Raw genomic sequence first — 144,179 nt, forward strand, 5'->3', positions numbered from 1 at the left:
TCCCTATTTTTACCCCTTTTGCACATAAAAAACCCATAAAAAGCCCTAAATCCCCACCTTTACCCGCTTCAAAGGGCAAAAAGCATCAAAAACCCACTTTCCGCCATATAACCAAGGTTAAGCGCATATAATTGTTTTTTCAAAATACATTAGAAATGCGTTCAAAACATGTTTTATTGCCTCCGCCCGCTTCCGTATACACCGCCCATGTCACCTCCCCGGTGACCGTTAGATCAGGCCCTCCAGATCTGACGGCCTTGATCGCGTCGGAGTCTTTCCGACGTCCGACAGTTACCCGTACTATTTCCCCGTCACGTCAGGCGTCCGACCATCGTCCGATCAACCTCCGCAGATCCAACGGCCACCATGACGTCGGACCTCATCCGATGCCCGAAACTTAACTCCCGACGTCCGTATTTTGAGGACGTCACTCCGCTGCCACGCGCCCTCATCACAATGCGTCGGACGTACAACTGACGGATACCGCCCCCGTACAGGAAATGGTGCGATACGAAACCACTGTTGGTTTCCGGTTTCCTCATCCCGCTCGCTTACATCCTCGCTGCGTCAGCAACATGTCATCGCTCCGTCACCCAGGTACGCTGTCCCGTCAGCCTCTTGCCCTGCCATTGGTCCACCTGTCCTGCCATGTCACTGCCCCTGTGGACCAACCAGACCCCGCCACGTCACCCGATGACGTCAGCATGACGTCATCCGACCTTGACCCCACCAATGACGTCATGCTGACGTTAGCGCGGATTCGCGCCAAAAGCACCAAAAGGTCTATTTTAGCCAAAAATTCGTGTTTTTTGCCATTTTTGTGCGTTCGTCGTCGTTTTACTCTGCATGCAAGCTACGTCTAAACCTGCACCAGCCGCGGAAAATTGTCTCCTGACCACCAGAACGTCCATTTCTTCAGCGCCAGCCAGCTCTGACCGATCCAAATTTACAGGTATTGCTCATTCATGCTCTGAAACTCCATTTTCGCTACATTTCGCATGTCAATGAGCAGCAGACCTTAAGAGCAGAAATTCACCGTTAAAAAACCACGGAATTGCCATTTAAACTCGACCAGAGCCGTCACTAAGCTTCTGCCAAGACAATTGTAGGCAATTCAAAAGAAAACTGTCACTGGTTCGCGCAATCGTGAACCCGTCACCTGCAGGAGACAAATACACCGCAAAAGAGTATTCTCTGAACATTTCCGCCACCCACATAATCACACAGAGGCAGTATTTCAACTGCTGCATCCTTACTTCCACCTTTCACTTACAAAACCATCATTCTCTGCAAAGAAACCTTGTTGCTGTTACTCTGCATAAAAACACAGTCCTTGAGCAAGCAGAAATCCTAAAACAGGAGTCATGGACCCCCTTGTAGCTCCTATAGCCCTCAATGTGGCTCCCTTGAATGTCCCTAACAGAACATTGGACACCAGAGCATTAGCAGACTTGGACTACAAGATATCAGAGGAGATGTTGAGCAGAAGCAGGTTTCATTTGCAAATCCTAAATGAAATAAAGATCAAACATGAGAGGGGGACAGACATCCTGGGAATTTGGGATTCATTCCTCCCAATATTCAAGCTTCCTCAGGTTAATCAATTCCCTGAGCTTGTGCACATAGTTGCTGAACACTATGATGCATCCCAGAGGGCAGTGCTAGACTCTGCAGGCTCAATTATGTTCCTCATTACCCCTGAAGCCATCAGGGAGATGTTGCAGTTCCAGACAGATCAAAAGTTGGTCCCTCTGTCATTAGCTGATTTAATAGTACAGGGAGCCAGGATAACAGAGGCACAAATCACAAAGCTTAATCAGATTTTCATCAAAGCTGATACTGTGCAAATTCCTCCCATCCATTATCTCTACCTCAACCAGTTGGGCTTAGACCTTGTTGACATGATCAGTCCCATCTTGGGATATGATTCAGTGGAGTATGTGGATGAAACTGTTCTACAAATGATGCTTATGTTTTCCCCAGGAAAGAAGCCAATCCACTATGATTATGCCACATACATATCAGATAAGATGCATGATCAATTGATGAATTTATCAAGAGAAAGGGTATTTAGATACACCTCATACCTATATCATCTGCTCCTATACTTCCAGCATGATAAGTTCTCCTTCCCAAAGAAGAGAGTAGATGCACAGGGCAATCTGAGATCAGTAGTGTATTGGACATCCGTTTTTCACATAGTAAGCTGTTCTCCATACACCTACTGCGAATTTATTGATCTTTTCATCCATCCAGCCTTGACTCTACTGTTGGGTTCACCTCCTCCCAGATTGACAGACGAAATGCAAAGACTCCTGCATTTATCAAAAGCATACAGTATTGGGGATTGGTATTTCTACCAACACCACACCGTTATCAGGCTATATGGGTGTGAGTTGCCCCCATTTAAACTACCTAGATTTGTGCCTATGAGGCTACTTGCCTTGGAATACTTCAGGCAGTTTGGTTATGTGGATATGCTCCACTTTTTAGGAAAAGGTAAGAAGGCACAGTTAAAAATCAGAAATCAACTTGGCCATTTACTTCTCAATGAGAGGGATGAAGGGTGGAGAGAGGCAGATAGAATACTTGTGTGCCTTGGTCTCAAATACAGCTTCGTATGGAAACCCTATGACCCCAATAACTTCATTACAATGAGGAGGCTCAAATACAAATTATCTGCTTATGGACATTATAGCCTTCCTAACTTAGAAAAATATGCCAACCAAAGCAAGTGGAGAAGAGGAACTTTAGAAGAAGATGTGACCCAAGAAGAGCTTAATCAAAGAGCTCTAAGAAACCTCAAGAAGATGGCTGACCTTGAGTTTTATTCACAGGTCCCCTCACTGCCAAGCACACAAACTGGAGCAGCAGCCTCCTCCTCAACTGCCCAACATCAAGCTACAAGAACTGGTGAAAACATCGCAGAAAAAGGCAAAGAGATGGAGCAGCAAGGGCAGCAGGAAGAGCAGGAACAGCAGGAACAGCAACAAAACCAACAGCAGCAAGCAGAAGGGCTGCAGCAAGGGCAGCAAGAAGAATCAGAACAGCAAGATCAACAACATCAAGAAGAACAAGGGCAGGAGCAGTCTGCCCAGCAAAAGAAAACAGTGGAGACTCCTCAGACCACTGAAAGAACGGGGCCTACAAGACAAGACACTACCTTTGATGCCTCGGTCCTCCAAACCCCTCAAAAGGAGGATACATTTGTCTTTAGAAAAAGAGACAGAGAGACTCCCCTGACATCCTCTATAGACCAGGGAGAGAAAAGGCAGAGACTCAATGATTTTCCAGAGGAGGATATAGCAATAAGAGAGGCATTGGGCATGGGCCCACCCAGCAGAGAAACTTCAGCAAGTTCCTTCCAGCAGGAACAAGACAGGACCATGGGAGGGGAGGTCAGCTCCTCCAGCCAGCAGAAAGAGGGACAAGTAAGCATTAAGCAGCAGTTCATAGACATCAAGAGAAGGAGTGACCCTATCAAGGTACAATTGTACAATCACCTGCTAAACATGGCTCCTTCCAATCAGCAGAGACTTATGTCTGCTTTTGATGTAAGTGAAGGCAAATTGACAATGAGTCACTTTATGCCTACAGCACTCCGGCCACAATCCACTGCTGACTACCTTAGGACCAATCTAGAGGTACTTGCCAAAGACATACACCCTATGGACAAAATTGAGCTGCGTAAGCAAACTGGAGAAATGGTGTATGCTTCATTGGCCGACAAGACTTTGGATAATTACAAACTAACCAGCAGTCTGAATGCCACAGCTTCCCAGCTAGAACTGGAGAGGGCCTCTTCTCAGGCCAAAGACAACAGGATAAGAGCCCTGGAGGAAATCATTGTAGAAATTGGGCACAATCCCAATGACATCAAAGGGATACAAGAGATCCTGAAACTTAGAGATGCTGACATGGCTGCACTGAGAAAGAAGATCAAAATTCCAGCCACTATCCACCCACAGACTGATGAGGTAGCTAAGCAAAGGTATGAGCAGGATTCTACTGACCTGCTAATTTCCATTTACAAAGAGCTTGTGAAGGCACAAGAAAAATTGGGGCAATATGAAGCTACACAAGCACCTCTACAAGCATCATCAAAACAAGCACAAGAAGGGCAGACATCTGAGCCTCCTCCTCAAGTCATCAATCTTGAGGAGACTGTTCCTACTACGGTGCCTCCACCTCAGCAGGCTGAACAAACAGCCACATCTACTTCAGTAGCACCCATCAGCACAGATCAGAGCCTAGATATGCAGAAGTTAAAGAATGAAATACAAATTTTGGAAGCCCAGATGACAGAGCTGAACGAAACTAAGGAAAATCTGGCCAAGGTAAATGAAAGGCATGATAAGACAAAGAGAGAGGTGGGAGAAAAGGCCAAGGAAATCAAAGCTCTTAAAGACAGGATCAAGGAGCTTGAGAATGAGCTCAAGCTAGATAAAATCATAGTAGAGATCAGAGCAATGATATGGTCCAATATTGGTAAATCCATCAACAACCAATGGCCATACATCGAGACAATCCATGAGCAACTAGAGCTCATTCCAAAGGCACAGAGAGAAATCCGAACATCAAGGGCCTTATTGGGAAATATGCCTGAAGTTGCTACAAGAATGATCAATGTGCTCAATCACAAAACAAGCTCTCAGTTGGCCACCATTGGAATCACAAATAGAACTGAGACTATTCAAATGATCAAGAGGGTTCTTACTCTTAGAAGTCTAGTGCAGACATTGGACAGGAGAACCCAGGATATGCAGACAGAGGTAAATAAGTTCATGGAGAAGTTTCAAGTGTTGCAGAGTAGAGGACTCCCTAGCTTACTGAACAGCGGAGGGAAATTATTCACCCATGAACAGTATGCTAAAAGAGTAAATGTTTTTGCCTCAGCACAGGTCAATGAGAAGGCCAGCACTTCAGAAGACACAGGGCCTATTACAGGACAGATTTTCTATAGTAAGATAGAAAATCTACTTTTTATAATGAATGAAATTAATCACTTGTTTGATGTAGCCCCAAATTTTTTCAAATACACAGAAGCTGAAGAGACAATGGAGGCCATCCTCAAGCACCAGCTCCCTACACAGGAATGGTGGACAGATGCAATCCAGAGAATTTTATAAACAGTAAGTCATACACCAACTTCTGTTTTTTCTACAAATTTTGATGAAAAGAACAGTCAACAAAGTCAGCAGGCATCATGAAATCAAAGCTGAGCCAACTCAGCGGATGTAGAGGCCAACAAAGCAGAAAAAAGGGAACCACAGCTGGCAAACCCGAGAATGCACTGCGCAGGCAAAAGTAAATGCGTATCTCCAGAATTAATACAGAGTAATGCAACCGACTTAGTGGCTCTTAAAAGTCAAGACAATCCTCTGACAGACATAAAGGGCATTTACGCTGCATTTAACATTGTAATAACTTCTTGCCTACTTTCTGAACACTACTGAAGATATTTTCTCTCTCTCAGATGACTCAATGCCTGAGATATTTTGTATACGCATTTCTATAAAGTCCCCTTGGCACAAGATTGCAAGGGTTGTTGGAAATTTCTCCTGAACAGTCTCTTATGCTGTAATTGTTTACTGAAAGTCAATAAAGGAAAGCAATGGAATTTCGTGGATGCTTGATGTGTTGAAGATGTTCTGTGCCTGTTCATGATTGCTGGATCCCTGCGTATCTTACCATGCAATAAGTCTCTGTAACTCTCTCCATGTTCAGTTTGTTTTGTTATAAATCCATATACGCTATCTGATTTCCAATATTGAGCAACAGAGAAAAAGAATAACTCCCAGGATTTGCTCACTGAGTACCCTGAGTTCAGTCTGTGTTGTTTATAAATGTCTTCTTCAGGTGTAATCTATATAAAGTGTGATTCTTAAGCTGCTGCACTTTCAGAATACATCTTTCACATTGGCCACTGTCACAGGAATTCATAACTTTGCTCCTGTGCTCTGCGTTCATTTTCATTTCACCAACATAACAGAAAATTCTTAACAGATTTCTGCTGGTTGACACATATCATCACTCAAGTTTAAATTTGTCTGTTAAATACACAATAGGCCTTGCAGTTAGAACACTACTCAACATATAAGACCATCTCACAGCACCTAGACTCCATTGCCCAATGGAAACTCACCATCAAACTATTACATCATAAGAACTGAAAGAGGTCCTTCAACCAAAACACAAACAAAACCTGAGCATCATAGCTAGCCTAAAAACACAAATATAACAAAGATAAATCATAAAGAGAGAGCCCTCTCTGGTTGCAGTTAGGCTAGGAACTGTAACCCAAAGATTGGTTAGTGGTTACCCCGGCCGTATTCCCTTGGGAGTCATAGGGAACAACCTGGGTGTTAACATAATTGGCGACTCAACTGGGGACTTCTTAAAATTTTTCAATTACTATCTATCTTCCAAAGCTACCAGTAAGCCTGAAACCAGCCAAGAGGCCTCAGAACTGTTTCTGTAATACAGGGACAGCTTTAGGGAAGAGCTAGTTAGGGAATCTTCATCCTAGCTTTGAAACATATATAGTTATTCCAAAATTCTCATCCAGTCCTTGCACACATAAAACCTCCTATATAAGCTCTAAAAGGACAATTAGAAGCTGGCTCCCAAAAGAAACCCAAGGCACACTAGGGCAAACCCTGACCCTAATCAACCCATCATTGTTGATAATCCGAATATCATTCCAAAGAACATTAGGAGACAGCAAAAGCAGGAGAAGCCTGCTGATTCAGATATAAGTTCAGATCAACCTATCCTCATTCCCACTCCCTGCAAAGTTCTTTTCCGGTCCACCCCTAGTTCCCCTAGTTCATCATCAACACCTCAAAGTCCTCCTCTCACATCTTCACCCACCACACATACCCTTTCAACCACTCCCCCATTTGTTACCCATCCCATTAACCCTGTTACACCAGTAATCCCTGCTGTCCCATTTGTTCCTGTCAACCCTATAAATCCCATAAACATGGCCAACAGGTATGCACCTCTGCAGATACCAGCTAATGCTGCAGCTTTACCTCAGGATTATCAAAGTAAAATCTCATATTTTGACTCAAATGGCTCTCTAATAGCTATCCAGCATGCCAAGAAGATGCAAGACCACTTTGAGACCTATGAAATAGATGATGACACAGTCAGAATGAGAATTTTTGTTCAAAGTTTAACTGGGGATGTTAGAACTTGGTTCAGATCCCTCAATGCAAACTCCATTGCAACACCTGATCAGCTTTACGAAGCTTTTACTGAGAGATGGGAGAAGAAGAAAGATCCTCTCCACGTACTCGGTGAATATGACACTATTAAGAGAGGTCCTCAGGAGACAGTTTTGGAATATTGTGCTAGGTTTAACAATGTATATAATGCTATTCCACAGAACTTAAGGCCTCCTCCTGATTTAGCCCTATATAAATTCCCTGATGGTTTTGACCCTGATATGGCCTATCAGCTAAAAGAAAGAGATCCTCCAACCCTTGCAGAAGCTCAAAGGGTTGCGGTCACAGTAGAGGCTAACCTAATTGCCAAAAGAAACAGGGCAAAGTTGGAGAAAAGGACTACCTTCAAAGAAGAACCCTCAGGTTTTGATCAAAAGCTGGACGCAATACTAAACAGCATGAAGAGATTGGGTGAAAGAGTGGAATCAGTTGAAAGAAAGTCATCATGGGAAGCACCACAAAACAACCCTCCTAGAAATCCGAATTTTAGGAGAACCCAAAACCAAAACATTGGTAGAACAAGTGCTGACCAAGACATTAGACCCCCTTTCCAAGAAAATTATGCAGAAACTTCAACATCAACTGAACCTAATGAAGACCCTGAGATTAATCTAATGGGTCTAGATGGTAAAAGCCAGGTTTTCTTAACACAAGAGGACCATGAGGAGGATGAAATCAAAACATTCCAAACCAAGTCAGGAGAATCTTTTGATTTTAAACAGGGATATGATACTGCTGTCTATGAAGTCCATAAACAGTACAAACTAAGGAGTAGGACTGTAAATGTAAATCAACCTGAAAAGATAAAAGATAAACAGCAGTCTAAAGGAACCACAGTCACAGAACCTAATGACAAAACAAACTTGCCTACAAAAGAAGTAGTGGTCGAAGAGGTTACTGAACTACTGTCACCACTACAACAGCCCATGGCAACTTCGTCCTCTCACCCTGATTTAAATACTACCCCTCAAAACATGGGTGAAAAGGGCAGGTCTCGAAGTCAAGATGAAATCCAACAAGAAGATTTAATGAACAAAGAAAGGACTGCTATCCGTGACTCCAAAGCCCAAGCTGACAAACCTTTTGACCTAGGCACAGAGATTGGTAAGCTAAAAATAGCAATTCCCCTCTCAGAGCTAGCCAAGCATGACATATACAAGCAACAGATCAAGAAATCCCTTCAACTCACTAATAGCAAAGATGATGTAAATGTGCTAGATGACACTCCGGAATTACTGTTTGGCCCAGAGGTAGATGGAAAAACAATGGTCACAGGGATATTACCTTTTTATGTCAGCTTGCATGTTCATGATAAAATACTGCATAATGCAATGTTCGACTCAGGCGCCTCTCACAACCTTATGCCAAAAGCAGTCATGGAAAGATTGAACTTGGATATAACAAGACCATACAAAGACCTGTTTTCCTTTGATTCTAGTCAAGTCAAATGTTTAGGCCTAATAAAAGATTTATGTGTATCCCTGGTTCAATACCCTAATAAAACCATTCTAATGGATGTTGTAGTCGCTGATATCCCACCTAAATATGGGATGTTGTTATCAAGATCGTGGGGAGCCAAACTCCAAGGCTCCCTGCAATTAGATATGTCATATGCCACCATCTCTGTCTTTGGACAACCAAAGAGACTTTACAGGGAGACACTCATGAAGTACATGGTCAGCAGTGAAGAAAAGCCTCAAAATTTTCCAATATATGCTGTCCATTCAGACATAGACTCCTTCATTCTCTTCAATGACAGTACAAGCCTCTCAAACAATGATATTGGAACTAACAAACTCTTGCAAGAACAAAACATTAATCAAGCAAGTGGCACCCATAAAACATCAATCAGTCCAACAATAGACATTATCCCTCCTCTAGTTGTCAAAGATTGTCAAACAAGTGATGAAACTGTCCTAGAAAACAAGCGGGAAAAGAAACCCCAACTCCTGCTTACATGGCCATCACATGAACATATTTTTAAACCTCCTTTTCAACAAAATATCATGTGGGTCCTAGAATTTGATGGCTCGGTTAACAAGTTAGGGGCAGGAGCTGGAGTTTGGATACATAACAAAGGGAAAGACCATGCAGAAGGCAGGGCTTATAGATTAAATTTTAGATGCACTAATAACATGGCAGAATATGAAGCTCTGTTACTAGGTCTCAAACTAGCAAAGTCATTACAAGCTCCTAGGCTTTCCATCATGGGAGATTCTGATCTAGTAATTCAACAAGTGAAAGGAAGTTTTGTCACCAATGACAAAAGGTTGAGATCTTACAGGTCTGCTGTAATTGAAATATTGGAGACTTTCTCTGAGTTCTTTATCACAAAAATTTCAAGGGGCCACAATCTCCACGCACACAGTTTGGCAACATTTGCCAGCACCTTCAAATTCCCACTAGAACCCAATAACTGTTTCACAGCCGAGGTCAGATACAGACCCTCTATTCCAAACAATGTCAAAGAATGGCAAGTATTTGAGAATGATATGCAAATAAACAACTTTCTAACCTTACAACAAGAGTTTGCAGGATTAAATATTGACTCTGAATCAGCAAGTCAATCACAAATACTTGAGACAGCAAGTCAATCACAAATATTGTTCCAACAGATGGCTCATCCAATATCACCCAGAACAGCAAAACAATTACTGAATCCAACCATCTTCAACAACGAAAACATTCAGCAAATTCACCAAATTGACTGTGAAGAGGTGAGCAACGCTGAAGCTGAAATCATACAACTCAAAGACAACTTCCTTCCAGTAGGCCTTACCCCACTAGAGGACATTTTTTATTCAAATGATGTCCCCAGGAAACCAAAGATGCAGCCATTAGATGCAGCAGTTGAAGAATGCAACATTGGTACTATTGACAAGCCTAAAATAATAAAGCTATCTGCTTCTTTGCCCCCTGATCAAAAACCCAAATACATCGACCTCTTTAAAGAGTTTCAAGATGTTTTTGCATGGGGTTATGAGGATCTAAAGTCCTATGACACCTCTGTCATCCAGCATACCATTCCCCTCAAGCCTAATCAAAAACCATTCAAACAGAAATTGAGAAGGATCAATCCTGTGCTCCTTCCTTCCATTGAAAAAGAATTACATAAAATGTTCAAAGCTGGTATCATAGCACCAATCAGGTTCTCTGAGTGGATTTCAAATTTGGTCCCTACAAGAAAGAAAACTGGTGAGATTAGACTTTGTGTAGACTTAAGGAATTTGAATCAAGTATCACTCAAAGATAACTATCCTTTACCCAAAATGGATCACATTCTTCAAAGAGTAGTAGGGGCTTCTAGGATATCATTGCTTGATGGATTCTCAGGCTTCAATCAAATCCTAGTACACCCTGATGATCAAGACAAAACTGCATTTACAACCCCATGGGGAACTTTCAAATATGTAAAAATGCCCTTTGGATTGAAAAATGCAGGGGCAACGTTTCAAAGAGCAATGGATATTGCTTTTGCAAAAGAGATTCATGACTTCCTGGTCATTTACTTAGATGATCTTACACCCTTTTCAAAATCTGACCAAGAACACTTGAAACATTTGAGACAGATTTTCATAACATGCAGGAAATATGGTATTTCCTTAAACCCCAAGAAGTCATTATTTGGCTTGGAAGAAGGGAAACTCTTAGGACACATTATTTCAAAAGATGGCATAAGAATTGATCCAGACAGGATACAAGCTATCCTACAAATGCCTCACCCAAGGAATGTCAAGGAGTTGCAGGGATTCTTAGAAAAAATTAACTTTTTAAGAAGGTTTATCCCGAATTTAGCAGAACTAATCAGATTATTAAACAATATGCTAAAGAAAGATTCAAAGGTCAAATGGACTGTTGAAGCAAAACAAGCCTTTGAAAGTATAAAATTGGCATTAACTCAAACCCCAGTGTTAACCAATCCTCAGTTTGACAGAGACTTTATCATTTTCTCCTTTGCCTCCCAACATACTATTGCTGCTGTTTTATTACAGAAAAATGACCAAGGTAATGAGAAGCCTATTGCCTTCTTCAGCAGAGCTCTTAGAGATGCCCCTCTAAAGTACCAAATTATGGAGAAACAAGCCTATGCTTTGATCAAAGCTATTAAGGACTTTAGGATTTACATCCTTTACTCCCATGTTGTGGCTTATGTACCAAGTCCTATTGTCAAAGACATTCTCACCCAAGAAAACTTAGAGGGCAGGAGAGGAAAATGGATTGCCAATATACTAGAATTTGACATTGAAATTAAACCTACAAAGCTGATAAAAGGGCAAGGTTTGGCCAAATTAATGACAGAAGCAAATTTCCAAGCCTTAGATATCAATCAACTGGACAGTGAAACAGAGCTGGCGACTCCAAAGATCAATGTAGCCTTTGAACAATCTCCTTGGTACTCTGATATCTGCTATGTGTTACAAAACCTGTGTGCTCCCCCAGGACTGTCCAGAACTAAGTGTAGGTTCCTAAAAATGAAAACATCTAGATTTTGTGTGATGGATGGAAATTTACTTTGGAAAAACCATGAAGGTATATTGCTGCACTGTCTAATGGAGAATGAAACTAACAATATCATGCAAGATCTCCATGCTGGAGACTGTGGTGGACATTTGTACTGGAAGTCCACTGTGGACAAGATATTGAGGGCTGGTTATTACTGGCCCACCATGTTCTCTGATGTTAATAAATTCACAGCCTCATGCCACAAATGCCAACTGTTTGAAGGCAAAAGACAGTTGCTGCCACTTCCTTTGAAGCCCATTGCAACAGAGAGACCTTTCCAACAATGGGGCTTGGATTTCATTGGGGAAATTCATCCCTCATCTTCAGGGCAACACAGATGGATTTTAACAGCAACAGACTACTTCACCAAGTGGATTGAAGCTGCCCCATGCAGACAAGCAAATGATTCAGTAATTATTCAGTTTTTGGAAAACAATATACTGGCTAGATTTGGCTGTCCGGACAAGATAATAACAGACAATGCTGCTGCCTTCAGATCCAAGAAAATGGTGAACTTCTGCCATAAATTTCACATTACTTTGGGCCATTCTACTGCTTACTATCCCCAAGGAAATGGCCTTGCTGAATCATCAAACAAAAGTTTAATAAATATCATAAAAAAAGTGCTGGAAGAGAACAAAAAGAACTGGCATAAGAAACTAGTAAATGCTTTATGGGCAGATAGACTAACAACAAAAAGATCAATTGGGACCAGCCCATATGAGTTAGTCTATGGATTAGAAGCCAAATTTCCCTCATCACTAGGAGTGCCGGTTATGAAGCTTCTGCAAGAGAGTCAAGCAGAGCCAAATGATATGCAAAGGAGGATCAATCAGATAATCTGTTTACAGCAAACTAGAGAACAAGTTTTCAGCAGAGTGCAAATATTACAAGAAAAATTAAAAAAAGCCTTTGATAGAAGAACCAAAGCAGAAGATTTCAATGTGGGAGACAAAGTCTTAAAGTGGGATGCAAGAAGAGAAGAGAAAGGAAAACATGGAAAATTTGATTCTTTATGGAGAGGACCATTTGCTGTCCAAGCAGTACAAGGTAACAACACCTACTTCCTTAAAGGTCTGACTGAAACTGACTTGGATGAAGGTCCTGTCAATGGCAGGATGCTGAAGCATTATTTTGACTATTTCCCATGATTGCAACATCAGGTTCCCTTGTATATATGCAGATGTACATATTATTTCTATTTAGATTGTAAAAATGCAGTTTCCTAAGTGATTCACCAAACAGCAAAAGGCAAATAGGATCAGAGGTCTTTCAAAAAGGAAGCACACAGTTTTGACACATCAAAGCAGCGAATTTCAAGATTGAGATGGGCAGTCAAAGAACAAGGCGATCTGACCTGCTGTTCTTGGTCTTTCAAGTGAAAAACCATCCCCATGTGGAGCCACTGTTAGCTACCTATACCAATAGGTTTCATATTTCATGATTGGCTATGGAAGGTCTAAATATGCTCTGCTTTGATGACTCAAACATCACATATTTCCTACAAAGTTTGATTTATGACAATAACTTGGTAAGGCCTCAAAGTTTTGATGGATGGTCCAAAAGTCTAATCTGGATCATGCCATGTTTAAATTTTTTGTTGTAGAATAGAGAAAGGAGTCTGTCCAAACTGTTCAATCTTGGCAGACAAGTAGTTCAGGTAGAGAAGAGAAGGTTCCCAACAGCTCAATCTGGGACCTTGGAAGAAATAAGGGTAGAAGTAGATAGAAAAAGCAAAAGAAAAAGCCAAAGAAAAGAAAAGGCAAGTAAGGGTTTGCAAGTCCAAATGCACCCTCCAAGAAGAAATAAAAATGCTAGGTAAGTAGCTGGGTAAGTAGTTGGGGTTGCAGAAAGGTTATCCCTATCATTGCAAGAATGGTGATGGTGGGCAGCAAGGCAAAAGATTACAGCAGGAAGCATGACTAATTTCCCTCACTCCCCTCCAATTTCATTTCTAACATTCCCTCACTAGCCTGAGATTCATGGAAGAGACTAAGGTTTCATGGTGTTTCTTAATCTTTAAGAAGCCACATTTCTTGTCTAAGGATCTTTTCATTTTGATCTACTCTTAAAACCAAGTTTGTTTCATATAAACTTAATGGTTTCTCCCTCCACTTACCCCCTCCTCCATAACTAACACTAACCCTACTATATAAATCCCTTATATCACCTTTTTCCCTAATATTACTAACACCAAGGTGTATAAATCCCAAAATCTTATAAATACCCCCCCCTTGGCATTATAGCCAATAAAGTCTCGAGTCAGGGATCAAATGACACCAGGTCATGTTGATGAACCTATGCCAACTACCCCTTCCCCTTCATGAGCTAATTTCCCTATTTTTACCCCTTTTGCACATAAAAAACCCATAAAAAGCCCTAAATCCCCACCTTTACCCGCTTCAAAGGGCAAAAAGCATCAAAAACCCACTTTCCGCCATATAACCAAGGTTAAGCGCATATAATTGTTTTTTCAAAATACATTAGAAATGCGTTCAAAACATGTTTTATTGCCTCCGCCCGCTTCCGTATACACCGCCCATGTCACCTCCCCGGTGACCGTTAGATCAGGCCCTCCAGATCTGACGGCCTTGATCGCGTCGGAGTCTTTCCGACGTCCGACAGTTACCCGTACTATTTCCCCGTCACGTCAGGCGTCCGACCATCGTCCGATCAACCTCCGCAGATCCAACGGCCACCATGACGTCGGACCTCATCCGATGCCCGAAACTTAACTCCCGACGTCCGTATTTTGAGGACGTCACTCCGCTGCCACGCGCCCTCATCACAATGCGTCGGACGTACAACTGACGGATACCGCCCCCGTACAGGAAATGGTGCGATACGAAACCACTGTTGGTTTCCGGTTTCCTCATCCCGCTCGCTTACATCCTCGCTGCGTCAGCAACATGTCATCGCTCCGTCACCCAGGTACGCTGTCCCGTCAGCCTCTTGCCCTGCCATTGGTCCACCTGTCCTGCCATGTCACTGCCCCTGTGGACCAACCAGACCCCGCCACGTCACCCGATGACGTCAGCATGACGTCATCCGACCTTGACCCCACCAATGACGTCATGCTGACGTCAGCGCGGATTCGCGCCAAAAGCACCAAAAGGTCTATTTTAGCCAAAAATTCGTGTTTTTTGCCATTTTTGTGCGTTCGTCGTCGTTTTACTCTGCATGCAAGCTACGTCTAAACCTGCACCAGCCGCGGAAAATTGTCTCCTGACCACCAGAATGTCCATTTCTTCAGCGCCAGCCAGCTCTGACCGATCCAAATTTACAGGTATTGCTCATTCATGCTCTGAAACTCCATTTTCGCTACATTTCGCATGTCAATGAGCAGCAGACCTTAAGAGCAGAAATTCACCGTTAAAAAACCACTGAATTGCCATTTAAACTCGACCAGAGCCGTCACTAAGCTTCTGCCAAGACAATTGTAGGCAATTCAAAAGAAAACTGTCACTGGTTCGCGCAATCGTGAACCCGTCACCTGCAGGAGACAAATACACCGCAAAAGAGTATTCTCTGAACATTTCCGCCACCCACATAATCACACAGAGGCAGTATTTCAACTGCTGCAGCCTTACTTCCACCTTTCACTTACAAAACCATCATTCTCTGCAAAGAAACCTTGTTGCTGTTACTCTGCATAAAAACACAGTCCTTGAGCAAGCAGAAATCCTAAAACAGGAGTCATGGACCCCCCTGTAGCTCCTATAGCCCTCAATGTGGCTCCCTTGAATGTCCCTAACAGAACATTGGACACCAGAGCATTAGCAGACTTGGACTACAAGATATCAGAGGAGATGTTGAGCAGAAGCAGGTTTCATTTGCAAATCCTAAATGAAATAAAGATCAAACATGAGAGGGGGACAGACATCCTGGGAATTTGGGATTCATTCCTCCCAATATTCAAGCTTCCTCAGGTTAATCAATTCCCTGAGCTTGTGCACATAGTTGCTGAACACTATGATGCATCCCAGAGGGCAGTGCTAGACTCTGCAGGCTCAATTATGTTCCTCATTACCCCTGAAGCCATCAGGGAGATGTTGCAGTTCCAGACAGATCAAAAGTTGGTCCCTCTGTCATTAGCTGATTTAATAGTACAGGGAGCCAGGATAACAGAGGCACAAATCACAAAGCTTAATCAGATTTTCATCAAAGCTGATACTGTGCAAATTCCTCCCATCCATTATCTCTACCTCAACCAGTTGGGCTTAGACCTTGTTGACATGATCAGTCCCATCTTGGGATATGATTCAGTGGAGTATGTGGATGAAACTGTTCTACAAATGATGCTTATGTTTTCCCCAGGAAAGAAGCCAATCCACTATGATTATGCCACATACATATCAGATAAGATGCATGATCAATTGATGAATTTATCAAGAGAAAGGGTATTTAGATACACCTCATACCTATATCATCTGCTCCTATACTTCCAGCATGATAAGTTCTCCTTCCCAAAGAAGAGAGTAGATGCACAGGGCAATCTGAGATCAGTAGTGTATTGGACATCCGTTTTTCACATAGTAAGCTGTTCTCCATACACCTACTGCGAATTTATTGATCTTTTCATCCATCCAGCCTTGACTCTACTGTTGGGTTCACCTCCTCCCAGATTGACAGACGAAATGCAAAGACTCCTGCATTTATCAAAAGCATACAGTATTGGGGATTGGTATTTCTACCAACACCACACCGTTATCAGGCTATATGGGTGTGAGTTGCCCCCATTTAAACTACCTAGATTTGTGCCTATGAGGCTACTTGCCTTGGAATACTTCAGGCAGTTTGGTTATGTGGATATGCTCCACTTTTCAGGAAAAGGTAAGAAGGCACAGTTAAAAATCAGAAATCAACTTGGCCATTTACTTCTCAATGAGAGGGATGAAGGGTGGAGAGAGGCAGATAGAATACTTGTGTGCCTTGGTCTCAAATACAGCTTCGTATGGAAACCCTATGACCCCAATAACTTCATTACAATGAGGAGGCTCAAATACAAATTATCTGCTTATGGACATTATAGCCTTCCTAACTTAGAAAAATATGCCAACCAAAGCAAGTGGAGAAGAGGAACTTTAGAAGAAGATGTGACCCAAGAAGAGCTTAATCAAAGAGCTCTAAGAAACCTCAAGAAGATGGCTGACCTTGAGTTTTATTCACAGGTCCCCTCACTGCCAAGCACACAAACTGGAGCAGCAGCCTCCTCCTCAACTGCCCAACATCAAGCTACAAGAACTGGTGAAAACATCGCAGAAAAAGGCAAAGAGATGGAGCAGCAAGGGCAGCAGGAAGAGCAGGAACAGCAGGAACAGCAACAAAACCAACAGCAGCAAGCAGAAGGGCTGCAGCAAGGGCAGCAAGAAGAATCAGAACAGCAAGATCAACAACATCAAGAAGAACAAGGGCAGGAGCAGTCTGCCCAGCAAAAGAAAACAGTGGAGACTCCTCAGACCACTGAAAGAACGGGGCCTACAAGACAAGACACTACCTTTGATGCCTCGGTCCTCCAAACCCCTCAAAAGGAGGATACATTTGTCTTTAGAAAAAGAGACAGAGAGACTCCCCTGACATCCTCTATAGACCAGGGAGAGAAAAGGCAGAGACTCAATGATTTTCCAGAGGAGGATATAGCAATAAGAGAGGCATTGGGCATGGGCCCACCCAGCAGAGAAACTTCAGCAAGTTCCTTCCAGCAGGAACAAAACACGACCATGGGAGGGGAGGTCAGCTCCTCCAGCCAGCAGAAAGAGGGACAAGTAAGCATTAAGCAGCAGTTCATAGACATCAAGAGAAGGAGTGACCCTATCAAGGTACAATTGTACAATCACCTGCTAAACATGGCTCCTTCCAATCAGCAGAGACTTATGTCTGCTTTTGATGTAAGTGAAGGCAAATTGACAATGAGTCACTTTATGCCTACAGCACTCCGGCCACAATCCACTGCTGACTACCTTAGGACCAATCTAGAGGTACTTGCCAAAGACATACACCCTATGGAAAAAATTGAGCTGCATAAGCAAACTGGAGAAATGGTGTATGCTTCATTGGCCGACAAGACTTTGGATAATTACAAACTAACCAGCAGTCTGAATGCCACAGCTTCCCAGCTAGAACTGGAGAGGGCCTCTTCTCAGGCCAAAGACAACAGGATAAGAGCCCTGGAGGAAATCATTGTAGAAATTGGGCACAATCCCAATGACATCAAAGGGATACAAGAGATCCTGAAACTTAGAGATGCTGACATGGCTGCACTGAGAAAGAAGATCAAAATTCCAGCCACTATCCACCCACAGACTGATGAGGTAGCTAAGCAAAGGTATGAGCAGGATTCTACTGACCTGCTAATTTCCATTTACAAAGAGCTTGTGAAGGCACAAGAAAAATTGGGGCAATATGAAGCTACACAAGCACCTCTACAAGCATCATCAAAACAAGCACAAGAAGGGCAGACATCTCAGCCTCCTCCTCAAGTCATCAATCTTGAGGAGACTGTTCCTACTACGGTGCCTCCACCTCAGCAGGCTGAACAAACAACCACATCTACTTCAGCAGCACCCATCAGCACAGATCAGAGCCTAGATATGCAGAAGTTAAAGAATGAAATACAAATTTTGGAAGCCCAGATGACAGAGCTGAACGAAACTAAGGAAAAGCTGGCCAAGGTAAATGAAAGGCATGATAAGACAAAGAGAGAGGTGGGAGAAAAGGCCAAGGAAATCAAAGCTCTTAAAGACAGGATCAAGGAGCTTGAGAATGAGCTCAAGCTAGATAAAATCATAGCAGAGATCAGAGCAATGATATGGTCCAATATTGGTAAATCCATCAACAACCAATGGCCATACATCGAGACAATCCATGAGCAACTAGAGCTCATTCCAAAGGCACAGAGAGAAATCCGAACATCAAGGGCCTTATTGGGAAATATGCCTGAAGTTGCTACAAGAATGATCAATGTGCTCAATCACAAAACAAGCTCTCAGTTGGCCACCATTGGAATCACAAATAGAACTGAGACTATTCAAATGATCAAGAGGGTTCTTACTCTTAGAAGTCTAGTGCAGACATTGGACAGGAGAACCCAGGATATGCAGACAGAGGTAAATAAGTTCATGGAGAAGTTTCAAGTGTTGCAGAGTAGAGGACTCCCTAGCTTACTGAACAGCGGAGGGAAATTATTCACCCATGAACAGTATGCTAAAAGAGTAAATGTTTTTGCCTCAGCACAGGTCAATGAGAAGGCCAGCACTTCAGAAGACACAGGGCCTATTACAGGACAGATTTTCTATAGTAAGATAGAAAATCTACTTTTTATAATGAATGAAATTAATCACTTGTTTGATGTAGCCCCAAATTTTTTCAAATACACAGAAGCTGAAGAGACAATGGAGGCCATCCTCAAGCACCAGCTCCCTACACAGGAATGGTGGACAGATGCAATCCAGAGAATTTTATAAACAGTAAGTCATACACCAACTTCTGTTTTTTCTACAAATTTTGATGAAAAGAACAGTCAACAAAGTCAGCAGGCATCATGAAATCAAAGCTGAGCCAACTCAGCGGATGTAGAGGCCAACAAAGCAGAAAAAAGGGAACCACAGCTGGCAAACCCGAGAATGCACTGCGCAGGCAAAAGTAAATGCGTATCTCCAGAATTAATACAGAGTAATGCAACCGACTTAGTGGCTCTTAAAAGTCAAGACAATCCTCTGACAGACATAAAGGGCATTTACGCTGCATTTAACATTGTAATAACTTCTTACCTACTTTCTGAACACTACTGAAGATATTTTCTCTCTCTCAGATGACTCAATGCCTGAGATATTTTGTATACGCATTTCTATAAAGTCCCCTTGGCACAAGATTGCAAGGGTTGTTGGAAATTTCTCCTGAACAGTCTCTTATGCTGTAATTGTTTTCTGAAAGTCAATAAAGGAAAGCAATGGAATTTCGTGGATGCTTGATGTGTTGAAGATGTTCTGTGCCTGTTCATGATTGCTGGATCCCTGCGTATCTTACCATGCAATAAGTCTCTGTAACTCTCTCCATGTTCAGTTTGTTTTGTTATAAATCCATATACGCTATCTGCTTTCCAATATTGAGCAACAGAGAAAAAGAATAACTCCCAGGATTTGCTCACTGAGTACCCTGAGTTCAGTCTGTGTTGTTTATAAATGTCTTCTTCAGGTGTAATCTATATAAAGTGTGATTCTTAAGCTGCTGCACTTTCAGAATACATCTTTCACATTGGCCACTGTCACAGGAATTCATAACTTTGCTCCTGTGCTCTGCGTTCATTTTCATTTCACCAACATAACAGAAAATTCTTAACAGATTTCTGCTGGTTGACACATATCATCACTCAAGTTTAAATTTGTCTGTTAAATACACAATAGGCCTTGCAGTTAGAACACTACTCAACATATAAGACCATCTCACAGCACCTAGACTCCATTGCCCAATGGAAACTCACCATCAAACTATTACATCATAAGAACTGAAAGAGGTCCTTCAACCAAAACACAAACAAAACCTGAGCATCATAGCTAGCCTAAAAACACAAATATAACAAAGATAAATCATAAAGAGAGAGCCCTCTCTGGTTGCAGTTAGGCTAGGAACTGTAACCCAAAGATTGGTTAGTGGTTACCCCGGCCGTATTCCCTTGGGAGTCATAGGGAACAACCTGGGTGTTAACACAGGTGAACCCTCAAACAAAAATGAAAATGCTTTAAGCAAAAGAGATGTGAAGAAGCCAAAAAGAAATTATGATGTTTCTAATTCCAGCAAAGGCAAGGAGAAAAATCAAGGCTACAATAGAAGAAATCATATTCCAAGAAGAAATCTTCCTCCAAGTAGAAAACCAACTCCAAAAAGAAATGTAGGTGATGTCAAAGAGGCAAGAGGCAATGGTTATCATCAAAGGATCTCAAGGCAGAAAGGCTTCAAAAGTACATCAAGGAAACCTCCATCTCCTAGGTACCAAAGTTCATTTTTTGGTTATTGTTATTCTTGTTCAAACTTTGGTCATATGGCAAAAGACTGTAAAGCATCTCATAGAGATAGATGTTATAGTCTCATATGACACGTGATTGTAAATTAACATGGGCTCTTACACAAGCTAGAACCATGCAAAAGAAGAAAGTTACACAAGCATGGAGAAGGAAGGAAATACAGTCCAAAAGTCCCTTGAGCTTCCAGCCAACCTAAGTTTTTTTTTTTTTAGAAGACTTTGCCAAAATGAGACGATGCATACAGTTAGGGGGAGCCTGTAATTCTTAATCATTATTGCTGAAGCTATTAGTGAACGGGTCCTTATGAAATCCTTGTTGAACTATATTAACAGTCATTCTTTGATGAAGATCATGTTTTAGGAGCCATTTCATGGGCTTCTAAAAAAAAAATAGCCTATCGTAGCGTTGTCTACAACAGAAGCAGAATATGTGGCAGCTACAATAGCAGTGTGTAAAGCAATTTGGATGAGAAGGATAGCTTGGAGATGCAAAGGTTGGAAACTTTGTTTGAGGCAGAGAGAAAGAGGATATTACATTATGATCATAATACTTTTGCAACTGCTATGGCATCCGAAGGAACATCTAAGGAATTGAGAGCAAATGACCCACTGATTTTCCCAAAAAGCATAAGTGCAGACCATGCCCCAATGGATATAGCCAGGTGCAAAGACAGTACTCTTATTCTCTATAACAGTAACCAGGCACAGTTTTGTGGTTCGGGATTGATTGGAGTACATGAACACAACAATGAGAGCGATGAAAGGAAAGCTGATACGAATAGGCAGAAAAGTTTTGAGTTTTTGAGGAAATGTTTGGGTATGACTGATAACCCAGCAGTTGAAATTAAAGGGGAGTGTTGAAATGTTAATTTCCCCTGCTGCGTACTGTTTCCCAAAAACCAGTACGCTTCCCCGCACCAATTAAAACAACAGATCGAGACTAGATTTTTCCTTACACGGTGTAGATTTTGTTTTTCGGGATGAAGGACATGAAACATTTAAGAACACAAAAATCATGGCAGAGTTGGTAAAAAAGTAAACACCAGGTTTTATTGCGGACATGGAGAATGTACCGCAACATCCAGAAATTTCAGGAAATTAAACTTATTTGTTTGCCCCTCCATACCTTGCTTTAATTTCTAGTTTTGTCATAAAACTTTTAAGTAGTTTTCTGTGTGTTGTTGAAAAGTAATGCGCAGCAGCGCGAGCTCATATGAATGAAACTTTTATGCACAGCAGTGCAGAGATTGAAAGGTAATGTTTCTGTTTGTTGAAGAAAACGAAAGGGAACATGCAGCAGCGTGAATATAATGTTTTTTGTTGACTGTTGTTGAAATGTAAGTGAAGCGCAGCTGAGCGCAAATGAAAAAGAGGGCAAAACGCAGCAGAGCATGAATGTCCAGTTTTTGTGAATGTAATGAAAAGAGAAACTCGCCGCAGCGAATGTAAGGAGAATTCTTCCAGCAGGTTGAATGTAATATACACAACAGTGTGGATGTAATGCAAAGAATACGTAGCAGTGTAGAATTGCATATGTAAGGGAAGCACGCAATAGTGTGAAGTTCATTTTTTGTTGTTGAATGTGAAAGTGATGCGCAACAGTGCGAGGATAATTTTGTTTTGTTGAGAGAACATGAAATGTAGTGTGTAGTAGCGCGAGAGTAATGTAAGAAGTTGTTTTATGCACAGCGGTGCAGTGATAGAGAGGTGATGTGAGACGCAGCAGCGCACATGTATTGAAAGTTTCACACCGCAGTGTAATGTTTTTCAGGAGAAGAAAGTGCAGACACAGCAGTGTCAATTTGCAAGCATAGACACAGGGAAATCTTTGGAAGTGCCTCTGAAGCAGGCATGTTGTAATCTCTCTGTTAAGAGGAAGTTTTTTTTTGTAACAGTAGTCTTGTTAATTAATACAAGTTTTTTTTTTGTGTGTTGCTGAAACACCGTATTCAGAAAATAATTTCTCGGCATCAAAACAGTGTGTTGCTGAAACTCCAGTTTCAGCGTTGCTGAAACACCGTTGCTGAAACTCTGTTGACGAAACTGCGTTGCTGAAACACTGTATTCAACAAACGATTTTTATTTCCACTGTGTTAAAAGAAAGCATTGTTCTGTTCAGTTTTTTATCCTGTGGCAAAACAGAGTATTACTCTCTGTCCAGTTATTTTGTTTGGAATTATCAGAAATTCCCAACACTTTTCACTTTTTAATGATTCACCCAAACAAAAAGAAAAACCAACCTTCCTTGCAAAATCATACTTTGAAGTATGTGGGGTTGGTCATGGATCTCACTACATAGTGGTGAAAGATGGGTGGCGAATGATGTCTTCCCACTTTAATGATTCGCCCACCAAAATGAAAAGCCAACCTTCAAATCATACTTTTCCACACTAGTGTTGGTCATTTGACATTTCACGACCACGTTGTCTGTGGAGGGTAATTTGTCAAATTAAAGTCCCTCGAATCTCAAGTATGTAACACAAATATAAAATACTTAACGTGATTTAATCTAAAAAAATATCATGATCACTGAGATATGTAAACTTTTTAAGGTTTTTAATGGATTCTGAGCAGATTGTTGACAATGGGACACACGCTCCTTCAATGCCATTTTGTTACAAGAATCCTCACTCATTGCTTTTCGACTCGACTCCCCTCCCCTCCGTCCATTCGTTTCGGTGGATTCGGGCAGTTTTGGATGCCTTTTGCTTTGCTTTATTTGCTGCCTTTTCGCGTAGGAGTCATTTCATGGAGAATAAGGTATTGAGTTGAGTTGAGTGGCGAAAGAGGCCAATGCGGTTGTGGGGTCTTTGGAGCTGGCTGGACCCCGTCTAGGTCGTCTTCGATTCCATATGTTTTATACCCACAAGCTGGATTTGGAGCTTTTGATCGCAAAACCTTGACTGGCTCTTCTCTTTTTACCATATTTCTGCCCACCACACCGATCTTCACAGCAGTAGAGGTCGAGGGTTCCATCCTCCTCCTCCCTTCAATCATGGAGTTCCTCGTAATTCCCAGGCTGCTTCTCTGCGCCGCTGTTTTGGTTGCCTGCGTAAAGAACGCCATCTCGTGCGTTCTCCGATCCGTTCGGTTGGCCGCACTTCTGGAAGCCGAGACAGAGTTTTCTTCTTCTTTTTCTGAGATGGATCGATGCGAGCAGGAGGGCATGATCAGAGAATGGCTGCCCGTTACCACGTTGGGTGAGTTTGCGCAAAGATTTCATGGGGAAATTGAAGAGGACGCTGTGTGTGCTGTGTGTTTGAGCAGGTTGGAGGAGGAAGATGAGATGAGAGAATTGTGTAATTGCTTTCATGTATTTCACAGGATTTGTTTGGAGAAATGGATACATCAACGTCAGACAACGTGCCCTCTCTGCAGATGCTGTCTCCTGCCAGAAGCGGAACCTGAAGGGGAAAGGGAAAGTGCCTATACGGAGCCTCAAAATCACCAGTCTTGGCTTCTGGACAGCATCGCCTTTCTATTTGCCCAAGATTTAGTATTCTCTCCCTCATGAGATAAGAAACAGAAACATTTTTTTTAACTTTCTTTGCAGTTATGAGATCATCACAGTACAGAAATAAAAAAGAGAGAATTTCGTTACTGTGGTGCAGTCATGAGATCATCACAGTACATAAATCAAGCATGAAAGTCATATTGTTTGATGGCATGCTGCCGTACTCTGTTAACCAAATAGTGATCGGCAGGGTCACGCGGTGGGTGGTGGTGGCCTTGGTGTGCGGGTGTGGGAACGGATTACGTGGAATGGGATGGCGGTGCTTTGAATGCACCATCTCAGAGTAATGGTGTGGTAACACAATGCGCTCTCATTCACTATAAATTTGATAGATATTTTGTGTGAATTTCACCATGAATGATATCCATATTTGTATGTGGAAGGCGTAATGATAATTTTTAGAATTTTAATATTAAAAATTTGATTACAATTTTATTTTGACTATCGAATAGAAGTTTAGTATCAGATTAAACAACTGCATTAACTTAAAGTGGATTATATTAAGTTTGTGCATTGAAATTAATATCATTTTAGGTTGTCGTTTAACATATTGTTAAATATAATTTCTAATGTTATGGCTTTTTGCTATGCTTTTTGTCTGGTTAATTAAATTAGGTTGTTGTTTAACTTATTGTTAAAGAGAATTTTTAATGTTAGGGCTTTTTGCTATGATTTTTTTCATGTTTTTATATCATGAAGGGAAGGAGCCATGCTCAAGGATCTTGGGGTTGTTACATGTAATTTCGGGGTAATTTTATTTTAAAGTGATGTGTGAATTTCTCGTCAAAATGCAAGCACAATTATTCTCAAAATTTATATGGATCCATATACAATATGTTTATATTAAGTTTATTTTAATTTTTATGTTTCAACGTAAATATTTTGTTCTCTATTTATTAACAATAATTTGTATCCAAGATTGTCCCGTAAGGTTTTCTGTATCTATAATTTGGAAATTATGTTTTTTTATAAAAAAAATTTACTTTCATTATTATTTTTTTAATAATTAAAAAATTATTTTCAAATGATTATTACTAATGAATAAAAAATATTTAAGATGGTTTGATATATGATTTTTAATTTCTTCCTAATCATTGTGGTGATAGAATTGATGTTGAAGAATTGATCTACAATGGTGTGAGGGTAAACTAATAGTGTATTAAATTAAATAGGATTGTTTGATACATGACCTTTTAGTTTCTTCCTCATGGTTGTGGTGATAACATTGATCTACAATGGTGTGAAGGTGAACTAATAGTGTATTAAATTAAATAGGGATTTTAATGTTTGTTTTGATGATCAATCAAAATACTATTTTTTGGGCATGATAATATCTTTCTTCACCTCTAATTTATACAAGGATGTAAAAAAAATCTTATTTTTCCATAAAGATGTAGAGTATATTTCGTTCATGACAAGCATATGCATTAGACATGGGATCATTTTAGGGTATGCATTAGACATGGGATCATTTTAGAGATTTCACACACTTTGGAATGCATAAGATTCAACATTTTCACCATTCTACTTTGTCTTTCTTTACTTCTTACACCCTGGGACAAAAGAATCTATCAATTGTGAGATGTAACTTTCTCTTGGATTGTGCGACTCTTACTCATATCCATTTCTATTTCCAAAACATCTTCCACACTACCAACCTTCTTGACTTGTTCAGTCAAAAAAACTATATTAATTCTTTTCTCCTTCTTGACTTGTTCAGTCAAAAAAACTATATTAATTCTTTTCTCCCTCCTCTTCGATCATAGAAATAAAATATTAAAAAGTCACAATTAATATCTTTCTTTCTTAAAGTCTTATAGTGTTCACTGGTCTCAATGGATATTAATCATCTTCATCATCATCAATGATTGGTAGATGATAATTGAAGTTGATGTGTTATTTGTAAAACATAAAGATAAACAACAGAGTTCTTTTATAGCATGAAAGACCTAACCCTAAGTTATTATTATTTGGATAATAACTTTCCTATTGAACTATCTTAAAAATGTGATGATGTGATTGTTGTTGCAATGACAATATGAGTAGTATGTGCATTATCAAGTCCATAAAAATTAAAACATATAACCACACGAACCCATACTTCTAGTAATTAACTGGATATATTAATTATAGTCATGATAGGCAACAAACTTATACAAATCACATTCTTAAACTTTAGATAGTAGAATAAACTTTAGATAGTAGAAAAGATTATAATCCCTTAGTTACAAAATATGGTATAATTTCATCCAAAAATAACTAGCAACCATATATCCCAGTTCCACATTCAAAATATATTGCTATCCTCTTTTGGAATTGATTTAATTACTATTAATTTGTGGCTATCCTCTTTTGGAATTGATTTGATTTGATTACTATTGATTTGATTATTCACCTTTTAATGATCCAGCCCCACCAAAAAGGAAAACCAACCTTCCTTTTGTACCTTTATTTAAGTAGCGTTGGTCACGAGTCATTCCACTACATGGTTTTGAAAGGTGCTTGGAGAGTGATGTGTCCAAACTCTTCACACTTTAATGATTCGCCCACCAAAATGAAAAGCTTGCCTTCAAATCAGACCTTTTCACACTAGTGGTCATTGGTCATTTCACTACCATGTTTGTGAACGGTAATTGGGATACCACACGCGATAAATCTTAAAAAAATATCATAATCTCTGAGCTAAGTAAACTTTTAATGTTTAGTGGATTCTGGTGACATTGTGGACTGTGTTTGGATCGGGACTAGACGCTCTTTCAATCCCATTTCACCACAATCACCCTCACTCTCATTGTTAGTGGTGATTCTTTTTCGGCTGCACTGCCCTCTCTCCATTCGTTCACGATAAATTTGATTTGATAGGTATTTTGTGTGAATTTTACCGTTAACGATAACCATATTTGATTAAAGAATTTTATTTTATACTTTTGTATGAAGGTATTTTTAAATTTGTTTTAAATAGAAAAATATTAAAAAAAATGTGTGAGTAAGATGTTTAAATTTTATAAATTGGTTATTGGTAAAATATTTTAATCACTTGAGTCATAAAATGTATTGATGTCAAATATATATATGAAAATATTTTGATGTCAATTGTTTATATAGAATATATCATTTTAAAATATATATATATATATATATATATATATATATATATCATAAATTAAGTTTTTTATGGTTAAAATCTTTATTTGGTCATATATATACTCTATTTAGTATCTAAAAATATAATTTAAACAATGAAAAATAACAAATTATATTTTACATTTTTAAAAAATTTGTAAGTAAAGAAATTTGATCCCTCTCAGCTCATAATAAATCTATACTTAAATGAATCTATACTAGTGATAGAAAATCTTATTTTTCTTAGTGTTAGTTTATGACTATTGAATAGAATTTTACTATAAGATTAAGCAACTGCATTAAATTAATTTAAATTTAAAGTGCATTATATTAAGTTTGTACAATGAAATTAATATCATTTTAGGTTGTTATTTAAGGTATTGTTAAATATAACTTTTAATGTTTTATGTAGTTTTATAGGTTTAGGAAGATGGCTTTTTGCTATGAATTTTGTTATGCTTTTATATCATGAGGGGAAGGAGCTCAAGGATCTTGGGGTTGCTATATGTGATTTTGGGGTGTTTTTATTTTAATGGAACATATTAATGCGTGAATTTTTCATTCATATATAGTTTTTTTATGTTTATATTAAGTTTTCTTTAATTTTTCATTGTTATGTTTCAACATTAATATTTTGTTATCTATGTATTAATCAAATTTTCATTCAAAGTTGTCCAAGTAGGGTCTTCTATATCCATAAGTGGGAAATAATTATGTTTTTTTATAAAAATCTTTTACTTTGACCATTACCTTTTTAACAATTTTTTAATTACTTTCAAATGATTATTACTAATGATTAAAAAAATATTTAGGATGGTTTGATACATGACTTTTTAGTTTCTTCGCGATGGTTGTGGTGATAGCATTGATGTTGAAGAATTGATCTACAATGCTGTGAGGGAGAACTAATGGTGCATTAAACTAAATAGGAATGCTAGTGTTTGTTTTGATGATCCATTAAAATTACTAACTCTTTGGGCATGGAAATATCCTTCTTCACATCTAATTTATAGAAGGATGTCAAAAAATATCTCATCCTTTTTAGAGGTGCAAAATATATTTCCTTCACTACAAGGGTATGCATTAGTCATTGGATCATTTTAGAGATTTCATGTACTTTGGAATGCATAAGATTCAACATTTTCACCATTCAAATTTGTCTTTCTTTACTTCTTACACTTTGGGATTAAAGAATCTATCAACTGTGCAATACTAAGAAGGTTGAATATGAAAAGCACTTTCTCTTGGATTGCCTGACTCTTACTCACATCCGTTCCCATCTCTGAAACATCTTCCACACTACCAACCTTCTTGACTTGTTTAGTCAACAAAACTATAGTGATCTAGAAACGTTTCTCTCCCTCCTCTTCGATCATAGAAATAAAATGTTATAAAGTCTCAATTAATCGCTTTCTTTCTCAAGGTCCAATAGACCTCATTGGTCTCAGTGGACACTAATCCTCGTCATGGTTGGTAGATGACGCTTGAAGTTGATGTGTCATTTGCAAAACATAAGGATAAAAAATGGAGTTACTTTATAGCATGAAAGACTTAACCTTAAGTTATTATTAGTTGGGCTAGTAACTTTCTTATTGAACTATCTTAAAAATTTGATGGTGTAATTGTTGTTGCAATGACAATATGATTAGCATGTGGATTAGCAAGTCCATAGGGGTTGAAACATGTGACCACATGAATACATGCTTCTAGTAATTAACTAGATATAATATTTGTAGTCATGATAGGAAACAAACTTATACAAATCACATTCTTGGACTTTATAAAGTAAAGAAGATAATCATCCCTTGGTTACAAAATATGTGTATAATTTCATCTAGGTACTTGAAGGAATAACTAGCAACAATATATCCCACATTTTACATTCAAACTATGTTGCTATCCTCTTTTGGAATTGGTTTGGTTACTATTGGATACCAACTACCTAGTGGTTCCTATAAGGTGGACCCTTAACTATCCACTATTATCCAATGGGCCTTATTCAAAGACGATGGTTGCATACAATAATTAACTAACTCCTAGGTAGCCTAAAGTAGGGAGGTTAGGGTAGGACCCTGAGATTACTCTCCACCCGCACCACAACCCCCCCCAACCCCCCCCCCCCCCCCTTTCCTTAAAAGTAACATTATCCTCAAGGTTGAAGATGAGAAAATTAGTGCAAGAATATGATTGGTTCCCATATGTCATCTTTTGGTGGTAGCATTTCCATTGGATCAATAATTCATTGATCATGTACTATCACAACTGACAATCTTTGGTATCCAATGCTTCTTTTAGTTGAAGCCATAAATATAGCATGCAGGAATGCAAACTAGTTCCTATTTTTGTAAGTGTAATGTTATCTCCAAATCAAGAGAAAGAAGACAGAATATATCCCATTACACATATGGGTTTGGTTATAGTAACAAATTATTAAAATCATTATTAATATCCTAAATAACATGAATGTTAAACTTCATTATTAACTTGCTATTAAATTTAACAACAATCTTTAAAAAAATTTCATTTTAACTAACACTTTATATGTGTTCCTTTTCTCACATAACTAATAAAAATTCCATCCTAGATCATAATAATAAAATGTGAAGCCCAAATTAATCTCAAAAGCTACCATAATCCACTCAAACAAATATGACAATTATAAATCTCAACTTCTAACTTAAAAACATTTGTTGGTATGTGCTTGGACATTGGGATGTCTTCAACTTTTGACTACCATGACATGGTACTTCAAGACTTATGATGACTTCGATCTTCCCACCCTTTAATGATTCACCCCACCAAAAAGAAAAACCGACCTTCCTTGCAAAATCCCTTTTGATGTAAATACTCTTGTTCATGGGTCATTCCACTACATGCTTGTGAAAGGTGCTTGGAGAGTGATCTCTCCAAACCCTTCACACTTTAATGATTTGCCTACCATAATGAAAAGCTTGCCTTTAACTCATACCTTTCCACACTAGTGTTGGTCATTGGTCATTTCACTACCATGTTGTTTGTGAAGGGTACTTGGAATTTAAGGTGTCTCCAATCTCAAGGAAATAACGCAGATATTAAATACTACACGTGATTAATCTAAAAAAATATCATCATGATTCAGATACTTTAAACTTTTAAATTTTAATGGACTCTGGGAAGTGATGGAAATTTCTGGTAATTTCAAACAGTTACTGAATAGAGAAAATGCTCTGTTTCTGCCACAGGATCTTTAACACAGGGAAGCTAAATTGTTTTCTGAGAACAGAGACTTTTCACACTCATAAAACACTTTATATTCATTGATAAATGACTTCTCGTTACATATTTCTTCCTCTCTCTCGGAGGGATCCACCAAAAGCTTCCACCAAAAACAAAATTACTCTGCCTCTATTAAAAAAATTTACACTGCTGTGTAAAAATTTTCTTTACATTCACTCTTGTGTGAAATTTTTCATTACATTCAAGCTACCGTTCTTTCACATTGCATATTCAATAAAAAAAGAATTACATTTGCGCTACTGCGCATTCCCATTCGTTTCAATGAACAACTAAAAACTCCTGTAAAAGGAATCCCCAAATTTCATTCGCTACCGCGAGTTTTTCTTCTTTGTTTCACACTGCTGTGCTCCCCTTTTCATTACGCATACGAATGAACACAAAAAACATTACATATACCAAAAAAAAAAAACTTAACTATGCGTTGACTTGCCCATACCTTCGTAAGTAAAAAAAACAATAAAATTAAATGTTTTACCTACTATCTACCAATCACAATTAAATTTCATTTAATTTCCTTGCTGACAGAACCGGCGATCAAAACACAAAAACTTCACGTCACGCAATATTCAGGCATGTATGCATCTTTGACTTCAATCAATGGTCATCATCCATCCTTGCAATCAGACGTATATCGCTTGCCTAAGTCGCACGAAATTTTCTGGCCGGGGAATGGGCGGTATTCGAGCCGTACACTTGACACGCGTCGCTCAGTCGGGGTGATCGAAGGCCCTCTAACAAATACTGCTTTGTGCGAAAGGTGGTGCGATATGAAACAGGTGGTTTTGTGGAATTAAATGCCGCAGGACTGTTCATCTGTTACGGCAGTTGAAATTACGATTTCAACACTCCCCTTTAATTTCAATTGCTGGGTTATCAGTCATACCCAGACATTTCCTCAAAAATTCGAAGCTTTTCTGGTCCAATGGCTTTGTCAAAATGTCTGCAACCTGTTCCTGAGTCCTGCAATGTTGTAAGACAATTTCTCCATTGCTTACCAATTCCCTGATGTAATGAAACCTTGTGTCAATGTGTTTCATTCTCTTATGAAACACGAAATTCTTGGATAATGCAATAACAGAGCTATTGTCACAAAAAATCACTGTTCCTTTTTCCTATTCTTGGCCTAAGCTCCTTAACATTCTTCTCATCCAAACTGCTTGACATGCTGCTGCTGTAGCTACCACATATTCAACCTCTGCTGTAGACAATGCCACAATAGGCTGTTTCTTAGAAGCCCATGAAATGGCTCCTGAACCCATGTGAAAGACATAACTGGATGTGCTTTTCCGATCATCTACACTTCTAGCCCAATCACTATCAGTGTATCCAACCAAATCTGAACATTCTGAGACAGTATATAAAATGCCAAGCCTTTTAGTACCTTTAACATACCTCAGAATTCTTTTTGTTGCCTGTCAATGTGCTTCTTTTGGCCTCTCCATGAATCTGGAAATTAAACTAACAGCAAACATTATATCTGGCCTAGTTGCAGTTAAATACATAAGGCTGCCAACTATGCTCTTATACAAGCTAGGATCAAAATCCTTGCTACTGTCCTCTTTGCTGAGTTTTAATCCCATTACTGTGGGAGTGATTGCTGCCTTGCTATCCTGCATATTAAATCTTTCCAACACTTCATTAACATATTTTGCTTGTGAGATAAAAATCCCATTTTCACTTTGTTCTACTTCTATTCCTAAGAAGTATCTCAGCAAACCCATGTCAGTCATTTCAAATTCCTCTTTCATGACTGCTTTGAAATTTTCAATGAGATATTCATCATTACCTGTGAAAATAACATCATCAACATATAACACAACAATTAGTAATTTAGCATATTTTTTTTTGATGTAGAGGATGGGTTCTCCCTCACACTTCTCAAATCCATTTTCCAGTAGATAGGAATCTATCCTACTGTACCATGCTCTTGGCGCTTGCTTCAGCCCATAAAGAGCTTTCTTCAATCTGCACACTTTGTGCTCTTGGCCTTTTTTCTCATAGCCTAGAGGTTGCTCAATGTAAACCTCTTCCATTAACACTCCATTTAGGAATGCTGACTTCACGTCCATTTGGTAAACTTTCCACTTGTTTTGTGCTGCTATGGACAACACTGCTCTCATGGTTTCCATTCTTGCAACCGGTGCGAAAGTTTCCTCATAGTCTCTCCCATACTGTTGCTTGTATCCTTTGACAACCAGCCTTGCCTTATGTCTTTCTATTTTGCCTTCAGCATTACTCTTGGTCTTGTAGACCCATTTAACTCCAATGGCTTCTTTACCTTTTGGTAGCTCAACCAAATCCCATGTCTTGTTTCTCTCTATGGCATTGATCTCCTCATCCATAGCATCTATCCATTTCTTATCTTTAATTGCATCTTCGAAATAAATAGGGTCATCAACATGACAATACAAAGAAAATAAGGAATTCATTCCTTCATCATAAATATCACTTAAATTTCTGAATTTCTTACCGCTTTCATTCGGTGTGCAAGTGCTTGAAGATGCACTTGAATTTCCTCCTTGTGGTGTGCTTAGAGAAGCACTTTCATTTCTCCTCAAGGGTGTCTCTTGCTGTCCTTGTGTTGGCGCTGCTGTTTGGGGATGTGTTTCAACCATCTCCTCATCATCTTCATCATGAGGCAAACAGTTTTTAACATTCACTATTTTCTCTATGCTTCCATCCCAAGCTTCCTCCTCAATGAATTAAACATCTCTGCTCACAAAAGACTTCTTGGTAGATGGGATATACAACCTGTAAGCTTTGGATTCCTCACTGTATCCAATGAAAATACATTTCTCCCCTTTGCTATCCAACTTCCTCTTTATCTGATCTGGAATGTGTGCATAAGCCACACATTCAAAAACTTCCATGTGGGTGACTCCTTGCTTTCTCCCACTCCATGCTTCTTCCGACACTTTGTTCATGACTGCTTTTGTTGGGCATCTATTCAAAATATATACTGCACAGTGTACAGCTTCAGCCCAATAATCATTTGGAAAATTCTTTGCCTTCAACATGCTCCTCGCCATATCCATGATGGTCCTGTTCTTCCTTTCAGCAACTCCATTTTGCTGCGGGGTGTACCTAGCTGTAAATTGCTTATGAATTCCATTTTCTCTATAAAAACGTAGAAATTCCTTGAAGATATACTCACCTCCTCTATCAGTTCTTAAAACTTTGATATGCAACCCGCTTTGGTTTTCCACAAGTGCTTTGAAATTGTGAAAATTTTCAAACATTTCATTTTTTTTCTTCAAGAAATAAGCCCAAGTCTTTCTGGTGAAATCATCAATGAATGCTAGAAAATATTGACTGCCTGCTAGTGATGGAGTTTGCACCGGTCCACATAAGTCTGAGTAGACAATCTCTAAGGGTGCTTTTGCCCTTATGCTTTTCCCTGATGGAAAACTTTCTCTGTGTTGTTTCCCCAAGATACAACCTTCACAAAGGTTGTCCGGTTTCTCTATCAATGGTAATCCTCTTACCATTCCTTTTATACTCAACAAATTAAGACCTCCAAAGTTGAGATGTCCAAATCTCAAGTGCCACAACCAATTTTCATCCTTTGGTACGCTTTGGAAAGCCTCTTGGGTAACTGCTGCAATTACTTCTTTGTTTTTCAAATCTGCCCTTATTCTGAGAGGGAACATCCTGTTCCTCGTCATCTTCACTTCAACAATACATCGGTTGCTAGGTTTTATATCCATGATGGTGCATACATCATTCTCAAAGAAAACATTGTACCCATTTTGAACTAGTTGTCCAATACTTAAGAGGTTACATCTCATTCCAGGAACATAATAGACATCTGCTATGGTTTTCCTTTCTCCTTTCTTTGTAAATATTTTTACTTCTCCTTTTCCCATAACAGAAATTTTACTATCAGTCCCAAGTGTGACTTGTGATTTCACACTCTGATCTAAAGCAGAAAACAGAGCTATGTTTCCTGTCATATGGTTGCTACAACCAGAATCTAGAAACCATATATCTTCACTGTTTGTTTCAGCCATATTACAAGCTAACAACACATTGTCTTGGCTGATATTTTCTCTAGTGATATTTGGACTAGATCTACTACTCATATCATGCTGCTTCTTCCTATATTCATTTGCATAATGCCCATATTTTTTACAATAATAACATTGGACATTGGATTTTTCATACCTTTGTCCTTGAGCATGATGTTGTCCACTTTGTTGGTTGCTGCCTTGACCTTGGTTCTGATTTGGATTGCTGCCTCTTCCTTGAGCATTCGCTGGACTGTTCCTTCCACCTCTGTTTTGGCTTCTGCCTCTTCCTCTCTTGTTTCCTCTGCCTTTACCTCTTCCTCTTCCAAAGGACATCTGGGTCTTGAAGGCTTGCTCTAGAGATGAGTTTTCATTTCTACTCAACCTCTGCTCATGTGTTATCAGTGACGCATGAAGTTCATCAACTAAAAAGTTTGAGAGATCCTTTGTCTCTTCTATAGTGGTGACAATCACATCAAAATTTGAGGGTAGGATCTTCAATATTTTCTCCACAATCCTCCTTTCTTCAAGAAATTCTCCATGAGTCCTTATTTGTGTGACCAGACCAATCACATGTGTGAAGCATGAGTCAATATTGTCTGACTCCTTCATGCACAGTCAAAATCTCTCCTCAGCAACTGTAGTTTTGCTGTCTTCACTTTCTCCATGCCTTGATAGGCTGTCTTGAGAGTTTGCCATGCTTCTTTGGATGTCTTAGCTGCTGCTATCCTTGGAAACACACTGTGGTCCACTGCTTGATACAAAAATACAAGGGCTTTTGGATCCTTCTTCCTATTTCTCTTCAACAGATCCTTCTCTGCGTGAGTTAACCTATTAAACTCATTTTCATCTGCTGGTTCTTCAAATCCATCTTCAACTAATTCCCATAGATCTTGAGAAGCAAACAGGGCTCTCATGGTTATTGCCCAATAGTCATAGTTTTTCCCATTAAACTGTGGGAGCAAAGTATTAAAAATACCCATGCTAGTGCTGGTGCTGGTGCCATCCATTCTAGCTCTCTAAACTATGCTTCGAGTGCTTGACTGTATTTAAAATCACTGAGTGTCTGTGTTCAATAGTAACACATAAAACTAATCTGAGAAATACCTGGATCCTTTTGCCTGAGACTTCACTCTGCTAGAGAAGTTGTTGCAGCAAAAAACTCCTTCCTTCAGCTTCTTTGACACCTTCAAAGAGCCTGGATCTGCTCTGATACCATGATGGAAATTTCTGGTAATTTCAAACAGTTACTGAACAGAGAAAACGCTCTGTTTCTGCCACATGATCTTTAACACAGGGAAGCTAAATTGTTTTCTGAGAACAGAGACTTTTCACACCCATAAAAAACTTTATATTCATTGATAAATGACTGCCTGTTACATATTTCTTCCTCTCTCTCAGAGGGATTCACCAAAAGCTTCCACCAAAAACAAAATTACTCTGCCTCCATTAAAAAAAATTTACACTGCTGTGTAAAAATTTTCTTTACATTCACTCCTATGTGAAATTTTTCATTACATTCAAGTTGCTGGTCTTTCACATTGCATATTCAATAAAAAAAAATTACATTTGCGCTACTGCGCATTCCCATTTGTTTCAATGAACAACTAAAAACCCCTGAAAGAAAGAAAGAAATTATTTTAATGTCCACGAGGCTAAAGATAGCCTATGGGACAGATTGCTTCTTCATCTGCTTGATGTATTCGGCCCTTTTTTTGTGAAGCTTCACAATAAATGCTCTTGTCTTCTCGACAAACCCCTCGTTAAATAGATTATCCCAAGAGCTAGCTGCTAGCGTATCTGCATAACTTTCCCTGTTGTCTTTGAAGGCCTCACATTCTAAAATGAAATGTTTTTCTGTTTCCACTTTTCCGGAAGAACGAAAAATGCATACCCTTTCCTCCCACACTTCCTTTGGCCTTTTCCAGCGCCCTGTTTCACAACGGAGTTGATGAGAATTAGTCTTTAATTGAGCAATAAGAATTTTGGCTCTCCAAGAGATATTGGCCTCTATGTATGCTTTTGGTTGATGATTATGAGTGGGATTAAATACTTCAATATAGTAATTTTTCTTTCTTCCTAGCTCCTTCTCCCAAGTACGTTTGTGGAACTTTTCCATAACAAAATCTTTTATCTCTTTGTTGTTTATGGGGCACGCGTTCAAGCAAATATCCCATTTACTAAACCATTTGTTATTTTGATGCATCCAAGTTTTTTTGCTCTTGCACAATCTATCATTAAAGACAACCTTAGGCCATCTACCCTCTTCCATTTGCTCATTTTTTTTTAAATACCTTATGACTCGCACCATAGAAATTGCTTCAATAGGAGCAGTCCCTGTTTCACTTAACAAGATATCATAAGGCACTGCACTTTTAATCTTAAATTTTTTTGTAATCAAACGCTTCTGAATTTTCTCAATTTGTCTCCACTGCATGTCGGAAGTATTGCTAGCCCACAGTTCACAACCATATAGAATCACTGGAATCACTAGAAGCCCAAAAAGAGTTTGAGTGGTCTTCCAGTCCCATAACTCTGCCTCTCTACACCTATTTTGAAAAGCATAAAATGCTTTCCAACCCCCCAAAGTTCTTTTCTTTCTACAACCATTCCAGCTTAGATTTTTGTTGAAGTCAATTCTGAGGTATTTGTAATCCGCAACTTCTTCCAGAATGTTGCCTTCAAAGTAGAACTTATGTTGGTTATGTTTTCTTTTCTTAGAGAAGACCACTACTTTCGTTTTGCTGATATTGACTTGCATCCCCACACTTCTACAAAAATGCTCAAGGGATAGTAAGTGCTCTTGCAAACCAAGAGCCGATTTAGCAATCAGAATAAGGTCATCTGCATACAAAAGAAGCCTTATAACAAACTTGCACAAATAGATACCATCACCCCCTTGCGAATTTAACCACTCCTCAAGCTTGTCGATATATAAACCAAAAAGGGTAGGAGACAGTGGGCAACCTTGCTTGACCCCGATATCGCTTCTAAAACTTTCAGAAATGCCTGTTGAAGTTCTAATTTTGACTTTCACCTCTTCATACAGCCTATGCACAATTGCTCTCAAGTGTTTAGGAACCCCAAGTCCCTCCATTCTTTGCCAAAGTTTATCCCTAGGAACCGAGTCAAATGCTTTTCTAAAATCAACAAAGCAACAAAAGACTTCTTCCTTCTTCTCCCAAACTTTTTCAATCATGTGCCTTAAAGTTATGCAATGATCAACTGTGGAATGCTTAGGTCTAAAACCTGCTTGCCCTTTAGCACGCTTATTTCTTTCTTCTGCCCACTTGCTAAGTTTGTTTTCTAGCATGCTTCCAAATAGCTTTGCAAACAAAGGGTTTATCATGATGGACCTATAATTGGAGGGATTATTGATGTTGCCGCTTTTGAAAAGAGGTATTGCCAGACTAGTTGTCCAATCTGTGGGGAACCCTTGTTGTATGATGTTGTTGAAGATTTTTGTAATGTGAGGTGCAAGAATCTTTGAGCCCCACTTTAGATATTCTGCTTGGAGTTCAGCTAAGTCTTTTGCTTTTCCAACACCCAACTTCTTGATACCCATCTCTACCTCTTGTACTGTGAAGAGTTTAGTATCAGTGTTGACCAAGGGGGGAGGGTCAACCTTGGGAACCTGCTCATAGAGTTGTCTTGCATAGTCAAACCATTTAGAAGCTGTAATATTATTTCCAATTTGTATCTTTTTCGGTTGGAACTCCTTCCAAAATAATTTGGGATTATTTTTCCCAAGGAAGATTAGTTCTTCCCTCCTTGAAACCATGAAATCAACCTTTTTCTTGCTTAATAAATGCTTGTAAGATTTGAGCTTTATGTTATCCTTGTTTGACTCTTTCCACATTCTCCTTGCCTTTTTGCATTCCTCGTCAAACCAAGCATTAACCGGAAAGCAATTTGTTTCAGACTTCTTAATTTTTGTTCTTTTGCACTTTGCAAGTGCGCATTGAATTAAATGTGTTAATTCATGACTATGAAGGCTGTGAATTGTAATTTTCTCCTTCTCAAAGAGTCTCTCTAACGTCATTTTGAAGGTATTGCAATTTTCTGGGGTCAAAAGAATTCTGCCCTGTGGGAGATTTTGTTGGACACGCTGAATTTTTGACTCTAATTGTTTCTTTCCAATCCAAGAGAAACATAAATAAATTGGCTTGTGATCTGATTTCAAATCCCACAGTGGATCTCCAACCAGAACTTCTTCCATTTTCTCACACAAACCATGCGAGCAAATTACATAATCTACCACACTTGCTCCATTGTAAGTATTGCAAGTGAAATTACCGGACTTTTCCCATCTAGGCAAGCCATTACAAATGACTAAATCAAAGGCCCCACATAGAGTAAGCAATTGTTCACCAAAGAAATTGCAGCCCTTGTCCTCTGAAATTCTTTCCCACAGATGATTGCTTTCTTCTGTAAGCCAAATAGGGTCACAATCATCTTTACAACAAAGAATGCTAGCTTGCTCACTTGCAGTCCTGGCATTGAAATCACCCACTATAAGGACTTCACCTAGCTGAGAATATGTTGAAATATCCGCTTTTAAAGCTGCAAATGCATCTTTGTGGTCAAGCCCTCTACCTTTGTAGATTTTTGAGACCTGTGGCGCAAAATAGCACGCTGCAATTCTGATGTGGTTTCCATTTTCTGATATTTTAAACCAAATGAATTGCTTATTTGAGTCTTCTTTTTCTAACTGAATGAGACGACCTTCTTTCTCCCTTACTAAAACCATGATACCCCCGTGCCCTTTGCCATTCCCTGCTGCCTTGTTCCACACTGCCATCTTCCAGTATCCTTCAAACAAAGGTCTCTTGCACCCTTCATGCTCATGTGTTTCTATGAGGCAAATTATGTCTCTATTTTCCGCAATAGGCCCTAACCCAGGTCCTTGTCTCCATGGATAACCTCTGCAGTTCCAACAAACTAATCTCAAGGAAACATGGGTATGACTTGATTGCTATTTATTTTGATGTGCAAGACTTACATTTGAGTCTTTGTCCCTGTTTTCCCATATTGACCTTGCTTTCTGATTTCCTGTTGAAGAGTTTGTTGCCTCTTCTTTATTACCATCTTGCTGCTCTATTCTGGAAGGAGGTCCAAATTGCGCTATCACAACTTTGCCTTTATAAATCCATGCTCTCTTTCCTTCATCTCTTGCTGTGCTAACCTTAAAATTTCCTCTCTTCTTTCCTCCTGTTGTTTTACAGTTAAATCTTCTTCTAAGAAAAAACGAGAACCCCTCCAGAGATGCTTCTTGCTTAGAATAATATATTTATCACACAAGCTAGGCATAATGACTTTTATGGGCCTGGCTCTCTCCCCATTAAACTTACCCACCCTCCATGCTTGGCATATTTGTCCTTGCCATAGCAACTTGTCTTTCAAGAAGTCTCTTGCAAGGTCAAGAGTACATTCATTTTTTCCATAGTCTTTCACCCCTTTAATAATTATGTTTGCTGCCCTATTTTGTCTTTCCTTGCCTTCACTATCTTGCATGTTGTCAACCTTATTAGTAGAATTGCTAATAACTTGAGCCCAAGTTTTGGAAACTTTGGTGGAATCTTCTTTCATTTCTTCTCTTGCATTCTCTTCATGGTTGTTTATTTGGACAATCATTTTCCCTTTATCCTGGGATGATTTCACATTCACCACCTCTGTACTTTCCACTACAGATTTATTTACATTTTGCACATCCGCCTTCATGCATTGCCATTCTGTCTTCCCTATCAGGAGAGCTTCCTGTAGCAATGCCACTTATTCTTCTAAAATTTTATTGCTTTTTGCTAACGCCTTGTTCTCAGCTGTTATTATATGAATTTTATGATCTCTTTCCTGCCCTTTAGCTTCTAAAACCTCCAACCCGTGTTTTGCATTTAACAATTCTTTCACATAAAGATCAGATGACCAGGTGAGAGGTGTGGATGTGGGACTATATAAAGCAAAATCATCAATGGTTTTTCCTTTGGACTTCTTGTTGCCACGTGTTTGTGGAGGAGACTTGTTTGGGGGCTTTTTGCGAAGGAGTTTCTTCCTTGTTTGCTCCCATTTTAGACGAGCTATTCTTCGTTTTAAAATGCCCCGATATTGTTTGACATTGACCCAAACCCACTTCCTGTAAAAGGAATCTCCAAATTTCATTCGCTGCCGCGATTTTTTCTTCTTTGTTTCACACTGTCGTGCTCCCCTTTTCATTACGCATACGAATGAACACAAAAAAACATTACATATACCAAAACAAAGAAAACTTAACTATGCGTTGACTTGCCCATACCTCTATAAGTAAAAAAAAACAATAAAATTAAACGTTTTACCTACTATCTACCAATCACAATTAAATTTCATTTAATTTCCTCGCTGACAAAACCGGTGGTCAAAACACAAAAACTTCATGTCACGCAATATTCAGGAATGTATGCATCTTTGACTTCAATCAACGGTCATCATCCATCCCTGCAATCGGAGGTATATCGCTTGCCTAAGTCGCACGAAGTTTACTCGAGCCGTACACTTGACTCACGTCGTTAGGTCGGGGTGATCGGAGGCCCTTTGACAAATACTGCTTTGTGCGAAAGGTGGTGCGATATGAAACAGGTGGTTTTGTGGAATTAAATGCCGGGGGACTGTTCAACTGTTACAGCGGTTGAAATTACGATTTCAACAGGGAGATTGTTGACTGCGTTTGAGTTGGGAAGACACGCTTTTTCAATCAGCTTACACTCGAATAATCCTTTCACTCACTCTCATTGTTACTGGTGATTCCTTTTCCACACCACTCCCCTCCGTCCATTCGCTTGGGCGGATTCCTATCCTCACTGGCTGTCCAATTCTGGGGGGTTTTGGATGCCCTTGCTTTGCTTTATTTGCTTCCTTTTAGTGCACAAGTCATGGAGAATAATGTATTGAGTTGAGTTGAGTTGTCAGAGTGGCGAAAGAGGCCAATTGGGTTGTGGGGGTATTTGGAGCTGGCTGGATCCCGTCTAGGTCGTGTCGATTCCATAGGTCTTATACCCACAAGCTGGATTTGGAGCTTTTGATCCCAAAACCTTGACTGGTTCTTCTCCTTTCCATATTTCTACCCAACATACCGATCTTCACAGCATTGGAGGTCGAGGGTTCCATCCTCCTCCTCCCTTCAATCATGGGGTTCCTCGTCATTACCAGGCTGCTTCTGTGCGCCGCAGTTTTGGTAGCCTGCGTAAAGAACGCTATCTCGTGGGTTTTCCCATCCGTTGGGTTGGCCACGCTTCTGGAAGCCGAGACAGAGTATTCTTCTTCAATTTCTGAGATGAACCCATCCGAACAGGTGGATATGATCAGAGAATGGCTGCCCATTACCACATTCGGTGAGTTTGCGCAAAGATTTCATGGGGCAATTGAAGAGGAGGATGTTGTGTGTGCTGTGTGTTTGAACAGGTTGAGGGAGGAGGATGAGACGAGAGAATTCTGTAATTGCTTTCATGTATTTCACAGGAATTGTTTGGAGAAGTGGCTCCATCAACGTCAGACGACCTGCCCTCTCTGCAGATGCTGTCTCCTTCCAGAACTGGAACCTGAAAGGGAAAAGGAACGTACGGATACGGCGCAGCCTGAAAATCAGCAGTCATGGCTTCTGGACAGCATCTCCTTTCTATTTGCCGAAGATTTAGCGTTCTATCCATAATGACATAAGAAACAGAAACAAATTTTTGCTTCTTGCTTTACAGTTAGGGGATCATCACAGTACATAAACAAAAAGAGGGATTTTCGTTTCTGTGTTGCAGTTATGAGATCATCGCAGTACATAAATGAAAAGACAAAATTTCGTTACTGTGTTGCAGTCATGACACAGTACACAAATAAAAAGAGAGAATTTCGTTGTACTGTTAATCCTTTTATCCCTTCTTCATTGGAAGGTATATTTGAGCAGGTTTATATTGAGGGTTGCTCCTCTCATAAAGCATGAAAGTTTTATCGTTTGATGGCATGCTGCGGTACTTAATCAAATAGTGATCGCCAGGGTGACGCGCTGGGTGGTGGTGGCATTGGTCTGCGGGTGTGGCAACGGATTACGTGGAATGGAGTGTGCTGATTTGAATGCACCATCCCATGGTAATGCTACGAGGAACACAATGATTCACAATAAATTTGAGAAATACTGTGTGAATTTCACCATGATTGATATTGATATTTTGTAAGTGGAGTATGAATATTTTTTAAAATTTTCGTTTAATTTTAAATTAATAAGAATATTGAAAATTGGATTACAATTGTATTTTGATTGAAATACAAATTTTTTACACTGTAAACTTTTAACTATTGAACAGAAGTTTTCTCTAAGATTAAACAAGCACATAATTTTAAAGTGGCTATGAAATCACTGAAATCAACATGGTTGTTGTTTAACATATTATCGAAGATTGCTTTTAATGTTTTGTTTGGTTCTACATGTTTTTGGCCCTCTTGACTTAACATATTGTATAATTTATTCTATATTTGTGTTAATCAGTATGAATGCTGCTTAACATATTATCAAAGTTGTTTAACATATTATTAAAGATTTGACTTAACATATTGTATAATTTATTCTATATTTGTGTTAATCAGTATGAATGCTGATTAACATATTATCAAAGTTGTTTAACATATTATTAAAGATTTCTTTTAATGTTTTGTTTAGTTATACATGTTTTGGGATATATTTAACTATTATATTTTCTAATTATTTTATACTTTGTTATAATTGTTGGTGGGAAATTCACAAATAAGCTAAATGTTTTAGAGTTGGATATGATTTGCACATTGATGACTTTTTGCTTTTTTTTTGGGTCATGATTTTATATTATGAATGGAAATAGCCATTTAAAATGATCTTTTGGGGTGTGAAATATGATTTTGTGGTGCTAATGGAATGTAGTAATGAGTAAATTTCCTTTTAAATATAATTTTTTTAAAGATTATATTGATCCATGTACTTTCTCTCTCTCTCTCTATATATATATAATTTCCATTGTTATATTTCAACACAATTTTCCATAAATTAAATAATTTGCTATCAAGTTTGTCCAAGTATGACCTTCTATATCCATAATCTCAAATTATGTTGCTCTGTAAAAATATTTTACTTTGACCATCACATTTTTAGAATTGTTTAACAAACTACATTTGATTTCCTTCCAAATGATTGTGGTGATAACATTGATTTAGAAGAATTGATCTACCATAGTGTGAGATGAACTAATATTGTATTAAACTATATATGAATCCCAATGTTTGATTTGATGACCCATTAGATTACTAATTCATTGGAGATGGGGATATCCTTCTTCACATCTAATTCATACAATGATGTCAAAAAATATCTCACTATTTTCAAAGATACACACTTTATTTCCATCATGACAAGGGTATGGATTAGTCAATGGATAATTTCATGGATTTCATACACTTTGGAATGCATAAGATTTGACACTTTCATCATTCTACTTTGTCTTACTTTACTTCTAAAATGAGTGGTAGAGGATCCATAATCTGCAAAATGTAAGGATAAACAATGGAGTTCATTTATAGCATGAAAGATCTAACCCTAAGTCAATATTATCTAGGAAAATAACTTTCCTAACGAGTTATCTTAAAATTTTGGTGGTGCAACTGTTGTTGCAATGACTATATGAGTAGTATTTATTTGCATTCTCAAGTCCCTAGGAATTGACACATATGACCACATGGATACACACTTCTAGTAATCAACTAGATTGATTAGTCATAGTCACGATAGGCACCAAACTAGTACAACTCATATTTTGAAAAGAATATCATGATCCCTTGGTCCACAAAATATGCATATCTTTTCATATATGCAATTTAAAGGAATAACTAGTGGGAGTGTCCCACATTTCACATTAAAAATATCTCACTATCCTCTTTTGGCATTGATTTGAATTTCATGGTTTAGTTTGAGTGATTCAAGGATTATGCTTACACCATGCAGATGTTGTGCTGGTGTAGAGGTACAACATTACGATATCCTAATTCAAAGCATTGTCCAAGTGGTTGAGGTTGGAGTAACATACTTCATTAAAGAGGAGGAATATTATAATTGAAGTAAGTTGTGGTGTAGGAAAAAGAATTATAGGGATAGGTTGTGCATAAAGTGACTGAAGCGAAATTGAAAGGCTAAGGGTGAGTTCTTTGTAAATACTAAGTGTACTTGTGTCACAACTAAAACATGACCATGATGTTGATTATGACACTAGGTATTATGTATGAAACAAAATTACTAGGGATTTTGGGACCATGTATATCTGTATTGGAATAGAGATTAGATCTAAAAAATAGTTGTAGTGGCTTCCAGAGAGTGAATTAGCTAACTTACTACTATGATTGCTAAAGTTCTTGCTTGATACTAGAGGATGGTTCATGTGGTAACGGTAATAGCCTTTGGTTCACCATCATAATACTATGTGTTAAGATAGAATATCCATTAATAAGTTTGAAATGCCAAAGCATTAATGGTAGGTAGAATCTCAAGTGAAAAAGAATAGAGCATAAATTGTATGTGTTGATCTTTTGAAATCTTCGTACCACATATATTAAATCAAACTTTGCAAGTGATTTACCTTGTTTCCAACTAGTAAGTGTGAGGTATGGATGTTGATGGTTGGTTGCACCATATCATTATATTATTATAAGAATTTGTCCTTAACTTATTGAAATGGGGGTGTTATATAACCAGGTTATTAGATAGATGAAGGAGCTCAAAATTCCAAGAGTAGTCGATGTCTCTAGTGACCAAAGACATCGTTACAAGATTTAAGCACAAGTGAGCATATCTATTGAATTAGAACTTACATTTTTCCCCCCTTGGAAAAATCATAATTTTCATTATGTGAAATAAAACTACATGTTGTATATGCTAAGTGCATATGCTGTATGTGAGGCAGAGTGCCTGTCGTAAATAGGAGTATCCAATTTAACAAAAATTAGTGCCTTGCATCCAAGCAGTGAGGCACTGTTCTATGAAGAAGTTCAGCAAAAATAAGCAAAATAACTCTACATAGAGAGTGCATGTCTATTATATATACATCTGATAATTTAAAAGCATGAATATTTACAAATGGTAGAAAAAGTAAAAACCAGGCTCCAGCTGAGCCATTTAGTCTGTGATGTCCATAAATGGTTGATGGTAACATTGGTAATGAGTACCATCTCTCTGTTCCTAAATCAGCCAAGTACCGAGAGCCCTGACCGTAGCTTCTTTGGATAGTAGATCGGCAGTTGTGTTTTGTTCCCTGTAAATATGACAGCATACAAATGAGTCAAAATGTGTAATGAGTTTGTGTGCCTCATCCAATATATGTCTCAGAGAATATGCAGAGCAATTTGATGTTTTGTTTATCTAGTTATAGACAATTTTTGAGTCACCAAACAATTGTAGATTACTACAGTGTTTTTCCAATGCAAATTGTATGAGATATTTTGCCATGATTAGCTCAATGAATTTGTTTGTGCCTCTCCCTAGTCCCATTTGAATATGAAAGTGGTGGGATTCAAATAATTACCTAATGGCAGCACCCCCACATCCAACTTCTTATGTTGAACCGTAAAAAAAGCCCATGGTTGTAAGTAATATATGGATTCAGGGATAATGGTTCTGGGCAGAGAGGTTTCCTCATCATCAGGGATGGTGTTGTAGTCTGACAGGATACGAGCTGTGATGGAGGGCTAGTGGGGAGAAATATTCTAAAAAATGAATCTATTGCAAGCTATCCAAATTACCCAGCAAATAAGGAGGGGTAGGTTCCTGGCCTTTGTCGGGACTACATTGGTCCACCATGAAGACCAGACATCCTTTATTGTCAAGCCTTGCCATCTGTTCTAGGAGGAAAAGGTCAATATGATCAAGCTCCATAGATCCTTTGCAGCCTGGCAAGCGAGGAAAAGGTGGTCTACATCTTCATTATTGTTCTTGCACAAGCAACATCAAAATGGTCTGTGTTGTGCACGTTTGAGGAGGTTATCGCCAGTGGGGATCTTATATTTGAGGATTTTCCACATGAGAAGTCGGGTCCTGTGGGGCACTTTGACCTTACACATGTGCTTCCACCAAAACGCAATAGCTTGATGTCGATGAGTCTTGGCTAATACAAGATAGCCCTCCTTGGGGGAGTATTTCCTTGATTTTGCAAATGCCTAGATTATCTCATCCTCCCCTTCAAAAATTCTAATGTGAGATTCATTTAACGTCGTAATGTATTCAACCCATTGCTGCTCCCATTGTTGTGGAATGTGCAGGATGTGGGTGGATTTCCAAGCTTGTTGAAACAAGGTGGTATGATCAGGGTCTGCAATATGACAGATATGGGTGATGCGTGCAGTGCTGAGATGGTTTTTAAGCTCTATAGACAACTTGTGAGTGTTCTCGCATTAAATCTAGGGATCTTCCCCTATACGCACAGATGTGCCAGATTGTATTCTCCAAGTAAGGCCCACTCGGATTATGATAAATGATTTCAGCATTGCCTTCCATATTATTGATATCCATGTATTACTTTGATGTGGTTGTCTTAGCTAGTCCATCAGATTTAGAGGTGCAATATATTTTTAGATGGCCACCATACTCCACAAGTTGTTCGTGGTGATTAGTTTCCAACCAAGATTTGCTACCAGTGCTGAGGAGAAGTCCTCCAGCTTCTTTATGCCCCATCCTCCCCATTTCTTTGGTAGGGTAAGCGCCTCCCATTTGACCTAGGCAAAGATTCTCCTGACTGTTTATCCTTCCAAAGAAACCTGCAACATAGATTTTGTATTCTAGAGAGGATGCCCTTGGGTATCCATGTTAAGGACATTCAATATACCAGCATGGCCTCAAGAACTACTTTTATGAGTACTAATCTTCCTGTCGTGGATAGGTAATTGTGGTACCAGATGTTGAGCCTCCTTTCCAATTTGGAGATAAGCCATGTCCAATCTGCTATTTTATATCCCAGGGGCTTTAGCCTATATCCCAAATATCTAAGGCCATCCTCCATTCGTAGAAGGGTAAAAGGGAATCTTTGGAGAGCAAATTGTATCTCATGGGGAGAGCATCCAGGAGCTATAATGGTGGACTTGTTATAGTTGATAACCATACCAGTGACAGTTTGAAATAAAGATAAGGTATTCTTCATTATGGTCAGGTCTCCTATGCCTCCCTTGAGGATTATCAGCACATCATCCATAAATAATAAGTGAGTCGAGATGCATCTGTCAATGATTTTGATTCCTTGGAGTCTTCCCCTGTTATGTTCCTCTTTAATAAGTCTGCTAAGCCCTTCCATGATGAGTTGGAATAGTAGGGGAGACAGAGGGCATCCCTGACTGAGGCCTCTTTCTGAGTGAAATAAAGGTGATGCTGCTCCATTTACAAGAACAATGAAGGATATATTTGTTATACAACACAGGATCCATTTAATAAACTCATATGGGAAGCCAAGGTGTGTTAGGAGCATTATGATATACAACCAACTTACTCTATGAAAAGCTTTAGAGAGATCTACCTTTAAGATAATACCTTTCATTTTCTTTGACGATAGAGAGTGTAGTACCTCTTGTGCAATTCTGACCGCCTCATGGATCTGAGGATCTTGCAAGAAAGCAAATTGCTCATGAGAGATATGGGTGGATAGGATGGGGCAGAGGTGGTTAGCTACGATTTTGGCAATGATTTTATAAATGCAATTGCAAAGGGATATGGGGTGGAAATCATCATAGGAGGATGGGTTATCGGATTTGGGAATGAGGGCTATGAAAGTGGCATTAAAAGCTTCATACATATTGCCATTGATCTTGCAATCTTCAATGACCTTAAGGAGGTCTAATCCAAGAGTTTCAAAAAAAGCCAAATAGAACTCCACTGACCATCCATCTGGCCCTGGGATTTTGTCTCACTTGAACCATTTTAGTGTGGCTTCAAGTACCCCTAGAGTGACTTCCCTGCTCAATTCCATGACAATCTCCTGATCCACAAATCGGGGAAATAGTTGTGCCACTCAAATGATTTCAGCAAGAGTGGCATTTGGAGGAGCCCTATATATCTGCTTAAAATAAGATGTGGCCATGGTTGCTAGGTGCAGAAAGGTGTTGACTATAATCCCCTGTTCATTCGTGAGCTTCCATATGGAGTTGATAGCTTTTCGGCCATTTGCAAATTTGTGATAAAATTTCGTATTATTGTCTTCCTCTAGCAACCAGATTGCCCTGCTTCAAAATCTATAGGACTCTTCTCGATCCTTTAGGATTTTGAATCTCTTAGATAATAAGGATGTGAGCTTTTCCTTTTGTTCATTCGTGGTGAATACCCCTCTCTGATTATTTTCAAAATCAACAATCTTTGCTTCAGTATCCCTTAGGGTTTGATCATCCTACACTCTCTTATTGTGTGCCCAGATTTTAGAGAGGTTCTTCAGCTCCTTTAGGTTATGTGCAAAGCCTTCTGTTATATGCCCTCTAGCATCAGGGGGTGGGACTTCTAGAAATCTATAACCATACAAGCATAATATGCATCTTTTAACCAGGAAGAGTTGAATTTGAAAGGGATTTTAGGCTTATTAAACCCCCCTCTTATTTCTAGGTATATTGGCAGATGATCTAAGATACCTCTCGATCCCACCCATTGTCGATAATTAAAACCCATGTTCAGTAGGTGCTCCTTAATAAGAAAGTGGTTAAGTCATCAGGCGAGCCTGTCTTCACCAACTCTGTTGTTCCTCCATGTGGGCTGCAATGTTGTTGATGGGATGTCCATAAGACTGTGGATTTCTAGGATGTTCTTAATGTATGATGTTAGGGGATCAATTTGGGTGTGGTGTGCCCAAGATTCAGAGAGGTTGATGGAAAAATTTAGATCCCCTCCAAGGATTAAGTAATCCCTTTGCAACATATCAGAGCTTAGTAACTGGTCCCAGAAGTCTAGACATTGATGGCATGGCTCGTACACATTTATAAGCCTAACCTCAATGCCCATAATGGATGAGAAAATATCTGCCCCCAATATGCCCACTACCTCCCCAGATGTTGCAAAGATTGATGGTTCAAGTGTTATACCCCAGTGCAATGCCACCTGAGCGTGCATTTGCATCAAGAGCTAGAAAGAACCAACCTAGGAGCATAGATTCAAGTAGGTGGGCGATGGTATCAGCTGAGCCCAAGGTTTCTTGTAAGAAAATGACATCGATTGATTCAGAGATGATCCGTCTGCGAAGAGCTAGTTTTTTATCAGGCCTAGCTAACCCTCGACAAATGAAAGAGAACAACTTCATGGAGGGGGATCGGCCAGGGTGTTCAGAGATCTAAGTACCCTGTCAATGGTGTTTTGTTTATGAGATTATATCTCCTCTCTGACCTGTAACTTTTCTTTGGTGAGGGAGGAAGGACGTCCTCGGGGAGGCTTCGGGGGGATGGGAGGAGTATCCAAGCTGATGCCAATACAATCAGGGGCTTGTGTTTTCACCTGAGATCGAAGCGGGTATCTGGGGGATGGGGGTCCATTATCAGAGGCAGATGATATGAGGGTGGCTTCCTCCGGGAAGGATGGTGGAGTGTAAGCGAATGTGGGAGAGGGGTTGTGGAGGGGGCATGATAGAGAAAAGGGGGGCTGAGAGATGAAGGCCAAGACCTAATTAATTACAGAAGAAAATGCAATGTTTTTTGAAGGAGAAATGTTATTCACAGAGCAGGGTATAGAAGTGTTCATACCTGAAGATTATGCAGCCTCGACAGACGCACTTGTCCTGGTCAGAGGAGGAGAGGGAGGCCAATATGGTGCCTTTTCGCACTTCTTCGAAGCCTCCTTGGCTGGTGCTTCTTTTGTTGCTTCAGGGTCAATATGTGTCTCTACATATTCAAAGGGGGGATGCTCCCCATGTGCTTATGAATCTTTCGTAGGTATAGCCTTGTCGAATTCCCTTGCTCTTGATTTTCTGTTGAAGGGACAATCCTGAATGAGATGACCCACCTAATGGAACCTCCTACACCAAACAGGAACCCCTTCATAGTCAAGAATATGATTCCGAGAGAAATTCCTCCATTAGAGGGTAATGTGTTCCTGTAAGCCCTCCCTGGTATCTAAGTGAACCAGTATCCTTATGAATGCCATTATGCCAGAGGAGAGTAATGATTTGTCGTGTTCTATGTATGTGCCCAAGGAGTTCCTGATGTGCCAAAAGATGCCTTCGGACTAGAATTGCAGGGGAAGTCCTGGTAGACGGACCCATAGAGGGCCAACCCTAAGTTTCTCCCTCTCTGGATCAAAAAGGGGGTTCCACTAGCGCAGGAGGACGGGGTCCTGTTCAATGTGTCAAACTGATGATAGGACCTAGTATGTATGCCCAGCTCTGGTGAACCTTAATGCGAACTAGCCCCTAACAAAGGTTTGGATGAAAGGAAGCTCAGCGAAGTGCTGTCCCCAAACTTTAGCCGTCCATTGCTTTAGCTGAGCTGCAGTGTAATTTCGTCCCTGAACCCTTCCAACCAGGACTTTGTCCACTGTGTCCATGGTGTCTCCTTTCTAAACATCCTCTCCCAAGCTGATGATGACATCCTATGCCTTGGCTTTTACACACCTTTGCTTCTTTCTTGGTTTGTGCCCTGCACCAGTGGAGTTTTGCTGAGTGCCGGTTGAAGGAGGGTTTGATTGAGGGTTTGTAGTGTTTAAACTAGGCCCATAGGGGAAGGCGCTAGAGATGGGAAGGATGTCATTGGAACTACCTGATGGGGGGGCCGATATATTCACCACAAGAGGATACCCAAGTGAAGTGGCCAAGGGTTCACTGAAGGGAGACACTGAGGGATTGTGAGAATCGGGAGATGGAGGGAATGATGGGTAGCCTGAGGAGCATATGGCTAGGTTAGGGCTTATGGAACAGGCCACAAAATTTAGGGTGGATGGCGACGGGGGTAGAGTTGAAAAGGCCAGCTAGGAGTGGGTGGCCTCTGGGAGGTAAAAGCCAAGCACGAGGGCCCTGAGATCGAGGGAAATGTCGCAATGGCATCAGTCAGTTCGATACTGAAAGGGAATAGGCCTACCATATTTTCATGGGGGGATGTCCAGATGGAGGCTCCCTCTAGTGGGTCTTCCAAATAGTCCATAAGGTCCTCCATAACTTCTCTGAAAGACCCACGCTAGCTACTACCATGAAAATGTGAAAGCTTTTCGCTATTGAGACTGAGAGTAGGTAGGGGAGGTGGGAATGAGAACAGTGAAGTTACATAGAGGTAAAAACCCAAACCGCAATGGGGAGACGATAGATGGTGAACGACATCAAGCAGGTATGGTTGAGAGAGGGCCATAATGGATTAGGTGCAGGAGGGTAACCACTTCAGAATACAGCGCATGAGCCCTAACCCTAACCCTTGTCAGGCCTCCACTTCAGGAAAACCGTGAACCTGATTCTCCTCTAGAAAAAATATCGAATTAGAACTTCCTATTTAACAAAATCTTTGATTTATCCATCTTACTCGTATTTTTTTTAATATTTACATAAGCATCACAACCACATATTGTAAGATTTTTAAGAGATGGTTTCTTACTAATCCAAACCTTGTGTGGAGTCCTACCATCAAATGTGGTTAGGGTGATGTATTTACCAGGTAACATGTAATACCCACTACCTTTACCCAAAATTCATGTCCTAACCTGACACCATTGAGCATGCTCGTCATTTTTTCCATTAGTGTAATGTTCATCCTTTCAACAACTTCATTATGTTGACATGTATATGGAGTAGTCTTTGGCCTTGCTATATCACACTTCATATAAAATTCCTTGAATTTATTCCTGTATAATTATCCAAAATTATCCATCCTCAACACTTAATTTTTTTCTCTATTGTTTTCCATGATTTCCTTAAACTCTTTGAATTTGTCAAAGACTCTATATTTCTTCCCAAAGAGATAAATCCATGTATTCCTTGAGAATTCATCTATAAATTAGACATAATACATAGATTTATCTATTGATGCATTAATTGACATAGGTTCAAACACGTCACTATGCACTAGTTGTAATATTCCCTTTGTCTTTATAACATTAGAGGAGAATATTACTTTATTATGGTTCCCATATAAGTAATTTTAATAGATATCAAAATATAGAGAGAAATTAGACATACTTTCAACCATACCTTTACCATGTACTACTCCAATGCCCTTCCCTATGATATGTACCAACCTTTGATGCCACAACATAATATTTTATCTAGAGACTATATGAGTTTCTACCTCTTTTATCCACTCTTAGGAACAAGGGAATTTTTACAACCATCACTAATAGTGATTAATGTCAACTTATATAGAGTTTCAATATGAACTCCCTTTAGAAATAACATTGATCCTCAAACCATCATGTAGGTTCCTTTTCAAACACTAGTTTTATAATTGCATCACTCATCTTGCTTGCAAAAATCAAATGTCCATCCAATCCTAGCATGTGTAGAACATCGAGTGTTCTAACTCTTCCATTCATGAGCTTCAACTTGAATTTTCCTCATTTTATGATTCAAGGCATCGATTCATCTCCTAGGTAAACATCACACCATCACACCATCACACCTTTCGTACTTGCAAATCCACTCTATGTGAGGAGTCATATGAAAAGATGCACTGAAGTTGACCATCCATGCCTCATGATATGCGTGTGTACTTGAAGAATCCAAGAACACATTCTCTCCTTCGTTGGAAGAAAATTTTTCTTGTTGATCCTTGTACCTTAAAAATGATAATAAAAAAATAATTATTGTCCTCTTTGAGGAAGTAATCTCATTTTACAATGAACACAATGTACTAGAGAATATTTATAAGACTAGGTCTCCTTAGTATATATATAGGAGACAAAGGGTGCAATTATAATAAAATGGGACCACCAGGGGTTCTAGCCTACATATCAATATAGCAATATAAATGTAATCATTTAATATCGAAGGATTACTACAAGCTTTTAGGGTTAACATGGGGCTTATGTAGGGATTAACATGCCCCTTCCCTTTAAAGAAGTGTTGTTCTCAAAACTTACTTATCTATAGGTGTCTCTGCATGAACAACTCATATTTCCATGTTGCTTCTTCCACTAGTCGGTTCTTCCATTTGATGAGGTACTCAATAACTGCTTTATTTCTCAATTTCTTAGTACTTGTTTCCAAAGCCATTTTTAGTTATAGTATTATTTTCCCTTCTTCATTGATCTCCTGTAGAATAGTTTGGAATAAGACCTTGTCACCAATTAACTTCTTTAAGAAAGAAACATGGAAGACTAGATGGACATGTGAAGATGGAAGAAACTCCAATTTGTAAGCCATAGTTCCAATCCTTTGCAACACCTTATAGAGGCCATAATTCCTCAGCGCTAATTTATTGTCCTTATTTTTTTCTCGGGGTGCATTTGTTTATATGGTTGTATTCTTACAAATACCCAATCACCAAATTCAAGTTCCCTTTCATTGAAATAATGATATGCTTGTTGTTTCATCTTATTTTGTGCCATACCCAAGTTGTCCTTCAAGAGTTTGAAAACCTCTTGTTGGTATCATATGTGGTTCTCAACTGCTTGAGCCTTTATAGTCCCTTTCAATGGTGATATGATGGATGGAATATGATATCCATAAATTTCCATAAATGATGAAATTTTTTATCATGTATGGAAGGGTGTATTTACCACCATTCTATAAAGGGTATCCATTCGACCCATTGTGTTTAATTATTAGAGGAAAATAAATGTATCATTTTAAAAATTTGTTCACAATCTCAATTTTCCCATTAGATTGAGGATGGTAAGATGAGTTGGGAGCCAATTTAGTACCCAAACAAGAACATAATTTAGTTAAAAAATTTCTAGTGAAAATTATATATATGTCACTTACAATAGTATTTTGTATTCCATGTAGTTTTTGGATTGTTTTGTTGAATGCTTGAGACACTATACTTTCTTTATGTGTGTGAGAGAGAGAGAGAGAGAGAGAGATAGAGAGAGAGAGAATCTTAGTTTTCCGATTAGATTGAGGATGGTAAGATGAGTTGGGAGCCAATTTAGTACCCAAACAAGAACATAATTTAGTTAAAAAATTTCCAATGAAAATTATATATATGTCACTTACAGTAGTATTTTGTATTCCATGTAGTTTTTGTATTTTTTCAATGAATGCTTGAGACGCTATACTTTCTTTATGTGTGTGTGTGTGTGTGTGTGTGTGTGAGAGAGAGAGAGAGAGAGAGAGAGAGAGAGAGAGAATCTCAGTTTTACCATTAGATTGAGGATGGTAAGATGAGTTGGGAGCCAATTTAGTACCCAAACAAGAACATAATTTAGTTAAAAAATTTCCAGTGAAAATTATATATATGTCACTTACAATAGTATTTTCGATGAATGCTTGAGACACTATACTTTCTTTATGTGTGTGTGTGTGTGTGAGAGAGAGAGAGAGAGAGAGAGAGTCTCAGTTTTACCATTAGATTGAGGATGGTAAGATGAGTTGGGAGCCAATTTAGTACCCAAACAAGAACATAATTTAGTTAAAAAATTTCCAGTGAAAATTATATATATGTCACTTACAATAGTATTTTCGATGAATGCTTGAGACACTATACTTTCTTTATGTGTGAGAGAGAGAGAGAGAGAGAGAGAGAGAGAGAGAGAGAGAGAGAGAGGGTATCTATTCGACCCATTGTGTTTAATTATTAGAAGAAAATAAATGTATCATTTTAAACATTTATTCACAATCTTAGTTTTCCCATTAGATTGAGGATGGTAAGATGAGTTGGGAGCCAATTTAGTACCCAAACAAGAACATAATTTAGTTAAAAAAATTCCAGTGAAAATTATATATATGTCACTTACAATAGTATTTTGTATTCCATGTAGTTTTTGGATTGTTTCGATGAATTCTTGAGACACTATACTTTCTTTATGAGAGAGAGAGAGAGAGAGAGAGAGAGAGAGAGAGAGAGAGAGAGAGAGAGAGAGAGTAGCGAGTGAGAGAGAGAGAGAGAGAGAGAGAGAGAGAGGAGAGAGAGTAGTATTTTGTATTCCATGTAGTTTTTTGATTGTTTCGATGAATGCATGAGACACTATACTTTCTTTGTGTGTGTGTGTGTGTGTGTGTGTGTGTGTGTGTGTGTGAGAGAGAGAGAGAGAGAGTAGTATTTTGTATTCCATATAGTTTTTGGATTGTTTCGACGAATGCTTGAGACACTATACTTTCTTTATGTGTGTGTATGTGAGAGAGAGAGAGTATTATTTTGTATTCCATGTAGTTTTTGGATTGTTTCGATGAATGCTCGAGACACTATACTTTATTTATGTGTGTGAGAGAGAGAGAGAGAGAGAGAGACTCTTTCTAGAGATAGAGAGAGAGAGAGACTCTTTCTAGAGAGAGAGAAAGAGTCTCTCTCTCTCTCTAATTGAGGTGTCGAGTCTACTTGCTAGACATAATAATTTATTTTGTAAAGGTATAATTCAACTTAAATGCCATCCAATCCTAGCATACAAAAGGAATTAAGTCAATGTTCATTAAATTGAGGTAAATTGTTATGGGAAAAGTCATCTTTATCCTTATTTCCCTATATTTACATGTTGACTTTTTAAAAAATTTAATTTTTTCGTGTGCAAATTATATCTCTTCTCAAGACTATGTTGTATCAGTGCTATAGAATTAGATTTCTTTATCTAGTTTTGATTTTGACTCATTATTTATAGTCCAGCATTCATTTATTAGATTTGCTGAGTCTATGTACTAATTGGTGTGTTTTGCAATAGCATGTTATGACCAAGCATCCTCAATCCCCTTATTCTTATGCATTACATAAAAAAAGGCCCACTCTTTGTATAATTAAATGATTGTTCAATTGCCTAAACACTTAGGTTTCTATTAGAGTAATATGAACTATTCAATTTTCCATCACAAAATATTTACTAGGTAATCTTCGCTAAAATTGTAATGTTGGATTAAGGAAATTGTTTTTTTTTAATGCAAAATTGGATTCAACATCTGAAATACCACTACTAAAACTAGATTGTGCAATGTTAACATGTTATATCCATAATTCCATTAATCCAAAATCATTCTTTCTAGATTTCAAGCTAAAAATGTAAATTTTATTTCTTGTGTTTGAGTAGCTAGAAAAGTGTTGATTTGTAACATGTTTAGACTACAAGTTTTTGTTATTTACGAAGAATTTTTTCCCTTGGTATTATAATGAAGTCCCATAGGGTGATGTGGTTGGTCATTTTCTAAATTTTGATGGTGTCCTTGATCTCATAAACATTGAATCACATTAACCCAATGTTAGGTCTCATCATGACACTTGAATTTTTTTCACCTTGACCATAGTCAAGGATGTGGGGTTGATCAATTGGTATGATTAATGATGCACCTATAAATTATGCCCATAATATTTACTGTAAGTCAAAAAATAATGAGATTAATGAAGTGAAATTTTGTTATTCATAAGTTTTTATTACTTATACTTTTTGTAAAATCCTCCTAGAAAATGAGATTGATCAACTTTGAAATTGTTGTTGGTATCCTTAATCTCATGAATGTCAAACAAAATTTATACGATGTTGGGATCTTACAATGACCTTTGAAAACTTTTCATTCTATGTCCTATAGTAAAATATAAGGGCTTGATTAGTGGGTTTGATTAATGATGTACCTAAAAGTTAGGCATATAATATCAATTTCACATGAACTAACAATGGTTTATTTATGGTGCAATTATAAGTGAACAAGTAAGGGGTTTGGAGAGTTTATTAGGAGTGAATTTTTTTTATTGATAAGTTTTTATTCCTTATATTTTATGGAAAATCATCTTAGGAAAATGAGAATGGTCAATTTTGAATTTGTTGTTAGTATCCTCGATCTTAAAAATGTCAAACCACATTTTTGTGATGTTGGGTCTTATGATGACCTTTGGAAAATTTTCATTCTCTGTCCTATAGTCAAGGATAATAAATTGATTAATGGTTGTGATAAATGTTGTACCTAAATATTAGGCTTATATTATGGATTACACATGAACACACAATGGTTTATTTATAGTGAAATTCTTGCTATCCACGAAGTATTTATTGAAATACCCCATGAAAATGAGATTGGTCATTACTAAAATTGTTGTTAGTGTCATGTGTGAAATGGCCTTAGTGTTAGGTCTCATAATGACCTTGTAAATATTTTGTTATACTTATAGTTAGAGACGAGGATTGATCAATTGGTGTGATTAACTACGTGCCTAAAAATGAATTCCATTATCTCAACTGTAAGTGAACACACAATTGGTTTATAAAGAATATAGTTTTTATTATCCATTGAATCTCTAATACCTCTATATTGTATCAAAGTCCACTTAGCTTATGATTTTGGAAATTTTTAGTGATGTCCTTCTTTCATGAATATCAAACTAGCTCATTAGTTATTATTCAAATTGCATGTGATTTTATCAATTTCACGAATTTATAACCAAATTATCTTATTGTTATATTTTACAACAAACCTTGAAAGTTTTTCATTCTACCTCACACATATTTGTGTGCATGTTCCTCTTCTTACCCAACTAATAAAATTAACCAAAAACATAGATCACATAATAAGTTATGATAATCACACATATGTACATGTTACTATTTATACATAACTTAAAATATGACCTAAAAACACAAAACACAAAACACAAAACACAAAACAAAAAATAGGTTATAATGGTTCCCTTCATTGTGTAAGAAAATACCAATCTCAAATTAGTCCAAAAGCAATAATTCTTTATTCAAACATTAATCTAACAAATATGATTCTTATAAATATCCCCCAAACTATTTCCACTTCAATGGTTTTCCAACTAAAAGAAAAAGCCTTCCTTCCTTGGAAAATCATACCTTTTTATGTAAAATGAGGGTTGTTGGCCATTTCATTTGTTACACCCAAGAGCACACTTGGTGGGTGGGGGGGGGGGTGTGTTGAATCAGTGTGTTTGCTATTTTACCAATTCACAACTTTTCATCAATAAAAAATGTAAAACCAACCATAATGACTTTGCAATATATCAATGAACATAATGATGCATCATGAAAATATCATCATATCAATAGTAAATCGAGATACCATCACATAAAAAAGACACAAGTTCTTATGTGAAAACCCATAGAACAGAAAACCACAAATTATTCTTCTTCATATGCTTCAATTCATTACACAGATTTGCAATCTTTGACCTATTAGAGGCATCCACCTCCAAAATATGTAAGATTCTACCTGTGGTAGGTTACAACCTGATTGAGTCACCAACCTCAAAAATATGCAAACAACTGCTCATTGTCAAATACAAGTTGATTAAGGCACCAACCTTGATGATGAGCGAGCTTCGACCTTCTCTAATCCTCAACCTAAGGCACCAACCTCGATGATGAGTAAGCACTGAATCCTCTAGGCTCCAACCTCAGTGGAGGCACCCACTTCCTTCTTCAACTCCCTGTGAATCTCTTTTCAAAATCTTTCAAGCTAGGTCCACTTTTTCTTTAAGATAAATAAGTCTTCAAAGAGAATAGGTTGCTGCTTTCAAGCTACTATCCATACTCTATCATACCTTGTGATAGTTCCACTGCAACATGCTCACACAAAATCCTTTTCGAAACTTGTTTTCACCATATATCCAAAACCACTGCACCCTTCTCGTAAGCCCTCAAAATTTTGGAATAGAGATTATGGTCATCAACTATTTGTTAACAAGGAACTCCATGCCTCTAGAAGCATCCACCTTTATAACCTAATCATCATGCTTCTTTCAGAAGTCAATTTGGACCAATAATGACCCCTGAAACTAATAACAACCATACAAAAAAATATATTAAATTAAAGGCTCCACAAAATTTCCATTTCTGACATTGGTGCTACAGAATGTACATTGTTGGTTTGCTAAACATTCTACATAATAAAATTTTATGTCATAAATACAAATATTAAGACTTGACCACGGTCGGGACTCAAGCCAGGGTCTTGGCCAATACAATACCAGTGTGCTACCAATTATGTTATACATTATCCTTGCAATGATATGCCTGTTACATTATTATATCATTAGCTCTGAGCAAGGATGAGGGAATATGCCCACCTTTTGAACCAATACATTACACCATGTCCAATATAATATTTGGTTTGATGTGTCAGACCTCTATATTTTCTTTGCATGTTGATTGATACACCATATATAATGTGCTAATATTCCACATAGGGCTAACCTAGAATCTATCATGGCTCATATGGGTCACTACTCATACAAATATTTGCCTTATGTTGTGCGGTAACCAAATATGCCATACATCATACGTGGATCTTCCACAGAATAATATCAAGGGTTGTCTCAGAATCAGTCATGGCTTGATCCATCATTCTGACCTTCAATTTTATGTTGCACCTCAACCACATGAACCATAGATTGAGTCAATGCTTCAAACTAGAGTTACGATTTATATACACCTTGCAAACCAAATCAAGCTATTGAGGGGCGACACCATAGACATAAATAGGAAAACATTACTCATATTTCAACCATGAAAGAATCATGAGAAACTCTATTAATTGTTTTGCTAAGATTCAGTCTTCACTAATTAATAGAACTTGTGTTCGAGCTTTGAAAGGTTTTTCTTTTCTCTTTCTTGCCATTGGAATGAATGACTGAGTGTGTATTTGTATTTGTTTTGTGGTCTTGGTATTATGGAGGGTTGACCATAGGCCCATAAATCATTCCTGAAATTAGGGTGCAATAGGTCTGACTCCTATGTTCCATAGATTGCTTAGTTTTGTGCCAATCCCATACAACCAATGGTTGGGACTTATCATGTGTCCATACATTTTATTTAATAGTCAGATCCATGCCAGGTGCCATACGAATGGAAGATAGACCCTATCATGTGACCATATCTCTTCCTTGGGTTAACCACTTGGCTTTTTGTTGGATGTCATGTAACCAAGGTCCGAGCCCTATCATTTGACCATACTCCTTCTTTGATTTAATTGCTTGGCCTTGCTGCCATGGTCTTATATGACCAAGCTCTATGATCGAGTACCTGGTCATTCACATGATCATGTTAGCATGACATCATCATGCCACATAGTATCCCATGAGGGGTGCCATATTTCACCCATTTTAGACCTTCCTCCTAATCATAATGTGTTATTTGTCCCTACCACATGGAAAATCCTGGTTATTCCATGTCACCTCACCGACGTCCGTATATGACGTGTCACACCATGTGTACAAGCAACCAATAATATTTTGTGACATGTCTAGGCTTCCATATGATCACATCCTACCAATCAACATGTGCCAAGTGTCATTTTTCCAAGTCACTATATTGGGCCACTTCAAGCTAGCCACGTGTTTTCCAGGTCACCAAAATGAGCCATTTTGAGTTCACGTGTGTCTATCAAGTCACCATAATGAGCCACTCTAAGCTCGCCATGTGTCTTCCAATTCACCATAATGAACCACATTAAGATCGCCATATGTCAATCTAGTGGGGCCACTGTGGCTTGTTGGAAGTCGTTTAGTTTTCATTCAAGTTGTCATATTATCGACCTTCCAGTATCTTCATCTAGTTTTCATAACTTCCTGATTTGCGAAAGATGTGTGAACCTTAACATAGTTAAATGTAATGCATATTCCTTGAACATGCACTATTAATATGATCAATGTACCATGGATGCACTCAAAAGGTGTGCACTCTCTAATACATTAATATTTTGGGTTTTTCTTTATTGTCTTTTGGCCCTTCATTAATTTTGAACTTCAAATGACCATAACTTCTCATTTGGGAGGATTTTTCAGAGTGGGATATATCGTTGGAAAGGTATCAATGAGACATATGAAACCATGTTGTTTATACAATCATTAGGACATCATAATCTTGTCAAAAACTCAATTAAATTCAAACTCCATTTAATCACTTGATGAGGGTACATAAGATATCCATTTTTAAAATTTCTTCCTTTGGCTTATGAGTGATACAACTATTGTCTTGGACATCCCTTTGACATCCATGACATTTTGTTGTCATCAGTGAAAATAATAAGTGCACCAATATCCCCTTTTTACATGATTCTCATTGATGTCAATCAAACCTGGATATGCAAAAAAACTCCCCTAACATAATGTTCATAACTCCCCCTATCGGACTATGTAGATGCCTCCTTTATTTCCTTCCTCCTATTAGTGCTTGCATTTTTCTCCTTTAGTAAACATCTGTATCAATGTATATAATTAATCCCCCTTTTACATCAATGGAAAAGGGTGATGAATGTCTACCATATTCATTTTCAACCTTGATCCTATGGTCGACCCCTTTATTCCATAATGCCTGCATCCTCTAAGTATCTGTCAGAACTCCACAAATTGATCATGTATGAAATAAGGTCTTTATAAGTATGTTGCTAAAGCTCATTTTTCCTATTCTTGTATGATCCTATGGAACTAATGTAGCCATGTATCCTTCTTTCTACCATATATTCATGTTACCATTCGAATAAAGTATCCCCATGAGATCATGCACCTTTCTAGGGCCCTGGTGTAAGTCTCCTACTGCACTTTCAAAGTCTCCCCTTGAGACCATGCTACCAATTCTTATGTAAGTCAACTCTTGATGTTGTTATACATATTCCTCCTATTATAAGTTAGAGGGTAGCCTTTTGTAACCTTTTGTAATGCTAATGTAATAACTCTTCTAGTGAGGAAGAGACCACTCCCATATTTTTTCTAAGGTATTTAGAACTTTCCCTTGGCAAAGGTTTGGTAAAGATATCAACAATTTGTTCCTTAGTTGAAATATATTCTAGTCTAACTAAATTCTCCACTACTTGTTCTTGTTCTCACAAGGAACGATATTTGATTGGGATGTGATTAATTTTTGAGTGCATGATAGGATTTTTTGAGATATTAATTGCACCGATATTGTTGTACATGATAGCAACATGTAGGTCATTATGTTCCTTAATATCCTTCAAGCTTTCCTCCACCATAGCACTTGAGTGTAAGATTTAGTTGAAGCAATACACTCTACTTTAGTAGTGCATATATAGATAGAACACTGATTTTTACTGAGCCAAGAAACCAAACATTTCCTAAGAAATAATGCTCTTCCACTAGTACTTTTTGTAACCACCTCCTCCTACATTTACCCACTTTTACATGTTCTCCTGGGTAATCATCAGATGAGTGCTACTATGACATGACCCAACCTCCAAGTTCCATTTATGGAAGTGGGGCCTACAAGTTGGAACACATACTATCACCCCTGGGAGACACTAGATCACTCAGTGGCCTGACAATCTTTGGTTATCAATCCATGAGTTGGAACTCATTTTTACAAGTTTGACACCCCAATTTCACCCATAAGACACTACACATTCATTTATGAGACTCTAACCACACCCATAAGTCTACTTGCATTTGGTTATGACCGAAATCTTCCATTTTTGTGCATGTGGTGGTGAGATCTATGCCACTTTGTTAGGGATAGCCTTCATACCACTACCCATAACTGCCCAAAAATTTCCAAAATGCCATCAATGATGATAACAAGTTTGAACATCCAATACTTAATCAATATCTTGACCGAGACATGCCTAATACATGATACACATTTCATCTCTACAGGTCATGAATGCATATCTGATCATAAACTTCTGAACTTCATCAGAGTATTATCAATAAGGTCCAATTCCCTCTCAAGGTAGCTGCAACAATACTTGTTAGCCTATGCATTTGTCAACAATTCAATCACTTATCAATTCATGAACAAGATCCATGGCAAGAGTACATCATATAACCATGCATACAAATAACATATAACTAGAATAGAAACAATGACAAATCAGTCATAAGATCAACATAATAACCAATACACGTTCTCATTAATGACAATAATAAAATAACTTATATTAACATATGTCAAATCCAACCAAGTCAGGGACTTCCATGTACCACCCAACCATATATTGGGTTGAACCAAATCTCTCTCTCATCCAATCAACCCCGTGCCATATTCCAAGCATGAATGTGGGATCATATGGGTTAAACCAAAATAGAACCGACTAGATATTCCAAAGCCCAAACCACCTCAACTCTCAGCCAAAGTGATTTCACCTAACCGGTCCAGAAATCACTAATGCCAACCAAAATGGTATTTTCCCAAGTTGTCCAAGGCTTCAGGGATTCTATCTAAACCCACAACCTTTAGGGAATGCAAGTTGTTACAGGGATCTAGAGATCTCCCATTTCAACCCACAACCTCTAGGGAACCCAAGTTGTGCCAAGGCTCCAGAGATTTTATCCCAACCTACAACCATAGGGAACTTGAGAATCATTAAGAAATCCAAATGGAGAACCCACTACATCATTGTTATCTGGGAAATGGCAAGGTAAGGATAAAACCACTATCAATCTAAGAAAATGTCCATGCTAATGAAAAAAATAATCAAGGAACCACATGCATATTCCATGCATCCAAATCTGAGCATGCTAAATCTCACATGCACACTGTTACTTGCAATCCACTGCTAATTTCTATCCTTGCTTGTTGTTGTCCAAAATTCCTCTTGCAAACCCTTTCTTTCCTTTCTCGCTTGTCCAAGTTCTTGTTTTGTTTTCTTTGTTGAACTTGATTAAAGGTGAAGTGAAAGTTTTTAACTGATTCTTAGGTGCCTTTTTATCATTGATGTATAGTCTGTTCCTTTTCTTTTCCTTTCCTTTTTCATTTTCCTTTATTTTCTCTCTAATTTCCCTTGCATGCATATTTGTGTCTCTTCACCTTCCTTTTCTCGTATTTTCCTTTATTTCTCATATTAAATTTCCATTTATTACCTCTTTTCCTTTGCCAATGACTTTTCCAATTTCCATAGCCATTAATAAACCAAAAGTGATGCCCACTACAATGTTTTCCCACCATTTAGCTTGGGATACATGTCCCATGACCTTGGTCTTATTTTATTTACTTGGAAAATCAACCTAAGGTTGTTACACTTTTCTTTTCATCCATGCTTCTAGCCCAATCTGCATCAATGTAATATATAAGAGTAGGATTTGCTCCTCTAGGATACCATTAACCATAATCTGCAGTGCCTTGTAAGACTGAATATATTTTTAACCATATTTACATGAAATTGTTTAGGGGATTATTGAAACCTACCTACCAATCCCACAATCTACATAATGTCAAGTCTTGATGATGTCAAATAGAGAAGGCTACCAATCATTTATTTGTACATATTTTTATCTTCTTCAGGAGATTGATCATGTTTGCTAAGTTTACAACATGTAACCATAAGAGTGCTTATTGGGGAATAAGTTTCCATTCCAAATCTATTCAATATTTATTGAATATATTTAGATTGAGATATGAATATCCCTGACTTGGATTGATTGACGTGTAGTCCAACGAAAAATAATAATTCACCTAGCATGGCCATTTCGAATTATTGCTTCATACTATTCACAAAATTCTTGCTCATGGAAACATCATCACTACCGAAAATGATATCATCCACATATAAAACAATGATCAAAATGTTACCTCGTTTAATCTTGATATAGATATTATTATCAGTTGATCCTTTATTAAAACCTTGTTGACGAAGATAAAAATCTAGTATGGAGGACCATTCCCTTGGATCCTGCTTCATACCATATAATTCTTTCTTTAGTTTACATACAAAATTTTTGTCTTCAGTTAACTAAAATCCTTATGGCCTTTCTACGTACACTTCTTCCTTGCTTTTTCCATTTAGGAATCTTGACTTGACATCCATTTGATATATTTTGAACCCTTTGAAATAAGAAAAATAAAGAACATTTTGATATCCTCAAGATGTTCCATAGGAGAAAATGTTTCATCAAAATCAATGCCTTCTATGTGTGCATAAACTTTGTGTACAAGTATTGCTTTATTTCTTACTACTTGTCCATTTTCATTAAGTTTGTTTCTGTACACCCATTTGGTTCCAATTAAATTTTTTTCCTTTGGTCTCAGAACATATTCCTAAGTTTGATTCTTTCAATCTAGTTCAATTCATCATCCATGGCTTTGATCCAATACTCATCCTTGCTAGCTTGAGCAAAATTCGGTGACTCCATAAGTGGAAAAAATGTTGTGTTCTCTTGAGATGATGTACCTACAAGTTTCTTATGGTGTGAACACTTACATTTTTATTTCCCAAAATTTGATCATCCAAATGATTTTTCTGCACATATCTGGATGTAGTCTTTGTGTGCACGGGCTTATGTTCTTCTCTCTAAAATTCTTCAAATTATTTATCTTCTTGTTCTTTCAATGTGGATTCTTGAAAGATATCAGGATTAAGCTGAGATTGAGGAAGAACTTCATTTTGCAGATATTTTTCATCTAATATTACCTCAATACTCTCAATAACTTCTTGTATTCTTTTGTTATATCAACTGTAACCCTTTCGTCCATAGGAATATCCTAGAAAGATACCTTTATTAGCCATGGCCTTAAATTCCCCAAGATTTTCTATGTTCACCTTTATGTAACATTTTCTTCCAAGTATTTTGAAATGATTAACAATGGCTAGTCTTCTTTGCCATATGTCATAAGGGGCTTTGGAGCTTTTAGTTATGATTAGAGCCCTATTAAAAGTATACACAACTGAATTTATTACTTCTCCCTAGAATTGATCTAACATATTCCTGAATTTCCTTAGATGATTGTTTTTCTACATCTGTAGCTTTCTTGAGACAAGTAATTATGTTAGTATTCTCCTTTAGTTTCTTTTCTATTTCTCCTAGTTTCTTCTCAACTTCATCAAGTTGCTTTGTCACAATTTCACGTTTTCTTTTCAACTCCTCCAACTCAAGTCCCAAGAGCATAATAGATGTTGCATCTAAATCTATGTTTCCAAAATTTCTTGGATCCACCTTCTAGTAGTTAACTATTCTAAAGGTAACCTACTATGATACCACTTGTTAGATTGAAGAGCACACTAAGAGGGGGAGTGAATCAATCTATTAGATATTTTACCAATTCATAATTTTTTATCAATTAGAAATGAAGCAACCAATCATAAGCACTTACAATATATCAATAAACATAACAATAAATCATTAAACTATCATCATATCAACAGTAAATCAAGAGGCCACCAAATCAAAGAGACATTGGTTTTTATGTGGAAATTAGTATGAGAGATAAACATAAATTATTCTTCTACATATGCTTCAATTTATCACATATATTTGTAGGCTCCGACCTACTAGAGGAACCCATCCCTAAATATGTAAGATACTACTTACAGTAGACTACAACCTGATTAAGGCACCAACCTCAAAATTATGAATGCAATTACTTGCTATAGGCTACAACTTGATTGAGGTACCAATCAAGACGATGAGTTGTCTTTGCACTACTTTAGGTTCCAACCTGATTAAGACACTGACCTTGATGGTGAGAAAGCACCAAATTTCTCTATGCTCCAACCTTATTGATGCTCTAGCCTCGATGGAGGCACCCACCTCCTTCTTCGACTCCTTGTGGATGTCTTTTCAAAATCGTTCAAACTAGATCCACCTTCTCTTTAAGCAAAATAAGTCTTCAAAGTTGAATAAAATGGTAAATTTTAGGGGCGAATTTTAGCCCAAGGGAGAAATTTAAGGGGTTTTTCATTTTAGAGGAGAAGGATTTTTACAAAACACAGATTTCATATATTTAGCCCAACTTTTATTTAAAAAATAAATATTTTTTTCATTTTAGCACAAAAAAATGGGGCGGATAAGCTATGAAAAGACTCATTTGACCCAATTCGCCTAGTTTGGGAGGTTATATTCCATTACAATCACCTGATTTTATGCTTTGCAATGTTAAATTCGTTTGCAATCACCCATTTTCTGGTTTGGGAAGTGGTTTGGGAGGTTGTATTTGGTCCCAATAAATAAAAATATAAATAAAGTGGAGGTATGGTAAATAAATAAAACCTCTTTTTATACTTACTCCAAAGGTATGGTAAATAAATAAAAATATAAATAAACTAGAGGTATCGTAAATAAATAAAACGTCTTTTTATATTTAGTCCATAACCCTCTTTCTATTTAAGAAGGCTCAAAAAAGAGGTTTTATTAAGTGAATTCTATGGGCCAAATACCATATTTATAAAAGAGGTATGGTAAATTATTAAAAATATGGTAAATAAATAAACCAGTTCTCTTTTTTTTTTGTATATGTTTTCTCCATAAGTCACCTTATATTTACGAACACTAAAAAAATGCGTTATATTTAGGTGAAGCCTATGGGCCAAATACCATGGGCCAAATTATTATTAATACCATGCAAAAAGACATTATTAACCCTAATATTAGTATTAATAAAAATAAAGATGGCACATGGTATTAACCCATGGTATTCACGTGGAATGTAGCCTATTTAAAGGGGGGATAGATCCATCTTTACTTTGAGTCTACTAAGCACTGAGAAGGATCAAATATCGTGATATGTAAACTAACATAGAGTGAAAAAATATTTGATCCCTCTCAGGGCTTGGTAGATCAAGAGTAAAAATGGATCTTGTAATTTAATGTCACTTAAACATTTTAACTTGGTTAAAATAAAAAAATAAAATAAAAATCAATTATTAATTTTATTAATTTTTATAAATTACTAATAGTAGTTTTTAAGCTCCAGGTTTATGATAACCCATGGTAATACCATGGTATTCATGTGAGCATAGACTATTTAAAGGAGAAATTCTATCAGCTTAGATCCATCTTACTTCCGGGTCTACCAAGCACTGAGAAGGATAAATAGATTTCATCCCTCAAAGAGTTAAGATGGATATAGGTTGGTTTTTATGATAATGAAGATATTAAATAGACTTAGGAAATTATATTGTAAAAAACATCTTAAGGTAAATGGTTAAATCTACATTTAGTCACTTCACAAAATTTAGTAAAAAATACCAATATCTCCATTAATATTGATTTTTTTGATTTAACAAAAAAAAAATTCAAAATAGTGAAAACTTATCACTCTTTTTGCATCACCCTCGCAGAAGAGAGATAGTCGCTGCCCAGATTTCCCACCATTTTTCAAATGTTCTCAATATGATATCTTCATGAAAAAGTTAAGGTACTGATGTTGGATTAGTTGTTTGAAAAATATGCTGGTTTGTACAACCTTTCATCTTCTTTGTTATTCTTAGTTTGTCGTAATGATCTGTAGGGGTTGGGCCACTACAGCATATTATCCTAAAAGGCAGAGATTGTGCACCAAAAAGGAAATTAATCCACATGTTACAACGTTGTTAAAAAATTCAAGACATATGAAGGTAGTGAGTAATGCTAGTAAGCAATTTAGATTGGGAGAGACATAATTAAATTTTATTATTTAATTCAAGATTTCCAATTAAAATAATAATAAATCTACATTTATATATTTATATATTGATTGGAAGGCTTCACCATATTATCCTAAAAGGTAGAGATTGTGCACCAAAAAGGAAATTAATCCACATGTTACAACATTGTTAGAAAATGCAATACGTATGAAGGTAGTGAGTTATGCTAATAGGCAGTTTAGATTGGGAGAGACATAATTAAATTTTATTATTTAATTTAAGATTTCCAATTAAAATAATAATAAATCTACATTTATATATTTATATATTGATTGGAAGGCTTCTGACAATGGTCACCTCTTTCCATTAGATCCCATTCAGGCCTTTGGAATACCTACTACTTTCTTATATTATACAGTTGGGGCTTGCTATTTGTTGGCGTGTTGGGGTAAACAAACATGATGTGTTTTTTTTATCTCGCAGTTGGAGTCTATGGAATAAGAAAGAAATTTGATAGCTTGACAAAAGTGGTAGAGAAAAAATTAATCTCTCCTACCTTGACAGAATTGGTGGTAAAGATCAACACCTTCAAGAATTTTGTTGTGGAATATTATCAAATCTAATAGAAGGATATGAAAGAGGGTACAGTAAGAACCTTGACAAACATGGCCACTGAAACTTGCAACATTGTTTGTAGGATGAGAAAATTATGTTTCTTTTTTCCAAACATGTATATTAGTATATTACAGTTTAATGAATATGTTTTCCTATTATGGTTTCATACTTTAACAAAACATTCACCAGACTTCACAATGTTTTATTATTTGGTGAAAGATTTACCAAGATGTTACAAGATTTTATAATTCAATGAAAGATTCACTATGAATTTACAAGATAATATAATTTGGTGAGAGATTCGCCAAAAAGTTATATATACATATTATATTATTGATAAAATTGCCTGCCATTTTTCCTATGTATCATGGGGATTCACCCATTTATTATACATATAAATTTAGGGTGGTTCTTAAAATTTTACTTGGTGAATAGGTTGCTTTTATCAAATTATTTTCCATGTGAAAATACCTTCTAGCAGAGGTTTTTGCAGAATCCCCTACAAAAATAGCCCAAAAATCTATTTGTAGCAGAGGTCACTAGCGGAGGTGGGCAGGTGGATGTTTTAGCCGATGTTTTTTGGACGATGCGTCTAAAATATACAAATGCACTGGTGCTTTACTATCCTTCCAAGCATCAGTGTTGCATAAAACATGGTGCACTATTCAACATTTATTTTTATAAAATGAAAAAAACATGGCGTGCTAAATAAAATAATGCACTAGTGCTTGAATAGGTGATAGCACTGATTCCCTTTACTTAGTAAAATGTCTTGGTGCATACCAATAAGGAGCACCACTGTAGTTTTAAATTTCAAAGAAATGCGGTGTTATTTTCCAATGAATCCCCAGTGTGGTAAGCTTAACAAAACACCCCTAGGCATCTTCTAAAGAGCAACACTAGGTGACTTTTATTTTCTAAAAAAATAGTGGTGCTATAGTAAAAAATAACACCAGTGTGGTATCTATAGAGGGATGCCTTGGGGCTACTCGAGAAAAATCACTACAATATTTTAATGAAAAAAAATTGTTGCTTTTGGATATATTATGCACGGCTGCATTTGGATAAGTGCATTGGACGAGGGTTAAATAAAAAAACCCTCTCAGTTGTAATTTTCATTTTTACAATCTATAGTGAGGGAGAGATTTGAAGCACTAGTGCCACTCTTTCCACATGTAATCACCCTAACATTAGTGCTTCTCTTGCTCACCATCCTTCTGTACTGTGTTCACTGTTTGGGTTTTCAACTTTTTCACACCATCCTAAAAAGAAAAAAATCTCCATTACGTGTCCACACTGCCTCCCCGATGACCAACTGTCCAAGTAATGTCTATGTTTCTTTGTAATTTAATTTTTTAGCAAATTAGGATTATAAATTAGGCCAAATATTCCATTGTTAAAAAAAAAAAAAATTCACCACATGAGGCGTTCGATAGGTTCAGCTGGCATGATAGTGGTGCACCGTAATTTGTGCATGAACATAACACACTACCATTGTGATAGTGTCTATTCTACATGAAAATGCATCGGGGATGATTCGATATATTGTAGGTCGATGCGTCATGCTCGGTGCATTTATATTTACCAAATGCACCACAAGCTTAATATTTAAAAATATAGCCATAGCTCGGTGCGTTCGATGACTTGAACGCTCCATACCAATGCAAAGAGGTTATCCATGCGCACTGTTGGACAAGTTTTTCGCATCGTTATCAAAGGTTAAAATTATCAACCAATAGTGGTGCGTCATACTTATGTGCGCACCACTAACAGTGAGGTTATACTTGCAAAAGCATTGACACCGTTGCATGACTGTGTTTTGAGCGCATCGGTGATTTATTTATTTTTAATTGAAAGTTATGCTTCCATACTTATAAATACATTTTTCATTTAATAAAAAAAGAATGTATATTATGTATAAGGCTCATTATTTTATATGTCAATCATGTAGCAGAGACATCAACAGAGGGAGCACCAGCATGAGTAGGAGCAATAGGTGCACCCATACCATATGGTCTGAACATAGCAAGCCAAAGAGAGAGAGAGGGATTTATACCCTCGCCCTATTATTGCAGTGACCCAAGTGCTCTTGAGGAATGTAGACCTCCTCAAGTAATATGAGGAGGATACATCCCTGAAGATGCACTCTGCCTTATTAGCACATCTGATTCGTTGTTGGAATGTCCAGGATCACACTTTCCATGTGAGTCCTAGGGCATGGTATAGGCCCACTGAGGAGGATATATACTTTATCACTGGCCTATCCAAGATAGGGAAGGATTTTCCCCAGTTCCGTGACGCCTCCTGTGGGGTTACAACTGAGAGTCAGTTTGCGTACACTTTGAGATATGTCAAGTCTCATGCGTTCCATCCATTATATTTTCTAGTCCATTGAGGAAAACAACAGATTTCTTCTTTTGCTACACAGGAGGTTAGGTGCCTCTCGTTATTTTCAACATGATTTCCCACTCTAGTAGTGATGGGTAACACATTAGTTACCTTCTTTTATATTATGCTGATTCTTTGATTTAGGTGCCACATTGCATTAGATTATTTTCCACTTTTTTGAGGTAGTTTTTTATGGCTTTAGATAAATGTCGTGCATTAAGACATGGGAGGCAGAACTTCCCTTTCACTTTCGATATTTTTTGTTTATTTTTTGAGATATTTCCATAGACGAAGCCTACATTTGAATGTCGCCCTCCTAGGCCGATCACTGAGCTCCATATGTGCATGTGGGGCAAATGATGCCCAAGAGGGGCCTACCAGAGTATTTGGCTAGGATTTCTCCTGAGGCACTAGTGTTACTGGCTATTGAGGATGACCATGCACTTATCGCGTTGGCGTTTCCATACACGGGGACTGATTGGAGAGGGTGTCCCAAAATCCTCTTCACAACGGTTGAGCCTCTAGATGATAGAGGTAATATTAGTGTTTTCTTTAAATTAATCTAGTTTCATTTTCTTATTTTATTGAATTAAAATAAAATTTATTCTAGCATATTATTTAACTTGTTTGATTAAATTGTTTAGTGAAATTGTCTAATTATTTTTCTATACTATATATTTTGTATACATTAGCACATTCAATGGGGAGATGCCTGCTCCACCACCAAATGTCGTAGGAGATGAGGATATGGGTGAGGCCCAAGAGGGTGAGGCACATCCTCAAGGGGATTGGCGTCTGCAGCCATAGGGTTGGTCTGTGAGTTTAGATGGACTACTATGATAGATTGGCCAGAATCTTTTTTGATGCAGGAGTCTTCCCTGCGAGGGCTCAAAATATTTCTGCAGATCCTTTGTTTGGGGGTCTGTACATGGACTGTCCACACGAGATGATGTCTCTTATGCGGCATAACATCAGAGCTAGTATGGTATTGACAATGATGAGGGTTGTAGGCCAACATCATGCACTGGAAAATACATCAGATGATGGTGGTGATGATGATGATTAGGGTGATGATCATGATCATGATGATAAGGGTAATGATCATGATGCTTCTGTTAGTACCAGCCCATCGGATCATGGTCGTTAGGGTGTCGTGATCCTCCTAGTAGTACACCTCCTTGTCATTCACCTAATGATGAGATGCCATAGCTAGATGATGTACCTTATGTTTCTCCTGACAGAGTAGACTAGCCACCTCTTCCTCTACCTCTTAGCTCACCAGACCACATTGAGGGTGCAATTTTTATAGGCCATTTTGTCACATCTTCTCAATAGGCCTACAAACTCAGTCAATCAACAATCATGAACACCTTGTCATCATCCCTACATAAAGCCCTTAGCATGAATCTCCCAAATACCTGAATTTATGAGCTTAACTACTTCATTTCAGTGCTTTTAAGACCCAATGCACCCTGGCCCTTTAGGGACCTGTGTTCAACAACAGGTTACTCAGTTCTACACTTGATCTGATCAGCAACAGGTTTTCCCTTATTGGGGATGCGTTGATTCTATAAATTCATGAAAAATAAAAGAATCCTGAAGCTTCCTCTTCCATAAGCTTCTAGGAGTTGTTACAACCCTTTACCTTGGATAAGAAATTTGAATCTTATTTGATCCTACCTTGGATATTTCACCTCTTTTCCCTTGATCTCATCCTCCCTTCAAGAGTGGATATCAAGCCTAGATTAGAAAATGGATAAGAATTCCTAAATTTCCATCCTCTCCAATATTTATACTTCCATCCACAAGCTAGAGGTTGGATTTTAGAGACTAATCATACCCTTATGTCAATGCTTTGATCATAAGAGAGTTATAACTTCCATGCATTAGGGTGATCTTAAGGTGTGCATTGTGACAAGGAAGGACAAGTCAACTTGGGTAGATCTTTACAAGACCAGCTTCCACTTTTAGTTGTAAACTCTCTCCCTTTCATATTATTACAAAGAGTATATCATTTTCCTATATGTGTTATGTTATGTTTACATTCATATATTTCAATGTTATGTTGATCCATTGAATAGAGTGATTGGATAATGCCACATAGATGTCATAGATCTTTAGCTTGTGTTGATTATTTGTGTAGGTTCTAATTATAGTGATTAGAGCTATAGTTGGAGCTTACAAGACATAAGCAAGAATCTTTCCATTATCTAAATTCTCTAAGGAGAAATTTATAGTCTTTATTTTCTGTTGCTATAGACCATACCACTAGGTCTAGGGATGATACTTCTATCTGCAATCGTAGCTTTCATATAACAAATTGGCGACTCTATTGGGGACCGATTCATTCCCTTAGTGGTTTCCTTGACTTTATCCCTTGTTACACGTATTGAACATACCTCCAATGCCTCACCCAGTTTGAATTGATCCTAGGAAGACCTTGCTTTGAGATGAATTTGATTTTTTGTGTCAAAAATTGGCTTTTTCTTGATCATCACACCACCTAGTCTATTGTTAAAGCATTGCAGAGCACCCTAGCCTTCTTTATACCTGTGTTATAGAACACATTCTATGTTGCAGCTACTCTCATTCCTCTTTACCTACACTGCATATAACCTTAGCCCTTTCTATAGAGCACTGGTGCCCTTTAAGCACCTACGTTGATCCTTATTTCATGCAAAAATATGCCTTTTTTTCCTTTCTCTTTGATTAGCGTTATCCCATTTGCTTGTCCTTGCGTCCTTGAGTTTGTTGGGTGTCTCAATAGCCTTCAATTGGTTTTATTTTGTTTTTTATAGCCTTGGATGAGAATTTTTTTAGATTTTGATTTATTCTTCTCAATTAGGTCATTAGCAAATTGATTTCTCGATCGTTGATTGCTTAAAGTAATTGGTATTTCAGTCATCATTTTGAATTGTTTATTTTATCAGTGATTAGGAAAATATCTTAGTTTTCATCTGAAAATTAAGTGGAATTGCAAAGAAAAATATTATGCATCATTCATCGCATATAGGGCTTTGATTTATTGGAATAATGAAGTTGAGGAGATCGATTGTTGCATCACTTGTTTGTTGAATTGTTGATTGATTTCTTCTTCCCCTACCTAGTTAGGCATTTCATTGTTAAAAGGAAAATGAAAAGAGTTCTTTTTTTCATATTAGTTGCATTAGAGGTGTTTTCAGGTGACATCTAGTTTTGAGCTTTGAAATCGAAACAAAATTCAAGATAAACTTCTAAAATTCACTCAATTAACCTAAAGAGAATTTGAAACTTAAAGACACATCTAAAGATCTAGGTTAGAGATGTGTTCTGACATATTTAAACGTAGGAGCTGTCATTTTTTGTCAGTGTTGCATTTTAGGGGTGATATCCCATTCCATGTACATAAGTGTATTGGACTGTTCTCCACGTACCTCGGGATATATTGAATGGTGTTCCATGCATGAAAAATGTATGGGAACACTCTTATCATATGGTTACACATTAGACAACACTACTACAGAGTACACTTCCATGTATTATCGATTATATTTTTGAATTCCACCATATGTTAGCATCCTGCCATAGGTAATCAAGTCAACCGCCTTGTACACTGTGATACACTGAACACAACATTCATGGATATTTCCTACATGTACTTAAATCCTTTGTTTACCAAGGCTGTATATTGCAGTTCACGGTGACATGGTAAACCTTTTCTCCTAGTATACCCCTTTTTATCTTTATTTTGTGTCTTTAGTTTCTAAAATCAATTAATTGACCACATAACAACATCCTCCCCATGGAACAACTCCTTAGTGGATCTTAGGTTGAGACTAATAGAAACAATTCATGAGTCCACCAATCAAGGAAACCCCTCTGATGGGAATCCTGGTCCTTTTCCTCCTTTTGGAAATATTGGTACTCCTTATATGGCAATGTTGCCCCTTCCTGGGTTTACCATTGGTTTTTTAGTTTCGTTATTTTCGACCTCTTTGGTTCTGAATGTCCAAAATGCTTCTCAACCAAGTTCTCCTCCACCTGAACAATTTCAATGCTAAGTTGATACTAAAGTTGACTCTTTACCTTCTTCACTTGTTGTTTCTTCATCCCTTTCTTCCTCCTCGCTTAGTGAGAATCTTGATTCTAGTAACGAGGAGGCTAAGAAGAAAAAGAAAAGGACAAATAAGAAGCAAAATAATCAAAGGGACAACCAAGTAGCCATTTCTTCCGATGTAACTGATGTAAAGAAGCCTTCAAAGCCTCACAAAGTTAAATTCCCTTGCAAGTTATGTAAGGGTGACCACTTTCTTATAGATTTTCCTAGTAACCCACAGGTATTAGAAGTGTGGTCCACAGTCTCACATCATCCTTTGTCATCAGCCTCTGGAGATCATGTTGGTGATAAACCATCACCTAGTGATAGTAAGGTCCATGGGAAAAAGGGTAAAGTTAAGTTCCCATGTAGGTTATGTGAAGGGAATCATCCGATTCACCTTCGTCCAAATAGGTATGAACCCTCAAAAGTGTTGGAAAACCTTACAACTTCTCAACCTCATCATCCGGTTGATTATTGAAATCTTTCCCCTAATCCTCCACGAGTTGATGAAGTGATTGATCAGAATCTGTCTCTAGTCAATCCCACTTTCCCTGAATGTGAATCACATGAGTTCATTCCCAACCAACCATTGGCTGAGAAAATGGTTGACTCAATTCCACCTTCAGTTGATCATACCTTTATTGTAAAAAGTGAACTTCATCCCGCGTAGTTTCTTCTCATTTCTTCAAATTCCAGTGAATTGGGGGGAAATCCTCCCATTCCAACAACATAGGGGGAAAATCCTATCATTCCCATAATAGAGGGGAGCAGTTCTCCCATTCCCATAACACAAGGGGGTAGTTATCTCGTTTCCACAACACCCCCTCTAAGTAGTATGGTCACTTCCTCTGATTGGAGTCGGCTGGGAGGATATCGTCTTCCTACTTATGTGCCTTTTGATATCACAGTACATGCTTATAATATGCTCATACCTAGCACAGTCATAGAAAAGGGCACGTCTATTAGTATTATGTCCTTACCTACTAGGAAAGCTTTCATTTCCCTGCATCTTGTGCCTTTCACCCATAATTTGTTGGCTTTTAACAGAGGAACTAGTCAACCATTAGGGATCCTTCCTAAGTTTCCTATTACTTTGGGAGGAAATAATGTCTATAAAGATGTGATGGTAATCCAAGACCCTTTAACTATTAATTTACTCCTTAGGTGTGACTATGTTTATGACATGAGAGCTCTTGTATCTTCTCTCTTTTGTGAGACGTGTTTTCGGCATTAAGGAAAAATCGTGACCATCAACAAACTTTCATTCCTTAGTCATAATTTGACTCCCAATCAACCAAATCTCCTAAATGGTCCTTATATGCAAGTGGTATCTCCCACGTCACAACTCAATTATGTGGCAACTCGTTCTATGTTTGTGTCTATTGATGATCTAGTAGGTGATGTAGTGCATCATGTACTGAGGGAACTGGAGCTTGATATTTCCATTAGATCCCTTGATATGTATGCCTTCCAGAGTGTTCTCCTCCCATATGATGATAACCACTTGGAATCCATGGCCTCTTGGAGGTCATGATCAAGGTCACATGAGTAGAGTTCATGTTATTGTGTCATGCTCTTTAAAATATGAAACAAGGTTTATGAGAAGAGTTCCTTGTCTTATGTTAAACTTGTTAAAAATGAAACAAGGTTCTTAGAGCACAGTTCCTTTTCTTGTGTCAAGCTCGTTAAAAAAATGAAACAAATCCCCTTGAGCATCATTCTTTTCTTGTGTCAAGTTCGTTAAAAAATGAAACAAATCCCCTTCCAATTCAAGTCTTCGATTAGATCTCGTAAATTCCTAGTCAAGTCTTTCACTTGATCTTGTAAATGACTTTCATTACATCCACCTGTTAATAACTAGTAGTACACTTAGGTGAATGAAATGAAGCTTGGGGGGCATGTACCTTGAATTAAGTCATTATGTTGGGGGCATGCAAACTTACTTTAAGCATATTTTTCTTCTGTTTCAAGCTTGTGTAAAAATGAAACCAATATCAGCATAGTTTTTCTTTGTTTCAAGCTTGTGTAAAATGAAACATATTCCTATCTTAGTCTTTGTTCCTTTTCATGCTCACAAATAGATGAGAATAAGTTACCGAGTATAATCTTATCACTTTTTTAGGATCGTTAAAACTTATGAAAAAGGAACCTACCTCTCGTGATCACCATTTTTATCAAGCTTGTTTATGGTAGATGAGCCTTGGTTTTAACATTCCATCGTCACCATCTACTTAGCCACTCATAAGCTTTCACTTAGTTGTTTTACCCTTTCCTAAGGAATAGCTATGGTGAGTGGTCTTATTAGCTAGCCTCTTGACCTCTACATGTTTTGAGTAATTCCATCATGACCAGAACCAGTTGCTACCCTTTATACCACTCGTTCATCTAGGAGGAGTCCTCTTTCATCTCTTTTCATACTCCCTTAACATGAAAAGATTGTCTAGAACTTATCTTTTTTAACTTGTTAAATTAAATGAAAAATTGTCTACTTAGTATAAGTTTAACCCTTTTTCAGACTGAGCTAGACTATCTACGAAAAAGAAATACCTTAGTCGAACATGGCTAAGAGGTTCTTTTGAGTATCATTTTCAACCTTTTTGGACTCAAGAGACTATCTACGAAAAGGAACTTTTGGATTTTCCTTTTTCGCCTCTTTTTCAAACTCTCTAAACATGAAAAAGAAGTTGAGTTAAACCTTCGTTGGAATCGTAAAAGCATCAAACAATAATGGATTCATCAAACATGACGGGACCGAACCACTACTTCTCAGTGTTCATTAAACATACTCAGAGGGATTCATCTAAAGGATGAACTTACAGGTCGAGCATATGTTATCCTCCCCAAGCTTGTTAAAAAATAAAGAGGTATTCATTAGCAATGCTTGGGGAAATTGAGAAAATGGTATACTTTACCTATTGGGGCATCGAGTCACTCTTGAACACGACAATCTTCTTGTTCATATTCATGGTTGTTGGGTTGGGGAATATGCTTGTCTTTTGGTTCATAAAAAACATAGTTATTGATCAAACGAGAAAATTACGCAGTACCCGTTTTTTGAGGTAGCAAAAATTCAATCAATTTTGAAAAAATGTTGATTTAGAATACACCTTTTTTTTGGAGCATATTTTTGGCACTTTAAATTTTTTTATGTATCAAGTATGAATAATTTTTTTAAATCATAGTGATTTTCATGATGATTTTGAAAAATGTTGATGCAACATCCATACATTTTTTTAGAGGGCTTATTTTTGAGACTTTAATTTTTTTTTATGTATCAAGTGTGAACACTTTTTTTTTGTTCTTGATTTTGAAAAGTGCTAATGAGCATCAACCCTTTCTCTTTAGGGGCTTATTTTTTACACTTTCAATTTTCGAATGAATTAAGTGTGGATAATTTATTTTTAAATGTTGGTGATTTTCATGTTGTTAATATAAAAAAACATTACAAAAAAAATCAAATACGAAGGAAAAACCAAAAAAAGAAAAAACCCAACCTATAAAAATGTAAAGAGAAACCAAAATTAACTTGTAAAAATAAAAAAATTGAATAAAACAAAATTAATAAAAAAATCAAAAAATAAATAAAAAATGTTTTTTTTTTTCAAAAAAAATATATAATTAAAGGAAAAAGACAAAAAAAACAATTTTTTTTTTTAAGTTAAAAAAGCAAATAAAATATAAAAACCACATTAGAATTAAAATTTAAAATAATTACAAAAAATAATTAAAATAATAAAAAAAAGTTAAGAAAAAAAAATTAAAATTAAAAAAAATTCAATTAAAATAAAAAATAAAAAATATTTAATTAAATAATTTAAATAAACAAAATAAAAAATAAAAAATTAAATTAAATCAAAATTTAAGAAATATTTTTTTAAACTAAAAAAAATAAAATAATAATAATAATAAATTCAAAAAATTCAAAACAATTAAAAAAAAAAATTAAAATTAAAAAATATTTAAATTAATATCTATATATATAAAATGCCCTGCCTCCCCCGACCCCACTCCAATGCCTCCCTCCTCCTCTGCACCCTACCCCTCCCTCGCTCCTTGTCCACCTCTTACCTCCCCCACCTTCCAAGCCCCGCTCACCCTCTCCCTAATCCCAGTCCCCTCCCCACCTACCGGTGCCCAAGCCAAGAGTCCTTTGGCCGCTGGTTGGGGACCTGGGTGGGTGAGGATGACTAGGTGGTGAGGGGATGGGGTTGAGGGAGGGGGTAGGTGGAGGTGGAATGACGAGGGGGGGGGGGGGGGGGTTTCCGGGAGTGAGGGGTTGGCCGAGGAGCGAGAGAGGGGTGGGGTGGCGTGGATTGAGGAGGGCGAGGGGAGAGGTGAGGAGGGTGGAGAGGAGGAGGAAGGTAGTGGGGTGGGGCAGAGAAAGGGAGTGGGGAGGGAATTTTTTTTACATGATTTAAATTTTTCATTTTTATAAGTTAATTTTTCATTTTTTTTTACATTTTTATGGTTTTTTTTTGTTTATATATTTTTTGATATTTGATTTATTTTTTGTCATGAATCATCCCCTTGCCAACTCTGACGGGTTGGGCCTCAAGGTGGTCAGGGATTTTTATTTTTTTAATGTTGTGTTTTACTTTTGTAACTTTTCTTTATTTTTTTATTTTTTTATTTTTTAACTTTTATTTTTTTAATTTTTTTGTTTAATTTTACCCTTTTTTTTCTTTTTTTAAATTTTACATGGTATGGTTAATTTTTTTTACATTTTTCTAGTATTTTTTGTCATTTCTATATATTTTTTTTATATTTGATTTTTTTTGTCATGTTTTTTATGTTTTATTACGTGTTATTATTTTCTGTATTCAAGCTTCTGTGATCCATAATGAATCAGGCAAAATCTTTTGGTAGAAATCACATAAGAGAAAATTTTGGCCGACGCGTTTTGAACCAACAAGTGTGGTTCATCATGAGGACCAGATGAAGAGGAAGACCATGGAAAAGGCTTAAATAGAGAGAAATGTAGAGACATAATTTCAAGTAATGACTATATTTAACAATAAAATTAAATTATGATATCAATTTATTAATATATTAAAAACAAATATTATTAACAGCTATATTAAACGACTATTTTTTGAAAAATAATATTTAAATAATGATATTAGTTTATTAATTTATTAAAAAATATTAATAAGTAACGGCTATATTAAACAACTAGTTTTTGAAAAACAATATTTACATTATGATATTATTTTATTAATTTATTAAAAATAAATATTAATAAGTAACCGCTATATTAAAGTGAGTTTTTGAAGAATTATAGATAAATTAATTTATTAGAAGAAAAAAAGAAGTCAAACTCTAAACAAGTCAAAAATTATAAAAAGGAGTCAAGGCCCTAATCGAGACAAAATCATTTAACAAATAAAATAATTAATGGAAATAAAATAAACTAAATTAAAATAATTAATGGAAAAATAAATAAAATAAAACAAAAATATACACAAGTCAAAAGAAATATATATAAATAAAATAAATAAATAAAAACATATATATATATATATATATATATATATATATATATATATATATATATATATATATATATATATATATATATATATATATATATATATATATCAAAGAAAAGTAATTAATAAATAAAAGAGGGTCAACAATAAAATATGGGGATGAGGCTCATTAAACAAATAACAAAAATACTAAAAGGAGTTAAGAACGAATAGGATAATAAAATACATAAAAAAAACACGAAGGATCAAGAAAATAAACTCTAATGAAGAATAAATCAACAACAAATACTATAAAAAGGACGCCAATACCTACATAGATAAACAAACAAACAAAATAAATCCCAAAAAGAAGCCTATAAAACTAAGAAGACAAGATAAGGGCCAAACTTCTACTAATATTCAAACCATCATCTCTATTCAAATTATTAGGTTTTTTTTTCAATTTCTAGGGCCTCCCTCAATTTACGATGATGGAAATGACTAACCCTAGCAACGACTTGGGCCTCCGCAATGCAGATGTGATGCTTACATTTATTTGCATGCTATGCCAAAGCAGAGGAGCAAGTCCTGCCATTCTTGATGTCAGCGACACACTCACGAATCCTTTGATTAATTGAGCGACCAATCTCACCAATGTAGGAAGTCCCACAAGAGCATGGGATAACATAAACACCCTTCATTCTTGGGGTCCAATGGGTCTTTTACAGATCTAAGGGAGGACCAGATGGTATTTAAAGGCCTAAAGGTTGAAGCCACCTTATGCTTCCTTAGGATCCTCGCAATCTTGTCAGTGGTCCCTTGGATAAAAGGAAGATGAACACTAGAAAATTGATCCTTGGTATCTTTCTTAGCACTAGGACCTTTTTCAACTTTGAGGAAAGCCTTAGTACATTGGTGTCTACTATACCCATTGATGAGCCCCAAAAATGTACAATTATTTGGGTTCATTCAACCTCCTAATTTGGCTTAGTCCACCATTCTCATTTGTTTATTGCATGTTTTTGATTATTTTTATGTTAATAGAGTGAATTTGGTTAGTCATTATGCCAACAAGTCTAATGGGTGCTTTGTGTAGCCTTTTTGGTCAACTTGGAGACAAATTTGAAGGTCTTAATGAGCACTTGGCAGCCAAATTCGTGGGAGAACAAGCTAGAGGATTTGTAGGAAGGTGTCCCCCTCATTTATGGGCCCTTACCTCGAATTCTCCACCATCAGCTCGGAGTTCAAGGGCCACCAAATCAATCAGCTCAAGGGCAGCCAAGCAAGTCAAGTTGGACTGTTGTTAACTCCAAGTCTTGGGCAGCCAAGTCCCTAACTTTTAGGAGGACTGTTGGGTCCTCAAATTGTATAAATAAGAAGGCTTGGGGCCTCATTTTGGTTAGCTAGTGGTTAGTCATTTTGTAGCTAGTTAGTCATTTTGTTTTAGCCATTAGTTAGCTAGTTTGTAGTTCGATTTTTATGCAATAGATTAGCTTTGCTTTCAGCTCATGTTCAAGTTCTCCTTGTGGACAGTTTTGATGTACTTTTCATTTCTTGATTAATAAAGATGGATCCAGCTTTGCACCAGCTCTAAATCTCTCTTGGGAGGCTGTAGCTCTTGGGGTTGGGCCCATCTCAAGCGCCCAGTACCTCCCTTGTTTATATTTATGTGTTTGCTGCGTTCTTGAGAAAAAATCTGCTCTTTAGATTTAATTCATGCTGTGTTACTTAGGTTGCTTTTGATGGTTAAAGTAGTTTCTTATGTTTGAGATAGATTGGTAGGAGTTATTCATGCGTTTATATCTCTTTGATAATGTTTTGTTCACAGGTTGTACGTGATTCTTTTCATGAATAAGGTTGCTGTCCACCGATTTCATTAACTTGTTAGATAGATCACATGATATTTCGATTGCATGCAAGAGGTAGTTGGTTTTCAAGTAACCACTATGCAGGGCATCTTCATCACCTCCTCGTTCAGATCAGCTCCTCCATCACCAAGTCTGTTCCCTCATCTCCCATCTTCTCTTTTGCCAAGTAACCTTACCTTCTTCCCCATTGTTGTCTCAACTACCTTCAAGCCAAGTCAGCTTTCCACATCATCTCACCACTCCATCCATCAGCTCCTGGATCACTTCAGACCCCCATCCTACCTCCATAACCATCCATGCATCTTCCATCAACCATCCATCCTCAAACATCCCATTTCAGAACATCCTGTAGAAGAATTGCAGACCTTCCTGTAGAAACCCCTGCGTTTCCTGTAGGATCCCCTGCAGACATCCTGTAGGAGGCCACTCACTCGGTTGCCGAGCCTCTGAGTGTGAGGAACCTCTATGGATGGATGCTAAGGATCCTTGGGAACCTCTCCTAGCCTCCCCAACCTTTCCCAAGCTTTCCTTCCTTCCGCATCACATCTGCACAACCAAACCCTAATAAGCACAAAATCACAATCACTCCATCCACTTAAAGAAAAAATACAAAAACATGTCTTTCAAGATGCAAGTAGATTAGATTCATGCATTTTCACTTATTAGAAGTAATGGCATCATTGGTAGAAGTTTCCTTCACATTCTTTGCATCATAGAGGTTAGACTAGTTAAATTAGGGTTTCCTAGGGTTTCCATGTTTTGATTTGCTTTCAGTTCATTTTTGCCAAGTAGATTAGTCTTCTTTGAGCTAGCTTTCATCCATCATTTAACAAGCTTCTTCTGAGAGCCTATAGAAGTTGGCTTGAGCCCTAGCGGACTTGTGCCAGCTGACCAAGTGACAGCTGCGACAAGAGCTAGTACTTGTGCATACATCACCGTCGCTTCCAAGTTTGTACGAACTACCGGGTTGATAAAATTAAGAGACAGGAAGCCCCAGGAGTTGTATCATTATTGCTACAATACTGGAGCTCACCATCTTTTTGGCGCCGTTGCCGGGGAAGCGGCAGAGTATTGGTGATTGTTGCTATTCTTCTATTTTCTACTACAACCTTCTGCTAAGTAGTTTATTTCATTTCCATGATGCAATCTCATTTATGCAAAAGTAGATTAGCATTTCTTGCTTTCATAGATTAGCATTTCAATTCCGCAATTTCATTTCTGCAAGCGTAGATTAGCATTTCAATTCCGCAATTTCATTTCTGCAAGCGTAGATTAGCATTTCAATTTCGCAAGCGTAGCCTAGCATTTCATTCCTGCAATTTCATTTGAGCAAAATAGATTAGTCCTTTCCTACTTTCATTTCAATTCCGCATTTTCATTTCAGCAAGATAGTTAGTTGCAGTTCAATCTATTTCAGTTTTGCAAGTAGAAGTAGAAAAAAGAAAAAACAACCAAAAAGATTTCATTTCATGCTTTGTAGGAGTAGAGATAAGTTAGAAAAATGATTGCACAACCCCCCCACTGCTTCACACAGCCAACGTTCTTCTTCGATGGCTGTGATGAAAGAACCCCTGGGTGGACATCAAGACATATCTAAAGAACCTCTAGGGGAGAAGAAGAAAGAAACACTCCTCTGAAGCAAATGGCTACAAGCAGAAATGATTGGAGCAGTCCCTTGTCCAAACATGAATTTGAAAATCAGATCGAAGGTTTCAAGAGTGATATGAGGCAGTTTCTTGCCATGCAACTGGATACCTTGCGGATCCAAAAGAAGCAAGAAGAAGCCAAGAGGGCTTTGGCCATTTTTTGTCCTAGGTGCACTAGAAAGCATCCTTGGAACGAATGTCCAATGCACTCTCTAGAAGTGTGTTTCATCTGTGAAGAATACCATCCTACAGATCAGTGCCCTTCCTTGCCCAAAATCAAAGCTACATATCAAAGAGCCAAGGGAGCCACTGAATCACTCTGTTATATGAACCAAAGGAGGCCACATGGACCCGTACCCTACCAGCAGGAACTACAAGGGACACCCGAGACCTATTATGACCCTTACCAAGCCACCTTCATGCCTTCTTGGGGTCCCCCTGCTCATCCTTCCTGGTCTACACCTCCTCCTTGGTCATATCCTCCTTGTTCCTTCACAGATCCATATTATACCCAACCATTTGCTCATTCATTTCACTCTTATGCTCAGCCACAGCCTCAGTGGAATGCACCTTATCAGGAGTGGAGGCCCCAGTACAACTCTCATCCCGCTCATTTTTCTCCACCACCTGCTCATCCACAACCATCGCCTCCTCCTCCACCAAGGAAACCTCAAATGCCTACCCAACCACAATGCCATCCATCTCCATCTCAATTTCAAACCTCCACTCAACCACCTGCACCTCCATTTCCAAAACCCTGCAATGGAGCAGCTCAACCCAATTGCAAAGCTGAAGCACAACATGTGCAAATGACTCCTTTTGAGCTCAATGATCTTCACCATAGCTCAGGAAAAGCATTGCAAAAAAGAGATCATCTTGAAAGCATTGAAGGATCACATCCAGCAAAATAAGATTCAAAAGAGGAGATCAAAGAACCATTGATTGCACTTGATGAAGAGCAGAGATCAGAATCAGAGATCGAGAGAGTTCCTTCATGGTTACCATCAAATCCTCCATGTACTCAAGAGAAAGATCAGCAAAAAGAGGAAGATGAGGAAATCATGATAGAAGGTGACATGAAGAATGATCCAGATCAGCAAAAGGACCAAGGATATCAAAGCCATATTGAGACATGGTTCCAGATAGTCACTAAGTTGCAGCAGTACTCTCTTCCTCAGCTATGTTTGATCCCTTCAAGATCAGATCATTTGGTCTCTGAGATCTGGATACCTATCAGAGCATGCATTTCGAGCCTTCACATCATTTTTTCTCTAATCTCGATGTGCACATGGCTCCATTGGAAGTATTCTTATACTTGAAAATGATTTTGTTTTTCAAGTAGGGTAGGGTAGAAGAAAAAAAAAAGAAAAAAGAAAAAGAAAAAGAAAAAAAAAGAGAAAAAAATGAAAAAAAGGAAAATAGAAATCTAAGGTGAAAACCTCCTCGGAGGCGCCTTAGATTGGCTCATTGATTGAAAACCTCCATGAGGCGGTCAATGGGTTGAAAAAAAAAAAGAGAAAAAGAGAATAAGATCTTTGGGTGAAAACCTCCCTTGGAGGCGCCCAAGGCAGGCAATTAGGGTGAAAACCTCCGTGAGGCGCCCTAGTTGTTTTTCAAAAAAAAAGAGAAAAAAGAAAAAGAAAAAGAAAAATCTAATCTCCATTGAATAATTTCATGTTGCAGCAATGACATTGCAGGTTGCAAGAAGGACATTGTAGGTCAGGTGGATCACTCAAAACAAAGAAAAAGGAGTTTTTGTGCCTTCTACAGGAAGTTTCGTATCTTCTACAGGAAGCTTACAAAAAAGCCAACTTGATCTCCGAGGAGGACCTGAAGGCTTGGAATATGTCCATGAGGCCTACCCACATCCATGTTTCCATTCCTCACCCATTTTCCATCATTTTTTCCATGTCATTATGCTACTTTCCTCAAAACTGTGTCTTCTACAGGAAGCTCTGTATTTCTACAGGAAACATCCTGTAGAACCTTTGGACGAGCCAAATACAATTTCAGAAGTGAATCTAATGGTGGGAATCTGTTGATTAGGCCTACAAGCACTTGTGTGTCCATCCCTTGCCTTTCTCCATCATTCGTTCACCTCCTTGTGCTTCTCATTGTGCTTCTACAGGAACTTCCTGTAGAAATTGTGGGAAATTAGGCATGCATTTCAAAAAGTGGTTTGGCAAGCATGGTAGCTTCCTCAAGGGTTCAGAAGCCCTCATGCAATCTTCCAACTCCTCCTCCATCATCTCCATACCTGCATCACAGACAAAATTCATTTTGTCATACCATGCAACCAAAATGCAAAGTGCCTTGAAGCAAAAACACATAGAGCAGAATTTGTTTTTGCCATAACTTGAAAACCATGCATCCATTTGACAAACCGTTTTATGGGGAATTGTACAAGGTTGATGACAACATGCCTGAGCAGTTTCATGCAATTCCGGTGCACGGTTTACAAGAAATCAGTCTCCATCACCATCAGCCATTTTTGCATTTTCTCCATAACCGTGCATCCGTTTCAAAACCGGTTTCATGGGGAGATGCACATGGGTGATAGTAGCCTACCCAAGCAGTTTCAGCCGATTCCGATGCACGGTTTCCGAGAAATCGAGCTCTGAAATCTTCAGCCATTTTCCATTTTTCTCGAAATCCGTGCATCCATTGATCACGAATTTGCTATGGGAGATGCATAATGATGGTGTGAACATGCTCACCGAGTTTCAGATCAATCCGATCTACCGTTTGGGAGAAATGGCAAAAAGAAGTTCTGGTTTTGTGACCATGCAGCAGTAGCAGCTTGAACGGGCAGAGTTGAACGTGGAAACGATTGCATGCAGCTCAGATCTAGACAGAGGACACCTGCACAAGGAAAAGCAATCAAAATCATTAGCCAAGACTCATGCAATCAAAGGATCCAAGCATGCAGCAGCAGCATCAAAGCATGCAGCAGCAAGAAGCTTCGCAAGCAGCCGTTTGATTTCAGGTACGTGACTTAACCTTGTTCATCTGTTTGCATAGATCTAATCTAAAGCAATGCATGAATGAATGAGATGAGTGGATTCAGCCAAGAAGGGAGCCACGTTCAATTGCACTCAGCAAGGCAAAAATCACGCATGCATGGATCAGCCATTCACGTGAAGTTCAAAAACAAAACACAGTCAGTTGGGGATATTCTAAACTCTAGTGCAACTAATGGAATTGAATACAAGCAGAGAACGAATAGTTACCAACAGCAGTTCATGACAACACTTCAGTTTGAAAAAAACCAGCGCGCATGTTTTTTTGCCACCTCACCACAAGTCACGCAGTAATTCAAGGAACGCTCGGCTGAAACTCTCACCACTCTTTGTTCAACAATGGTCAACTGAAGCGCATGTCCACCATCCAGATCAGTTAAACAATGGTGCTCTACCGATTTCTGCCTTTTATTCTCGAGATCTCTTCAGTTCTTTAAAAAATTCCCGCCTATTGCACTCTACAGGCGTTTTCTACAGGATGTCGTCTACAGGAAAGGCAGAAAACAGCCCTGCAGAAAGAAACCACGGGATTTTTAGAAAAGTTCAAGCTCAAAACGAGGGGAAAGGAGGAGCATTAATTCTGAACTTTGGCATGCCTGCGCGGGACCTCTTGTTTCATTTCCACCACTAGATTATACGATGCAACCACCAGCTCAAGAACTTGTGGCCAGAGATTTGCATAACCATGCATGGACATTCAGACATATCTATCGTGGTCAGCCAAAGAGGCATCTTCTAACAACAGGATGGGGTGTATTTGTGAGTGCGAAGAGACTTTTTGCTGGTGACTCTGTCCTTTTTATAAGGGATGAAAAATCACAACTACTTCTGGGTATAAGGCGTGCAAATCGGTAACAAGCAACTATGTCGTCATCTGTCCTGTCTAGTGACAGCATGCATATTGGCGTTCTTGCTGTAGCAGCGCATGCTGCTTCAAACCATAGCCCATTTACCGTTTTCTACAATCCAAGGGCAAGCCCTTCAGAGTTTGTCATTCCTCTGTCTAAGTACAACGAAGCAATCTATGGCACCCAGGTTTCACTTGGCATGCGGTTCAGGATGATGTTTGAAACTGAGGAATCAGGCGTGCGCAGATATATGGGTACCATTACAGGGATCAGTGATCTTGATTCTATGAAATGGCCAAACTCACAGTGGCGTAATATCCAGGTTGGGTGGGATGAATCAACTGCTGGTGAAAGGCAGAATCGAGTTTCTATCTGGGAGATTGAGCCCGTTGCCACCCCATTTTTCATTTGTCCTCCGCCTTTCTTCAGGCCCAAGCGCCCACGGCAGCTAGGAATGCTGGGTGAAGAATCAGAAATAGAGAGTGCCATCAAGAGATCTTCACTATGGTTTGGGGAGGAGACTGGTATTGTTAATTCTCAAAATCCTACAATGCCTGGTGTTGGTTTACTCCAATGGATGAACATGCATCAGAGACTTGATATAATAAACTCAGCCATCCAGCCAGATTACTATCGTCCTATGGCTGCTGCTACCTTACAAAAACTGGGGAGCAGTGACATAACCAAGCCTTTGAATTCAGCCCAACAGGCATTGCAGTCACATCAGTTACAATTCAGTATTCCACAGTCCCAACAGTCAGAATTGTATCAGCCTCAAATTATGTGGTCACAACAGCTGGATCAACACCATCTTCATATGCAACAGCAAAATCCTTCCCAACAAGTGGAGGAGCAGCACAGTTCGAGAAGAAGGCACCCTCAGCCGCGCAGACCAAAACAGTGAAGGCAATTCTACAGGAAGTTAGCAGACTGTTTCTACAGGAAGCCAGAGGACTGTTTCTACAGGAAGACAGAGAAAAGTTATCAGACTGTTTCTACAGGAAGACAGAGACTGTTTCTACAGGAAGTTTGGAAAAAGGGCAGCAAAAGGAGAAATCGGCCGAGATGCTAGCCAAGGAAGTCACCAGGGCCATCAAAGACGAGGAGAGAGATTGGTTGCTCAGAGGATGAGCAACACTTTCAGTAGGGGGGTGATGATGAGCCCCAAAAATGTACAATTATTTGGGCTCATTCAACCTCCTAATTTGGCTTAGTCCACCATTCTCATTTGTTTATTGCATGTTTTTGATTATTTTTATGTTAATAGAGTGAATTTGGTTAGTCATTATGCCAACAAGTCTAATGGGTGCTTTGTGTAGCCTTTTTGGTCAACTTGGAGACAAATTTGAAGGTCTTAATGAGCACTTGGCAGCCAAATTCGTGGGAGAACAAGCTAGAGGATTTGTAGGAAGGTGTCCCCCTCATTTATGGGCCCTTACCTCGAATTCTCCACCATCAGCTCGGAGTTCAAGGGCCACCAAATCAATCAGCTCAAGGGCAGCCAAGCAAGTCAAGTTGGACTGCTGTTAACTCCAAGTCTTGGGCAGCCAAGTCCCTAACTTTTAGGAGGACTGTTGGGTCCTCAAATTGTATAAATAAGAAGGCTTGGGGCCTCATTTTGGTTAGCTAGTGGTTAGTCATTTTGTAGCTAGTTAGTCATTTTGTTTTAGCCATTAGTTAGCTAGTTTGTAGTTCGATTTTTATGCAATAGATTAGCTTTGCTTTCAGCTCATGTTCAAGTTCTCCTTGTGGACAGTTTTGATGTACTTTTCATTTCTTGATTAATAAAGATGGATCCAGCTTTGCACCAGCTCTAAATCTCTCTTGGGAGGCTGTAGCTCTTGGGGTTGGGCCCATCTCAAGCGCCCAGTACCTCCCTTGTTTATATTTATGTGTTTGCTGCGTTCTTGAGAAAAAATCTGCTCTTTAGATTTAATTCATGCTGTGTTACTTAGGTTGCTTTTGATGGTTAAAGTAGTTTCTTATGTTTGAGATAGATTGGTAGGAGTTATTCATGCGTTTATATCTCTTTGATAATGTTTTGTTCACAGGTTGTATGTGATTCTTTTCATGAATAAGGTTGCTGTCCACCGATTTCATTAACTTGTTAGATAGATCACATGATATTTCGATTGCATGCAAGAGGTAGTTGGTTTTCAAGTAACCACTATGCAGGGCATCTTCATCACCTCCTCGTTCATCTGAGCCTCGTTCAGATCAGCTCCTCCATCACCAAGTCTGTTCCCTCATCTCCCATCTTCTCTTTTGCCAAGTAACCTTACCTTCTTCCCCATTGTTGTCTCAACTACCTTCAAGCCAAGTCAGCTTTCCACATCATCTCACCACTCCATCCATTAGCTCCTGGATCACTTCAGACCCCCATCCTACCTCCATAACCATCCATGCATCTTCCATCAACCATCCATCCTCAAACATCCCATTTCAGAACATCCTGTAGAAGAATTGCAGACCTTCCTGTAGAAACCCCTGCGTTTCCTGTAGGATCCCCTGCAGACATCCTGTAGGAGGCCACTCACTCGGTTGCTGAGCCTCTGAGCGTGAGGAACCTCTATGGACGGATGCTAAGGATCCTTGGGAACCTCTCCTAGCCTCCCCAACCTTTCCCAAGCTTTCCTTCCTTCCGCATCACATCTGCACAACCAAACCCTAATAAGCACAAAATCACAATCACTCCATCCACTTAAAGAAAAAATACAAAAACATGTCTTTCAAGATGCAAGTAGATTAGATTCATGCATTTTCACTTATTAGAAGTAATGGCATCATTGGTAGAAGTTTCCTTCACATTCTTTGCATCATAGAGGTTAGACTAGTTAAATTAGGGTTTCCTAGGGTTTCCATGTTTTGATTTGCTTTCAGTTCATTTTTGCCAAGTAGATTAGTCTTCTTTGAGCTAGCTTTCGTCCATCATTTAACAAGCTTCTTCTGAGAGCCTATAGAAGTTGGCTTGAGCCCTAGCGGACTTGTGCCAGCTGACCAAGTGACAACTGCGACAAGAGCTAGTACTTGTGCATACAACACCGTCGCTTCCAAGTTTGTACGAACTACCGGGTTGATAAAATTAAGAGACAGGAAGCCCCAGGAGTTGTAGCATTATTGCTACAATACTGGAGCTCACCACCCATTATTAAAGAAAACACTTAGGAGATGTGCTTTCTCTTCATTGAGATGGTTGTCATCAGAAACTCTTAAAGATCTAGTCGCTAAGGTGTTGAGAACAACAAGCTTTTGAGCTGGCAAATGATGAGAATTAGCATGAAGATATTGTTTCGTACGAGTGTTCTTACGAAATAGCTGATGCGAAAAAGAGCCATCCTCATTCCTTGAGAGGAGGACGTCAAGGAAGGGAAGACTACCATTACATTCAAATTCCATGGTGAACTTTATGGTACTATATTGATTGTTAAGATGGAGAAAAAATAGTTCCAACTCTTCTTTACCATGTGACCAAATGACACAAGTGTCATCCACAAACCTCTTCCACATCTTAGGCAGAAGATGAGAACAAACTAAGGCCTTTGAATCAAAATCCTCCATGAATAGATTAGCTACCACAGGGGAGAGGGGGGAACCCATGGCGACATCGCAAGTTTTCTCATAGATATTTGAATTTTTGTTTTCTTATGTATCTTACTTTCATATATATATATATATATATATATATATATATATATATATATATATATATATATTATTTTTTTGTAGGGTCCGTGTGGATGCTTGTTTAGCAACCCAATCCCATTATGTGCAATTTGATAGTTGATTTTAAATTTTTCATTATAATGAATTGAATCTACCCTACAATGTGTTAATTTCGTGGTTGGTATTTAAGTTTTCATTACAATGGGTTGAGGTCACCTACACTGCGTGTCAATTCAATAGTTTTTTTTTTGCGATGTATCAAGTTGTCTTAGGCTAAGATTTTCAATCACAATACATATAGAATTTAAAAAAAATTACTCTTGGTATAATAATTCTTTCATTCAGGTGTTCATTTTTAAAGTTTTTTTAGTTATAATTTTTTTCCATAATGTCATGTTTGAAATATTTTGAAAACTTAAGATTGTTTTGTGGTCATAATCTTTGGTTTTAATTCCATGGTTAAAAAATTGTGAAGATTTTAATGTTTTTCTAAGTTGTGATATTTTATCTTTAATGCCATGGTTGAAAACAGTTATAAGTATTTTTTCTTAGCACCATGCTTGAAAATTGTTGGAATTTTAAGGTTTTTCAAAGAAGTGATATTTTAAATATTTTAAGGCTTTTCAAAGACATGATATTTTATCTTTAATGTCATGCTTGAAAATCGTTGGAAATTTAAAGTTTTTCAGAGTCATGATATTTTATTTTTAACATCATTATTAAAAAATGTTGAAAATGTACCTTGAAAAAAAAGACGTTATTTCGACATCAACACTTTTCGATTTCAAGGTGATTTTTGCACCAAATAAAATAACTTTTATTGTTTTTTACTGTTATTTTTAAAAAATATTGAAAATTTACTCTGAAAAAAATTTAGTGATGCAAAATCAACACTTTTTATTTTTGGGTTTTTTTTTTCATTTTTTTTTTGGGATTTTTGGGCTTGAGTACCCGTTTTGAGGTAATAGTTCCTGTTTGATTGGTAACTATGTTCAAAGAATTTCAGAGCTTTCGTTTTTGGTTTTGGGTCAATGCTGCCAACTCCATTCAATGTCACCGGTGTGTTCAAGAAAAGTCATTCAGTTAATATTTGCTACAATACTCTTAAGCCTTCATTCCATGTCTGTCGTTGCTAAACCAGTTCCACATCAATGTTATTCTATATCAAAATCATGATACTCATTTTGTGTCATTTGTGGGGGATACATCAAGGTCCTCATACGACAGGTTGCTTCTTGTTAACATTAGCTCATTATCTAGAAGTTGACTTAGAAACTCTTCCTTCAGTACCTTGGTGCTTGCATACATCAATGGCAAGTTTCCTCGATCTCAACGACAAGTTTTCATCACTAGCTTTTGATTGACATATTTTGTGTGGTGTTCAACTTCAACTCATTCAATCACACCATACAGATTGTATTGTTGTATATTAAGGGCCATTAACATCATTGGTGGTTTCTCTCACGTCTGTTAATGACTTACATCATTGGCTGGTAATCAAACGGTGTCTACCATGTTTGACTCCAGCTCCTTTATTTGCATGGTTAGACTCATACATTGGATGATCGAGTGAACGAGATGGAAGACCTCAGATCTAGTTTCATCCATCCAAGTTGTGATTTCAGGATTAATACAAGATCACAATGTATGATGGCTATGATCATACAGATAGTCGTTTAATCACGATTCCACCCTTTTTCATCAATGGATGTGTCTTCTTGATCATTGTACATGTAATGTTAGCTTATGTGTTGAGCATGGGTATAAATTCTGCAACAAATATATCATGATGAAAATGTATTGTAAAAGATGATCATCTAACCAATTGTTCTTGATCTGTACTTGTCACAAGGTAAGCACTTCAGCCATTAGTTTTCATTTATGACTTTGCGCTTTATGGGGTAATCTCTTATAGGCCATTTTGTCACATTTTGTCAATAGGCAAACAAACAAGGTCAATCAACATCCATGAACACCTTGTCATCATCCATACATAAAGCCCTAAGGATGACTCTCCTAAATCCTTGAGTTTCTGAGATTAACTACTTCATTTCAGTGCTTTTAAGGCCTAACACACCTTGGACTTTAGGGACATGTATTCAACAACAAGCTGCTCAGTTTTGCACCTGCTATGATCAACAGTAGGTTGTTCCTTGTTGGTGGTGCGTTGATTCTAGAAATTTGGGAAAAATAAAAAGAATCCAGAAGATTCCTCTTCCAGAAGATTCTAGGAGTTGTTACAGCCATTTATCTTGGATAAGAACCTCAAATCCTATATGTTCCTACCTTGTGTTGCCATTATGAAAAATGTTTTTTCCTTCATGGAAACCTACTTAATAAACATGTCAACATGATGCTAGCAGGATGTGTATTCAGGCCAATATAGATGTGACAGAAAAGGAATATCAGTTTAGAGACAGAGGAATGATAAATATGAAGTTTGAAGAAGTATACGTGGGTGTTGAGAAGCAAAGCCGCGTACACATGTGGCTATGAATAAGAAAAGGTCTGTACAGTTTCTACACCATGGTATTATATATCCCAAGGATATTTACCATGGTATTGACCCATAGTATTGAGCTTAGCAACGAATATTTGATCTTGTCAAAGAATACCATGGGCATTAGTGTGGTTTTGACCTGTGGTATTGTCTAAGGGAAAATCTATATAAGAAGATGAATATTAGAGTAATTTTATGTGCAAGTGATGAATATTTCATGAATATTTAGACCTGAAGCAAGTGTGCATGTAATGGGATATTAATGAATTGCTTGATCTGAAACTAGGTATGCACCCAAGAATTTGATGATGGATCAGATCTGATAGATCTAAAACGACTATATTGATAATGGAATTATTTGATCAATAATATTTATGTCTGACACATGTTTTATTATGTATGCTGAGATATGGGTTTGATCTGAAGGTCTGATGTGCAATGAATATTTAAGTCAATAGTTGCAGATTTGTATGCGGGCTTGATAACCCGAAAGACATGTACACATGTGGAAGTATTTTATGGAAAGCGTGTATATAAGCTATGGTTTTGCTAAATAATATGTCTGATTAGTCTAATCAGCCTTGTTGTGTTTTCGATGTTTGTTAATGAAGTCTTACTTGATGATCTGGGCTTATCAGTGATGATTGAAGTTGAATTGATTGATTTAAGAGTGATGATGTTGCTAGTTGAATGTGATTGAAGATCTGTGATGGTTCTATGATTATTTTACAATAATTCAGTGGTTCAGGGTGTAACTCAGTGTCTTTTTCAGAATGACAATGATTTATTTTCAGGGTTCAATGTTTTGAGATATGTACGAGGGTATGGTTCAATTAAGTCATGTATACACGCAGATTTGCTAAAGTAAAGTTTTGTATATATTCTAATATTTTATTGATCAGGATTTTTAGTTGGTTCTGTGAGTTGATGCAGTGTTTGGGTTCAGTATTGGTATTCTGATTACAGTGATATACCTTCTTTGGTTGTTTTAGAATAAGTTGATTGATTTAGGTCTTAGTTGGTTCAGTGTTTGGTTGATTCAATTGGTTCAATGATTGACTAATTTGTTGCAATGACCAGTTTCAATTTTGATATTAGGTATTGGGCTTAAATGATGGTAGTGGGTCCGGTCTGAAAATTTGATGAAAAGTGGCCTACAAGTTGTGGTGTTTTGTATTAGGTGGATCTAGAGTGAAAATTTATAAAACATGGTCCCCAGAGGTGTTGAGGGTTGGAGCCTTCAGTAAGGAAGTATAAGCTTCCTTCTAGTGGTAGTTGGTAAATCTGATTAGGGGGTTAGAGATCCCTATTAGATAATCAAAGGGATGCAAAAGAATGAAATCAAATCTCATTGATCAAACTACTTGGACAACCAGTACATTATATAGGCACACATATACAACCTCTAGGACAATCTAGATCCAAATAATTTGGATCACCAACTCACAACACAAACTACAAAGGCACGACTCATGACAGATAGACTTGGACACTAACTATGAGAACACAACTCATAAACTCTATCTGGATATATCATTTCTACATTATTCCAACATGTTGGAAGTAATTATTCCATGTCATGTGTAGTTGTCACTGTGAGACCCTAGGCATCAGTCTAGAAGCTATTGATTCCTATGTTTTGAGTTGGAGTTGAGTCATGTCTAAGTCATAATTTGTTGGAGTTAGTGATAAAATTGTTATATATGTAAAATGCTTATGTGATTAATAAAATAGAGTGTGTTTTGGTGTTGTGTGTTAGTGTCCTATGATTCATAGGATCAAATGATGATTGAATGTTTTCTTTCAGTATTTCCAATTGTAAATAATATTGTATATTGCAAATGATTTCTAAAAAAAGATATATAAATAAAAATAAAAATAAAAAGAGGGTACATATATTAAAAATGGAATAGAAAAACAAAAAGGAAATGATAAAAGAACCCCACAGAAAAGGAAAAAATGTGAATGTGATGCCAGTGGAAGTGCCACTGATAGTAAAATAGTTTTTGATGAATAAATTCATAAGGTTGTGTGCAACTTGTTCAACATGCCACAACCATTTTTCTTGTTTGAAACATACTGCTTAATCTTGTTCAAGCAAATTTCAATTTATGTCAATTAGATTAGAATGAATAATTTAGCCAAATAGTGTAATCTTGGCTAAGATTAGATTAGGTAGATCAGTTGAAGAAATTAATCCAATAGTGTAATCTGGATTAATGCAATTGTTAGATTAGTTTTTATTGTTTGAATAGGTGTTTTTAGTTATTTAAATTGCAAAATAAATAAGGGTTTGCACTCCTAAATGCACCCTAATCGCTTTTAGTTGAGTTAGTTTAGGGGAAAATTGAACTTATTATGAAAAATGTTAACAATTGATATTATTTGTCCAAAGTCTGGACCTTATTGTAAAAATATATGTGCAATGGGACAATTTATTGTTGGCGCTTAAACCGTGCACATCTCCCCACTCCCAATCACAATCCCATTTTCATTGGATTGCTCTTAGGCCTTTTTGGCCCCCCACCATGTTTCCCTTTATCGACAAGGGGAGGAGGGCGGGGTCTGAAAAAGTGGCTTTCCCACTGAACCCCACCGCTACTTGTTCCTCTCACACCATTTTGGAGTGCCCCCCCCGTCACTTACCACTTACCGCTCATACCCCCCTTCGAAAACCGCTCAGCCTGCACCCATTCTCGCCAATGGTCCTGTGCCTTTTTCCACCTATCGCTCGTCACCACGTTGACCGACCGTTACACCCTTTCATTGCCACTTCCTCCCGTTACGATTTTTCCATTGCAAAGTAAATGCTCCCCTAAACAATCATTTCAACCAATGGTCCCACTCCTTTGTGAACTTATAAATCCCTGTACTCACCTCGATCACTTTCTTTCCTCACCCTCATACTCTCACAGTGGTATCAATCTGATCTTTGTTTTTTTCGTCTATCATCCATTGCTGACAGAGTAATTACCTATGAATTATTTTCCCATGCAACAAGCATTGTCATCCTCTGAAATTCTACCCTGTTATCACAATGGCCCCCAAAATCAAAACTGATGCCACTGTGGTAAGCCTAATTCTTTTTCCCTCTGTGGATTTAGAACACATTCCCTTAGCTGACAAACACTATAACATTGCCAAAACACAATGTGAATTCAACCTCTTTGAATTACACTGTTGGTTTCAAGACACCTATCTAGACCAATCAAATGAAATTGGTCTTTGGAAATCAAGACTGCCCCTATTTATTTTCCCTCAATAATATTATTTCCCAGATTTTCTCCTCAAATTCCAGGCCTCCTATCTCTCAAGCAAAAGAGCTATCATATCCCCTAATGGTGAAATACTTTTCACCATTATCCTTAACAATATAAACTACATGTTGAAGATCCCACATAGTGAATCCATAACTCCCTTCTCAATTGATGCTCTCAAAGATATTTACCAAAAACTCACGTTTCCCCAAAGAGCCAACATTTTTGAAGTCTTCCTTCCCGAGGATTCTCAATTGCCCAAGAAAAACCCCCCTTATCCCTGTTCTATTTTCCCCCAAAGAACTAGAAAGATTATCTCTGTCTTGTCTTGAATACTTGGGTATTTCTCAGATGAATAGATAGATGAACCTATTTTAGGCTTTCTATCTGCCCTTTCTACAAAAGAAGGACTTTTAGTCTTTTTTACTATGGTCATTTTTTTGCAGATGTAATACATGAACAATTCCTTTAGTTTCTAACTGAAGGAATGTTCATATACTCTTATATTCTCATGCATATGTTTATTTTCTTCCAGATAGACAAGTTTCCCTTTGTAGTTCATAAACTCAATCAACAAGGAGAGCCTTAGTCCATAATCTTTTGGACCTCAATTATCAGAAAACATTCACAAGAGTACAGGTTCAAAGATTTTATAGATCAGTTCATATATCCAACAACTTGTTTGTTGAGTGGCCAACAAATTCCCAGGATCAGTGAGGACATTCAAAAGGTGTTTCATCTTAGTGAGTAGGTGAAGATAGGAGATTGGTATTTATACCAAAACTATATAGAGATCAGGGTTTATGGCTCCAAGATCCCACCCTATAAACTGCCAAAATATCTTCCTATGAGGATAGTTTCCTTAGAATACATCAGGAAAATAATCCAATCAGATAACATTCACTTTGTGGCAGCCAAGGAGAAGTCCCAATTCAGAATAAAAAAGCGTATAGGGCCATTTATCTATAATAGTAGAGCAGTAGGAGAGGAAGCAGGCCTCCTTCTAAAACAATTTAATTTTCCCCTCAGCTTCACATGGTCTTATGACCCTTTGGGGTAATTTGTAAGTTGAGGTTGGAACAGAAGAAAACCCCTTATATACATACCTAAAGACCAGAGATTGAGAAAAATATGAATGAACAAGATTGGGTAGAGAACACATTGCAGGAGGTCGAGGAGCAAGTGTTTCCTAGAACCACTTCAAAGACTCCTACTCCTAGAAAGAAAACTAAGAAAAGACCAAGTGAGGAGGACTCACATTCCATTACAGAAGTCTCACCTAAGGAATTCAAGATTTATTCCAAGAAAACAAAAACAATCTCTAAGGTAGATTTCCCACCAGTGGAGAAAATGTAGGGTACTATTGTACTCTTTGGCATTCATACTTTAAATTTTGATAGTAGCACAACTGGTTCTCCATCATCCTCAACCACTAAACAGAATCCAACCACAACACCTCATACACCCAAGTAATTTACAGAACAAAGGCAGCTGGACATTTTTCAAAGGTACAAGGAAATCAAACATAGGAATGAAGCCCTCCATGACAATATTTACACACAATTCAGGAAACAATATTCCTCAATTCAACATAGGTTCATTTTATCCTATGATACAGAGAAAGGAAGAATGCATATGGAATTCTTGTAGGCCCAAGTACCTCAACCTAAATCAACAACTGATTTCAAATAGACTACATTTGAGTTTGAGGCAAAAGATATCCATCCTTTGGATGAGATGGACACGCAGAGGCAAACAGGAGAGATGGTGTATTCAACTTTCACACAAACTGCTATTACTACCTCCAAGTTGTATCTATATTTGAACAATGTTCAATCACAACTCAAACTGGATAAAATTTCCTCTCTAGCCAAAGACAATAGAATTAAATATTTAGAGGAGATGGTGATTAAAGCAGACTTTGATCTAATTGATTCAAAGGCCATGGAAGAGATTATTAAGAAGAATAATGTTGATATAGCATCCCTGAGGAAGCAATTAAAACTGCTAGCTACTAATAATCCTCAGGCAAAGGAAGTAGAAGAAACAAACATACAAAAGGAGGAAATGTTGAAGTTACCAGTGGAACAAAGTGCACATATTAAGAAAATGGAGGCAGAGATGGATAAACTGATCAAAGAGAAATAAAATAATTGTCAACTTGCTATGGTTCCTATTGATGTAGTGCCTATTGGATCACTACTTCAAATAAGCATTCCTACAATAGCTACAATAGCAGGAGAATCCTCCTCTACAACATCCACAACTTCAGCTACATATGATTCAATCATACTAGCCCAATCAATGGAAAATATGTCGATACAAGGAGAAGAGATAAAAAAGTTGAGAGAGGATGTAAATATCCTAGAGGAGCAGAACAACAAATATGAGTATTCTCTCCTAATAGAGCTGTAGAAATCCCAGAGGCTTACCCAGAGAGTGTAATAGATAGAAAAGGAAATTTTCATGGGTAATACTCTAGCCCATGTTAAAGAGAAAATTTGGAAAAGGATAGATGAAGCCATGATAGAAATATGGCCATATATACAGATCATATTTGAGCAGAAGGAATTAATTGAGAAATCCAATGAAGCTATTCAAGAAATCAGAGAGCAGTTGGATGATAAACACAGTGAAGCTACATAGCTCATTAAGTTCCTCAATTCAAAAAAATAAGTAGGAGCTAGAAGAATTGGAGATTGAGGACAGGACTGAGACTATACTGGAGGTCAAAAAAGGTGCTGACCAAAACAAATTTGATCAAGTAGTTGGAAGAAAAATGTCAAGTTCTATACATAGGTGTATAGAGGTTCTTCATCAAATTGGAAGTCCTCTACAAAAAGGGACTTCCCAGTTTATTAGTGATAAATGACAAGCTCAACACATGGTCATATTACAACCAAAAATTAATGACCATTGCTAAAGATGGTTCTAAGTTTGCAGGAGTGAAAGGAAACATAACAGGGAAATAATTTTTAGAAGCATTGACATATGATTTAGAAATCCAGTATGAAATCAAGCACATCTTCATTTCCAAACCAACTTTTGCTAAATATACTGAAGTGGATGAGGTTTACAGGAAGTTACTCAAGACATCTACCCCAATGAACAACGTTGGGATCAATTGTGTGAGTTATTAGAGTAAGTAGATGACTTGGTTGTATAGTTCAGCATCAACAACATAGTAGGATTTGAAGGGCTAGATATTCAGCAGTTTCACAAATCTAGTGCCACCAATCAAAGCAGTTTCAATTTTCCTAAATTATTGTAACATTTAGATAGATCCTGTTTAGGAATTCCTCAAATACATCCTAGTCAGTTTTGACTGGATATTTTGTAAATAACTTATAAATACTTCTCATTTTGAAGTATGAAGGGTTGATTTTTGCATTCCAGAAAGCTATTGTGCTATTTCCATTTAATGGGTTGATCAGTAATAAAAAGGAAATTCTTCACAGGATTCATGTGTTGGGCTATTTGGTGAAGTGCTTCTCTCATTGTCTATGTGTTTATTTATTTGTTTCCATACTTATGTGTTCTCAAATCTGAATTATTTTATAGAAAGTTGATGGACATAATTTGTAGAAAGATTAACTATAATTCTGGCTGTGGATAACTTAAATGTTTTCTTCTCATATCAAGTTAAAGAGTTCTTAACTTCTCTTTAGCTTCAATTGAACCTATATCTTTTCTTCTATTACATTTCATATAAATCTAAAAGATGCAGTTACTTCAACTACCTTGCCCTGTGAAACTCCTTTGAAAATATGAGACAGATCCCTGTTAAGTTTGTAGAATCCATAGCCCAATGGAAGTTTCATGCATTTAATCAACCAAATCAATTTTAAAATCAAACTCCAAACTCTCATAACTAGCCTAATATCTAAATACAAAAAAGTTAAATCTGATAGATCTAGATCCCTCTCTGAGTTTAGGAAGGCTAGATCCTAAGCTCCAAAGTAGTTTTGTGGTGAACTCTATGATTCTCTTTTGCAACCTCAGAAAATTATAGAGTGCTAACAGTGTGTAATCAATATATCGACTCTCTCTCAATTTTTCTAATATGGTACCAGAGCCAGTGAGGGCTGATATTTGACAAACAAAAGGCAAACTGTCTTTGGAAAACGAGGGTGGAATCTCTTTGGATTGATGACTGAGATTGTGTAGAGAATATGTGTCAAAATTTAGGATTAGATGAGCATTGAGAAAATTGCGAACCAGAAAAGGCATGCTGCAAATTTAACCCACCAATAATCTATTTTGATGCAATATATGTTTTTCTACTAGCTTTTTATAGCCATTTTATTTTTTTATGCATATGCTGCAGTGGTCGCTATATGCCTGTATGGGTGTCTTCTCATTTTAATGTGATCTGCATAGCATCAGTGTTTCTGTTAAAGGTTGAGGAGCATCAAATCTATGCAATTTTTGTAGTTGCAAGCTAATAAGAGACATTGTTCCATCACCGTCATATTTTCAGGATCAAAGGTTGATGTAGGATGATTTAGTTGAAAGATGTTGAATGTTGTTATGCTTAGTTAGTTGGGTATGTGAGTAAGAGATTTGACTATTGTTGTCATGAGTGGAGGTGTTAAGGTGAAGCTCCATGGGAGGAAGTGTTGACATTTATCAGACGAGATCATATTGATCAAGGGGAATTCGCATGTTGCAAGCTAAATTGCAGTGCGGTAATGAGATTCAATCTCATGATCTCATTTTGAGTATGAGCCCTATTGCCCACAAAGAGATTTCATAATTTCTCTGCAATATCAAGTATCATCAGTTTCAAGAAAATACGGTCAATCTGGTGCCAGTAACGTGGGAGAAGAATCAGATCTGCAGATCTCAGATTTGAAAACAAGAAAAGAGGTAACATGGACTCTCTTCCTTTAGAGAAATTTAATGGCATCAATTTTCATACCTAGAAAGTTAAAATTCAAATGCATCTTATGAATAGAGGTTTGTGGAGTATAGTAAAAGGAACCGAAAAGGCTCCTACTAATGCCAAGCTTTTAGTTGAATGGGAAAAGAAAGAAGACAAGGCTATAATTGGATTGGGTCTTTCCGACACTCAGATGCATTTGATTGATTTAGCAAAATCGGCTCATGAAATCTGGGAACATTTGAGTAAGTTATTTGGGGAAAAGGCTATGAACACAAAGTTCTCTTTAAAACTGCAGCTCTTTAGTCTCAAAATGCATGATGAGACACCTCTCTCTAATCATATAAATGAGTTAATGTCTCTCTTTGGGCAATTGGCTGAAATTGGTGCTAAGGTAGAAACAGATGATGCTAAAGCAATTCTATTAAATAGCTTATCTCCCAAGTATAGCAACATTGTATTCACATTAAGCCAAATGTCTTCTCAATCATTAGAAGGAATGGTATCATCACTTTTAGCTGAGGAAAAAAGGGAAAATACAAAAGGTTTAGATGTTGGTGGTCAACATGAACTTGCACTATTTTCCAAAGGCAAAATTAAAAAAAGCAAAGGGTTCAACATAATGCTTCTACTGTCACAAATATGGACATATCACCTAGAATTGTAGAACTCGTGCAAGGGATATTCTAAATGGAAAGTAAACTATAAAAATTTCCAACTTGGATGACATGTCAGAATAAGATATTGATGAGTGACCATTGAAATCACTTCTCAAACCATTTTAAAAGTAAAAGAGATTTAAGTTCTTCTACTGTGTGGTGTGAGTTGATGATGTTTTCTATTGTGTTTTTTATTGGTTATAAAAAGGATTGATGCTTTTTAAACTGGAAGCTTTGATATCTGAAATGTCATTTCTTGTGTGTTAGTAATTTTGGTTATAGAAAGGGTTGGTGGGTCTTAAACTAAAAGCCCCAGTGTCTGAAACATCAGTTCTTGTGTAAGGTCAAGTTGTTTGATCAACTCTTGAGCATATTCAGTATCTGGACTTCCATCCTATCAACTGACAGATAGACGAAAGAAAAATATCGAACATATGGTGGTTGGTCAATAGGATGGTTAATTACTTGATGGCCCTTATCGTGGAAGCCCCGACGAGCTGAATCGTCAATATTATTGACCTTGCAAAGTTCATCAATGATGGTCGAAGGTAGTTACATTTTAAATGGAGGTCAAGTAACAACTCGAAGATGTGATGGTGAAAGAGCAGTGTTTGTGAGATTCCAAAGTGGATGTGGGTGCTCATGAATACCATTTAGACAAAGATTTATTTTCTACTGTAATATTTCTTTTCCATGCAAGCATTAAGGGAGGGTGTTGGAAGTAATGCTTCCATGTCATGTGTAGTTGTCACTATGAGTCCCTAGATGTCAGTCTAGAAGTTGTTGGTTCCTATGCACTGAGTTGGAGTCGAGTCATGTCTGAGTCATAATTTGTTGGATTCAATGATCAAATTCTTATATATGTAAATGTCTTATGTGATTAATAAAATAGTGCACGTGTTTTGGTGTTGTGTGTAATCACTCTCTCGACTCTCTCTCATTTTTTCTAATACAGTGGGTGCTGGAAAACGAGAGAAGGTTGTAGCCTTTTGTAGGTGGGTGCTTGCATGTTGGTATGAGCCTACGCTAGTACAAGACTGTAAGAATTATTTCATCATAATAAAAATAAGTCAAAGATGACAACAACAGTGGTTTTTTTCCCACATTGGGTTTCCACTTAAAAATCCTGGCGTTCATGGGTGTTGATGTTTTGCTTTTGTGTGATGGTTTATTATGTCCTTACTGCACATGATTAATTTTAATTAATTCCTAATGAATTACTGATACACTAGTTAAAGTTAAACAGATGATGGATTAACTGAAAAGTTAGTTAATTGGATATACGTAGTTGTATGCATAACAGTCGTGTACATATGTAGGTTTGCTTCATTATAGTTGTTAGACTCTGTCTCATGTCAGAGATTGATCCTTCTTCAAAACAGGGTTTTGAAGAAGAAATCATTTAAATGTTGCTTTTTAGATTATGTAATTTGTTCTTCAGCTCTTCAACTGGCAGCGACTTCAAGCTCCCATCTCTGCAAAAGCACAAACACAAACAAAACATCATCAGCAATCTCAGATCTGGTTACTTAGTCAAGGAATCGCTGGACTGAAAGGCATACTTTAATCTCTTGACAAGCATATGCCTGTGGCCTTGTTGCTTAACCTCTGCTGTAGACTTCTTGACTATGAGGTTGAGAGGAGCACTAATATTCATAATTCCACCGTTGTACAGCGCCCTTTTATCCGGTTGTATACTTGAGTCAGAGGTGGCAATCAGATTATTGAGTTTGTTTATTTTAATCAATTAGTGGTTAAGAGCTCATATTGTCCATTGTGGACATATAATCAATTTTGTTAGATTTGGGTCTTCTTATTATGCCGGCCAAGTTAAATTTTGGGCCACCTTCGATCCCTCCTGTTGGTATTGACAATTCAAAAAAAAAAAAATTTGCCTATACCAACGCTTACAGATCTTGGTTTTGGAGATGTGTCTCAGGAAGAATGCACTCCTTTTGTTGGTGGTGAAACAGAAGCACTGAAGAGAATGGATGAATCTCTACAGGATCAGAAATGGGTAGCAGCATTTGAAAAGCCTAAAGGGGACCCAACTGCATTCCTGAAACTCGCCACAACTGCTTTGTCACCGTACTTGAAATTTGGTTGTCTGTCATCAAGATTATTTTATCAGTGCTTGCAAGAAGTGTATAGAAAAGTGAAAAAATATACAAAACCTCCAGTTTCACTGGAAGAGCCGTTGCTATGGAGAGAGTTTTTCTACACAGTGGCATACGGTACACCCAAGTTTGATCAAATGGAGGGAAATCCAATTTGCAAACAGTGTGTCTTAAATGGGTAGATTCCATGGAATGATAATGATAGCCTACTTTCTGCTTGGAGAGATGGTCAGACAGGATACCCCTGGATTGATGCAGCCATGGTGCAGCTTCGGAAATGGGGATGGATGCATCATCTTGCTCGTCATACAGTTGCATGTTTTTTTTTTTTTTTTACTCGTGGTGACTTGTTTGTCCACTGGGAGAAGGGTCGAGATGTCTTAGACAGATTACTGATTGATTCAGATTGGGCAATTAATAATAGCAACTGGATGTGGCTGTCCTGTTCAGCATTTTTTCTTTCAGTACCATCGCATATATTCTCCGATTTCGTTTGGAAAAAAGTATGATCCTGATGGTAAATACATACTGTATTTTCTTCCTGTGTTGAAAGATATGCCAAAAGAATATATATATGAGCCCTGGACTGCACCAATTGATGTTCAAAGGAAGGTGAAATGTATCATTGGCAAAGACTATCCTGAAACCTCTGGTATCTCATCTAGACGCAAGCAAGAACTGTAAGGAAAAGATTGCAGCAGCGTATGCACTGAACAAAGGAGTTAAGGCTGAGATTAGTCAAGTGCAATTACAACGTGTAAAGAAAAATTCCAGCTATAGGAGAAATATCGATGATGTAATTAAACAAACACCAAAGAAACAACAACAGATAGTTCAGGGAAATATCGACTTAGGGGCCTTCTACCCAACACAAGCTATTCTACAAATGTTGTAGTGAAGGAAGACTCTGGAAGCCAATCAAGAATTGAACGGGCATCTCCAAGTTTGGTTGACATACAGGTTTGCTTTTCAGATATCAACGATTTGTATTTTGTTGTCTTTGACCAACCAGAAACAACCATTATAACCGGTCTCGGCCTTGACAAAACTGTGAAAATGTTTCTTTCTCATGGAGCGAATCCTTTGACAATCAATGATGATTGCTAGACACCTCTTGGCACATGCTTCTCTGCGTTGCTCTCCTCAGTGCCAATATACAAATTGCCGTAGAGTAAAAGGGCTTTTTCGTCATGGAAGACAGTGTAAAATTCGTGCTTCTGGGGGTTGTTCTCTTTGCAAGAAAATGTGGTATCTGTTACAATTACATGGACGGGCTTGCAAAGAATCTGAATGCCGTGTGCCTCACTGCAAAGATTTAAAGGAACACAATCAAAGGTTGTCGGAGGAAATTGGAGCAGCTATCTTGGCAGATGGCAATCAATCAAAAACACCGTGCATACTGCACATGAATTCTCTTAATGGCACTCATGGAAATATTAGCAAGCTCATCCAAAGTTACCTCTGGGAGGAATGGCGTAGGAAACATCTACCACAGAGAGTTCTCCAGCAGCAATCCAAAGGATATATGAAATCAAAGGACGCAGTATGACAAGCCCACTTGCAATCTGTGTTGCTGATGTGTCGGATGTTAATCGCTTTGCAGTGACCTCTCATTTACCGGATGGTCTACTTAGTAGTTTTCTTCCTGGACCTGTCACTTTAGTGCTAGACCGTGGTAAAGAAAGTATTCTTGAGAAGTCCCTCAACCCAGGAGTGAATACTATTGGAATCAGAATACCAGAATGTGACTTTATCCAGATAGTAGCTCGTAATTTTGGCAGCGCTCTTGCACTCACAAGCGCTAATCGAAGTGGACAACCAAGCACAGTTTGTATTCAAGAATTTGAGTAGCTGAGGCAACATTGTGCTTATATTTTTGATGGAGGTCAACTTCCAGTTGGACGTGCAGGCTCAAAAATTATAGATCTAACCACACCCAAAGTCTATAAGCTCCTAAGACGTGGAAGTGCTTCGAAGGAGACAAGAGAAATTCTTGATTTATTTGGTTTCAAAGAGATTAATTAAGCATGAATTTTTGCCCCCGAGTTCAACTGTATCATAGCGTTTTTGGTGATAAAGGGACCAAACACCACGAAGACATCTGTCACAGCAGAAAAACAGGGTCAATTCACCTATTTTTATCTTCAGTCAATGCTTCAACAGGATCTGCGCTCCATATGTCAGCCATCAGAGGATTTTTAGGAATACGCTGTTTTATTTTAGAATAGATGAACGCTCCTTTCTAATTTTTGTAATTGTAGTTGAAACAGCGCAGAGATTTGGGGCGCAGTTATGAAACCCAGATTGTGCAAAGTGACATACAGATTCGACTACTCATGATTATTTTCACCAATGGAAATTGACACCTGTAATGCCACTAATGCCACCGCTTCATCAGTTTTCAACAGTTCGAGTAGAAGAAGGAGCGCATTTTTATTTTCAGAGGAGCTGATTGTTTTCAGTTAGTTTATTTATTAATAATGATAAAATCAATTCCTGGTCTTGGGGTCGATGGTTTTTCCCCAGCTGTGTTTATTTGATATATTAAAAACAAAATCATTTGTAGAGTGAGAGAGGGGAGATTTTTTCTGAGTGCTGAGTGCTGGAACAGAGCTTTCATTGTACATTTTTTGGCAGAGAATTTAATGGAGTTTCACAGCTCTGTTTGCTGAGATTCATGTGGTATGTTGATTTAGCATAAGTTTTTCCCTTTGTCTCATATGTAAACTGTTATGTTTCATTCACCTCATGATCATATCTATTTGAGCAAATGAAGTGATTAGGTAGGAATTCATAGTATTGTATGCTCCTCCTATAAATTTGCTCAATTCAATGTTTTCTTCTGTTTAAGGAGGATTCAAAGTATTATTTGCCCTCCTTAGCTCCTCACCAGTCTTGCCATCTCATTTAAAATCTAGATTTGGTGTTAAATTGCTTGCCTACCTTGCCTCAGTTGATAATCTGTGTAGTCATTATATTTCTCTGTTTGAAACTGTAATTTTGCCCATGCAGCCCAGAAAAACCCCGTCATTTAATTAAAAACCCCAAACAAATCTTCCTTATCAGTTTACTAGCCTAACATCAATGTTCCTAATTGGGTCAGCTTATCATATTGAAAGATCTACCGAATCTGACCCGAGAGAGCCTTCTCATACCTCGTAGGGCTAGCTACGAGGTGAAATGGTTTGATGTTGCCTTGAAGGTTTACCTTCCTCAGCCTAGGGTGAAATCTCAAGCGCTAACATAGTGGCGACCATACTGGGGAGAACATCTAATCCTTTGCTCATTGATGTGTTTGTTTCATAAGTCTTAGACGGAGCCTGAAGTTACGCCAGAAGCCTTCGAAAACGCTCTTGTTTTACATCAGCGTTAGTAGATAAACGCTGCTTCAGTCAATCTCCGTGAGCTTGTGAATACGACCACTTCGATTGCATTTTACCCCAGTACATGTATCAAATTCAGATCTGATGCTGATGGTGGACAGCAGTCAGACACTTATGCAGGCTGAATCATTCACCTGGCGACTCCAACTTGATCCAGACATACCAATGCTTGCTGATCCGTTCATGCAATGGTAGGGTATGTGGCAAACCCTGCACTGTGTGAAGCTCTAAACGAATTTAGAGAAAGCTTAGTGGATATTGAAATTAATGAAGAAGTTTTAAGTTTTTTCCTTCAATGTTTGAAATCTCCGAATTATCATCCTAGCGTCTGTGAGTTACTTGTTGAAAGAATCGAGAAGGAGATTCAAGATTTAGATGAGCAGATCCACTCTTATGATTTCCAAGACCCTACAAAGTTCTTGGAAATCCTTCTTCCTTCACAACAAGCAATAACAGACTTGCCTATAGAGGTATACATTGACAATGTGCAGCTGGAAGTATGCATTGCAGAGTTGGGGCAGCCAACAGAGTCCGGTGTCCGTGATCCTATTGCAGCATACATGGACACATTTTTCAGTTTGATTGACAGATCAGGCTGTCTTCTCTGTGACCAGGGACATTATTTGCATGAAGGGCTGCCAGCAATTGCATCTGTGACTTCGTGGCAGCATTCTCAAGCGGCTTCATTTCCAGGTTTACTCGAGTGGTTAATTTGGCATTTTAGCATTACCTGATCTATTGTTTGTACAGCAGATTAGAGTAGATTTTGTACATAAATAAGCAGCCATAAGGGCAACATCTTGTTTTAGTTTGCTGGAAGATTGTTTCAGTTCAGTTTCAGTGTGAAAATAAATCCAGAGTTGTGTTGATGATGACTCCATTGCCCAATGGTGGAGGCACTGTCTGCTCTCCCAAAGTTCTGCGGTTCTTGGCACCTCCACGGAGCGACAGCTGCCATCCCAAATGGAGCCGATGTTAGACTCCGTCTCATGTCAGAGATTGATCCTTCTTCAAAACAGGGTTTTGAAGAAGAAATCATTTAAATGTTGCTTTTTAGATTATGTAATTTGTTCTTCAGCTCTTCAACTGGCAGCGACTTCAAGCTCCCATCTCTGCAAAAGCACAAACACAAACAAAACATCATCAGCAATCTCAGATCTGGTTACTTAGTCAAGGAATCGCTGGACTGAAAGGCATACTTTAATCTCTTGACAAGCATATGCCTGTGGCCTTGTTGCTTAACCTCTGCTGCAGACTTCTTGACTATGAGGTTGAGAGGAGCACTAATATTCATAATTCCACCGTTGTACAGCGCCCTTTTATCCGGTTGTATACTTGAGTCAGAGGTGGCAATCAGATTATTGAGTTTGTTTATTTTAATCAATCAGTGGTTAAGAGCTCATATTGTCCATTGTGGACATATAATCAATTTTGTTAGATTTGGGTCTTCTTATTATGCCGGCCAAGTTAAATTTTGGGCCACCTTCGATCCCTCCTGTTGGTATTGACAATTCAAAAAAAAAAAATTTGCCTATACCAACGCTTACAGATCTTGGTTTTGGAGATGTGTCTCAGGAAGAATGCACTCCTTTTGTTGGTGGTGAAACAGAAGCACTGAAGAGAATGGATGAATCTCTACAGGATCAGAAATGGGTAGCAGCATTTGAAAAGCCTAAAGGGGACCCAACTGCATTCCTGAAACTCGCCACAACTGCTTTGTCACCGTACTTGAAATTTGGTTGTCTGTCATCAAGATTATTTTATCAGCGCTTGCAAGAAGTGTATAGAAAAGTGAAAAAATATACAAAACCTCCAGTTTCACTGGAAGAGCCGTTGCTATGGAGAGAGTTTTTCTACACAGTGGCATACGGTACACCCAAGTTTGATCAAATGGAGGGAAATCCAATTTGCAAACAGTGTGTCTTAAATGGGTAGATTCCATGGAATGATAATGATAGCCTACTTTCTGCTTGGAGAGATGGTCAGACAGGATACCCCTGGATTGATGCAGCCATGGTGCAGCTTCGGAAATGGGGATGGATGCATCATCTTGCTCGTCATACAGTTGCATGTTTTTTTTTTTTTTTTACTCGTGGTGACTTGTTTGTCCACTGGGAGAAGGGTCGAGATGTCTTAGACAGATTACTGATTGATTCAGATTGGGCAATTAATAATAGCAACTGGATGTGGCTGTCCTGTTCAACATTTTTTCTTTCAGTACCATCGCATATATTCTCCGATTTCGTTTGGAAAAAAGTATGATCCTGATGGTAAATACATACTGTATTTTCTTCCTGTGTTGAAAGATATGCCAAAAGAATATATATATGAGCCCTGGACTGCATCAATTGATGTTCAAAGGAAGGTGAAATGTATCATTGGCAAAGACTATCCTGAAACCTCTGGTATCTCATCTGGACGCAAGCAAGAACTGTAAGGAAAAGATTGCAGCAGCGTATGCACTGAACAAAGGAGTTAAGGCTGAGATTAGTCAAGTGCAATTACAACGTGTAAAGAAAAATTCCAGCTATAGGAGAAATATCGATGATGTAATTAAACAAACCCCAAAGAAACAACAACAGACAGTTCAGGGAAATATCGACTTAGGGGCCTTCTACCCAACACAAGCTATTCTACAAATGTTGTAGTGAAGGAAGACTCTGGAAGCCAATCAAGAATTGAACGGGCATCTCCAAGTTTGGTTGACATACAGGTTTGCTTTTCAGATATCAACGATTTGTATTTTGTTGTCTTTGACCAACCAGAAACAACCATTATAACCGGTCTCGGCCTTGACAAAACTGTGAAAATGTTTCTTTCTCATGGAGCGAATCCTTTGACAATCAATGATGATTGCTAGACACCTCTTGGCACATGCTTCTCTGCGTTGCTCTCCTCAGTGCCAATATACAAATTGCCGCAGAGTAAAAGGGCTTTTTCGTCATGGAAGACAGTGTAAAATTCGTGCTTCTGGGGGTTGTTCTCTTTGCAAGAAAATGTGGTAACTGTTACAATTACATGGACGGGCTTGCAAAGAATCTGAATGCCGTGTGCCTCACTGCAAAGATTTAAAGGAACACAATCAAAGGTTGTCGGAGGAAATTGGAGCAGCTATCTTGGCAGATGGCAATCAATCAAAAACATCGTGCATACTGCACATGAATTCTCTTAATGGCACTCATGGAAATATTAGCAAGCTCATCCAAAGTTACCTCTGGGAGGAATGGCGTAGGAAACATCTACCACAGAGAGTTCTCCAGCAGCAGTCCAAAGGATATATGAAATCAAAGGACGCAGTATGACAAGCCCACTTGCAATCTGTGTTGCTGATGTGTCGGATGTTAATCGCTTTGCAGTGACCTCTCATTTACCGGATGGTCTACTTAGTAGTTTTCTTCCTGGACCTGTCACTTTAGTGCTAGACCGTGGTAAAGAAAGTATTCTTGAGAAGTCCCTCAACCCAGGAGTGAATACTATTGGAATCAGAATACCAGAATGTGACTTTATCCAGATAGTAGCTCGTAATTTTGGCAGCGCTCTTGCACTCACAAGCGCTAATCGAAGTGGACATCCAAGCACAGTTTGTATTCAAGAATTTGAGTAGCTGAGGCAACATTGTGCTTATATTTTTGATGGAGGTCAACTTCCAGTTGGACGTGCAGGCTCAAAAATTATAGATCTAACCACACCCAAAGTCTATAAGCTCCTAAGACGTGGAAGTGCTTCGAAGGAGACAAGAGAAATTCTTGATTTATTTGGTTTCAAAGAGATTAATTAAGCATGAATTTTTGCCCCCGAGTTCAACTGTATCATAGCGTTTTTGGTGATAAAGGGACCAAACACCACGAAGACATCTGTCACAGCAGAAAAACAGGGTCAATTCACCTATTTTTATCTTCAGTCAATGCTTCAACAGGATCTGCGCTCCATATGTCAGCCATCAGAGGATTTTTAGGAATACGCTGTTTTATTTTAGAATAGATGAACGCTCCTTTCTAATTTTTGTAATTGTAGTTGAAACAGCGCAGAGATTTGGGGCGCAGTTATGAAACCCAGATTGTGCAAAGTGACATACAGATTCGACTACTCATGATTATTTTCACCAATGGAAATTGACACCTGTAATGCCACTAATGCCACCGCTTCATCAGTTTTCAACAGTTCGAGTAGAAGAAGGAGCGCATTTTTATTTTCAGAGGAGCTGATTGTTTTCAGTTAGTTTATTTATTAATAATGATAAAATCAATTCCTGGTCTTGGGGTCGATGGTTTTTCCCCAGCTGTGTTTATTTGATATATTAAAAACAAAATCATTTGTAGAGTGAGAGAGGGGAGATTTTTTCTGAGTGCTGAGTGCTGGAACAGAGCTTTCATTGTACATTTTTTGGCAGAGAATTTAATGGAATTTCACAGCTCTGTTTGCTGAGATTCATGTGGTATGTTGATTTAGCATAAGTTTTTCCCTTTGTCTCATATGTAAACTGTTATGTTTCATTCACCTCATGATCATATCTATTTGAGCAAATGAAGTGATTAGGTAGGAATTCATAGTATTGTATGCTCCTCCTATAAATTTGTTCAATTCAATGTTTTCTTCTGTTTAAGGAGGATTCAAAGTATTATTTGCCCTCCTTAGCTCCTCACCAGTCTTGCCATCTCATTTAAAATCTAGATTTGGTGTTAAATTGCTTGCCTACCTTGCCTCAGTTGATAATCTGTGTAGTCATTATATTTCTCTGTTTGAAACTGTAATTTTGCCCATGCAGCCCAGAAAAACCCCGTCATTTAATTAAAAACCCCAAACAAATCTTCCTTATCAGTTTACTAGCCTAACATCAGTGTTCCTAATTGGGTCAGCTTATCATATTGAAAGATCTACCGAATCTGACCCGAGAGAGCCTTCTCATACCTCGTAGGGCTAGCTACGAGGTGAAATGGTTTGATGTTGCCTTGAAGGTTTACCTTCCTCAGCCTAGGGTGAAATCTCAAGCGCTAACATAGTGGCGACCATACTGGGGAGAACATCTAATCCTTTGCTCATTGATGTGTTTGTTTCATAAGTCTTAGACGGAGCCTGAAGTTACGCCAGAAGCCTTCGAAAACGCTCTTGTTTTACATCAGCGTTAGTAGATAAACGCTGCTTCAGTGAATCTCCGTGAGCTTGTGAATACGACCACTTCGATTGCATTTTACCCCAGTACATGTATCAAATTCAGATCTGATGCTGATGGTGGACAGCAGTCAGACACTTATGCAGGCTGAATCATTCACCTGGCGACTCCAACTTGATCCAGACATACCAATGCTTGCTGATCCGTTCATGCAATGGTAGGGTATGTGGCAAACCCTGCACTGTGTGAAGCTCTAAACGAATTTAGAGAAAGCTTAGTGGATATTGAAATTAATGAAGAAGTTTTAAGTTTTTTCCTTCAATGTTTGAAATCTCCGAATTATCATCCTAGCGTCTGTGAGTTACTTGATGAAAGAATCGAGAAGGAGATTCAAGATTTAGATGAGCAGATCCACTCTTATGATTTCCAAGACCCTACAAAGTTCTTGGAAATCCTTCTTCCTTCACAACAAGCAATAACAGACTTGCCTATAGAGGTATACATTGACAATGTGCAGCTGGAAGTATGCATTGCAGAGTTGGGGCAGCCAACAGAGTCCGGTGTCTGTGATCCTATTGCAGCATACATGGACACATTTTTCAGTTTGATTGACAGATCAGGCTGTCTTCTCTGTGACCAGGGACATTATTTGCATGAAGGGCTGCCAGCAATTGCATCTGTGACTTCGTGGCAACATTCTCAAGCGGCTTCATTTCCAGGTTTACTCGAGTGGTTAATTTGGCATTTTAGCATTACCTGATCTATTGTTTGTACAGCAGATTAGAGTAGATTTTGTACATAAATAAGCAGCCATAAGGGCAGCATCTTGTTTTAGTTTGCTTGAAGATTGTTTCAGTTCAGTTTCAGTGTGAAAATAAATCCAGAGTTGTGTTGATGATGACTCCATTGCCCAATGGTGGAGGCACTGTCTGCTCTCCCAAAGTTCTGCGGTTCTTGGCACCTCCACGGAGCGGCAGCTGCCATCCCAAATGGAGCCGATGTTAGACTCCGTCTCATGTCAGAGATTGATCCTTCTTCAAAATAGGGTTTTGAAGAAGAAATCATTTAAATGTTGCTTTTTAGATTATGTAATTTGTTCTTCAGCTCTTCAACTAGCAGCGACTTCAAGCTCCCATCTCTGCAAAAGCACAAACACAAACAAAACATCATCAGCAATCTCAGATCTGGTTACTTAGTCAAGGAATCGCTGGACTGAAAGGCATACTTTAATCTCTTGACAAGCATATGCCTGTGGCCTTGTTGCTTAACCTCTGCTGCAGACTTCTTGACTATGAGGTTGAGAGGAGCACTAATATTCATAATTCCACCGTTGTACAGTGCCCTTTTATCCGGTTGTATACTTGAGTCAGAGGTGGCAATCAGATTATTGAGTTTGTTTATTTTAATCAATCAGTGGTTAAGAGCTCATATTGTCCATTGTGGACATATAATCAATTTTTTTAGATTTGGGTCTTCTTATTATGCCGGCCAAGTTAAATTTTGGGCCACCTTCGATCCCTCCTGTTGGTATTGACAATTCAAAAAAAAAAAAATTTGCCTATACCAACGCTTACAGATCTTGGTTTTGGAGATGTGTCTCAGGAAGAATGCTCTCCTTTTGTTGGTGGTGAAACAGAAGCACTGAAGAGAATGGATGAATCTCTACAGGATCAGAAATGGGTAGCAGCATTTGAAAAGCCTAAAGGGGACCCAACTGCATTCCTGAAACTCGCCACAACTGCTTTGTCACCGTACTTGAAATTTGGTTGTCTGTCATCAAGATTATTTTATCAGCGCCTGCAAGAAGTGTATAGAAAAGTGAAAAAATATACAAAACCTCCAGTTTCACTGGAAGAGCAGTTGCTATGGAGAGAGTTTTTCTACACAGTGGCATACGGTACACCCAAGTTTGATCAAATGGAGGGAAATCCAATTTGCAAACAGTGTGTCTTAAATGGGTAGATTCCATGGAATGATAATGATAGCCTACTTTCTGCTTGGAGAGATGGTCAAACAGGATACCCCTGGATTGATGCAGCCATGGTGCAGCTTCGGAAATGGGGATGGATGCATCATCTTGCTCGTCATACAGTTGCATGTTTTTTTTTTTTTTTTACTCGTGGTGACTTGTTTGTCCACTGGGAGAAGGGTCGAGATGTCTTAGACAGATTACTGATTGATTCAGATTGGGAAATTAATAATAGCAACTGGATGTGGCTGTCCTGTTCAGCATTTTTTCTTTCAGTACCATCGCATATATTCTCCGATTTCGTTTGGAAAAAAGTATGATCCTGATGGTAAATACATACTGTATTTTCTTCCTATGTTGAAAGATATGCCAAAAGAATATATATATGAGCCCTGGACTGCACCAATTGATGTTCAAAGGAAGGTGAAATGTATCATTGGCAAAGACTATCCTGAAACCTCTGGTATCTCATCTGGACGCAAGCAAGAACTGTAAGGAAAAGATTGCAGCAGCGTATGCACTGAACAAAGGAGTTAAGGCTGAGATTAGTCAAGTGCAATTACAACGTGTAAAGAAAAATTCCAGCTATAGGAGAAATATCGATGATGTAATTAAACAAACCCCAAAGAAACAACAACAGACAGTTCAGGGAAATATCGACTTAGGGGCCTTCTACCCAACACAAGCTATTCTACAAATGTTGTAGTGAAGGAAGACTCTGGAAGCCAATCAAGAATTGAACGGGCATCTCCAAGTTTGGTTGACATACAGGTTTGCTTTTCAGATATCAACGATTTGTATTTTGTTGTCTTTGACCAACCAGAAACAACCATTATAACCGGTCTCGGCCTTGACAAAACTGTGAAAATGTTTCTTTCTCATGGAGCGAATCCTTTGACAATCAATGATGATTGCTAGACACCTCTTGGCACATGCTTCTCTGCGTTGCTCTCCTCAGTGCCAATATACAAATTGCCGCAGAGTAAAAGGGCTTTTTCGTCATGGAAGACAGTGTAAAATTCGTGCTTCTGGGGGTTGTTCTCTTTGCAAGAAAATGTGGTATCTGTTATAATTACATGGACGGGCTTGCAAAGAATCTGAATGCCGTGTGCCTCACTACAAAGATTTAAAGGAACACAATCAAAGGTTGTCGGAGGAAATTGGAGCAGCTATCTTGGCAGATGGCAATCAATCAAAAACATCGTGCATACTGCACATGAATTCTCTTAATGGCACTCATGGAAATCTTAGCAAGCTCATCCAAAGTTACCTCTGGGAGGAATGGCGTAGGAAACATCTACCACAGAGAGTTCTCCAGCAGCAGTCCAAAGGATATATGAAATCAAAGGACGCAGTATGACAAGCCCACTTGCAATCTGTGTTGCTGATGTGTCGGATGTTAATCGCTTTGCAGTGACCTCTCATTTACCGGATGGTCTACTTAGTAGTTTTCTTCCTGGACCTGTCACTTTAGTGCTAGACCGTGGTAAAGAAAGTATTCTTGAGAAGTCCCTCAACCCAGGAGTGAATACTACTGGAATCAGAATACCAGAATGTGACTTTATCCAGATAGTAGCTCGTAATTTTGGCAGCGCTCTTGCACTCACAAGCGCTAATCGAAGTGGACAACCAAGCACAGTTTGTATTCAAGAATTTGAGCAGCTGAGGCAACATTGTGCTTATATTTTTGATGGAGGTCAACTTCCAGTTGGACGTGCAGGCTCAAAAATTATAGATCTAACCACACCCAAAGTCTATAAGCTCCTAAGACGTGGAAGTGCTTCGAAGGAGACAAGAGAAATTCTTGATTTATTTGGTTTCAAAGAGATTAATTAAGCATGAATTTTTGCCCCCGAGTTCAACTGTATCATAGCGTTTTTGGTGATAAAGGGACCAAACACCACGAAGACATCTGTCACAGCAGAAAAACAGGGTCAATTCTCCTATTTTTATCTTCAGTCAATGCTTCAACAGGATCTGCGCTCCATATGTCAGCCATCAGAGGATTTTTAGGAATACGCTGTTTTATTTTAGAATAGATGAACGCTCCTTTCTAATTTTTGTAATTGTAGTTGAAACAGCGCAGAGATTTGGGGCGCAGTTATGAAACCCAGAATGTGCAAAGTGACATACAGATTCGACTACTCATGATTATTTTCACCAATGGAAATTGACACCTGTAATGCCACTAATGCCACCGCTTCATCATTTTTCAACAGTTCGAGTAGAAGAAGGAGCGCATTTTTATTTTCAGAGGAGCTGATTGTTTTCAGTTAGTTTATTTATTAATAATGATAAAATCAATTCCTGGTCTTGGGGTCGATGGTTTTTCCCCAGCTGTGTTTATTTGATATATTAAAAACAAAATCATTTGTAGAGTGAGAGAGGGGAGATTTTTTCTGAGTGCTGAGTGCTGGAACAGAGCTTTCATTGTACATTTTTTGGCAGAGAATTTAATGGAATTTCACAGCTCTGTTTGCTGAGATTCATGTGGTATGTTGATTTAGCATAAGTTTTTCCCTTTGTCTCATATGTAAACTGTTATGTTTCATTCACCTCATGATCATATCTATTTGAGCAAATGAAGTGATTAGGTAGGAATTCATAGTATTGTATGCTCCTCCTATAAATTTGTTCAATTCAATGTTTTCTTCTGTTTAAGGAGGATTCAAAGTATTATTTTCCCTCCTTAGCTCCTCACCAGTCTTGCCATCTCATTTAAAATCTAGATTTGGTGTTAAATTGCTTGCCTACCTTGCCTCAGTTGATAATCTGTGTAGTCATTATATTTCTCTGTTTGAAACTGTAATTTTGCCCATGCAGCCCAGAAAAACCCCGTCATTTAATTAAAAACCCCAAACAAATCTTCCTTATCAGTTTACTAGCCTAACATCAGTGTTCCTAATTGGGTCAGCTTATCATATTGAAAGATCTACCGAATCTGACCCGAGAGAGCCTTCTCATACCTCGTAGGGCTAGCTACGAGGTGAAATGGTTTGATGTTGCCTTGAAGGTTTACCTTCCTCAGCCTAGGGTGAAATCTCAAGCGCTAACAATAGTCATGTGCAGAAATATGATAAGAAAGAAAAGGTTTTAGTGAGTTTTAAAATATTGATTTTCCACCCCCCTCTCAACATTTTTCCCAACAATTGGTATCAGAGTCGGGTCCTTCAGAAGAAGCTTGATCGCTTGAAGGATATCCATCAAGATGAGTAGTCAAGAAGGAGTATTTTCTATCAGGCCACCTTTATTTAATGGAACTAACTTTGTCTTTTGGAAAGTCAGGACAAGAGAATACTTACATTCATTGGGAGCTGATGTATGGGAAATTGTTGAAAGTGGATACCAATATCCACACACCATTCCCATAGATACTGCTGGAAAGAAACAATATGAAATCAATGCAAAGGTTTTGAATGCCATATTGGGACGTTTGGACGAGACTGAGTTCGTGAAAGTAATGCAGCTGAAGACAACAAAGGAAATGTGGGATAATCTTTTCCAAAGTTATGAAGGTGACACGAAGGTAAAAAATGCTAAACTCCAACCAGTCATAATACAGTATGAGACACTAAAAATGCATGATGATGAAAACATTGCAACACTTTTTCTTAGAGTTGATGAGATTTTTAATTCCATGAGAAATCTTGGTGAATAAATAAAATATTCTACTGTTGTTGAGAAAAATTTGAGATCACTAACTCCAAAGTTTGATTCCAAAGTCTCTACTATTGAAGAAATGCAGGATCTGCAAAATCTCACACTTGATCAACTCCATGGAATATTGATGAAATTTGAGATGAGGAAAGATGGTTATTCAGAAATGAGAGAAGCAGCCTTTAAAGCCACATATAAATGGAAACATAAGGAAGCACTCAAAGACATACGATACATATCATATGAGGAAGAAGAAAACTTCGTGAGAAAGTTGCAAGTGGGTACTGGAAGATTCAGAGGTAAGCTTCACTTTAAGTGTTTTTCTTGTGGAAGAGTAGGCCATTATGCATCTAAATGTCCTTATAAAGAAAAGCATAAAGAGAATGGAAAGAATGTTGCTCGAAGGAAGTTCTCTGATAAGAAATTTTTTTACTCTAATGAAGAAAGTCATAGCAAATCTGATGACCAAAAAAATTTTGATTCAGATTATAACAACTCTTATCTAGTACTCATGGCTCTTGATGATTAGTCAATTGATGAATCAGATAGTTATGAGGTAGATGATTTGATGAAAACTCAAAGGGAGAATGATAAACTCAGGAATGTTAACAAAGAATTGGAATCAAAAGGAAACAATATGATTGAAGAAATAAAGAGGTTAAAAATGGAATTAGAAGTGTTAGACCCTGGAATTATTGTACTTAATGCACATTTTTATTCATATGATGCCCTACTTATTCCCTTGTTTTACCAGTTTATGAACTCTTTCTATGTTCTTTTAATGCAACAACGAAGATTTTCACTTGGGTTGTATTTTATATAAGAATACCTTCATCATATGTATTTCTAGGATTAATGCTCATTAAAATGTTTTAGCATAGATTGTCTTGTTCTTGCATCGCATAAGTTCCTGCACCAAGTATATGTGGACCACTTCATCATTCAAGCTTTACACAAAGGAAAATGTTAGTTGGTGCTACAAACATGTGTTTTGAATGATTTTTGATCCTTTTTTATGGTCATAGGTGCATCTATCTTTTATAGACCTATTCCTACACTAAAGAGGAACATTCCTACACTAGTGAGCAACCAATTTGGGGATTTCATACATCGGCACATTTTCAAGGAAATCCAGAAAATATTGTTTTTCGAAATTTTGTTTGAACACCTCCACATCATTCAAAATGCACCTAGGTTGTACAGATCAATTTTAAAAGAATAATTAATAATTCAAACTAAATTCGCAGTAGTGTTCAAACATCCAACTTCCTTCTAGATTTTAGTGCAGATGAAGTCGAATATGAAAATTCCAGAACATGGGTTTTCTCCTAGTATAGAAAATTGACAAAACTCTAATGGTTTTCTAAAATTTGTCACAGTTTGGGAGATCCAAAGGGGTCTTTGAGGAAGATTTGTAGAAAAATCAAGTAAAACCCAGATTGCAAAAGTAGTCAAACAATAAACTTTGGGCACGATTTCCAAGGCAATGGAGATGAATCAAAAAGAGAGGTTATTGTTTATAACATGATAAATTAGGCTTCCTCCAAAAACATTTCCCAGATTCGCATTGGTCTAAGATTTACACAAGGGTCTGTGAGGCAGTTTTATAAAAAAGACCGTTTTTTTCCAGAATTCGAAAATATGCCTAGATTTGCAAAATTGGTATCATATTTGTGTTTCTTCAATTGGATAATGGATGAAATAGATATCCCACCCATGGCATATTTCCAGGATTCAATATTCATATTATTTTCAAAGGATTTGCTTGTCTAAAGCCAAACTTGTAATGTAAAAAGATTATAAAAACAGAGCTATGGCTCCAAGCCTAGCTAGAAAGCCATTCTTTGTACTCTCATGCTGCTAAGTTGAGTGCTAGGGTTCTTCCCCTTCCTCATATCAATTTTGAGCTGGAATATGGAGCTCTAAATGTATAAGGACTGAGATTTCCATTCATAACAAGCATCAATGCCAGGTTTATGCATCTATTTTGTCTATTTCCTATAATGATAATTTTACTCTTATAGACTATGTGTTTTCCTTAAAGGGAAATGAGTTGGTTGGCAAGGGCCCAACCAACCCAGCTCATTCTCCCATTACTATTATATGTATTAAGTATAGGGAGTTATTGGTGTGAAGGTTTCTTATGAATGATATGTGCTAGTGATTGACAGAGCTCTTGCGTCATTCCTTTTCCTTGTCGAAGCATTCTCAGATCTGAGGTTTTGTGTGTGTGTTAAGTTTGTTTTCTTTATTTTAATAAAATAATTTCTTTGTGTTATTTCTTTAATGCACAGCAAGCATTTCTTTGGTCTTTTCCTCTTAAATCATTTTTAGTTAATGCTTAAGGGTTTTCGGGGTTTTATCATTTAATTTTTGTTTAAAGATCTATTTATTTATAACAAGAATACTCTAATCAAAGCATATATACTGTAACTATGTTGTGGTATTAAAACTCCTGTGTAAATCATTAAGTTTAAATCATATTCCTTGCTTTGATAAATATCTGTAAATTGAAGTTTAAGTACAAAAATAGTTTCCTATCACTTTTTAGATTCGAGACTATAAGATATATATTCATTTAAGGATTGAATTCATTTATACATAGGATATAGTCAACACAGTGATAAATGTTTAGAGGGGATATGAGTAAAGAATATTTTAAGTGGTGATCTTTTATTTAAATGCAGGAGTTTACTATTTGCACTAAGATTAATGAAATTTCCCTTTGACTTTCGCAATTAATATTCTTGAATTTTAATTTGCATTTGATTTGGGATTCCTTTTTTTATCGCATGAGTTGAAGTTTTCCTTTCTACAATTGCCAATTTTGTGCTTGAAAATATAGCGTTTTGATTAAGGGATGCAATATTGTGGAGTGTAAATCTATTTTGGTACAGGAACAAAGTCATATCAGTACAAGAACATAGTGGTTCCATTACAAGAACATAATTGTTCCAGTACAAGAACATAGTGGTTCTAGTACACGAACAAAATCATTATGAGTGGAAGAATAGAATCATTCCAGTACAGGAATCGGATCATTCTGGTATAGGAAATAGAACTAATATAGCACATAAAATAAAATTACTCTGTTTTCCCATTGCAAGAACTAAAGTACAGGAGAAAAATTGTAATATTAGTTTGCTTGATAAATTAATGAGTAAAGTAGCCAATACCCAAATTGATCAGTGTGCTTTTCTTTTAGATTTTTCATACTTAGTATGGAAATTGAGTTGGGAGTTTATGCATTGGTTTTCAAATTGATTTAATAGAACGGTTTTCTCTTTAAACTGTCAAAAGGTTGGGCTTGTTTTCAACCGATTAATAATTAAGGTTTTCTTTTATGTCATTAGGGTTTGTTTACAAATGTTGATGGATTGCAAGATTGGTGTTTATGCTTTCTCAAGTTTCCTTTGAAGTGTAGGATTCAATTTAATTTTTTGGGATTGATGCACAAGTTAGACTAGAATTTGATTTGCAAGTTCCTAGGGGCTCTATTGGGAATTTCCAGTGTTGTGCCTCGAAGTTCGCAAACTCCCGAATTGACAATTAAATGTTGGTACATTAATATTCCCTATACTACACCCAACATTTTGGCACCGTTGTCAGGGAGGTGCTTAGGAGATTGACCTTGGTGACCTATTGTGTTTGGTTTTATTTTCACGTAGTTTCTCTTGCAAGTTTATGTTCTTTGAAATTATTTCTTTCTTCCATATTTTGGTTGTTTTAAGGTTTTCATTTCTCAGGTGCTGCTAGAACCCCCTTACATATACTAATCCATGTGATAACATAATATACCAATTGGCTTGTTCAGAACAGGAAAATGGTACTTTGAGGAATCATTCAATGAGGAGTTTTGATGCTACTACAGAGACATATAAATCATCTAATGAAGAACTCAAAAGTGCAGAATTTAATATTTTTCTTGAACATAAAGATAATATTATTAAATATTTGATTTTAAAATTGGATGATTTACAGGAAGAATAGAAGAAGGATGAAGAACCATTGTTGATATTTTGCGCCAACTGTAGAAAGAAACACTTCCTTGGAAAGTGTCCACTTAGTAGCTTGAAAGTTTGTAGAATTTGTGAAGAGGCTCATGCAACAAAACATTTCCCATCACTACCAGGATTACTAAAGGTACTCAGGAAATCAAGTAAGGAATCAAATCAACCACCAGGTATAACTGAAAACCCATCATCATTTAATAATTGGAGTAATATTTATTATCCTGAGAAGTTGCCTCAACATATTTATACTCATGCAGTTCCATGGAAGAAATTTAATCCTCCTACATTTGAATACCCTACTTCATGGCCAGAGTGGCCCTTTCCTTGGCCCTATTCTTCGAGTCAGATATCCCCATGGCCTCAAGAATGGTTTGGAGCCTCTTCTTTAGGGAAGTCTTTCATGCAAAATCAACAACTTCAACCACAATTTCCACTTAATTCACCATCAAGTTATCATACTTCATGGTCCCAATTACTTGTGCAACCTTACCCTAATCCATACCCTAGCCCTTATCCTAATCCATACCGTAGTCCTAATTCATACCCTAACTCTTATCCCAATCCATACCCTAATCCTAATCCAAACATTAAACCTAGCCCTTATCCAGACCCTAAACCTAGCCCTAATTCATACCCTAACCCAAATCCTAGTCCAAATCCAAAGCCTAGCATAAGCCTTAACCTAAACCCTAGCCTAAACCATAGACCAAACCCTAATCTAAACCAACAGGTTTCACAACAATTTGAAACACCTATTCTTCCCATTGACTCCCCTACTAAGTGTAATGATATATCTTCGAGGTTGGGGGAAGGGGTGAGTTTGGAAACATCTCCTATCACTACAAAACATTCACCTCAGGAAGATCTAAGACCATTAGAGGAGCAATCTATATTTGGAACCTATTCTGAAATTGTTGTTGAAACTCAAAACCCTAGAATTTCCCTTAACCATTCTTATCAATATGAAAAGAAGATATTTGAGCCTGAACTTGAGGGATTTTTCTTTTGTCTTTCACCATATCCTTCATGCCTCCAAGAGAGTTATCCTCAAGTTGTGGAAGATTTGTACAAGTTGGAGAATCATAAATATGTGGATCCCATTGAATCCTAGTTTCAAGCAGTCATCAACACACCTTATTCCCTCATCATTCAACAACTCTTGGTACCATATCAATTAAAAAATTGGTTTCTCATACTCGATATGTCTCGAAGTTCATTCTTTAAAATTGAGTGTGAGTATATTTAGCATTATGTTACGCACATGGCTATATTGGAAGTCCTCCTACACTTGAAGGAGGTCTTCCTCTCTCTAAATTAGGGTAGGGTAGTATAAGGGTAATGAATAAAATTTTCATTTGAAATAAAATTGTTATAGAAACACTCTTGAAACTACAATTCCTAAGGCACAACTATTGAAATTTTTGTCATTATGAACTCTTGTGGTAAGACTTGTCAGAAGAAATTCACTCTTAATGCCTCATATTTTATAAAGTGACTTTGATTATTGGCTGAGATTATTCATTGGGTCAATTAGGAGGATTTTTATTGTTATACCTTCCATTTATAATCTTAAAAACCTACTTTTGACCTATTCATTCTAACAGACTATCATCCAAGAAACCTTTTAAAAGTTTCTCTTCGAAGGTATTGATGAAAATACTCCTATGGTGGACCACTCCTATAAAACCCTAACAAGATTTCATGAGAACCCTAGCATGATCAACTTGAGGAATATTTCAATGATTATTTGAGATGTTTTCTTTAAAATGAGTCTTTAGGGTAGAAGGACCAACCAATAAAGATTAGTAATTAAAAAAATTTCATGCCATCCCGTGCTCTTAAGGAGCATATTTGCCTTCCCACCTATTAAGTAACCTATTTAAGGTTAATTATATTCAGAGTTTCTTTTAAAATGATTAATTGTGGGATAGGAGGTCTTGTTACAAGATGATACACCATGATCATGGGTCCTAACAAGAATGGCATTATTGCTATTGGTCACCAAGTCAGGGTAATGGGTTTTAGTTGAAAATATGGAAAACAAGAGGTCTCATCACGAGCTGACTTGGTCATTCTTGTTAGTTCATGAATGGAACTATCATTAGCTAGTTACCAAGCTAGGACAACGACCTTAAATTAGTTTCTAAAAAAAAAAATAAATCTTTCAATTGATTGTGAATTTATATCTAATAGATGGGGCATAGGAATTTCGTGGGGTTAAAATCCATCCTTGTTGAGGCTATAGATGCTTGTTGGCAATAGGACCATGCCTATGATATTAAAGTTAATTTTACACTATGATTTACCTGGTTATTTTTGTCTTTCCCTGAACTCATTATCATATCTCTGTGATAATGGCTTTAAGATTCTTTGTTAATGTGCTTTGGAGTTCTATCTTTTAGAAATATGAAGGTTTTCATGGATGTAGGACCCTTATTGCAAGTGATTCACTTTGTTTGAACAAGGGGAGCCTCAATTATATGATTGGGTAATGGTAAGATGGTCATCCTAGGAAGGTATTGTTTTGTCATATTTACTTTTCCCTACTTCCATCCATTTTAATTCCTTTAATTTCAAATAATGTCACTTCTATTTATAATAATGAGGCTATTGAAAGTGAAGACCTGCTAATTTGGATTGCTCTTGAGATGCTTTGTGGAAATTTTGATAGTGGGTTATTTCATTATTATACTATCCTTGCAGTTTATCATTTTTTATAGCAGATCTGGTATTTCTTTGGATCGGTCGTAATGAATAAATAATCCAGTATGGAAATGAACCAACATGCATTATCTTTTAGAACAACCAAATCTAGCAGGGAACATTTGTTTACACATGGTTGCACGAATATTTATGGTTCGATTTTGGTTTGTTGCAAGGGAACATTAGTATAGTAGTTGATTTTATTGCATGAGGACATGCAAGATGATTGGCATGGGGGGCGTTAGGCCCCAAAATTGTTGTACTTAATGCATACCCTACTTATTCCCTTGTTTTACCAGTTTATGAACTCTTTCTACATTCTTTTAATGCAATACTGAAGATTTGCACTTGGGTTGTATTTTATATAAGAATACCTTCATCATATGCATTTCTAGGATTGATGCTCATTAAAATGTTGTTAATGTAGATTGTATTGTTCTTGCATTGCATAGGCTTCTTCCACCAAGTATATGTGGACCACTTCATCATTCAAGTTTCCACGAAGGAAAATGCTAGTTGGTGGTATGAACATGTGTTTGGAATGATCTTGGATCCTTTTTTATAGTCATAGGTGAACCTATCTTTTATTGACCTATTTTTGCATTGAAGAGCAACATTCATGCACTAGAGCCCAACCAATTTGAGGCTTTCATACATCGGCACATTTTCGGGAAAATACAGGAAATTTTTTTATTCAAAATGTTGTTTAAACACCTCCACATCATTCAAAATGCACCAAACGTTTACAACTCAATTGATAGAGAATAATTAATAATTCAGCCCAAATTCACAACAGTGTTCAAACATCCAACTTCCCCTTATATTTTCGTGCAGATGAAGTCGAATATGAAAATTTCGAAACATGGGTTTTTCTCATAGTATATAAAATTGACTAAGCCTTAATTTCTTTTCTAAAATTCATCATGGTTTCGGAGATGTGAAGGGGTCTTTGAGGTAGATTTGTAGAAAAAGCAGGTAAAACCAAAATTTGCAAAAGTAGCCAAACAATAAACTTTGGGGACAGTTTACAAGGCAATGGAGATGAATCAGAAAATTCCAAGAGAGGTTATTGTTGAAAACATGATAAATTAGGTTTCCTCCAAACCAATTTCCCATATTCACATTTTTCTAAGAGGTACACAAGGTTCTTTGAGGAAGGTTTTATAAAAAATGATTATTTTTTGCAGAATTCCAAAATATGCCTAGATTTGCAAAATTCGTATCAGATTTGTGTTTCTTCAATTGTATCATGGCTGAAATAGATCTCCCATCCATGGTATATTGTTGGGATTCAATCTCTATATTGTTTTAAAAGGATTGGTTTGTTTAGAGAAAAACTTGTAATGTCAAAAGATTATAAAAATGGAGTTATGGCTCCAAGCATATCTAGAAATCCATTATTTTTACTCTCATCCTTTTAAGCTAAGTGTTGGGGTTCTTCCCCTTCCTCCAATAAATTTGGAACTTGAATATGGAGCTTTTTACACAAAATTTTGTCACACATGCTTTGCCTTCATGAAGAAACTCCCATTGTGTCCCTCTTCATGAGTAGATCAATTCCCTTTCGCAACATTTCCCCCGAAACTTCTGTTTTGCCTAGTTTACAAGACCGGCGCTAATGGCCTTTGTCTCCCCCGCACTGATGTGCGGAGATTAGCACTATCCCTAGTGTCGACAGGAGTGACTGAGCTGTGTTCCAATCGCGTCGGTCTTGTTATGGAAAGTTTTTTAAATTAAGAGCCGAAGCTTCCAGCTCTAGAAGCTTCGTAACGAAATTCTGGTAAATGGTTTGGCCAGATAGGGTCGAGGATGTCAATTTGGGCTCCTTTCCCCTATAAGGATGGAACCACCTCAAGGGATAAGACCTTATCCCATGAGAAGAGGATCCATCTCCCATCCATTCATCATATATAAACCTCCCTTCTTCCCAAGCACATGCTAGTATTAATGTTGGTGTGCTAGTGCTATTTTGGTTTGGAGTAAACAACAAGCTATTCATAGTTGTAGCTATCTAGTTGTGTGAGGGAGAAGTGTGATTTGGTTTGGAGTGAAACCTACAGGGAAGAGCATTAAAACTATTGTTGATTGAGGCCATCATGGAATGCTAGTAGAAGTGTGGGAGCCTGGTCTTGTCAGAGGAGAACTGCAACGTCAAGAAAATGGTTGTAATCTCTTCTTGATATCAATATATATGCAACTATCGATTGATTTCCTACATGATTTATCATATTACATATTCATGGCTTAATTTTTCTTGACTTTTTAAGTAGGTTGAGTTACAATTTGTCCATTATCACGATTGTTGTTTGCTATTGTTTACTTGTTTCAGGTGTTTGAAGAAGGAAGTGAGAGACAACTGGAGTGAGCAAGCAAGGACATCGTCAAACGGGATAAGCAAACTAAGAGGTAGGCCCTCTTAATTGGTTTTAACCTAAGGAAATATTCCATAGAATGTATTTATTGTGGCTAGACCCATTATTGGGCTAGAGGAATTTGTTTGTGGCTGCACTTATAATTTTACTTCACCACAAATTGGCAACTCCACTAGGGAACCAATCCTTTTGTTTATCTTGGATTTCATGATTTAATGTGAACTTTGCTAGTTCCACTTTTTCCCTTTGGTTCTGTTTCGTTTCTCCTGCTTACTGGCCTGAGTTTGAAATTCATGGTAGCAGATCTAGTCTCTGTTTCAAAACTTTTTATTTATTTTCTTAGCTCCTTTGATCAGCCCTCTTAATCCGCTGACAGTCACACCGATCGACGCGATATGCTGAGGAACAATTGCATCGACCAGCCTCTGGCACTTGTTGTCAGTTAGGCAATTGAACCGATGCCTATAAGTGAAGATTAGGTTTTGACCCAATCTTGGCGAGTGTGTTATGCTCCTATGATTTTGATCCCGTAAGCCTTTTGTACCGTTTTCTCCCTGACTAGAAAGCTGCTTTTCATATGATTTTGTTTTCTTGTTGGCTTATCATCTTTCTGCTTGATTGCTTGAGTCATTGGGTGGTTAGCAAGACTAGGGCATCTAGTTTTTCGTCCATTCAGCTATTTTTGAACTCAGTGAGTGGAGTTGTAGGTGTACTTACTCCTGGCATTTCGTTTTCGGTCCTTTTACGACTTTGACCTCTATTACAAAAGTTTTCGTTTTCTTGTCTAAATGCTTCTTTTCTCACATGGATCACATTTCTTGTCTTGTTTTTGGTAAAGTCCATGATTCATTAGTTTGAATGAGCCTCTCTTTTCATGTTTTCATCTGCTTGAAGAGCTTCTTGCCTCGAATTTTTTTTTTCACTGAAAAGTTGTATGCGAAAAGTTTATTTCGTTGTTTCATGAAAAAGTATGAAATTCTAGTTTGTTGCATCATTGTGCTATGATAACTTGCATCACTAAAAGGCTAGAATTGCATTGGCATTTGGAAAAGGAAAAGAACTTCTTTGCTTTCAAAAGGACTGTTAGATATGTACTTGTCAGGAAATTAGGAATTGGAATGCATTTTTCATTAGTTTATTTTTCGAAAAAGTAAGGTAGTGAAAGATCATTTTGCTTTCAGTTGCCTTGTTGTTTGCATTTGATTGAGTAGTGTCTACCCTCTCTAGTGTAGGAATTTCATCAAATTGAAAATGTCTTGTCTCATTTAGTTTCATTTAAGGTTTTTCGAGTCGCATCACTAAAACCTGAAAACTAAAGCATAACTCAAGATAAACTTTAAAATGAATTCAATTAACCTAAGGCGCATTTGAAATTTAACGATCATATCTAGATGGTCTAGGCTAGAGATGTGTTTTGGCGTCTTTAAACCTAGCAGCTGTCGTTAGCTTCGGCATTACACAATGCTAGTATGGATTTGTGCTTCTCGTACCATCGAGTATATAACGGGATACCCCTCTAGGCTGCAATCCTTTATCCCTAGGAAGTCGAGTTAGCCACCTTGCAAACATGATACACCGAACACAACATTCGGGGAAATTGCCTACTCGTACTTCTCGGTTCGCCGAGAGGTATTTTGTAGTTCATTGTTGCCTGGTAATCCTGTTTACCTAGATAATCCATAGAAATCATTTGATATTTTTGACTCATTAAACTTAAAAGATAGTTCAAGCACTTGTCCTTTCGAGCTCCTTTCCAATTGAAAGTGATAGAGACATCTTTGTTTTTTTATCTACTCTTAAAAAATGAAAGAGCACTAGTCTTTTATGCGTCTTAATAATTGATTGACCAAGATTTGAAAACACCCTGTTACTCTTTTCTAAGACTAAATCGTGAGTTTCCCTAGAAAATTTTAAAGCCTTGAAGTTAATTTCTCTACCGACTAAGACAAGGTCATCGTGGTTGAATCATCTGGTTCACCCAATTCCTCTTCCTCTCCTCCGTCTAAAAGATTGTCTGAGGATCCATTTCCTGAGTTACTAGAGGCACTCGAGGACCAAGGTGTTGAACTCAGAATTGTTCTGAGCATTCAACATTTGTCATCTCATCCTCCACCTACTTTCGATACTAGGTCATTTGTTGATCTTGGCCCAGAATCTTCAGACAATCCTGTTCAAACTCCTGAGAACTCACCAACCACTAACGGTCAGCTTGGACTGGTTATCTATCCTCTAAATCCTCTATTTGACACTGTTGTGATATCATCACAGCGTCCTCACAGTCTGTATGACCAGTCGGGTGTTCCTTTGGAACTATCCCCTTGTACTTCTTCGGCCATTCATCGTCATTTGTTTCCAGACATGGAACCCAAAGACAATGCTCTAGTCACCTCTCTGGAAGAGTCTAAACTTTCTTCTCCACACACTATTGAGGAGGAAGAGCTACCTTTTCCTCCCGAGGGTTTCCCCTATTCAGGGGGTATTCCTGCCTGTTTTCCACCTAGCTATGTGTCTTTGGCACAGTTTGTTTCAGGTACACCTAGTGCCTCATCACTTTACCATAACCCTGTTTTGGCGTCAGGCACCATGCCTACTTCAAGTCTGTTCGTTGTGAACATGACTTCCCAACAGGTTGTTACCTCAATGTTATCGGGAAATCTAGTGTCTATGCAGAGCTGCTAGTCCCACTAAGACTGGTAGCTATCTTAGAAACAAACAAACTAAAACTACTTTCGTTTTCCTTTATGAGAAGTATATAAGAGGGGAACAAAGGATACCAACCTCTGTCTTGCGCTTGGTTCCTTGCTTGATTCCTCTCCCTTCTGATAGATCTTTGCCACTCACTTCCTCGTCTACCCAGCTTCACAAAGCACCTATGGAATCAAAGCAGCATAACACTATCCAAGAACAGAGATCTACTATCACAAACAATATAGGACCATATATATATTGACCACACAAATGCATATATCATCAATCATACAAGAATGTGGAGGAAAACTTGAATAGCTTAATTAATATCAAGAATAGCAAAGAGGATTACAACCAATTGTTCTGACCCAGTGTCATCCTCTCAGCAAGAAAGCCCTTCTTCACCTCATGAAAAGCTTAGATCACCCAACACTATGATGTTACACCAAGAAACCAGTAGCACTTCCTTACAAGATACAAAATTCCAGCCTCTTGGATCTCTGGGATGAGGGATCCATATATAGATGATTGCAAGGAGGTGAGTTAGCTTCTGAGATTTGATTAGTGTCCTCTCTCTGATAGTTCTTGATTCCACTTGGAGATTGATGATATCTTACTCATCCCTGGGTGAATTCAGAGAGGCAAGTGTCACAGGAGAAGTTTCTGGAAGATTCCATGATCATCCACCTCGCAAATTGACTCTGCCATTTGTCCACTCTCGCCCATCACACCCCATAGAAGGGCTTTTCAGTATGCATCACACCTCTCGTGTGCATTTAGGTGGGATGCATTGCACTTTGACCATGGGGCAAGTGAGATGGTCCAGTTTTGACCAGTTCTGAGCAATTTTTCATGGAGAACTTCTGGGAGATGATGTAATCAGCTGACCTTGTTCCTTTAGGGTGTGAAACAACACTTTTAGGGACTTAGAAGCCCTTGGTTTATGGACATATATGATTGGGGTTGCAGTGCCCAAAAATTTCTATAACAGTTTCCCCCTAAAACATGAGGTCGTTAATCTTTTGATGTCAGGTGAAATGCTTTATCATGAGGATCCGAAGTTTTTTTGAGCTGGAAGGTGGCCTGTAATAAGATACAATATAATAAATTATCTTCATAATATTTTCATGATCTAGTTGAGGTGGGCATTCCCATGCTCAGCTTTATAAATTTATTTTCATGTACATAAGACAGACAATCGTCTGTGTGCACACTGATGATTCTGGTAGAGCCATCATCCCTTAGATTGGATGATTATCTGTGCAGCAATGATGTACATTTGATGTCTTTATTTTCCTGAATATATATCACAGCCCAGATGGATGAAACTAGATCTGGGGTCTTCAATCTTGTTCGATCTTAACTCAAAGTACAAGTCGATCCATGTGAGAGATTTTCTGGAGTCGAACATGGAAAGACATCGCCTGATTACCAACCAGTGATGTAAGTTGTTAATAGGCATGAGAGGAATCACCGATAATGATGATGACCCTCAAGGTACTATAGTACAATTCACTTGGTGTGAATAAGGGACTTGGCGTCGAACACCATGCAAAATCTTTCGGTCGAAGGCCATTGATGTAAACCTATCGCCGGAGGTGAGAAACTTGCCATTGAGGCATGCAAGCTTCAAAGTACTGAAAGGGTTGTCCCTAAGTCGACTTCTTGGATAATGAGCTGTTGTCGACAAGAAGCGACCCGCTGTAGGAGGGCCTTAATGAATCGCACATCTACGGCACGGAACGGAGCAAATGATTTTGGAGGTGAAAACGGTCTAATGATACAGGGTTTAGGGTGGTGGTCATGAAAGAATGGAGCGTGAATGTATTGCAGTGGATGAGACACAGGTGAATTCTTTGAGCGACTTCTCTTGAACATACCGGCGACACTAACATGATGGATTGGTAGCGTTAACCCCAAATATGGATGGTGTGATCGACCAATGGTGATATGACCAGTGAACGGAACAACCCAACCCAACTCAGATGCGGAGTGAAAGTGTCATGTTCAAGAGCGACTTGCTACCAATAAAGTTTCTTCAAATTTTCTTCCCAATTTTTCCCCAGTCATTGCTGACCAGTACCTCTTTATTTTTGTCAAGCTTGAGGAGGATAACATATGATTTTCCTATAATTTTCCCTTCGGGCAAACCCATCGTTATGTTTTAACGAGCCTAGTGATAGTGAAACTCGTTCTTGTCTGTATGGACAAGTTTGTCGCTATTTGGTTTTAACGAGTTTAACGAAAAAGATAACTCGGTCCTTTTCAATTTTAGAGAGTCTGAAAGGGACGTAAAGAAAACTCCAACAATCCTTTTTCGTCATATAATCCCTTAAGTCCAAAAAAGTATAAAATAATACAAAAGGGATGAATTTTCGGTAATTTTAACGAGCCGAACGAAACAAGCGCTCAATCTTTTTGTGTAATAATCCCTTAGGTCCAGAAAGATTAAAATCTAAAGGAGGGATAGCACTTCCGGTCACTTTAACAAGCTGGAGAGGCCAATTACTTGTCAATGTTTTCATATTCTACGAGTCAGATGAAAATAGCTTAAAGGAGACTTGTTTCTCGAGAAACGAGTGATAAATTCGGGTAGCAGCTAATTCCAGGTAAGGTTTGGAATTTTCCAATCACGACAGTGTCACAAGGATGGCTAACAGGATCACTCTTTGCAACTGTTCCTCAAAAAGGTTAAACAATCAAATGGAGGTGAATGATCAGCCAAAGCAGAGTGGAGGTGATGATGAGAACACGACCAAGGCTCAAAGTTTGATGATAATTCATTCATGATGGTTATTTACCGGAAATTGGTTCATTTTTTAATGAATGAGCTTAAACTCTGGGGGAAACATTTGCTCATTGCTTATGTTTAATTTTTAACGAGCTTGAACTCCACATAAAAATTGCTCGATATAATGGTCATTGATTACCTTGATCTTACCATTGACAAATTTATTCCTTCAAAGGTTGTACTGCCTATTCAATTGCTTCATCAAACTAGTTAGAAACGAATAATATATGCTTGAAAAATGAGTCAAAACACTAATATTTTACTTGAATTACGTGAAAAGTAATTAAAAGTGGTTTTTACCTCTCATTTTACCATTTCATTTGAACTTTGGTTCGTTGGAGCTTTGGAGGTGCTTTCCCCCTTCATTTTCATTAGCTAATTCTGGGAGATTCTGTGGACGATTCTCGGCGCTGTCTGGACTAGGTAAGAGCTAAACTTGAGCTCTTCAGTTTCATTCTTTCCTTTTTGAATTCTAAGCATGTTTCCTGGTTTTTATGAACCCCTGGGGTTTGAAGAATTCGTCTTGGCTCCATTGCACCTTTCCTATATCAAAAAGTGCGATGCATACTGGCCTGGCCAATGGCTAGTCAGCATGCATCCCACCCAGTACACTGCTGGGGGTGCGATGGGCGCAAGGAGGGAAACTTGTGCACAGTTTTTCATGGAATTTTTTGCTTTTTCACCAAATCAGGATCCTGACTCTTCTCTTTTTTTTTTCAGAGATTCATCGGAGCAAAATGCCTGTTACATGGCGAGAACGTGAGCATGAAGAAGAGGACATGCTTGCTTTACATGATCTGGGTACGGTAACTGCACTGCGAAATTGTGGCTTGTTGAAGTTTTTTCGCATCTCTAGCATGAGGCAACAAATCAACTTGTTGCAATATTTTCTCGATGCATGGGATCCTACCAACTAGGTGTTCCAGATTAGGGGCAAATCCATCCCCTTGACTGTCGTGGACATCTATTTTTTGACCGGTTTATCAAGGCGTGGTTCCCATATCTCATTATCAGGTTCGGCCCGTGGGGGTGAATCTGTGAGAGATTATATTTGCCAGTATTGTAGAGAGGGATCTCAGCCGAGTAAGGACGGCAAGATCAATATCCGAGACGTCACTGACAGGTCCTTGAGGACCATTCTGTTCACTTTTGCTAGACTGGCTAGTAGTGCGGCTCTTCATGTGGCCAACAGGTCTTACATGCAGTATGCCTTGAACCAAAGGTGTTCAACCGGTGTGATGCAGTACTTTCTGTGATGAAAGAACAACTGACCAAGGTAAAAAAGCGGAAGATTGAAGAACTTTGGTTATGGTTCTATTTTGACCGCTTTTGCCTTGGAAAAGATCCCACTGATGCAGCCACAGTATATTCCACTTGGCTTACCTCCACTCACTGAGCCACGGATGTAGAGATGGGTTGACTTCATGGCCCGACATGCGGGTCAGTCCTAGATTTCTTTCTCTGATACCTTCTTTGAGTGGTTCAACCATCAGCAGATGATTTTTTCCGAGTGTCCATATGCTGGTATGGATTTCCAGGGTGATCCGGATTTGGCACTGTCGGCTGGTGAGCAGTGGGGTGCCATAGGTAAATTCTCTGACCAAATTCATGTTTATTGCTTTTCATAATGTTCTTATACTTTCTTTACTCAAGACTAATCAAAACTCATGCGCTCATGTAGACATTGGACCAGTCCAACCAGCAGTACGTCCGAGAGTGCCAGCTGCCGCTCCGACAGGAGAGGCTATGGGGAGGGCTATCCTTTGCGACATTGATGTGGCCGAGACTCTTTCAGCATTGCAGGATCAGGTCGAGGGTCTCACTCTTGGTATTATGGATGTGAGGACCGACGAGCTACCTCTGAGGCTATAGCGACATACTACTGGTGTGCCAAGTCGATGGACTCGACTTTTACGCATGATTGCATAGACGGTGACTTGTTATCATCAGCACCATTAGATTAGGGTGCCCCCTAACATTTTGAGTTTTGGGTCATCTAACCAATCTTGTCTTGGTTACAAAACATCATGTGTAAACCAAAAACAGTTATATATATATTTTTGATTTTCGGAGTTTTATTTTGGTTAAGTTACATGATCCTGATGCAAATATTGATGAAATGCTTCTTTTATAAATATTGCAAATGTCTATCTAACACACAATTTTCCAATGAGTCTATTAATGTGTTTAAGTTTCTAGAAATATGCTGATATTGAATAGAATCAAACTGTCTTTCCAAAATCCTGACCCTTAGGAACATGCGATAGATAGCTTGATGTCGGATGGAGTAGATACCAGTGAGTTATAGGATGACGAGTTGCGAGTCTAGCCTGACAACAAGTCGGCGTATGCCATGTGTGATGGCATCAGAGAGTAGTTCTATCAACACGCTATATCCAGTGATGTTATTTGTTGATCGACCAATACATACCCCTCTGAAACTTACTAACTCGCCGCTTGGATCAAAAATGGCCCAGGAAGCAGAAGATAGGTTCCGCAAACTATGACTCACTCCGTCGGCATATCCAACAAATGATTCCAATAGGTTTGATATCTGCAACAAATGTAAAAAATGGATTACCTGACGAAAACAATTACCCTTAGCGAAAACAAAAATTTAACAAAAGCATAGGGGTTACTACACTGAATCATGCGTAGTAACACGTAAGATACAACCCGTTATGGGGTTGCGCCAGTGGAATCCCATCATAATCCACTAAATCATAGGCCCCTTTTGCTATTACACGTTTAACAATATAGGGTCCCATCCACAAAGACTTGAATTTACCTGCTCCCAATTTATCGGATTTCTAGTCGTAAAGTAAGACCAAGTCACCTTCTGAGAAGACACGAGGTTTGACATTCTTGTCGAACTGCACCTTGACTCATTTCTTATGGGCTTTGTTAGCCAAAGCGGCATCACGACGGGTTTCATCCAATTGGATTAGTTCCAAGAAACGAACCTCCTCTTCTGAAGTTTCGGGGAGAAGGTCGACTGCGAGTTTGAGGGACGAGATTTCAAACTGAACTGGTAAGATTGCTTCTAGGCCATACACTAGTTGAAAGGGCGTAAACCCAGTTGCATTCCTTACCGATGTTCGGTATGCCCACAAGGCCGAGTACAGGATCAGGTGCCAACTCCTTTTGTGGACTCCATTCATCCTTTGCAGCATTCGCTTCAGGACCTTGTTGATTGCTTCAACTTGTCCATTTGCCTGCGGGTAATATGGAGTAGAGCTGTCGTGGGACAACCCTAATTTGGCAGCTAATTCAACCATAATGTGATTGCGAAAATGCGATCCATGATCTGTGACTATGGCCTGTGGAACATCGAATCTGGCGACTACATGGTTGAAAAAGAAAAGGGCAGCCATTTCGCCAGTGTTGTTTAATGTAGGCATCACCTTGGCCCATTTGGTAAAATAGTCCACCGCGACTATGATATACCCATGCCCCCCGGTCGAGGTGGGGTTACATGTCATGAAATCTATGCCCCATTTGGCGAATGGCCCAACAACAACTACTGGTTGCAGGGGTGTGGGTGGTCTTCTAGTTTTGCTATCGAAAATTTGACACGCATGGCAACTTCTGACTGCAGTTATGCAATCTTTGAACATTGTTGGCCAGAAGTATCTTGCTTGTGAAATTTTTTGCGTCGCAGCGTAACCAGATTGATGCCCCCCACACGCGCTTGAATGGCAATCATTCAGGACTTTTTCGGCCTCCTCATGGGTGAGGCACCTCCTTAGAACTGTATCAACACCATGACGGTAAATTGTGTCACTGACGATCATGTAGTCTTTTGATTGGTATTGAATACGTCTCTGTTCCGAGCGAGAGGTATTAGACCTATATTTTTGGGTTTGGAGATAGATTATTATATCCCCATACCACGGGTTGCTTGAAGATATCAGAAACAAAGATTCATCCACGATGGTTTCTTCAGATGTTTCATCAATGGATGACGATGGGAGATCGCATAGTAATTCCGCGAAAACCAGGGATTTCTTTGATTTGGATTTTACAAATTCTAGATAAAAATCTTGAAGAATTGCTATCCATTTTGAATATTTTCCCCCCAGAAACTGTCGTGACAATATATAAGTCATGGGGTTGCAATCTGACAAAATGGTAGTTTTTCGAAAGAGGACATAGTGTCGAAATCTCTGTATTGCTTGAACAGCTGCGAGAGGCAGATTTTCAACATAGGAATACTTGCTTTCTGTATCATTTAAGTTTCTACTCAAATAATATATAGGATTTTCAATTCCATTGTCTTCTTGAACTAAAACCATTGCGATGGTTGTATCTGCTGCAGCCAGATACAGGTTAAAGTCTTTTTGATAATCAGGAGCGCACATTAATGATGCTTTTATTAGGGATTCCTTTAAAGCATCAAAGGAATCTTGTGCTACCTGATCCCAGATGAAGGGTACTTCTTTTTTCAATAGACGTGTATAACCTTTAGCAAGTTCGGCGTAATTTGGAATGAACCTCCTCAAAAAGTTTGCTTTCCCTTGGAGTTTCTGAATCTGAAGCAAATTTGAAGGTGGAGGCAAATTTATGATTGCCTGAACCTTACATGGGTCGAGACGAATCTCGTCCTTTGAGACTACAAAGCCAAGCAAACGACCAAAATTGACACAGAACACACATTTGTGTGGATTGAGTCGTATCTTGTATTGTCGACAATGTAGAAATATCACTCTCAAATGCTGCGGATGATCGGTCCACTTTCGCGAATGAGCTGGAATATCATCAAGATATGGTTGAACGATGTTTTTGATGTCATAGAAGGCATAATTCATTGCCCTCTGAAATTTCGCCCCTACATTCTTTAAACCAAAGGGTAACTTGCGATATGCAAATGTGCCCCACAGACAAATAAATGCAGTCTTTGACTGGTCCTGTGGGCGGATATTTATTTGATTATACCCGGAGAATCCATCCATGAATGAAAAGATTTCACATCCAGTGTATTCATTAATTATCTGGTCAGTAAAGGGTGTAGGGTAGTTGTCTTTTGGACAAGCTTGATTTACATCCCTATAATCGACGCACACTCTAATCGTTCCTTGTTTTTCATTACAGGAACAATGTTCGATACCCAATCGGTTAGAGGAACCGAGTAAATAAAACCAGCATGGAGAAGTTTTTGAACTTCTACCTTGATGGCAGCGGCTTTCTTGGGGTGCACCTGCCGTAGCCGTTGTCGTACTGGTTTGACATCTGGATACATCTTTATTTTGTGTTCAACTATACTCGAGTCAATGCCTAGCATTTCATCATATGACCAAGCAAAGACATCTCTGAATTCGCGAAAAAGAACTTCGTATATTTCCAGTTCTGAAGGAGAACAACATTTGACAACATAGAAATTCTCTACAACATCTATTTTGGTCGAGATATTTATGGCGATAGTCTCTTCGATATTGGACAAGTTTCGCTCGGAATCCACCGTGTTTACAGTATTTGATAGGAAATCAAAAACTGAAGGATGATGAAGGTCATCAAGAGTATCTTCTTGACAATCCGGAAGATGGGAACGATGGTGGTAATCTTCCCATGGCACCTCGTCAATTATCATTGACTGAACAATTCCTTCGTCTGTGTAATGTACTCGCGACCAAGGATCTGAAGGGGTGCCATATTCCTTAGACCTATCTATCCAAACACTTGATGAGTGTTGATTTGGGTTTGCCTCCCATTCCAAAAACATTGATTGCTACAATATTTCTATTGGGCTTGGAGGCAATACCTGCAGATGATCCATGCTAATATCGTTTTTTGAGATTTTTTGAATAGAAGATATCATATTGTAGGTTCCTACCATCGCCACTTCCGCCAGATTGATTGAAGGTGGGAGGGAAAAAGTCCCCATTAATATAGGGTCTTTTAGTAGGCCTACTCCAATATTTTGAAGCGAATGGGGGCTTCCATGGATCATCGGAATGCTTCCTGTAACTTGGGAACTATTGGGGAGAAATGTTTGTTGGTCGACGATTGTAATTCCCCCTTGAAAGGGAAATGCAATCTTCCTGAAGTAGGTCGATACAACCATAGCCATAGCATATATCCAGGGCCTTCCCAGTAGGATGTTGTAATCGAGGTTTCCGTCGATTACTTCAACATCTATTTCTACTGTTTTCCCCCCCAGTTCAACTTGCAAGTTACTTAAAATCCCATATGGGGTATATGTTCATCCACCAAATGATTTTAATGTCATCGAAGATTGCGACAAGGTTGGAGATCCTAAAGTTTTCCAGCAACTCATCGACATAATACATGTAGATGCCCCCTCATCAATAATTGTTCGATGAACAGTTTTGTTGAGGTCTTTCACTTGAATGAGGAAAGATAGTTGAGCTGGTAACTGAGGATCATATCCTTTGTGATTAAAGGACACAAGATTAGAATCCTTTGGGTCAATCCCACCTATTGCTAATAATAAAGCCTGCTTTTGGGAGGGGAAATTTTTTAGTACCTCAAGTGTCGACATAGCGAATGGCGATTGGGCCAGATCTTCCACTATATTATAATGTTGTGTTGCTCTGGCATGAGGATTAAATGTCAACTTATGTACTACTCCCTTTGGCAGTTTTATTGTTAGCTCTGGAATGATGGGCGGCACAACTTCTGTCGAAGTTGTTGTCGAACTACTAGGTTGATCTTTATCCTTGTTGTTCGACAGCTGTGGATTCCCGTAAGCTTTATTCGTTGTCGTTATCAAAGCATCATTTTGCTGCTTCGAAACCGACAACATCAGCACTTGGGATGGGGAAGCATTGTCACTGGAAACCAGATTTGTTCCTGGATTTGGAAACGGATCAGTTAATACTGCCGAAGTTTTTGAATTCTTGAAGAATTTTTTAAGCTCAGCTTTATATGGACAATCTCTTATCCAATGATCCTCATCACATATAAGACATGGATGATTTGGTTTCTTATCTCCAGAAGGGTTTGCATAATATTTTTCAGGTGATGGTTCCTCCTGATTCTTCTTCTTCCCTTTGTTTTTCTTCTTGCCTCCTGGTTGCTTGGTTTCTTTGCCTTTGTCAGTTGAGACGACATTTACTTCTGAGGCGAGAAGTTCCTCATTTTCGTTTTGACTAGAAATCTTACGGGCCTTTTTAGATGTAGCCTTTGTTGATTTCGTGTCTGTCGTAACAATCACGCCATCGTCGGCATGAGAGTCATTGTTCGATTTAGGAGGAGAAGGAACGAAAAATTCTGGTCTGGGAGCATCAGGGATTTTATCATAGAGCGTGCCAGACTGAGTATAAATCAAGTCTAAATATTGCGCACGAGCAATAACTTGCTCTTCAGTGACGACTCCTCCCTTTGCCACATCTTCTGTAATGGAAGGTAATAATAACTTAATAAACCATTCAGCTAAAAGCTGATCAGGAACGTATGTTTTTACCATTATAAGATGACGTCGCCACTCATGAATATGATCGGATATGTGAGTGGCCGTTGTTTGCTTAAAATTGGTAAGAAGTTTTGTTCCCATTTCGTACCTTATGGGTAACTAAAAATGGGTTAAAAAATTTGTGGCTAGGGTACTGAAGTTATCAAATGAAGCTCTAGGTAATTCGATATACCATTTTGCTGTTGGACCAGTTAACGTTCTCCGAAAAAGGCGAAGTCTAATCGAATCATTGTTTAGGGTGTTTGATGAGCACCACAGATGAAAGGTCATCACATGATTTGACGGGTCTTCACCCGGATTTCCATTAAATTTAGGAATATCTAACGGAAGTTTATGCGGAATCGCTGGCCACCAAGGGGCGTAAGCAATTGGATTGTTTGTTAGCCGATTTAGATCTGGTAACTCTAAAGTCGTCACAAGGGGTAACTGTTGATTAAGGTTTGGTGAAGCATACCTAGGATAAGATGGAATTGCCTGAGCAGTTGGTCTTTGCATACCAGCATAATGGATTTGATGCTGGTAACTTTGGTAAGGTTGATGGGCATAACCATTATAGAATGGTTGATTTTGACCGTTTTGAATATACGGCCGCCCATTATTTGCAAATATTTGTTGCTCAGATCCTTGGTAAACTTGTTGGAATTGCGGTTGTTGATATTGCACCACCCATGGTTGTGAAGCCATGTGCTATTGTCCAATACTAGATGTTTGACCAAGATGAGGGGTAATTGTACCCGTTTGGGCCTTTGTCATTCCACTAGTTGGCGATTGTGGTTGAGTCGCAGGGATAAGAGGTTGTTGCATTACGACTTTAGAAACCTGAGGTTGACATACAACAGCCAACACTTGTACTTGTGACACCGTCACAATAGCCGACGTAGTTGATACATTTGACATAGGTAAACATTGTTGCATCGAGTATACAACTCTTGGTTGTTGAGGCAGTATCGGCACCCAACCGCTAGACGTAATTACAACATAACCTAAATTTTGTTGTGAATTATCAAATGGTTGTTCTCCCGAAGGAGACAATGAAAGGGTATATTTCCCCCCATACGACTGTAATCTGGTACTCAAAGGAATGATTTGTCCTTGACGACCAGACTGCCCAAATTGACACCATGAAGGATCAATTTTCTGAGACTCAACATAAGAGCTCCTGGATATTATTTCGGATGAACAAATGGGAATGGACCATACTGTCGAAATAGCCCCTGAGTGGGCCCCATCTAGTGATTGAGAGCTAGTTGGGACAGATGGTATGCCGACGAACATTGTTGGAGTGACAGTAGGAAGTTCTGCCGTCACTGTGTCAGATGACACAGTCCTAGATGTCAACGGTTGTTCAGACATTTCTATTCTATCCAAAAGATTTCCTAGCGATTCTACAGGAGTTTCCGATAATGGTAGATTAATTTCTAATGAAGAAGGATATAGGGTGATCCCGACTCCTAATTGCGATGGAGTACTAGATGGAGGATACTCCACTATCTCTTCTATAGCAATCAGACCAGGTGGAAGAGGTAGACCGTCAGGTTCGTAAAATATTTCTGGTGTCAAAGAAGGTATAGATTCTGTAGCGACAGATATTTGGGGAATAACACCTTCCGAATCAGCTGTAGATGGAGCTGGTTCAGTAATACAAGTGTTTATCTTCACACTAGGATCAACTCTACTGTCCTTTGGTGGCTGCGGAACTTCTTCTATAAAGGTAGGGATACCAGAAATGTTTGGAGTAACCGGAGTCTCCAATGGTGTCAGAACACTTGTTCCAACTTTACTAGGGGATTTTGAACCGGTTAAATGAGTTTGCTTCGTCCGTAATAGTTTTGATTCTAGAGACAAAGGCAGTTGACTTGTAAGCCTCCAGGAACGATGGGGTTTCAATTGAATTTCTTCCACGATTGCAGATTACTCGATCAACTAAAAATTAAGGGGAAATATGTTTCCGGATTATATGAATTTTAGACAATTTGACACAACTTGTTTTTTCAATTTTTAAGAGTCGAGAAAAAACAAAAGATGACTC

At 38.1% G+C, this 144,179-nt stretch overlaps 2 protein-coding genes and 7 pseudogenes across 2 annotated transcripts; all 9 read left to right on the forward strand.

The window, feature by feature from the left end:
- The first annotated feature begins 23,589 nt into the window (after nt 1-23,589).
- On the forward strand, nt 23,590-24,637 carry LOC149218582 (putative E3 ubiquitin-protein ligase XERICO). The gene has a single exon (XM_089382421.1). It carries the CDS (start codon nt 23,750-23,752, stop codon nt 24,266-24,268), a length of 519 nt encoding a protein of 172 aa, XP_089238547.1. The 5' UTR covers nt 23,590-23,749; the 3' UTR covers nt 24,269-24,637.
- Nucleotides 24,638-41,830: 17,193 nt separating this feature from the next.
- LOC149218583 (brassinosteroid-responsive RING protein 1-like) lies at nt 41,831-42,352 on the forward strand. Its single transcript, XM_089386590.1, has one exon. The coding sequence runs from the start codon at nt 41,831-41,833 to the stop codon at nt 42,350-42,352; it is 522 nt and encodes a 173-aa protein (XP_089242716.1).
- A 159-nt stretch (nt 42,353-42,511) lies between these two features.
- Nucleotides 42,512-89,858, forward strand: LOC149218584 (auxin response factor 19 pseudogene; annotated as a pseudogene).
- A 15,875-nt stretch (nt 89,859-105,733) lies between these two features.
- Nucleotides 105,734-106,927, forward strand: LOC149218585 ((6-4)DNA photolyase pseudogene; annotated as a pseudogene).
- A 295-nt stretch (nt 106,928-107,222) lies between these two features.
- On the forward strand, nt 107,223-108,058 carry LOC149218586 (uncharacterized; annotated as a pseudogene).
- Nucleotides 108,059-110,870: 2,812 nt separating this feature from the next.
- LOC149218587 ((6-4)DNA photolyase pseudogene) lies at nt 110,871-112,063 on the forward strand (annotated as a pseudogene).
- Nucleotides 112,064-112,358: 295 nt separating this feature from the next.
- Nucleotides 112,359-113,194, forward strand: LOC149218588 (uncharacterized; annotated as a pseudogene).
- A 2,812-nt stretch (nt 113,195-116,006) lies between these two features.
- LOC149218589 ((6-4)DNA photolyase pseudogene) lies at nt 116,007-117,200 on the forward strand (annotated as a pseudogene).
- Nucleotides 117,201-117,495: 295 nt separating this feature from the next.
- LOC149218590 (uncharacterized) lies at nt 117,496-118,331 on the forward strand (annotated as a pseudogene).
- The last annotated feature ends 25,848 nt before the right edge of the window (nt 118,332-144,179 follow it).

The sequence above is a fragment of the Pinus tabuliformis genome, chromosome Q (assembly GCF_031772625.1).
Source record: "Pinus tabuliformis cultivar Carrire ecotype Pingquan chromosome Q, CPIR1, whole genome shotgun sequence".
Lineage (NCBI taxonomy): Eukaryota > Viridiplantae > Streptophyta > Pinopsida > Pinales > Pinaceae > Pinus > Pinus tabuliformis.

Excerpts from the sequence above, each read along its gene's own strand:
- LOC149218582 (XM_089382421.1), top strand. The coding sequence starts at position 23,750 with ATGGAGTTCCTCGTAATTCCCAGGCTGCTTCTCTGCGCCGCTGTTTTG.
- LOC149218583 (XM_089386590.1), top strand. The coding sequence starts at position 41,831 with ATGGGGTTCCTCGTCATTACCAGGCTGCTTCTGTGCGCCGCAGTTTTG.